Below are 121,896 nucleotides of genomic sequence, written 5' to 3'. Positions count from 1 at the left end.
ACTGTTGGAGTAATACAAATACAGTAATTTAACTAGTGTTAATACTACTAACGCGTGGTAAAGGCACCACCATTGGGTTGTCAGAGCTCCTGCAGTTTAACGGTGCACACTAATCAGGTAAATGCATGGCTCACATAAGTGTTGTTATGGTACAGAAGTTACTTGCAGAGGAGAGGCTTTCAGACATATGAATAATAAAAACAGCCTGGGAAGCTATGTAGTCCCTATGCACAGTATTATAGGTCAAACATTGCAAATTCTGTACTAATAGCTAGAACAGTATAAGATGCTATACTGTTAACACAATTAATTAAAACAGGGTAGATAGATGGTCAAAGGAATTTTCTGAGTTGAACAGTTGGTCATAATGTTGTCACAGGGATAAGACAGTGAACTGGGACTCACCCTTGCTTTATTTTTGGCTGGGCCACTTAAGTATGTGACATGGGGCAAATCACTTCACCTCTCAACTCATCTGTAAAACGGGGACAGTTATAGTTACTTTACTCTGTAAGGTGTTTTGAGATCTTTGGGTAACAAGCACTGTGTAACAGCTAATTAGAGTAAATCTGCTATATTTCTGCTATGCTTCATTCCTTTCCCTTTCAGTTCTCTATTTGTCAGCCCACTTCTCCCTCAACTGTATGGTTCTGAACATTTCCCTGCTGTAGTGTGACAGACTCATCCTGCATCTTATACACCAGCAGTTACATTGCAGCAGCGTAGTAGACACAGCGTGAGATACTCCTAAAGCTTCATCTTAGTATAAAACGGCACAGCTGTTGCAGAAAAGAGCATTTTTTTAAAAATAAAACTCCCTTGGTTACTACTATCATGCATATCTGCCTTGTTACATAGATATCAGTCTTATAGCGGCTAGCGATCTTAAAGCTTGGTGCTAAATTGGCATGGGAGGGAGGAGCTGTTAAACATAAAGGATGCCTTTTAAAAAAAAAAAAGGTTAAAAAAAATTAGGTGTATCAAGTTTAGTTTTCCTTGGCTTTGTTATAAAACAGTATTGATGCTCTGACCCCCCACAAGCTTTCCCTAGCACTTCAGGAGGCCTTTAATTGAAGGCTATGTCAGATTTTTTTAACCAAGACATCCTTTTTTCTGTCAATTAAACATTGGAATTAAATAAGGTTTAACAAAAGTTCTGAACAGACACAAAATCCCTTCCCCTCTTAAATGCTCCACTTCCAGTCTCAATCTCATGTTTCACGTGTTCTTCAAATCACCACACATTCTATGAGGATGGACCCATCCTGAATGACTAAAGCTAAACTAAGTCAAGCAAAATTTTGAGGACAAAATCCTGCCTTTATACATCATAAAAAGAACCCAAGACCAATTTATTATTCTTTACAGATCATGATTAAGGTTGATTGTGGGAAGAGGGAAAAGTATGTATGTTAAATGTATTTCTATTTTTAAAACCTCCCAACTTTTCAGTGTTTTAAAAATTCTATTTTCAAGTTTTCCCTCTCTTCCAGTTTGTTGATACGTATCCACCTTACCTAGATGTTTAGTTAAGCTCTGCAAATCAAAAGAAGGCCACATACAACTTACTAAACTCTGTACCTAAGATGTACCTCACAAAGCTGGCATTATTTCATTTGCATCAATTCTCCAGTCCTCCACAGAGCTTCTGGTGCTGCTAAGGCTTCTCCTGAGATCTCCAACTGCCTGTAGCATGTGGCGAGGTTCTTGCAGCTGTCTGAGCAGGAACATCACTCCTGGTCAGTCTTATGTTCTCTCTGAATTTGAAGAGCAACTAGCAAAAGACTCAAAAACTAACACCATCTTTTTTACGGGCATCAGAAGCAAGAAGCCTGCCAAACAATGAGTGGGGCCACTGGACAATCAAGGTGCTAAAGCAGCACTCAAGAAAGAAAAGGCCATTGTGGAGAAGCTAAATGAATTTTTTGCATTGGTCTTCACTGCCCAAGATGGGAGGGAGACTTCCCACACCTGAGTCATTCTTTTAAAGTGACAAATCTGAGGAACTGTCCTATATTGAGGTGTCAATGGATGAGGTTTTTGGAACAAATTGATAAACAGAAATAAGTCACCAAGACCAGATGATATTCACCCAAGAGTTCTGAAGGAACTCAAATACAAAATTGCAGAACTACTAATTGTGGTATGTAAGCTATCACTTAAATCAGCTTCTGTACCAGATGACTGGAAGATAGCTAATATTATGCCAATTTATAAAAAAGGCTCCAGAGGCGATCTTGGCAATTACAGCCCAGTAAGCCAGTTTCAGTACCAGGCAAATTCATTGAATCTATAGTATTAGTAAAGAACAAAATTACCAGACACATAGATGAACATGATTTTTGGGGAAGAGTCAGCATGGCTTTTGTAAAGGGAAATCATGCCTCAATAATCTATTAGAATTCTTTGAAGGGGTGGGGTCAACAAACATGTGGACAAGGGGGAATCCAGTGGATATAGTGTACTTAGTTTTTCAGAAAGCCTTTAACAAGAGCCTTTGGTGACATTAAGCAGTCATGGGATAAGAGGGAAGATCCTCATGGATCAGTAACTGGTTAAAAGACAGAAAACAAAGGGTAGGAATAAATGATCACTTTTCAGAATGGAAAGAGATAAATAACTATCCCCCCACCCCAGGGATCTATACTGGAACCAGTGCTATTGAACATGTTCATAAATATTCTGGAAAAAGGGATAAACAAGGAGGTGGCAAAGTTTGCAGATGATACAAAATTACTCAAGAACGTTAAGTCCAAAGTAGACTGCAAAGAGTTACAAGGGTTTCATAACACTGGCTGACTGGGGAACAAAATAGGAGATGAAATTTTGTATTGATAAATGCAAAGTAATGCATATTAAAAACATAATCCCTACTATACATTCAAAATGATGGGAGTCTAAATTAGCTGTTATCCCTCAAGAAAGATCTTGGAGTCATGGATAGCTCTCAGAAAACATCTGCTCCATAGGCAGCTGCAGTTAAAAGAGCTAATAGAATATCAGGAAAGGGACAGATAATAAGACAATAAATATCATAATGCCACTCTATAAATCCATGGTACGCCCAAATCTTGAATACTGTGCCATTTTGGTCACCCCATCTCTAAAAAGGTATATTGGAAATGGACAAGGTACAGAGAAGGGCAACAAAAATTATTAAGGGTACGGAACAGCTTCCACATGAGGAAAGATTACAATTGGAAAAGAGACGATGGAGGGGGGATATGATGGAGGTCTATAAAATCATGAATGGTGTGGAGAAAGTGAAAGTGTTATTTATCCCTTCACATAACACAAGAACTAGGTGTCACACAATGAAATTAATAGGCAACAGGTTTAAAACAAACAAAGGGAAGTACTTCTTCATGCAACACATAGTGAACCTGTGGAACTTGTTGCCAGGGGATGTTGTGAAGATGAAAACTGCACCTGGATTCAAAACAGACTTAGATAGGTTCATGAAGGATAGGTCAATCAATGGCTATTAGCCAAGATGGCGAGTGATGCAACTCTATGCTCTTGGTGTCCCTAAGTTTCTGACTGCCACATGCTGGGACTGGATGATGAGATGGATCACCCGATGATTCCCTGTTCATTCCCTTTGAGGCATCTGGCATTGGCCACTATTGGGATACTGGGATAGATGGACCATTGGTCTGACTCTTAATGGCTATTCTTGTATTCTTATGTAGAGGGGCTAGCACACAACCGTGGTGGTCTTGCCCCTTGTGGCTCCCCTTCCTTCTCCTCAGACCTGGATAGACCCTTACTTGTCCTGTGGGAGTTAGGTATCATTAACTGGTACCTCTCCCTCCCTTGGGCTTGGGAATAGAAAGGATAAGAAATTTATGAAACAGTTCCAACGGAACTAATCCAATGCTTCAAGCTAATGTGGAACAAGGGTATTCACGTGTAGAGTTGATCAGGAATAGCTATTTTGGAATAACTGTCCATGTTGACTAGCCTTTATTCCAGAAGTGTCCACATGAGGAACCATTCCAGAATGGCTGTTGCAGAATAGCTATCCCAGGCAAATTCCCCATATAGACAAGCCCTAAATAATTTCACTCAGAACTAGTGAAACAAATTTGGAGTTGGTAGGCTAACTTGTTGTGGTTTATCTGGGTCAATTTCAAAAAAATTGAAATCTTTTAATCCCATCTCAAAGGTCATGACTGATTAACTTGAAATTTCCATCCATAAACTCTGCTTCAGAAATTTGGGATAGATATGCTATGACTGAAGTTGAGATCAAAAGTGAATTACTTGCTTAAGTATGGGGAGACTACTGTCAATGGAAGCTTGGCAGTGGCTTCCAATGAAGGATTTCAAAGTGGTGTATAAACACTAGTGATATAGCCTCACAATATCCCTATATGGCAGTCAAGTTACTAACTCTGTTTTAGAAAACTTAAGTGGGGGACAAAGCATTGCACTTCATGCTGGAAGCATGTAATTATTAAGCAAGTTCTATAACTAATATTCTGTATTGCACATTTCACACGTCAACCAAAAAGATGGGAGGCAGGTGTTTTTATGGGTATTGAATTAAATGTGTTCTGTGTGCCTTAACTGAATTTTCATATTTCCAAATGCTCTGATTTCTTGAAAGTTCAACGTTAGTAGTGAAGTTCCTGGTTTGTAAATGTGTTAAAATAAATTTAAAAAATGACAACATTCTGGTCAGAAATGTTACCCAAAATCACCGATATGAACTTCCCCTTAAAATCTGTGTCTCAGAAGAAGTGAGCAGTTGTTCACATTGTTCAAGTTGGATGTTGTTCATGTTGACTGGATGTGTCAAACTTGATACATCATAGTGGTCAAGATTTTAAATATTTTCCTAGAGACCATTCTTCAAAGAAGCCGATCTGGGGCCTGTTAAGAGGGTTGTGTGCACATTCTGTTCAATTTCAGGTTGTTTTAATATGATTATCTTCTAAAGGTTTGGGGGCTCATATAACCCGCAAGAAATGTGGTTGCTTATTCAAATTTATGGAGGGCTCTCCACAAAGGTCTTCCATCTGCAACCAACTTCCCCTAATAGGGTGCTTATATCTGTAATTGTCTTCCAGGAAAGAAGTTCCAATGAATTGCTACCAGTCTCAAAAAATCTTACAAGACTAGGAAAGGGCTGTTTAAGTCCTCTGTTTACAGGAGATAGGTGAGAATGAGGCTGCTAACTTAATTGCTACTTCTGAGTTAAAGGAGATTTGGATTTTGCCTTCCTCCCTCATTTTTCTGTGTCCTCCTCCTCCATTATCTGGGCCACAAGATGTAAATCCAAGGCCTTGAGAAGATGGAATATACATTTTTATGAAATTAGAGGGCATGTGTGCTGGGCAAGTTATTGATACCTCTCTGTTTCTCCAATCTGTACTACAAAGGATCTGTTTTTCCAGCCCTGGCTGAGCAAACAACTACACACCATTTTCCAAATATAAAATCAAGATTACAGTTTCAGGATCTAGGCAGATTTTTGCTCACACCAAAATGCAGAGCCATGGGTTTGTTTAATATGACTTCACCACCATATGAAAATAAATAACTAAACAAAATATAGTCTGCTATTCATAGAGTTTATTTAGTACTCGTATCAAATTCTACAGTCATAATGCAGTTTATTAGCATTATTTCACTTGCAAGTAAACGTCTAAAAATAATAATTTCAATATAATGTACATCTAAGGCCAGGATATTGGTAACAGCAAGACCCTGCAGTATTTGAGAAATGTTGTTAATATGCAAACAGGAAAGCATATCCTTTTCTTCCTCAAAATGGACCATTATACTGTTAAAGATGCACTATTCACAATAAAAAAGGCTTACGGCTGATCAATTATTATTAGTCATTATTTGTATTAAAGTGGTGCCCAGAGGTCTCTCTCAGGATTGTGGCCCCAGACTGTACTGTACAAATTCACAGTAGGAGACAGTTCCTTCCCAAAGAGATGTAGCATCAAATATCTCTTCAGAGCAGAGAATATGATTAGAAAGAGACCCGATGTAATTTAAGACCTGCATACTTATTCTCACAATACACTTTATCGCCCTGAACTTTTTAGGTTGCAATTAATTTTTCAGTTTAAATAATACGCCCTCTCCACAGTTTCTGAAAGGCATAGTGCATCTTTAACGTATAGAAAGAGTTAATAAACACACTGATCCTGGATATATATTTTATTCTTATTATTGCAAAGTTTACTACATTTTACTAAATTCTTCACTGTCCTGGTAAGTTTTGATTTACAGGGACACATCCATCAAATTAAACACACAAATTTATACCTCTCTCACTAATTTTGTACTAAATAAAAACTATTTTGTACAAATACTGGTAACAAAGATTTTTCTTCTTTTTTTCCCTCGATGTAGATTACTTAGGTCTGTTAATTAAAAACAAGACCTCAGATGAAGACTAGTAAATCTTCCCAGAGTGTAAAAAAATAATAGCATGCAAAGGAATTTTCTCAAGACCTTACTTTTCATTTTGTTACCTGTAAATTTTTAAAAATCTTTCTAAAATACTAACTCTTTGAGTTCTATGCTCTAGTAATCTGAGGGAATTGTTTAAGGCAAAATTCCACTAATAGTTCAGGAAACACACTGAGTGCCTATAGATACTAATGAGTGCCCATTTACTAAATAAAGATGAATGTGTTAGGGTACTCAAATGGTCAATGTTGTCATTATTTACCAAATTAAGGCTCTTCCTTCCAAAGATCTTTTCTCAAATGAGTTTAGTTTTATTCTATAGAAAGTAGCACAAAGCCATATTATATTTATATATATATATATAATATATATTTTAAAGTGAGGTTTCTACTCTAAAACAGGACTCTAAAATCTGCATTATGGGGAGGGAAAGTGTTCCACGTTTATTGTTTATCGATGACTTCAGATCAAAACTGTATAGCTTACAATTACACAATGTTTTTCTAATTGCTAGCCTGCAAATTCAATCTGGGAGCTGAGAGTTAAAACACATACATCACCAATAAAAAAGATTCTGCAATAGGAACTCAGTTATGTTGATCATGATGTTTGAATCGAACAGAATCAAGGTTTCTCACCCAGACCAAACTCTGCATTGCTAAAATGTGTAATAAATTGGGGGAGGGAATTTACTGTAAATCAGTTAAGTATGCCTATAGAAATTTGAATACACCCCAACGTGCAAAACTACTGCATAAGAAAGTGACTTTTAAAACAATTATTTCAGTACCGTACTTTAAAATGAAAGTGTAGTAGAATAGTCATTTTATTTGTTATCTGTTGAGCTCAACTATTAAAAAGCTGGTAACATTTATTAGTTCGTACCATTTACTATTATTTCTATTAATTATTTGTCAAATAATCATTTTTACATGTTCCTACCTTTAAGTGTTACCATATGTTTATTTAAACTTAAATTCAAAATGCAGAAATATCTGAAGGAAAAATGTCACAATATTAGAAACTATAAACCCACATGTAACACACACACACACATATATACATTTGCAGGCATCATACCTCCTGCTGAGATTTGTTAAACTTAACCCCAATTTTAGGTATGACAAGCAGCACATATACCATCTTACTGACTTACCTTTTTCCCCATATTCCTCACTCATTCAATATTTTCAGTAATGCTGTATGCTATGCAATCTTATGGTATGGTAAAAACGTAAAAACTTCTACCTATTACAAGAATAAGTCTGTTCAAACCATATCTTGACTGTACATATGTCTCTATAAAACCTTTGAAAATAGCTAGCATAAACCTGTAAAAATGATGAAATATTGTCAAATTAATTTAAAGCCTATACATGATAAAGAATCAATCTCCTTTCTCAAATTTCTGCCTACATTCTAGACACAAGAAAATTGCAGTAATGTTGCAAAGCTGCCTATCTATCCAGAATATTAATTTAATAGGTCCCTTTATTATGGAAATAATATAAACTCAATATATTTTAAAAAGAATAGAGAGCATGATCACTATATAAACTATAGAAATAGAGACTTTAAAATTGTACAAGGTAATTTAAAATGATAATTTTCTAAAAATAAAGCCTATTAAATCATCATACGGGTAGGTGTTGGATTATCTTTGAGAATTATTTTCCAAAAAGAAAAAATAAGAAAAAAAATAAAAACCTATTACTAACTTTCCATAATTGTTCTTAGAAATGTGTTGCTCATGTCCATTCCAATGTAGGTGTGCACATGCTGCATGCACCATCATCGGAAAGTTTTTCCCTCAGTGGTATCTGTCGGGTAGGCTCTGGTGCCCACTGGAGTCGCACCCTGATGGTGCTGTATATAGCATCCTGCCGACCCCTAATTTCCTTTTTGTCAGCTAACTCTGATATAGGGATAAAGCGGGCAGATTTTGGAATGGACATGAGCAACATATCTCAAACAACAACAGTTACGGATGGTTAGTAACCGTTTTTTCTTCTTCAAGTGTTTGCTCATGTCCATTCTGATGTAGGTGACTCTGAAACAGTTGTGCAGGTGGAAGGTTTGGAGTTCATTGACACGCTGATTGTAGCGCTGCTCAGCTGAAGTCTGAGTCATCTCTAGCTTGTTAAGTGATAGGATAGTGTGTCATGAACATGTTTCAGAGTAGCAGCCGTGTTAGTCTGTATTCGCAAAAAGCAAAGGAGTACTTGTGGCACCTTAGAGACTAACCAATTTATTTGAGCATAAGCTTTCGTGAGCTACAGCTCAATGCATCCGATGCATTGAGCTGTAGCTCACGAAAGCTTATACTCAAATAAATTGGTTAGTCTCTAAGGTGCCACAAGTACTCCTTTGCTTTTTGTCATGAACATGTGGATCGACAACCATGTTGCCACTCTACAGATATCCTGGATTGACACTTGTGCCACACAAACGCTATCCATGATGCTTGAGCTCTTGTAGAGTGGGCTGTCAACCTAAGAACTGGGACCTTTGCTAGGTCATATGTGTGGATACAGGTGATCCATGATAAAGATTCTTTGGGGAGAGATTGGTCAGCTTTTCATTTTGTCCATGATAGCTATTAACAGTTGGGTGGACTTTCTAAAGGGTTTGGTCCTCTCTGTAAGAAGCTGGTGCACGCTTCACATCCAGCAAGTGTAGTCTCTGTTTTTCCCTATTAGCATGTGTCTTCAGATAGAAGACTGGCAGAATGATATCCTGATTACTATGAAATTGCAAGACCACCTTTGGCAGGAAAGATGGGTGTGGCCACAGCAGTACCTTGTCCTTGAAGGAGACCATATATGGTGATTCTGAGGTAAGCGTTCATATCTCAGAGACCCTTCTGGCAGAAGTAATGGCTACTAGGAAGGCCACCTTCTAAGACAGGTAAAGCAGGGAGAACATCGCCAGCAGCTCAAATGTAGGTCTGATCAGCCTCGACAGCACCAAGTTGATGTCCCACAGAGGCAGGGGCTGTCGTATGTGTGGATACAGTCGTTCCAGACTTTTAAAGAAAGAGCCACAGATTGCTTTGGAGAAGACCGATTGGCCATTCACCCGGGGTGAAACACAAAGATCGTGGGCAGATGAACCCTTATAGATGACACCATCAGACATTCCTGCTTTAAGTGGAGCAGGTAGTCCAGGATGAAGGACAGTGATAATTCCGTAGGCAAAAAAGTTTTCTGTGTCGACCAGACCGATAACCGCTTCCACTTTTCCAGATATGTGGCCCTAGTAGAAGGCTTCCTACGCCTCAAGAACACCTTGCAAACTGGAGCTTCCAAGCCGTGAGGTAGCGGGATTTGAGGTTTGGGTGACGTAGGAGACTGTGATCTTGGGAGATCAAGTCTGGAAGCAGTGGCAAGCTGCCATTGCGTTGGTGGCCATGCAGCCAGCATCATGCCCTGGCCCATGTCTGCCTCCGGGTGTCGCCGAGCTGAGCCATGTCTGCTCCTGCGCAAAGCATTGGACTCGGCTTCCAAATCAGAGTCGGAAGATTTGCTTCTTGGAGACCAAGGTGGTGCCGACCAGTACTAGAAAGCGGTGCTGCGATGGAGGGGACCGGTGCCATGCCATCATTGCCAGCTTGCCCTTCGCTGGCGCCTGCCTTGGGTCCTCGGTGCTGGAGCTGCCACCAACAGTTCCTGGATGGCTGGGGAAGGCAGCATCAGGAGAGAAAGGACTCTCGCTGCCTCAGAAAATTCTGGCATAGATGGTAGAGCCAGGGCTATTGTGCTGCAGTAGCTTTCCCTGGGAAGGGAGTCCACTGGCACTGGACTCAACAACCAACTTTACAGGGCCGGAGTCGACAGTGTTGCATGCGCCATTGGTGCCTCAGAGTGGCCTGGCACAGGTCGCACCCTCACAGCATCCCTATTACTCGTGGAATTTGGGGTTGCAGAGCACCCCCGGTCCACCTTGTTTTGTTTCTTCTTTGGCATCGGTGACAGTGAGTAGTGCCAGGAGTCTGTTGCCAGTGTTGACTTGATTTCCATCAGGGACACATGGCGATGCTGGGAGTCCTGGGTCACCGGTGCAGAGTCCTTTCTTGGTGCCAGGAAAAGGGAACAGCACCCCGCCTCCCTCAGAGCACCCCGCCTCCCACCCTTCTTTCTCAAAGCACAAGCCTGTCACCATTACATCCTTAAATATACACAATAGTTAGGTGTTATTCTCAGGTGTTAGGATAATGTTAAATATTTTTGAAATGCTTCCAAACTCCATTAGCCTCTTGCACAGCAGCACTATATATTACAAACCTGGCTATTACTAAGTGTTTTTCATTCTTTCAACAACCCACATACGTATTCTGTAGCTATCAATAACTCTAATGAAAATCTAGCATGTGGGTTCCTAGTGAAATGGAAATTGATTTGAAAGCCTCTTTATTCAGGCAGGTATCAGGAAATCAAATCACACCCCTAACTGGACTTTTCCCCACTGCAGACATTTGGAAATATTCGCTTTGAAAAACTGAACTTAATTTCAAACTAGCTCTTAAATTTCTCCTTTCTGTAATAAATCTCAGTGCACAATTATACTTTATTGTATTTTATCTAGAGCCAAATGGAAACAAAGTGTTCCACCAATGCAAACAATAACATTAACATGATAAAGTCATCTCTCCTCTTTGGTGAAAAGGTAATACAGTATATTTACCATAAATAATTTAATTCTGAATAAAGTTCAGCAATTATGCCTTTAATTCACACATTTTAATGGTATTTTTTTTAATGTTACTGTAACTATTAGACTAGTTCTCACCCCCTCCCCAACCACACACACACATCAACACTGCAATTTGCAAATTATCTTGACCTATTCATTCTGCAGACTAGAAACTGTTTGGTTACTGGATTTAAGACTAAAGAAGGAAACAACCATAGCAATCAGGTTATGCTCTATGCATATGTTATGCTCTATGCTCCCAACCTTAGGGTTCAGAACCATATGCAAAAAGAGAATGTGAGTGGAAATACGTCTTCCAGACTTGTGGGACTTTAACACTGACAAGGTCAGTATTAGCGTACATGCTAAACGTCCAGCTCTCCCTCTCTGTACTCTAGAAATCTTCAAGGGGAGGCTTAGGCGACGGCAGCCCTTCTGATTTGCCTCCCAACTCCTGCCAGAAGTAAGGCCTTTGCAGATCTCAAGCAATCTGCTATTGGGGAAAAGGACTCCTCTCTCTACCACTTCCATGGAAGGAAGGCACAAACCCTATTCATCCACTAATGGGAACATTTGGGGGGACAGCCCACATAGGGTACAATATAGTCCTATCAGTACAAACAAAACCAGTCAGAATGTAAAACTGTACCCTATTAGTATCTTTCAGTAGAGAGTAAGGTAAGTACTTAGGAACATATTCCATACTCCATCTTTTCAATAATGGAGAGGATATGACTAGAAGTGGTACACAACTCTAACAGATGTACTTCATCTCCTGTAGACTGTACTGAATGTTTACCTTCACTCTGTTTATCTAGTTCAAGGATTTAGGTTTTCAACTGGGCTTATTTCAATGATTCAGTATTAGTGTAATTTTCCACTATTAATCTGTTAGTACGGTCATTAGTCCTATCAAATCCTTTTAATTATCATAGGTTTGTGCAAGAATTGCATAAGGTCATTTCATATTTTCTAAGTACACAGCTTCCTAATTTTCCAATCCATGTAATATTTATACTAAAACACTAGACTCTTATTAACTTCCCAATAATGAACTACTTACAACACCTACCCAGTTTTCATTAACTTCTCTGGCTCAGGAGTAAACATTTTTATTAAATATTCAACTATTGTGTGATTTAGAAAATATTACTATATTTAAAAAAAAAAACCCACTTTTAATATAAAAATAAGATGGGGGACCTGCCTCTTGAAATTCCTTTTACAAAGAAAGCAGTGGAGTTGCTTCTGGATGTTGTCACCTGAAAAAACTGTTATTAGCCCCGCATTTTGAAAACTTTATTCTACTACTGCACTGTCACTTACCAACTATTAACTGAAAGAAGTTCCATTCACTTTGACTGAAAGCCACTACTCCATTACCACCAGTTCTTCAAAAGACAATTTTAAAAACAGCTCAAATGCTGTCTTCACTGTTCTAATTAATCCTTGAAGTAGGGCATAAATGGGTAGTATGACACCTTGAACATTAGTCTGACAAATTGAGGCAGTAAGCCTGGGGCATGCAGTCACCCATCTATATTTTAAATATTGTCAGAGTCTAAAATCTCCATCCTACAAACACTAACTTTGAACTTATTTTCTTTATACTTTAAACATATTGAATAAGGAGATATCAAGAGTTTATACATTGTTCAAATGTGAACACCTGCTTTATATCTCAAAGGATATTTTCAGTATAGCAACAGAAGTGTGATGTATTATTTACTATAATTAGCTTATTTTATAACTACAATCTTTTTCAAACAAATACCAAATTAATCTTGTAAAATAACCACAGCTAGCAGGACACTGACAGCCACATGCATACAATTTAGGGAAAGATGTAAAGTATTACTTAAAAACCTTAAAGATAAAACTTGTGTTCTTAATCTGTGACATTCTGAAGAGACCTTTTGATGGATAGATAGGATAGATAGAAAACACACATTACTATTAATTCCTGCTCGAAAACAGAGTCAAGAAGTTATCTGTAGACACAACTTTCTCCCCTATGCCTTTTGTCCTCTTCTTTCTTTATTGTCATACAGAAGATTAAAACTCTCATTTCCAAAACACTGCTAAACAAGTAAGATTTTGAGTGTGTAGGGGACAGCTGTATAATGCAGAAAGATCACTGTAAGAATGTCACTACAAAGTAGAAGTAGTTTTGAAAACAGATTACTGATTGAATTTCTTTTTAAAACAAATGCTAAGAAGTGCTCTGCTTTTTTGGATGGTAAGATTTCTTCAAAAGAATGAGTAGATAATACAGAAATTAACAGCTAATTTTTTTCTGGTTATGATGACCAAAACTTAAGAGTCACACTAATTCAGATGTATCTGTTAATCTTCATCGAAAAAGCACTTGAAACCTCAGCAAGCTATTACTTTGGAGGATGGGACTTGATTTTATGACTTCAGGGATCCTTTCTTTTGCCAAAAAGAGTTTGTAGAGATTTCTTACAAAGCATACAAATTCTACAATAGTCTGCAGAAATTGCAATTTACAAAAACTGCCTTTCAATTTACCAAAAAAGTTACATATTTTATTTTAGAAGATCCAGATAGTAATCTGTTCAGAGAAAGTCTGATTATCACAATTTAATCACATATTTCCACTTTTACTTTGTCAGTATAAAATTTGACAAGTAACTTTTACACTCCATCACAGTTACACGGTCTAGTGCACTCCAGAAAATAATTTCTCTTTTATAGATTTGAAACTGAACAATGGAAAAGGTTGAATCTTATTCTTCGCAAATACAAATATTAAAAAAAAAAAACACCAAAAACCGTGAGTAAACTGCTGTTAAATTGACACTATTTAAAAACAATAACACCATTTCCCTTTCCTGCCCAGACTCCCAATACCAGAAGTAACTCATCAATTTATTATTGAAGACAAAGGCATTGTACAGTGACAGAAAACCTTAGTATTGTTCAACTATTATAAATGAAATTAAATCAAACTGTGTAGCTACGTTTAGCAGGCTTTCCCATTGTTATTTTTAAACTACGTGCAACAGAAAAAAAAAAAAGTCATTTCTCATCTGCTTTTCCCTTTACAAAAAGGTATCATTTTGATACGTGCATCATGTGCCATATTTTAGTACAGTACATTTGGCTGGCAGTTCTCAGGGCAGAGTCTCTTGCCAGCAACGGACCCACTGTGAATAACAGGTGCTAACAGATTAAATCAAATCCAAAGTGAAGTTGCGAATGACATCGAGAGCTCCTGTGTCAAAGCCACATATATCCAACATGCCTCTATCATCTGGGTCTGCTATGGTAAAGCCATTTGATGTCATTCCACACACGATCAGTTTAGATGGAATACCCATTTTCTAGAAATAGGAAGGAAAGCAAATAAAGCATTTTCAGTACACCAGAATATACACACGACAATTTATAAATCATCTGGGGCCTAAATCCTGAAGTCCTTACTCAGGTACTTCACAGTGCACTGATTCAGTGATGATGGCAACAGGAGATTTCATGAGTAAGGATTCCAAAAATCTAGCTGTTAATATTTTTTTAAACCAAAATTGAAGTCTCAGTTTGATTTATGTGAAGATGAAATAAATGCAATCAGTTGGTTTTACACACCACCAAAGCCTGTGGACAGGAATACAGAGTTAGCCTGTGCTGAAAAGTGGGTTATTTCAAATGGAAACATTTAAATTTTCTATTGACTACATTTCATATGATGACTGTTGTAAGTAATGGCCATCCAATCATCTAATAGGAGTGACAGCTGCATTTATGGATAAAGCATAGCTCTTGCAGTCAGATCAGGTCTCAGCTCTGCCACAGACTTCTTGGTGACCCTTGGCCTAGCCATTCAACATCCCTGCCTCAATTTTACCCAACTGCAGAACAGAGGTAACACTTACCTACCTCACAAGGGTGATGTGGTGATTAACTAAGTCTTTAGTGTTTGTGAAGAACTTTGAGGTCCTCACATGAATTATATAAAGTAAAAGGTATAATATGAATATAAATTCAATCTCTCTCCTACTGAGGATGTCAAAGATCTATTTTATTCAGAATTTGAACAACATTACAGTGGAACATGTTTATAGTGAAGTCATTTTTCTGCAGTTTGACTTCATTATAAGTGAAGTTTCATTTCAAATCGACTTATAGGGAGAAAGCCTACAGAGCTTACAAGATCAGCACAAGAAAAGCTGCTGGAAGCTAGTAGCCCACAGAGCTAATAACTTCAGTAGCTTCCCTCCTGAAAAGATAATAAGCAACATAAGCTCTGCTTCCAGGGGCTTTTCACTCCTGTTTATCTGCCTTCTTTGCAGGCTCCCATAACCTCACACTGGCAGCTATTTCTATATAAGTTTTTACTACATTACTAAAAACAACTCTATCACAAAGCACTGAGGAATATCAGAACTTCACGTTTTTGGATAAGCAGAATTTCACTGATTTATCAATCATATATCCAATAGAAAAGTTCAAAAATTCACTAACCACTAAGTACATCAAATTTTGTCACGAAACTTAAACACAGGATGTAAATATTAGGCCAATAATTAATGACAAATTTATCTGAAAATTCCTGTTCTTTTCCCCCCCAAGAAATGCCATTCATTTCTCCCTGAGTGTACAAAGATTCCAAGAATGAATCTTTTTTTCTGTAATACAAAAGCATACGTTTATTGCATTAAACCACAAATGCTTATGTCTCCAAAACAAATTTCTTAACAATTTAATATTTTTTCCACAATTGTATGAGAGGACAATGATACTGTATTATCAGAAGGTTATTTACCTCTCTGTACTCCTTTAGAGCAACTGCAGGATGAATATATCCAGCAAAGGTCTCATTATCAGTGAACACAATAAAGATATCAGCAGCTGTGTGTGTTTTTTGAGCCCATATCATTGGAAGAGAACAATCAGTAGCACCCATTGGAATCTAAAAATACACAAGAATATTATTGAGAACTGTATAGGGCACTTCACCATAAAATCTGGAAGTATTACAGTGATATCTTATAAATATTATCCTTTCATATTACTAGCTATGATTAACTATCCAACAGCAACGTGGCCCTGAAATTGAATAGTACAAAGAAGGACATGAGAGTTAACAGTTTTCCTACTTGTATCTACCATGAAGCATTCATGGTTACTCTTTCTTTGACATTAATTGCATTAGAAACATTGAACATAAATGTATCAACATATATTTTATAAATAAAAATAGGTAAAACACTGCCATTTGATAGCTTCTATAAATTCAAGGTATTTAAAAACAATGTTTATGTATAGAGCTGGTTGAAAATATTCCAGTGATACAGGGTTTTTGTCAGAAAATGCAGATTTATCAAACCTGAAGTGTTTTGTTGAAAAATATTGGGTTTGAGGAACCTTTGATGAACTACAGGTAGGATTCCAACAGTGAAACTAAACAAGAATCGTGTCAAGTTTAGTCAGTAGCTACTGGGTCCCAAAAAGCATATTTCCTCTGGGAATCACAATGTATTGTCTCCAAAACAAATTTCACCCCCCCCAACCCCAAGAATTTTCAGTTTGTGAGAAATTTCTAAAAATTGGGTTTCATTGCTACTGGAAATTAAACCAAATTTCAAAATACTGAAATTGCTATATAAAAATTTCAAATGTCAAAAGATTGAAAGTTCCCACAAACTGGAAATTCCAAGTTTCAGCCGGCTCTAGATAGATATTTAGAAAGTAGTCAAAAAGAATTTGTGAGCAATTATGTATAAACTGAACGTAAATTTCTCTGAGGATGGTTTTTCTTTGGGGGGGGATGGGGGGGGACCCTAAGGGACTCAAGTATAGCTTACAAGCAACTCAATACATTGAATTTAGCCTTAAAAACCTATGTTTAACTTGAGTTGGTTTGAGATAGACATAGAGGAAATATGATACCTCAAGAATATGAATTGCAGTCTTTACCCTTCAACAAAATTGGCCAGTGCCAACAAAATTGAAAACATACAGAAAAATAAGGAGTAGCAACATAAAGGGAAAATTAATAAGTTTAGTAATTAAGAAAAGTCTGATAGCAGGCAGACAGTGAAGTTTTTCCCTTACAACTTAGTTATGAAGATAAACTCAAATTGCAGGCCCCATCCTGCAATGCAACATGGATGTCCACTGAAGTCCATGGAGTTCTACATGGGTGCACAAGTCTACCCGTGCTCATCAAATTGTAGGACTGGGCCTTGGATTTTGGCCTTTTTTATTCAATACTGTAATCGGAGGCTAACCTAACCATTGATGTCAACTGGAGTCTTATCCAACTGCAATGGGCTTTGGATAAGTCACCAGAGGAGTTTATTTCCAAGAAACTGATAAATTTTATGGCACGTACTGTTGTAAAGCACAAGTTAACAGCAATGAAAAGTATGAATTAGAACATTGCAGTGGCTATGCAGAATTGAAGATATAAAGATGATTCTTTATACAGTTACTTTGAAAATGTAAAGTACTTTAAGCACTATATGCAGAAGCTTCTTTGGTAACATTACAAAAAAAAAATTACACCATATTGCCTTACAGAATTTATTGTATGCTCATCCATCTTTTTAAAGTTTATGAGATTACGTGCCAATACCACTTCTCTAAAATGAAGTGTAGAACTATTCAGATAGTAAAGTAATAGGATTTGCTCGACATAGCTTTTCAGAAGAAATCAGATATATTAAGAAAGGAAAAACAAGAAGATTTTACTAAAACGTATAATAAATTCGCAATGAGGATTAATTAGAAAGCAAATATTAGAAAGCAAAAATTAGAATGCAAATACTAAATGACCCAAATTATGTCTTAATTTTTGGCAATAGATTTATCAGAATTATACAGTAGCTACAGTACAACAAAACTAAAAGTGTTCACATACTTCATACATTTTCACTAATACTTGAGGTAATGTCATGTCTTTCGTCACTGGACAGGGGACCATTTCATGTGAAAAGGCAACAGTATTGGAATCTCTCTCTGTGCGTGCAACAACCTGAGAGAAAAATAAGGTTTCGGGGAATTAGGTCAAGTATTTTAATTATGTCACTTTGAAATTATCTGCAGTTTGTTTTGTGATAATTCAACATATTTTCTACTGAAAACACAAAGCATCAAATTAAAGTAATACAGATATGACTGACCCCCAAAAAGTGAAGTTAATGTTTCAACTCTACCCTTAATTTGCAGTGTTATCCTAGAGTGCCTAAATATTGCAGCAATCCAAGATGAACTAATGGACCTAATCACTATAATAAAAAAACCTTAATTTTTAGTTTCCAGATACAAAGTTTGAATTTTTTCTGTTCTCTCTCTTTTTCCTTCCTTTCTGTTATAGGAAACAGACTACATTTTGAACATGGTACATTTCTATTTTTCTATATTCCTGAAATTTAAAAAGCACAAGTAATTTCATTTTAAAGTTTAAACTTTAAAAACAAATTGACTGCTATTTGAAATGTGCACTGAAGTATTTTCCTAAATTACTAATCCCCTGCAAAGTAATTTTAAAACCTAAAAAGGAAAAAAAGTATGTATTTTCCTCACAATTTAAAACATTATCATCCTTTCTAAATTAAAATTCCACATGAGTGAATACATTCCTCAAAGCATGGCTTGATGAGATGGATTCATGTATTAATATTTTCCCAAATCTCTTTCAACTCAGTCTGCATTGTGCTTCAAGGAAAGTGATTTTAAGTGTTTTCCGATAGAGCAAATAAAAGCAGCCTGAAGACTCTTCTAATAGATGTTGGGTACCAGCCTAGTATTCAGGCTGCTCTTATTGATTCTGGTTACCAACAGTCTCCAGGGGCCTTTCTAGCAACCATGCATAAGGGTATCCTAGCCATATCTTCTATGCCAGAAGCCAGGAGGGGGTTGGCACAGAAGCTACTTTTGGTGGCCCTATGCCACTCACAGGTTTCACCATGCTTAAGGAATCCTCTAGTGGCATCTTGAAGGCATCTTTGTGCCAGAAGAGCAGTACAATACTGACTTAGTGTTCTAAATAATCAAGCCTAAAGAATTCTGGATCGCTACAAGAAAAGATCCATTTCTTACCATACACATTGCTGCAGCAACTGTACTAGCATTGAGCACACTGCCCAAAACTTTTTGTGTCATGGAAGCACTGACATCAACTGCAAGCAAGAAACGCTTTCCTGTTGGTTCCACTGTCTAAACAAATGAGAGAAAAAAACCCATATATATAAAAATCTCAAAATACTTATTTATCTTCAATTCCGTCTCCCAGGAGAGTATATTTAAAAGCAGTTAAATAAATCGAGTGAATTCCCCCTCTCTTTTGACACAATATTAAATTTTTAAACAATTACTAAATCTTTGCTACAAAAATTCAATACTATGTTACACATTACATTTACATAATGCCTCTCATGCAAAAGATTTCTAAAATGATTTGCAGAGCCTTTTATAAAAATGGATAACTTTACCAAGCTCTGAAATACAGAGCCAATCCTATACAAGTAAAAACTACACAATAAGTTTTAGGAGGAAAAGAGCAACTTGAGCTGTCAAAGTAAATGGGAATTTAGCTTGACAGGAAGAAGTTACCCATGTTTAAATCTTGCCAAAAAGGAGATTAAATAATAACCCTGGCTCAGGTAAAAAATGTCATCAATTAAGATTTCAAGACAAGTGGTCAGGACCCCCATTTTTCATTTTATCTGAAAGACTGCATCTCTTAAAACAATTGCCCATGGATTCATTACAAAAAATTGTCAGAAAAGTACCTCCCTCTAAATCACCAAATCCACATGAAGTTCTCTCATGGGACAAATGAAACTAACCATACTACTAGCAGCTGAATTCAATTTAGCCAAACAATTATTTTGGTATTGTTTAAATGCAAAAGTACTATGACTTCAAAATATTAGTGACAGACCTTACAACACAATGTAACCTTTTAAGAATTACACACAGCTTACTTCAACATTTACGAGGATTTTTTCCATGAACGGTAGATTAGTAACTAGTGTAATTATAGAACTAATTAACTGGTGCATAAATATCTGAAAGTAAATGGACACAAAAATGTGGCAATAAAATGCAGTCTTGACTTCATAATATTCTATATTCAGGAAAGGCCCTAACACCAAAGGGAAAAAACAAACAATCCAACCAACCAAAACCAAAAACTAAATAGCTAACTGAGTGTTTTGGTTAACTCATCAAAATCATCACTTTCATGCTTAGCTTCATTGTTCATGTATTCCGCAGCTGAAACTGCTCGTTATCTGAAAACATCATCATACTGTGTTTTACAAAGTGGAATGCTAACAGCTGATGAAAGACAACTTTATTACGTAACAATTTCATAACATGATTTAGTAATATATTTTTATTTTGTGCCAATGCTTTTTAACAAAGATGGATAGCTACAAAAGTTAAAAGGACACTATAGTTTAAGGTGCCTAAATAAATGTGGGGAAAATTCAATTATGGGGAGAATACTTCTCCCCTAAACATTTCAGCTATTAATCATGCTTATCAGAAAGGCACATTTATATCACAGATCATAAAGTTCTTTAAAGCTGACTACATCTCATGATTAGACCTGGCTAACAAAATGGACAGCAAAAAGTCGGTCCCTAAATTTAAAATAAACAACCTCCCTCCCCGCAACTCGGGTGACCAGAGAGCAAGTAAAAAAAAAAAAAAAATTAGGATCAGAGGTGGGTGGTAATAGGTGCCTCTGTAAGAAAAAGCCCCCAAAATCAGGACTGTCCCTATAAAATCAGGACATCTGGTCACCCTACTCCCAACATTAGGCTACGCTTAAACAAAACCACAAAACCACCACCCATTTTGGGCCATCTAGGTTTAAAAAACCCACTAACAATGCACTGGGTAGTTGGAAACAGACCCACTTGCACTATAAGAAAAAGAATTAAGGCAGTAGGCAAAAAGTCCTTTAATAGTCTTGATGTAACAAGGTCCGCTCCCACCTCTTGTAAATGCCCCCTCTGGTTGGATGTGTCTGCATCCTTTCAGTTTTGGTGACCCCTTTCAGTGGTTCTTAGGCAGTTTTCCTAGTGACTCAGCCCTCTTACCAAGTCTCTCACACTATCTGCATGTGAACAAGAACAAACCCCTTCTGGGGTACACAGTCCACCAGGGTCTATCTCAGTACCCCATTGGTGGTGTTTCTCTAGCCCTTTCCGGGCTCAGTCTTTAAGTAATCCCGACCCGGTTATGGGACCGTATCCCCAGGGCTTCCTCCCTGGAAACACTATCTTCCTGCGGCCCTCCCCAGGCTCACTCCCTACTCAGTAGCAGCCAGCCAAGAGCTCCTTCATTGCTCCCTGGGGCCCTGCTAGCAAACTGTCTTTAGCTCAGACCTAGCAGCCAGCCAGAAGCCTCTCCTTCCCCTGGTCCCTGCCAGCAGACTGTCCGTGGTCCTGCTGCTCTTCCAGCCAGACATGCAGTCTTTTCTTCTCCAGCTCCAAGCACCAGCTAACTATTGCTTTGTTCTTCACCTCCTTTTTTATGGCCCTCCTGACGCCTGATTGGATGCTTCCTTGCAACCATTCTAGGCCTCTTGGAGGACCACTTCACTGCTCCTTTCTGGGAATGGGTATGGCAGAATCCTGAGGCCTCCAGCAGGGGGCCTTTGGGCCTAGTCCACCCCATCATACTTGGACAGAATTTTAGGACCAACCTCAACCTCAGTAAGTAAGAATACTCGTCTATCTTATTGCTTACTCTGCTTTAAATCACTCCAGATATTTGCAAAGCCAGGTTTATAACTTCTCTAGCAGAGATCTACAACATGATAGTTAAACAGACCATTACCTTGAATGTTTTGTAAAAAGAGGCATCAAGAGCTTCTAAAATGTCTTTATCAGGAAGCCACCGAAGTTTTCCCCGGTTTCCATGTCCTGTTTTGTAGGTTTCTAATGCAACCAAAACATGGAATGGATGTATTCGAGCCTATAAACAAAACATGCTTTAAAAATACATTTAAAGTACAAAGAAGTTCAATTATTGCTGCAAATATTAACTACAAATTACATTCTCTCTCTGCAGTTGCAATTATCTGCCTTATTTTATTGTTTCTTCACATTTTTAAAATACAATTATAGGCACTTATCCAGTGCTCTGTCCACTTATTTCATAAATTAAAAATCACAAGAAAATAAAAACAAATGGCTACGCACAAATATATCCACTTTAGTCCCCACATCCCTTAACAACAACATACTTAAAGAGAGAAAAGAAGGTTATGGAGCTGCTTGCACCTCCGTCCCCTTTCTGGTCTGAGTGCACCCTCCTCAGCTGTTTGGCCTCATACCTTTATTTGACTCAGGGTGGAACTTAGCAATTCTCCCACTCTTAGACCTTGACCTGGGTACAATTACCCTTCAAAATCCAGTGATATGCAGTGACCAACAACCTTCTTAAAAACAAAACTATTTTTTATTTAGCAGTAGGAACAAAGCTTTAGAGAAAAATTATTTTAAAACAGTCTACACACATGTCTATCTTAACTAAATTCCCACCATTTCATGATGGCGACCTACGTAAGCCTAGCTTCTCCAGACACCACAACAGATTCCTGAATCTAAGGCTAGTTTCAGTCTGGTTCCTTGCTTAGGTCTCCTTTTTAAAACCTTCTAGAGTTCTTTGTTCTCCTGTGCCTGGAAGGTCTGAGCCATTCCTGTTGAAACCAGTTTCACAGGCTGGCCATAGGCCAGAGACAAAATAATTAAGTCCAATAGTTTTGGCATCGTCCCTTACAAACTCTTAAGTGTTTGCTGATAAATGGCTATATTGAGTGATTCTTCTCCTTCCGACCTACATTGCAGACAGCCCAACTGAGTTAAACCAATGTAGTCATACAGCAAACAACAACCAGGCCGATACAGAATATAAAATTATTACAGGGAACCCCCAGAAACTTCACAATGAGCTTTACAGTATGCCCCAAAGGTTAACAAGTCTGGGCTCCGGAAAATCAGGGAGGGAGGGTGAAGCAACTTAAAAAAAATTCAAGGACTTACCACAGAATTTTTTTCCCCAGTAGCTCTCTCTGGGAGAGAACTCCAGATCCACTGCCTCTGCTAATCTCAACTGTGGCAGTATACCATGGCATGAATCACTCAGCTAATCAGGTACCCACACATTTAAGGCTTTATAGTTATAACCAACACTTTGAATTCCACCCAGAAGCTTACTGGAATCAGTGCAGATCACACAGCACTGGTCTGAAGTGCTCCCAACGTGCAACTCCACTTAATAAGCAGACTGCAGCATTCACACTACCTTCAGCTTCCAAATAGTCCTAATGTGTACCCTGTGCACAGTGCATTAAAGCGTCTAATCTTGAGAGTTAACAAAAGCATGGATAATTGTGGCACCAAGGCCCTCTCTCTCTCTCTCTCTCTCACAAAACATACACAAAATTGCACTCTTTTGATCAGGCACAGATGAAAAATCTCCACTCAAGCACCCAGGCGCATCCCAGGATCTAACAATAGCATCATATTGTCATCTGTTTTACAAATTGCAGTGATACTCCCTCTGTGAGGGGCACGGGTATGAGGGTGCCCACCAACATAAACTCAATTTTCTCTGGATTAATTTGCAGCCAGCTAGCTCTCATCCATGCCCTAAGTTAATCAAGGCATTAGGTAAGTTGTTCCACTTCTCCAGCTGGATCAGATGCAATGGAGATGTAGAGTAGGATGTCATAAACCTACTGACTGCATTGCAGCCTATGTCTCTTCATTAACCCTCCCAACAATCATATACACATTCATCAAAGAAGTGACAATATCAATCCCCGCAGCACCCTACATGAGTGCTTGGGTCAGAGCTGAAGTTGCCCATAAATACCTTTAGAATTTTTTTTTAAAAGAACAGAATCAAACAGCAGCAGCTCCACCCATCCAAACTTGTTCGCAAACAAGCCAACAAAATCTTATGGTCAACCGTACAACAGATCAAAAAAAAAAAAAATCAACACAGATACTTTTAGACCAATCTAGTGTAAGATGAAAACATCAACAATTCAAAGTAATAACAAAAGAGGTGGGTGGGGAGGGAAGACCTTTGCCTGGGAATCTTCTAACTTGGAGAATTCTTAACAGGATTGTATTCTGTCCCTCAAATCTTCCATCTTAATAACCGAAAGAGATTTCTTTTAAGTTAACCTACTATAGCACTTAAATAGGGTTCCATCTCAGAGCTACGTGGAAAAAAGAAATCCTTTTTCAAAATTGAAAAGTTGTCACTTTTATGTATTAAATATGAAAGTACGCTGCCAAATTCAGTTATTTGAAACTGACTTTTTTGGAAAAGTACTGTGTTAGCCTATTGGAGTGGTCCCCGAACTTTTCAGGGTCATTCTCCTCCTTGTTCGTGTCCACACCCACGCCTCCTGAAGCGGCATTCAGGCTATGCGGACAGGGGTAAGGGGGCCGAGGCTGGGACCGCAGCTGGGGGCTGGGAGCAGAGCTGCAGCCGGGCTGCGGGGGAGGCTGGCAGCTGGGGCTGCGGCTGAGTGTGGAGCCGTGGTTGAGGGCCAAGACTGAGGGTGGCTGGAAGCAGGGTCAGAGCAGAACTGGGGCCAAAGCAGGGCTGGGTGGCGCTCCCTCCCTGCCCCCTGTGAGGGCTGACTTGGGCCTCGATGTGCCCCCCTGAATGTTTCCCCATAGGGGTTGCGCCCCACAGTTTGGGGACCACCAGTCTATTGTCTGTTACGTAGTTTAGCCACTGTTTTTTATTTTGCTTTACTAATTTATTTTTCCCTCATTTTGTTCTCCCTAAGTGGTGTTTATGTAGCTTGTTTGTGCCAGCAAGGAACTGTGCAGGTCCAACAGATCTAAACATGTACACACCTTCTCCCCTCTTTCATAATAGTTCCTCCCCTCTTTTGGTCACTCCTTTCCTTGCCAGTTCTGATGCTGTAAGCTTTTTGGAGGGATCTGGAAAAGAGGAGACCCTTTCTTCTGACAGGCTTCTGCTCTTCTGTGGGCCTCTTGGAGAAGATCCTGGAAAATGAAGATTCCCTGATTGCAGTCTTCTCTGCATCATCCCCAGTCCATGGAATGCCCAGGGAAGGAGCCATATGCCTTCTCTGCCTCCTGCTGAAGTCCAAGTGACTCATCCATAATTGTGGCAAGGACCAACCCACTTTCTTCCTTCATTTTCTCACCAAGTGCCTCAAAAGGCTCAGACAGTAACAGGGTGTGGGGGGAAAAGTGTCTCTTCCCCACTTATCATGCTTTGTCTTCCCTTCCTGTCTTGGCTCTATGCACGTCTCCTCCACTTGCTTTCCTAGTTTCCTTAGGGATCCTTAGGAATGAGGCAATACCCTCACAATCTCATTTCTGCTCCTCCAATTTTCAGGCCCCTGAGAAAGGAGAAAGTACACCAGGCTGCTCTTCCACTCCATTCCCAGGCTTCTGCTATACCTATACTTTTCCATTAACAATAATATTAAAATTTCAGAAATTCATAAATTATAAAGTATTTCTAATTATATAGCAGCATCCAACCAAACTCTGAAACAGCAACTGCTGCACTTTTACCCCACTATTGGAGTAGCTTCAGAAAATCATGTTCAATTGATTACTAAAGCAGTGCATGAGAATGCTTAAGTTATAACATTAATGCATGAGACCAGCAAATGAAATTCTCCATGGCTCCAACTCAGGAAAACACTTAGTCAAATACTTAAAGTTAACTACATGCTCAAGTGCTTTCCTGAATCTGGGTTCATAAGCAAAGCAGAGTCAACTGCAGAGTAGTAAGAAAGAACTTTCACATAAAAAGGTTATCTTTGATTAGCAATTATTGTATGTGATTGGATTTAACTATGTCAAAGCACACCTAAACATTTTTCAACAAAGAAAATACATACACTTCTGAAGTTTTTAAGAAATGCAATTTAGGAAGAGAATCATATCAGAAGTAAAAGCACTGAGTAGTGAAAACAGTTCTTACCTTTTTTAACAATTTCTCATTTTTCAGTCTTTCACACACTATTGCTACTTCTGGGCTTGCTGGTTCAAGTACTGAATTTGCAGTCATCTTTCCTAGGTTCCTCAACATTGCTGTAATGGGCATCTCCTGCAACAATGCCTTCCACACCTGTTACAGTAATATATGGAAAGGGGGGAAAAAGATAATATTTTAATTTGATGAGAGACTCTGTCTCTTGTATACACAAAACATCAAGCAAAATATGCAAACAATGTATTTTAAAGTGTCAGAATTACACAGAGAACTTCATCATGTTGATTAACTACTTATTAATGATTTAAAACTCGCTTTAAGAGTTCCATTTGGATAAAAATACATTTTCAGCAATCCAAACTCGTCAAGATATACAAGACGAATTTTAGAAGGACACTAGTCATTTGATGCAAGATGTTAATATTTACATACACATACCCACCTCTTTAGATTTCAAATGATTTGTCTGGAGATGCTCCCTAACTAACCTATACTCTTCTATCAAATGAATAACTTCCAATTCATCTTTCGTGTGTTTCACTTTCTCCACAGCCTCCAGATATTTTAACAATTTTTCAGTCTCAGAAGAAAATTCCTTGTCTTTATATGCCTCCTGGACTTCCTTCCACCCCTTGGTGATATACTTAGTAACTACAGCAAGTCCTATGAAAAGACAAAAATATTTTCCATTCAGGATTATGACCCAGGTAACAGAGAGTTCAGTAAGTCTGGCAGGAGAGTTGATTAGAAGGATGCTTTTAACTATGGTTTCATTCCCAGAACTGCTAGCCAGCTACCAATAGAGTGGGTCTAAGTTAGAACACTACAGTCATATACATTAGGCTGCACAATTCAGAATACTTTCCAAGATTTATTTTATTTTATTCACTGTATCATCTCCCTTTGGAAGGCTGAAACTTAATACAGGTAGTTTTCTTTACAATGTTTTTTCCCCTACCCTGTGCCACAGCAAGAACAGTGTTGTGAAAAATAAGGGGATAAAACTAGTCAGAACATTTAATGAAAAGATGACTGTCAATGTGCTATGTATAAATATTTCAGTTACCCCAACACACTACAAAGCATTAAAACATTTTGAAGTAATCTGCATTTTTTAAGATATAAAAATAGATTATATTTGAGGAGAAACATAAAACTGTGACCAAAGGTCAAAAATAATGAGGAAACAACAGATCTGGTTGAATAATGAAAAAATAAATGTATTTGCCAACTTCTGGGGAAAAAAAAAATAACTAAATGATTTGAAAGAATTATTCAGCCATCTCTTGACAGGAGTCACAAAAAATAACCAAAGACCACATTTATTCTTAAAGAGTCAAGATAAACAGACCATATTTTCAAGCTATCAGCTTCTGTATTATTTCTAAAGTTTAACCTACAGGATACATGGATGCTGAGAGACCACTACTCCATCAAGACCTTTAAACTTCCAGGACAGACGTATGCTAGAAATGAAAGGTTTAATATAATATCTGATATACCATATTTTCTTAACTAGTCCAGTCTCAAGGTCAATAAAACATTACTGTTACCTTCACTGGCAGGTTTTAGGTGGGACAACCTCAGCAGATCTTTATGAGACCAACCATTTCTTTGTTTATATTTTGTAACTGCTAAAGCAACAGCCAGGCCATTCTTTCCATTGTACCAGTCTGCAACAGCTTTTCTCAGGGCACGGCCCCACATGCCACACTTCATGCCCACCTTCAGATCCTTTTTAAACTGGATGAAAGTAAACAGATGAGTTGGTATGCGGCAGACTTCAGAAACAGCCTTAAATGCTGCTTGTTTTGTTTTTGCATCAGAGCACTGTGAACAAATTGCAAGAGCAAAAAGCATGGGCTCCTGTTTTGCTGCCCTGCCTTCTTGGCTGAACGTCTTTATTTCCTGTACCACATCACAACCTTTGCCATCTTCAATCAGTCTTATTAAAACTTCAGCATTTTCAAAGCCCAGTTTCTGCTCCTTGATGTAGTAAGTACCACCTTCTGAACCAAAACATAAGAAACGGTGGAGTCGATTCATATCTGTGACCTGCCATACATATCCACCTTCCGAGTTCAGCACCTGCTTGTCATTCAAGGGCTGCATTTGATTTGCGTCTTCATCCATTGCTTAAGAGTTTCAGGAAGCCTGTTAAAAAAGAAAGAGTATAATTTTACTACAAATAAATGTTGAACTATATTGGATTTTTTGGCTTGTAACATTTCCTCCTCTTACATCTGTAGCCAAATGAGTACATCATATCTGTAATGCCTTCTCCCCTTGCCCCTTCTAGATTTACATTAAACATAGTTCAGAACAGCAATAACATAGTCCAGTAAGCGCTTAAGTTACTAAAGGGCATCTTCAAGGAACATATTTAAAAATTGGGTTTATGCCCTCTTTGGCTTTGATGTAACATATAAACAAGTTGTGAAAAGGGTTTGCTTCAAACAGGGATATCAAGTTTGGTTTTAATTTCCCCCGAGTTTGCTGGTGGTCTCAAAGCATTTTTATTGTGAGCTCTAACAGCTTAACTGAAGGGGCAGAAGTACTCAATATTCAAATACATTCTTTATCCAAAATGTTAGTCACTGAAGTTAAGTAAGTGTTGATTAAAAAAAAAAAAAAGCCATAAGCAGTCTGACTAAAAACCCTTTTCTGAGTGATGTCAGCATTTTACTAGTTCTCCAGGCAGGAAAGTCTTCCAGAGCAGCTAGGTCCTGAATTTCTGTGGGACAGATTGTACCTAAAACTAGCAAAATGATACTAAACTTTATGAAGGGGGATTTTTTAAATTCAAGCTAATTAGAAAGAAACTTAATCCCAAAGATGAAAATTTAAATTCCTTAGAATCAGCATACAGGCTAGTTAAAGGTGACCTGCCAAGGGAAGGAGGGTGTTTGTGCTCTTTTGGTTATAAAAGATTTTTTTTTTATTAAAATTTATCATATCTTGTCCCCCCCATTATTTGCTGGACGGCTGAATGAAGACACTGCATTTGATAAAGGTAGGAAACTTGAGCAACTCAGAATGCTAGAGAGTCCTAGACTTAAAAACAAAACAAAAAAACTGTGTATTTTGTTTATTTTGGTTATCATCTATTTAAATGAAACACCTGACAAATAACGAAGACAAATTCCATCTTTAATAAAGATTCAAACACTCTTGTCCTTTCAGATGCAAACTGAGAAAGCTCACAAGCAAAGAGAGAAAGAGAAACAAAATACATCCCAAACCTTTCAGGTCTTGTTTACACACTGCTACACAGAGAACTAACATAATATCATCTGTAGGCATACCATATTCTTATTCCTAACCAAAATAAGATGCAAGGCCATAAAATGTATATGGTTAAACTTAAGGTAAAAAGTTATTTTTTGAGAAGTAAAAATCCAGTTGTAGTATAGCCAAAAGAAAGAATCATATATCATAACAAATGAAACATAAGGTGGAAATTAGAAGACCTAAGAGCAAATCTGAAGATATAGAACTTGCATGTTATGTCTTGGGCTACTAAGTATCAGAAAGAACAATCCTTTGAGTGTCAGAGTATCTTCTCGATTACTAGAGAGTAAAAGGAGCAACAGAAAAGAATATATTAGCTTCTCTGCAAAGTACTTTGCTGCATTAATTTTAAGTACAGAAGATCACAGACCTATTCTTTTGGGAGTAAAAAAAGATGAGGCACTGTCACATCCTGTGGTAACTAATCATGACTAGCTCACACATTTTTATAGGTGTTAAACTCTATTAGTGTTTAAAAGCATTTTAGTTAAAAACATAATCAACATTTATTAATTCTATTCCTACTTTGGATAGACATCTCACAGACTGAAGAGAGCCAGTATTCTACCCCCTACATGTGATGAGATATACACACACCCTATCCAGGAATTTCAAGGGAAAGAGTTAAAGAAAGAGTTGCGGTCTCATTGTATCCCTACTCTGCTAGAGTTTTTTTCTGAAGCAGTGAGGTGCCAGCAACTGGATTAGGAATGGTAATTTTATTCATCTTTTATTTTCATATAAAATTTCCAAGAAGTATTTCTCACTGTGAGTTTTCAAAGCAAATATGTGCAACTTTCTTTTAAAGGTCAACAGCTCTCCATTCAAAAACTGCTTGCAACCAAACTCTAATTTTAAAACACACGCTGACTTCTGAGACACGCCAGATACCCTGAAAATACCAAGTGTTAGCTAAATTGGGTGCATCTAATTGTTTTGCAACAAAAAGTGTTTTGATATCTGAAACACATGATATTCCAACATGCATGAAGTAGTATGCTTTGCCATATGGCAGCTATAGTTACATCATACTTTCAAAATACTGGGCTACATTAATCTTTGAAGTCAAGTGTTACACAAGAGATTAATAGAGTCAATTAACTAACTACAAAGATTTTCTTCCAAATGTAGAAAGATTTTGGTATAGAACACTAACCTGAACATCTCAGTAATAATACAAATGGGATGTGAAAGAGATTGTGACTCTCAGTAATCAGAATCCTGTGTGTGAAATCTATGGGGTGATTTTACCCTGTGTTGTAAGTACCTGCACTTTTCTGTAATTCTGTATTGTGATGGGTTGGACCCCGGGGGACGCCACCTGATGGGCGGAGACACTACTGAATCTACCTGTTCTGCAGCATAGGCCCCCTTTAACCTGTCTTGCTGAGCCCGGTTATTAAAGCCTCCTCTAATTCACACAAAGGCAGGGCCACACCCAGCTGCAGATCAGCTCTAGGAAGATTCAGTTTAAGGGACTTGCTCCAGCACTCAGATGTCCACCTCCCTTGGAATGCAGATCTAAAGATATATAGTGAAATTTGCCCCCTCCCCTGAGCGTGGAAAGAGGTGTGCACACTTCTTGCCCCCACAATTAGAAATTACGGAAACTGGGTTTAATAATAAACAAAACAAATTTTATTAAACTATAAAAGGCAGATTTTAAGTGGTAAAACAGAACAAAGCAGATTACTCAGCAAATGAAATCAAACACACAAACTAAGCTAGTTTCACTAAAGAAATTGGTTACAAATAGTATTTCTCACCCTAGATATTGTTGCAGGCAGGTTGCAAAGTTTCTGTGGTTCAGAGTTCCAGTTATATTCCTTTTCAGACTGAACCCGTCTCAGTCTGGACTCCACCCGCCCCCCGCCTTGCCTTGCCTTCCCTTCCCTTCCGGTGGCTTTTGCAGATTTTCCTCTTGGGCAGGTTTCAGAGGGGTAGCAGTGTTAGTCTGTATCAGCAATCCTTGTGGCACCTTAGAGACTAACAAATTTATTTGGTCACCTTTTTGCCCACCAGGGGCTGCTGTGGCACCAGAAGAGAGGGCAGCCGCCTCCGAGCCAGAGCAGCCGTGGAGAGGGAGGGGCAATGTATACCATCTCACAGTACCCTGCTGCAGGGCCAGGTGAAGAGGCACAGGCCACAGATGGAGCAGGGCATATGGGGCTGCTGGGGGAGTAGCAGACTGGGGTTCAGAAGGGCTAGTGGGGGACAGACTGGGGTGGGGGCACAAGAGCTAGTGGGGTGACAACATTGAGCCAGGGGCTAAATGGAAGTCAGGATGCAGGGCCATATAGAGACAGGGGAAGTGGGGTGGCTGAGAGGAAGTGCAGGGACACATGTGGATGGGGGGAAGAGGGTGCCTGAGTGGGGAAGAAGGGACAAATGTAGACAGGGGAGTGCAAGGACACATAGGGAGGGGGCAGATGTGCCTGACTGAATGGGAGAGGCTAGGGGTCAGCCAGGGTCTGCATGAGGGATGCTCCCTAAGAATCCCTCCCTGCACCAAAAAAACCCTGTTCCATACTTTTCCCAACCATACCCAACAACCCTTCAAATTCATAACCAAGCTTTTAAATTTTTGGCACAGAATTCCCCCAGAAATATAAATAGCACCTTTCCCACTCAATTTATCTATTCCAAAACAATTAGATGCTAGTAGTGCAGTGACTCTTTGGTCAAATTTAATAATATATGCTCAGCAACCACTTGCACATAGCTCTGGCCATCCAAATATCAATACAAACAGATTATCCATTATTTTTAATTTAAAAAATAAAAGTTAAGTATCAATCACGAATTTCCTCTTGGACAGCCAAAGATACTGGCAAGTGTCCATTTAATATTTCATTTTAAAGGACTTTACTTCTCTCTTTACTATTGGACTGCATTTGAACCCAAGTCTTGGTGCAAGACTCAAAGCAATGACATTCTGGCTCAAGTCAAGAATTCTACCACCTTAGTTACTCTGACACCAACATCAATGCAAGTCCTACTATGTTGGGATAGCTACTTTGTAACAAGAAAAACCACACTTACTGAGCCAAATAATACTCACAGGTACTCATTTTGGCTACCAAGTGATTATTAGCAGGACTTGTAGGCTCAAGAATGTACGATTCCTGCCAATAGCAGAAAGATTAGGAATAGATGCTGATGATGCAAACTAAAAACATGAAGTTAAAACTTAATTTCAATTAAAATATTGATTCAAATTTTTAAAAACTAATTTAAACATTTTTAAAATCATGATTTACACTGATCACATTAAATTTTAATGATTTTTCAATGTTATTGGTACATAGTTATTTTTAGTCTTTTGTATTTTTTTAAAACATGTACATGAACCTTCCTTATTTACAGAGCATAATTTTATCCACTGTGAAGACTTACAGGCATATATAGTACCTTTTATACAGAAAGTTCCTAAAGGAATTTATAAATCTCATTTTCAAACTACATACAATTTCATCCACCTATGGCCTTATCTGGGATGGAACCCAGTAGCTATTAAACAGTGCATGGAGACACTACATCGCAGCTTAGGATACAAAGTGAAGAACAATATCCAATCCTACTGAAATTTAGGAAGGAAACATTTATTCTCTTAAATTTTTGTTTATTGGTATATAATTTCAATTACAGAATACAAGCATTACAAAACTTAAAACTCTAATATACGTTCTATTCCTGATGATTGCACAGACACCTATCATCTTACCTAAAAGCACACTAAAGAATTTTTAGTGCACTATAGTACTGTAATGCCTATAGATGGGCCACGGCTGTGCAGCAAGCTACTGCATTGTAGTCACACCCTGTCTTGCCCTGCAGTAATATCCTGTGTAGTCAAATCCTTAGAGCTGTATGTTTGGTTATTTTTACATTCTGCAATTAAAAAAGTGGAATGTATGTCCTGCACATCACCCATACAAGTTAATATTTCTACAAAAACTACCATGTGATTTTTGAAGAACCAAATTATCAGCTGTAAGCCTCATTAGAAACACAGTCCCCTTCCAACAGAGAACTGTGCTCCCTAATGCCACAGAGGAGTTCAGCATTGACTCAGAGTTACTCCTGGGGAAATTCTGTGGGACTGTGTACCTGCCAAAAATACCCACCCCTCCCGCGGATCTCCTGTGTTTCCCTATGGAAAACGGCAGGGAAGCAAACGAAACTGTGCTGGGGGGGAGGGGGGGGTAAGAGGGCAACCATTAGAGTATTGCCCTCCCTTCCAAACAGAGATGGGGCATGGGGGTGCACAGGGGGTTACATGCCTCTGCCCCCCCTCATTCTGCAAGTGCAGAGCTTCCCAGCTGAAGGAGGCTGTGTCTCTGCTCTACTGATTTTGCAGCTCAACGCCGCCTCCTGGGTCCTAGTGACAGTTGTGCTCCCCTTCTGTGTGCTGGGAGGCTTCCTGTTTTCTATTCTGTACAAAGAGTGCCTGCAGTGGGGCTGGGTGGAAGAGGCAGTGGGGAAGAAAGGGGGGGTGGAATAGGGCAGGGGGAGGGGAATGTGGGAGTGAGCAGAGGAAGATGGAGAAGAAAAGGGGATAGCGGAATTGCAGGGGGAAGTGGGAGCTTGGCATGCGGCATCCCCTCGGCGGTAGCTGGGGCTCCCCCGTTAAGGAGGTCCATCGAACCCTCACCCTGACAAGCCACACCCCACTACACCTGAACCCCTCCGACAAACCCCCCACACCCAGACCCCCACCCCACTGAGCCCCAACCAACTGCACCTGGACCCCCACCCCATCAAGTGCCACTCCCCCAGCACCCAGATCCACCCCAAGCCTCCCACACCCAGACCCCCGTGCTGAGCCCTATCTCCCCACACCCAGTGCTGCCCCTCCCCTACCAGCCCCAACCACCTTCAACTGCATCCCCTGCAGATTCCCATTGCTCCTGCCCCGGAACCCCCCCAATGAGCCTGTGTGCATTCAGGTGTCCCACTGAGCTGCCCACACCCAGATTACCCCACACAGAAACCTCTCACCCCACACCCTGATCCCCCCACACTTGGATACTGCTGGGCTGAGCCTGCTCATGCACACCTGGTGCACCTGGCACAGAGAGGCAGGGAGTCGGGGGTGTTTCTGGGGCAGGGCCAGTCAGGGAGTCAGGGGTGTTTCTGGGGCAGGGCCAGTCCTTGCACTGCGTCAGGGTCAGCTGCAGCCTCACTGCCGAGTCTCTATGCTGGGGGAGGTGGGGGCTTCAGGGTGATCTCCCATCTCAATGCAGCCAGTGCCCTGTGCTCCCCACTGCCATGCTGGAGCCACATTTATTTACTGACAAATACAATTTGCAGAATTTTAAAATATTGTGTGCATAATTTTTAGGCGCAGAATTCTCTCAGGAATACAGAGTGCAACATTCTTGTAGGCCAAAATCCTGATAGGGAAAAACTGTCTTAAGTAAATTGTACTCTATTTTGCTTTATACTCCATTTTGCTAGCTTCAAATTAGTAAAAATAAAAAAAATAAAATGTACTCCTTAAATTAGTAAGAAGAAATTGTTCTAAGTTTATTCTTTCCTAATTGTGTTAATAATTGTTCTTAAAAGTATAAAAGTTTTATGGCTGTAATTACTGCCTTATTTACTGTTTGGTATGTAAGTAAAAAAAGTGTGATAATTAATTAAAAAAAGACAGCTGGACCAAACAGTCAAGAAGGGAGTGAAGGAGTAGAGAGGCATCAGCTTTATCATCAGAATCACCCAGGTGGCAAATTGACGACCTCAAAGCAAAGGCATACACCCCAAAAACAAAATAAAAAATAAAGAAAAAAGAAAAAAAATAAAAATAAAAAAATCAGCTGCAAATAGTCCCAGTAACAACCCAAATAATGCTAATTAATAGCAACCTTAACTACCTTGTAATTAACAGCTCCAGTGTAACACAGCAAGGTCCAAAGACTTGTAATAAAACTTCTTCTTATAAAAAAAAAAAAAGGGTGTATTGCCCTGGGACTTTGGGTTCATTCTGCATCAACATCAAAGCTTCGAAGGCGTTCAACAAAGGCCTGGCTCCCCTCCCTCCTGTGCAATTTCAGCTGACCACTGGAACTGACAAAGCAACACTAAAAACTGGTAACTATACAATCTAGCTGCAAAACTGTGTGTCTGTGTGTGTGTAAATAAAAGCATATACTGATGTTAACGCTTAAAGGCGTATTGCCTTATTCCCTTTAAAAAAAAATTCCGTATGCTTCTTATAAGCATAACATTCTGAATCACCATTTCCCACAAGACCACAGCGAATAACTGTCTCAGAATAACTACAGCTGTATCAGTTGCAACTACACTGAATTTGTTCATTTGTGCTATACAAGTACATAAAAGTGGTTTAAAAAGCAAAGTCTCACATAATTAATCCAAATTTTAAAGGTTTACATAAAAAACATATTTAAAGAAAAGCTATAATAAAACTACAGGTTCCAACCTAATTTTAACAAATTGCTACATTTAACAGGTATTTGAATTGCAAATGAAATACAACACTTACAAGTTAATTTGAAATTAAACTTTGGTTTTATGTTGGCTAAATTATAAAAAACACTGGACTGGAAATCTACTATGATTTGTATATTTATATTTGTAAGCCCTTTGAGACTATATCTTTTTCTGTTCTGTAAAGAACTGTATTCATTTGCAGTCTTTTAAAAATGTTAATCCTAATATAGAGACCAACAGCTTAGAAGGATTCAAAATTCAAAAAAGGATTAGATATTTATACAAATACTGAGAATATTCACTGTCAAATTAGATGGGATTTTTTTAAAAAAAGCACTCAAAAAACCCACAGCTTTAGAGCAATATAGACCACTAATGCTTCAGGACATAAGCTTTCTTCTGAGGGGATTAATAAGAAACTTCCCATTAACAGTTTGTTTCATAGTTGCCTGCTTCACAGTTTTTGCACATCTGCTAACAACTGCTGTCACATGGAGAACAATGGCCTACCTAAACCACTGGTTTGATTAAATAAAGCACCTCCTATGTTCCTATAAAAAATAATATGGCCTCTCTCTTAAAGGAAGATTGACACAGAACCTTTGACAAGGAAATGAGGTTTGATAATATTAATTTCTAGTTTAGGTATAGCATTTTTCACTTGCAGACTCCCATTTCCATTTTAAAGATGGGGAAATGAAGGCAGTGGGAGATGAAGTGACTGCCCAAGGTCACCCAGCAGCAGAGCTTGGAATCTGAATCTCGAATTTCCTGAGTCCCAGTCCATTGCTCTTCACAGTAGCCTACACTGCCTCTCCCTCCCTCTATCACTCTTTAGTCTGATTTATAGAGAGTTATAAAGATGACACGTGGTCCACAATATATGGAAAGAAAATCTGTGAAAAGAGTATCCAAGCTAGGGACAAGGGGAAAAAAATTGTCTGGCAAGCATCCTCTTCTATAAGACCTGCACATTCACTTTTTATAGCAACCTAAAATTTTATTCTTCAAATGTGATTTTATTTTTACCAAGAAACCATTCTTCAAAGGACCACATCTTGCTTTCAACCCTTTGTATGACTTTTTGAGGTATCTTAACGAAAAAGACTGCGGGAAACAAATTCCAGTATCCCAGAACACCTGGACCACGAACACCAGTGCTCTGCGCGCTGTGTGTGCGCCTCCCCCTCTGTAGTTTTTTCTACCCTTCCCTTATACAAGAGATCTCGGGCACCTGTCCTGGGGGGTTTACTAGGCGCCCCTTCCCGCAGAGAGCTGCTCTGCCAACCCACGAACACTGGTCGTTCGCACGCCCTCCCCCCATTGGGAATAGCAACAGCGAGCGAAACGCTCCACCCCAGCGCCTACCCCTGCTTCCCCCGGGCCTCTCCTCACCGAAGGGGTGGCGAAAGCAGGAGAGGCCTCCGCTCGCAGAAAGGCTCCACACCCAGCCTTAAGAAGACGGACGGCTCTCGGTGCCTCTGGCAGGGGCAAGGCCGTCGGGAGGGGCGATCCTTAAGAGGGCGTGAAAGGTGTGTGGCTAGGCCGCTGCCCAAGGGAGGCCCTGCCTGCAGCTCGGACCAGTGGCGTTGCACGGGACGCTCGGCGGAGACGGCGGCTGTTGTTGCTCAAGCGGGGCCGGGCCCTACCTGCGCGCGTGAGCCGGGGACCGGGCGCAGCAGGAGGTGGCGGCTCCGCCAAGGCTTCCGCAATCAGCCCGCGGCCGACTCTGTTTCTCCTCGCGCAGCAGGCTTCCCTCGAAGTCAGCCCCTCCCTGGTCGGATTCCTGTCAGGACAGCATCGCTAAGACCCGGATGGAGCCGCTCTTCCTTCCCTTCCCACAGTGACCAAGCTCCGAGGCCCCGGATGGAACCGCTCCGCCTATCCTCCCCCCGGCCCCCGGGGACTAGCGACCGCGGATGTAGTTCCCCGTTTCAGCATCCTGAACAGCGGCGGGCTGGGCAGGGAAAGGCGGAGCATTGGGACCCGGATAAACTTCTCCGTCGCGCCTCCCATTAGTTCCCTCTCCAAAGACCCGGATGGCCCGCTCCCATCAGGCACAGCGGCGGAGGACCCGGATCCTCCTCAGCGGGTAAGCTGAGGCCGCTTCCGTGACTGGAAGTAGTATCCCGGATGTAGTCTAGCTGCTCGCTTTCCGTCCGGGCCGAGCTCGCCCTCACTTCACCATAGAGATGACAGCGTGGGCCGCGGAGCCTGCCGGGAAGGAAGCGGCGGCGTGCGTGGGGGCGTGCAGAGAGCCTCAGCCGGCGGCTGGTGGCAGCGGCTGCTCCGTGAGAGCCTGGGACCCGCCACCATGTCGGGAGGAGGCAGCGCCGGGGAGTGGTGCCTGATGGAGAGCGACCCGGGCGTCTTCACGGAGCTCATCAAGGGCTTTGGTGAGGGGTCGAGCGGGGCCCGGGCAGGGGGCTGGGACCGGTGTCTGGGCAGGTGGCGGGCGGGCGGGCACTCTTGAGGCCTGCAGCTGCCCCTCCGCCTCTTGCGGGACGGGGGTGGCGCGTCGTTCGGGACCTGCCTGAACTTCGCCCCGAGCCTTTTCAGCGGCGTTGCTGGGGTGCGACACCCCCTACCTCTAGCAGGTGCAGATGGGCTGAGGCGGCGCTTTTGCTCTGGTGGGATCGGAAGGAGAGATGCCCAAATCTCCCAGCCGTGCCCCTCCGCTGGGAGGGTGCAGTGCCCAGCACCTGCTCAGCCTCTCCAGGGCTAGCTCTTCGCAGGGAAAGCCACGGCCCGTTCCGCTCCTTCTACGCTTCAGCCTGCCTCGACACATCCCAGCCTGCAGCACTGTTCAGCTCCCCCGAAACCCAGTGGGGCCCCATTTGTGCTTGAAAATGGGACTGCGTGGTTGTTATGGGGCAGCTGCGGCCCTCAAGCACTGAACTAATGCTGTTTCTTTGAGGAAGACCTTTGAGGCGTGCACACAGCTCAATAGCTGCAGTGAGCCCTGGCCAGGGTGTACACATCAGCATTTTGAGAGTAACTTAAAAAGAAAAATCCTGAATGAACAAACCTGTATACAGGTTTGCATGAGCATGTGCCTTCTTATGTGAGAGGTTTCTTTTAGCTCAGTATGTTGCATTTAAGATGTAGTACTTACATAGCACACTTGTGTCTTCCAAGTATTTCATAAATGGTAACTAGTACTCAGAAAACTTGTGTGAGGTAGGTAAATAATATCTTAATTTTACAACTTTGGACACTGAGTTAGAGAGGACCAAGTGCTGCCTTGATTTACACCACATACAATACAATTGGCACTATTGGGATTGTATGGATTGTTAATCAATGTAGAATTTGGCCCAAAGAAGCTAAATTGTGTATCCAGGTCCACATAGTAGATTAAAGTCCTTTACTAGACTATCTTGACATATAGTTCTAAGCATGTTTCAGAGTAACAGCCGTGTTAGTCTGTATTCGCAAAAAGAAAAGGAGTACTTGTGGCACCTTAGAGACTAACCAATTTATTAGAGCATAAGCTTTCGTGAGCTACAGCTCACTTCATCTAATAAATTGGTTAGTCTCTAAGGTGCCACAAGTACTCCAGTTCTAAGCATGTTTCTTACCTTCTCTGCCTTTTCTTCTTCACTTACCTGACCCATGAATAAGTCTGACATTTTACACCAGGGCTTGCAAAAATACCTTGGTAGTGACACAAGTGTGGGCACTTAAGCCATCCATTTTTGCAAGCCATAAACTTTTTTCTTTTTTTTAAAATAAAAAGTTTCCATCCTTCATGGCTGTGAAGATGAAATGTGAATTATAAACCGTTGTAGTGTTCCTATGCTGGAGTCTTCAGACACAGATCCAGTGTGTCTTCTTTTGCTTGCAGCTTTGTGAAGCAGCACAACCCAAATGAGATTAACACATTTCTGGGCAGTAAAACTGTTACTGCTGAGAATCATTTTGGCAGCCCTGAAATTGTCAAATCATATTAATTTCATGCTGCTGCTGTTTGTGAAAGCTAAGAGTCAGGCACTGTAATTATTCATAATTTTTTGCGGGGAGGCAATGGGGGAGAGTGGTAGAATAGCAGAGACTTTCCTGCAGTCCAGAAAGCCTACAAGGGGTAAAATAGTGGAGATATGATCCTAGTCTTTAGGCAGCTGTAAGGAGGTGCCCCTCAAGAGTGCTGTATCTTCTGGAAAGAGGAAGAATTCTAGAGGGACGTGGAGCTAAGGTTTATCACATGAACTAGCCAGAAGCTGATATGAAGTTTCCTCATACCAAGATACTCAGACACCTTGGAAGAAATTTCAGCATACTTCCCAGCATGTGTTGATTGCAGGAAGCGCTGAATTTCTCACCAAAGGTTTGGTCCTGGACCTCACCAGTAAAGCCTGTCCCACCCCATCCTTTGTATCTTCATCTGGCTAGTAAATCTAGTTTTCCAGCTTGTACATCTCTGGAAAACTTCTCAAACTCTATTTTACATAGTCTGATTCTGTAAACTCTTGTGATGGCTAATTTAATTTCTTCTGTAGCTAATGAGGAAGGAATTAATATAATTTGACAACTGGATGATGCAAAAGACTGGTAATGGGATAAAGCATGTTTTGTTTTTACATTTGTGTCAGTGTCAAAATTGATCAATTTAAATGATCAAATTTGAAAGCCATTCAGTTGCCTGTGTTTCGTGAATTGTACTGGCCGTGTGTCTGATATGTGGAGCAAGAGCATTATCAAACTGTGTATATGCAACCTCCTCCCCGAGGGATAATTTAACAATTTGTCTTCTATGGAACCTGTTCATTATTCACTCTTCCGGTCTCCCACTGAAATAGGTTTAGATCCTCAGATGCTACAGACATCCATCAATAAACATTTTTAGTTCTTGGAGGATTTTTTTTTTTATGAGAGTGAAACCCAAATCCTCATTTGAAGCCTGAGTATTGAAACAAAAGACTTTGAGACACATCTGAGGACTGTTGATTGTTTGAATGTTGTACTATGTTATGCAAAAAGATTGGTTCTCTGTCTCCTGGTTAAAAATCCAGCTCTTAATTGGCCTTGTTGGCAATTGGCAGCACTATCAGTGAAGTGAAAGACTGAAAATGAACTATGCAGACTAAACCATCCTTATTCCTAGAGATGGTCCTACCATGTCAAATCTGAGGCATATTGACAAGCTGTGCAGGAAGCTTGTGTTGATACTCGGTTTATGGGCAAATTGAGAACTTTAGTCTCCAGGATTGCCTAGTTTGCTCCTTTCACAAGTACTGACCTGATTTTTTTTTTAAAAAACTATTTTTGTAGTAGTTAAATATGAATGAATATTAAGTCAAATTAATATGTTTATGTAGTGTTTTACATACTTTTACCTACAGTATCTTATTGCTGTCTCTCTGTCACAAAGTGAAAATTAGTGGCCTTATGAGATTCTTGTGGTTCTCCATTAAAATATTTAATTGACTGTTTCTTATTCAGTAAACAGTGATTCCCCTCCCCCCACAATGATTTGCTTTCATGCTTCTGCTTAATTTAGAAATGGAAGATTTTGTGGCTAAAAGCATAGGTCTGGAAGTTCCTGGGGTTATCTTCTTGGCTTAGTCATACACTTCCTTTGTGATGAACAAGTTACTAAATTTTTTGGACACAAGTTTGCTCCTTTAAAAAATGAGGCTAATTATTCTACTTTGGATATATGATGCTATAGTAATGTTTGCGAAGGACGGTTACCTCCTCTGATGGAAGGTGCTGCTATGGTGGAAGGGTTATAAGTATCACTACTAATATATAGCTTAAGTAATACAAACACTAATTGAATATATATATTTATACATGAAGTAAATTAATGGTTTTAAAAGAAAGCTGCAAACTTTGTATTATACTTGACCCAAAATATCTCCTGCTGACTTTTGTGGTTTTACAGTCCCGTTATTTCTTAAATAAAGACTGAAAAATCAACACAAACAGTGGAATCTAATGACACAGTGACACTCTGTTCATTTGACAATGCTCACTCTATAAAATTACGCAAACTGGACTAAATAACTTTTTCTTTAATCTCTCATCCATATCAGTCATAGGCTTTTTTTCTTAAGTCTGGGCTTAGTTATAAGTAAGTTTCTTTGTGTGTACATATATATGGCTTTTTCCTCTCCAATTTAGGATAGTTAAAACTATAGCTTTGCTCTTTCAGGTTGCAGGGGAGCACAAGTTGAAGAAATATGGAGTCTGGAGCCAGAGAACTTTGAAAAATTAAAGTAAGCTATTGGATCATAGAATATTAGGGTTGGAAGAGACCACAGGAGGTCATCTAGTCCAATCCCCTGCTCAAAGCAGGACCAACCCCAACTAAACCATCCCAGCCAGGGCTTTGTCAAGCCGGGCCTTAAAAACCTCCAACGATGGAGATTTCACCAGCTATGTAACCCATTCCAGTGCTTCACCACCCTCCTAGTGAAATAGGTTTTCCTAATATCCAACCTAGACCTCCCCCACTGTATCTTGAGACCATTGCTCCTTGTTCTGTCATTTGCCACCACTAAGAACAGCCTAGCTCCATTCCCTTTGGAACCCCCCTTCAGGTAGTTGAAGGCTGCTGTCAAATCCCCCCTTACTCTTCTGCAGACTAAATAAGCTCAGTTCCCTCAGCCTCTCCTCATAAGTCATGTGCCCCATTTTCGTTGCCCTCCTCTGGACTCTCCAGTTTGTCCACATCTTTTCGGTAGGGCCAACAACTGGACACAATACTGCAGATGTGGCCTCACCAGTGCCAAATAGAGGGGAATAATCACTTTCCTCCATCTGCTGGCAGTGGTCCTACTAATGCATCCCAATATGCTGTTAGCCTTCTTGGCAACAAGGGCATACTGTTGACTCTCTAGTTGTCGTTGTGGCCTTTGTTTTAGAGCTGACCCTAAATTCAGATTACTATGATGGGAGAAAAATCTGTGCTGATGCAATTTAAAAATATTTCATAAAACATTTTTAGAAGGACTTTTTCCCTCTACAAATGTTATTTATCAATGTTATGGTAATACCTGAGATCAGTGTCCCATTGTGCTGGATAATTTACAAACCTAGTAAGAGACAGTCCATCTTGTGAAAGACATAAAACTAAATAGACAAGAAAAACAAATGATGAGGAGAGAGAGAGAATTACCTTCATTTTACAGATTGAGAACTTGTATGAAATCTTCACTGGGAATCTTAGCTTTATGGATTTTTCCTTTTGCACTTAGCAGGATTACCAAATTTATAGTTTCAGTGCTTATCAATGCTTGGATAATGAATCTGATATTTGTTTCCAAAGAAAGTGTTATGAATATTATTATTGATGAAATCGCCAGATGTATCATGCAGGGTTTTTTTAATCATCCAGTATATTTCCTGTGTGGAGGGTGGTGGTGGTGTGGGGAGGAACAGGGTCTAAGGTTAATATGTACTGGATTTCTTTAACTTCACTTTAACCTCTGAATGTGTATTAGAACAGAAGCAAACTGGCACTTAAAGCCCAGTTTACCAAGTGATCAATGAGCCAAAATTTTACTTTTCAACAGTGCTATTTGAGCACTAACTCCACCTGGAATTGTGGGTGGCATCTCTGAAAATTTTTAATCATTCAAAGTTAGAGGTCACATCTCGGAGTCTGAGCCGAATGTTTAGAAGGGAAGAGTTAACTGAGTTGCCTTATCAGATGGATACACTGAGATTTAAAATAGTTTGCACAGTTCTTTATCTACACACTTTTTCTGCTTTGACCTTTTATTTTATAGACCCGTTCATGGGCTGATCTTCCTCTTCAAGTGGCAGCCGGGAGAAGAGCCAGCAGGCTCTGTTGTTCAGGATTCCAGACTAGACACAATATTTTTTGCTAAACAGGTACAGTAATTTCAGTGACTTCCTTAGGTGCCCCATGAAACAGGGTTTTTTAGTGCAGAAAAACAGAAGATAACTGAAGGGTGCACAAAGGTGAACAACTGTGTACGAGGTATGTTTAGTCAGACAAAATCTTGCCAAACAAGGAAAAGTAAAATCCTGTTGGGAGAAGGAGCTGAAGAGTAAATGAAAATGATGCTTTTAAAACTTCCTTTCAGTGTCATAAAGGATTATTTTGAAGGTTTTTTTTTCTTTAAATCTTCATGAGTCAATGATATTTTGAAACCACTTTCAACAAAAGATTATGGGGGAAAATTTTATTTCAGTCCATCAAAGTAGAACTGCTATCACTATATTTCTCAAATGCTTTTTGTTATAGGAAATGCTCACATTCTAGAGCCATATTTACCTGTTCCCTGTACAAACTTGATCTGAAAGTATTCCTTTAATTATTTATATCTGAAATACATAAGGTTTGAAACAAACGATTGAAAATGTTGTTTATGCTAATGAAATCCATCTTATATCATTAAAGATATAATGCACTAATACAGAATTCTTGTATTTTTTGCTTTGGCAGGCAGATCAATGTATATCATTAGTGACTTAGAAAAGCAAGGAAGAGTAACCAGATCAAATGTAAATTTTCTAACCAAGAGAAGTTAGTTCAGTAGTAGGTTTTTTGTTTTGTTTTGTTTTTTGTGTTTTTTTTTAAATGCATATAGGTGTGTATGACTGGCTAGAGCTGGCCTTTGTGGCTTCTTACAGAAGGCCCTGTGTCTGCCTGCACCCTGCCCCAGGAAAGGAGCAACAAAGGTGGGTCCTCCAGGCCTGCCTAAAGAGGCTGCACAGAAGCAGCCAATCAGACCAGGAGGCTCAGAAAAAAGGAGTTGTATTGCCTTAGCAGATTAGTTGTTGGCTGGGACCAGAGGGGCAAAGAAGGGTGCTCCCCTGCCTCTGGCCAGAGAAGCTCAAAGGACAAGTAGAGCTGGGTTCTGGCTGCATTTGTTCAAGCTCAGGGAGAGAGGACCTGAAAACTTAACCCTAAGTAAGGGGCAAAGATAAAGGGGCCAGATAGAGGGAGGCCTGGGGAAGTAGCAGCAACAAATCTAAGTGAGCAGTACATGGCAGCTATTGACAGTGTTCCTGAGCTGAAACCAGGTGTGGGGGAGCCAGGGTTCCTCCACGGACCACTGGCAAAGTGGTGCAAACCCCAAGAACAGGGTAAGGTTTGTTTGGAGGCCCAAGCGAAGGGCTGAATTAAAGGGCCCAGGACTGAGACTGAAGATCCTGGTGAGGCCAGATAGACAGTTTTGGTTGGACTTCTGTTACCCTGGAAGGAGTTAGTTTTGATTGTATGACCCGGCCAGAGGGCTGAGCCACTGAAGATCCACCAAGCAAAGTTGACAACCTACAGGGGATGTCAGGAGTGGGAAAGGACTGTGGTAGCATACCCAGCCGCTAGGAGGCACTCAAGAGGTGAGCTTTCCCCTCTATCACAACTTGGTATCACAGCTGGGGTTACGAGACTCACGTGAGTGATGCTTACTCCTGTCTCTAGTGCATGAGGTCTGATATCCCATCTGAAGCTTGACAGTGAGCCCGGAAGCCATGACATCATCCAAATAAGCCTGGGTGTCTCTAGTGCCAAAGGGAAAGGAGGCAGATGGCCTGCTACGTAGATACATCTACTGTGCGTTTGAAGGCAATGCAAGTTCAGTTTGCCCCTGGAGTAACAGAGACAAGACTGATTATTGGCAGATACAGAGTACTGAGATGCTGGGAGAGGTCAAGGTCCCGAAGGATGCCTTCCCTCAGATGCCAGAGGCTCTGATGGCTGCTAAATAGACTGATAAAACATGGTTTGGGGCCATGAAGAGTTAAGGCCAATGGGAAATGTGGAAAGTGTATCAGCAGTTCAGTGAGGCTCACAGAGAGTAGCGGAAGGTGTGATTTGAACTGCCAAAACAGCTAGACAGGCTAGAGAAGCAGCAGCACCTGTTATGGATCCTGCAGGAAAGAAGCAGCAATGACTTCAAGCACTGGGTAGACAAGAGTGATCCAGTGGGACTGAAACTGATTGAAGAGTTGTTATGGTTGTGGACACTGCTTGCTCTTGAGTGAACTGGGGTGGGGAAAGACTGAGTTGCTGGGGTGAGCTGTGGGAAGAACCACAAACTCCGCTAGTGGCAGGGAGGTGGACAAGGATAATTGTCTTTGGTTTGAAGAGATGGGCCACATAAAAAAGGTTTTGCCCTTTTGAAGATGGACTTGCTGCAGGAAGAGATGCAGGAGCCCAAAGAATAAGTAAGGTAAGAAAAAGGTGTCTGATGGCACAAACGCCGCTGCGCTCAGTGCCTCAGAGCCGGACTTGGAAACAGCATATACAACTGGTCGGCAAACCTATCCAGTGGAGTATGGAGGAGTGTGGAATGAAACAACTACGATCACTGGCACAAATCTTGTTGAGGTGTCAGTGTACACAGACGTGCCCTGGGGGGCCAGGAGGTGACACCAAAGAGCCCACAAGGGGAACCTGGTGACATGAGGCAGACTCAACTGGCAGTCCTAAGAAAACATGAGCTGTTGGATGTCTTTCGGAGGAGATAAGACCAAGGCTTCTGAAAAGGGCTCAGCCTTGAGAGCAGAGAATGTAAGAAGCTCTCTCTTCTTGCCAAAGAAGTATAGTAGGGGACTTGATGCTATGAAAGAAGCTAGATGGAAGGCTCTGGAGGAAAATAAGCCTGAATTGCAGAAGCTCTTCAGGCAGAGTTGCTGAGAGAAGACCCTGACCATGCAGGGCACCTGACTAATCAAGGCAAGGACTACAAAAACTCTCCATACAGAAGCCTGAGACAGAAGACCCTACCAACCAGGGCACGGACTAATAAAAGCTCTCCATAGAGAAGGGCCTGGGAGAGAATACCCCGAGAAAGCAGGGCAAAGACTGCATAGGAGAGAACATTGTCTTCAGGCAGGACCACCACCCCAAATCCTTTCTGTGTGGGGAGGTATGTGATGAGGTATACCTGGCCTTCATGGCTCTATACAGGAGGTCCAACAGTTCTACACCCTGCTGTAGGAAAGGAGTGACAAAGGTGGGTATTCCAGACTTGCCTAGAGAGGCTGCACAGAAGCAGCCAATTGGAGCCCAGCAGGCTCAGATAAAAATAATTGTAGGGGCTTAGCAGGTCAGTTCTTGGCTGGGGCTAGAGGCTCAAAGAGAGGTGCTCCTCTTTTTGGCCCAAGGAGCTCAAGGGACAACTAGAGCTTGGTTCTGCTGCAGTTGCTCCAGTTGGGGGAGAGGACCTGAGAACTGCACCCCTAAGGTAAGCAATGAAGATAAAGGGGCTAGGTAGGAGGTCGCCCAGGGTAGAGACAGCAGTGAATTGAAGTGAGCAGTACATGGCTGCAGTTTATAAGGTTCCTAAGTTGGAACTTGGAGTAGTGGCTGAGACCAGGTTCCCCCACTGTCCAAGTGATGTGAACCTTAAGAAGGAAAGAAGCATGTTTGGAGCATGAAGCATGAATGCATGGATTAAGAAGCATGTTTGGAGGCCTGAGCAAAGAACTAAATATAAAGTGCCCATAGCTGGGACTGAAGATCCAGATGAGGACAGACATAGTTTTGGTTGGACTTTTGTTACCCTGGAAGAGACTGTGCCACTGAAGACCCACCAAGCAAGGCTGACAACCTACAGGTTACACCAGGAGCAGGAAGAGGACTATGGTACTGCACCCAGCTACTAGGATGCTCATAAGAGGTGAGCCCCACCCATCATATCTTGCCTCTCAAACATAGAGGTATAGCATTCAGTTTAAACCCAATATTCATCCTTCCCACAAAATTTATATTATGTTCCTATTTGTCCTTGTAAAGATCTGAAATCTCGCAAATCTTGAAACAGAGCTTATAGAAATGTATCATAAGTAGAACACTGTTATTTTTGTTCCTTGTTTTGTGTCTCTGTTCTAAATTGAGACCATGATCTGACATTTGCATTTTTGGAAGTTGAGAGGTATCCACATAGATCTATGCACAAGTAGAAATGTGGGAGATAAAAGCATACTTAACCTCTCTGTCATAGCTTCTCTATATCTGTGCTTCTGTCATACGCTGATGAAAATTCATCTATGCTTTGTTCTTACCCCGTTGTCTTCCTTTTTCACTCCTCTTTTGCCCTGCTGTAGAGGCCCTCGTTCCTTGGCCTTTCCTAATCCCACTTTCTTCCCTTTCTCTGCAAACCTTCTCAAACAAGAAGTCTAAGATCCAGCTGTGATCTTGTAACACCATGAGGTAGCCGACAGTTTCTGTCTAGTGTCTGGATGAATGGTTGGTTGCATATTCGCTATTCTGGGTTCTGCTTTCTATCATAATCAAACATGCTGTTGCTTTTTAAATATTCCAGACCACTTGTGTGTTCCCCCGCTTTACGCTTGCTCATGTCTTTTCTCTTCCTCCATTAGGCTTGTTTCTGAAGCATTGCACTTAGTGTTTAACAACTTGTTTTATTTGATTATGTTTAAAGGAGCCTTATTAGAATTGAACTCTAGAATGCAAATACAGAGACTTAAGCTCAAATAACATTACAATTCTGAATGGAAAAAGCTAGGAAACCTCAAAACAAATGGTGAAAGAGTGTTTAATTTCCAGGGTTCTTGGTATTTTCTGAACCCTGAAAGTATAGCTCATCTTTGTAATGGGAGAAAGGGAAGTCCGTAGGCTTTTTGGGATACCCTCTTACAGACAGTAATGACTGCTTTGGAGTGTCTGGCCTACTGTACAAATACAATAAATATATTTCTTTTAAATGGTGAAAAGTAGCTAATATGCGCTGGTAACTGCTCTTAAAGTAGTAGTGCATGATTTTGCCACATGATGGCACCAAATATTTGAAATATGACCTACGAGGGAATGGGCTGGTACCTTTTTGCTTGTTTCACCTTGTCCGTATTAGACAAGTGCAGCAGCTTAAGTAAATCAAAGCACTTGATGATATAAGGATGCCTGAAAGAGTTTTGCTTGTTTCATACATTAGAAATTCACATTTGTCTGGACTGAAAGATTTAGTGTGACTAGAGATCTAGTAAAATTATGGCTTACAGGAGAGTGAAAGCTGATCATTAAGAGGGGAAGAGTGTTGTGTTTTGTTTTGTTTTTTTTAAAAGAGACTGCTAAATAGGTGTTTGAAGTTTTAAACTTTTAGTGATTAAAATTTAGGGGAAAGTAAACCTGCGTTTAAAGAATCAGCCACATCAGTCGTGGTCTGAGAGCTGCAAAACAAGGGAAGATCAGGGCTGTTTCTTACATTTCTAAGATGTAAGAAATGGGTGGGGAGTGGGGGCAGTAAAACTTCCTTTATACATCATAAAGAAACAAAAAGGGGCATAAGCCTAGTTTTGTTTTTTCTTTTCCTTTGCAGGTCATCTTCAGAACAGATTGCTATTTTATAAAGTCTTTCCATTGCCTCTTTTTTTTTTTTTTTTTTTTTTTTTTTTAAAGAACAGATGAATAAAATACCTTTTTTTTGTATGTAATCCACCATAGTGTATGGGGAGGGTGAGCAGATCTTCTGTCTGGGCAAGCAAACTTTCCTGGCAATTGTGTAAAACTGCAGTAAGCCAGTGGAGTAATAAACATTAGGGATTGGTGGCCTGTCAGTTTGCATAGTCACTTTAAAAAAAATAATACAGTGAGAGTTCCAAACATCTTGAGGATCCCAACTCTTTTGTTCTCAAAACCCAGATTTTTAGCCATCTTCCTTCCATATGTTCTTTCTCTAAAAAATTACAATCTAGATAGAGACCTTGTACTCTGTGTTCTTAACTTCTGTGTTGAGAAGTTTTTTTTTAATCTTTATATTGATAAGACTAAGTGTATGTCCTTGTATGATAGTGCTATAATATGGCAACTAAATTAAGGTATTCTCAGTGCTACAATTCAATTTGTACCTAAGCTTCCATACATCTTGAAACTTTCAAAAAAAGATTTCTGAATGTAAACTTCACATGAAAAGATCATAACTCTGAAACAGTGTTTTATTATAAAATTTAAATACCTCGCATGACAATGGAACAATCTAAAAACAAGATTTGGATGCATCTGAGCACTTTTGCAGCACATGAATATGTACCGTAGTTGTGGGTTAGTAACTGAAATCTAACAGCTACTGTGTATTACAGGTTAGAGCTTGAGTATTTTGAGAAATAAATTGAATGATAGTTTGTTTAATATGCATGCTTATTAACTTTTTATTATCTTCATCAGTTTTATATGTACTCATGTTAAATTTGGCCTCCCTGTTATGCCTAGGTATGATATGGTCCTCTATTTGGGGGCTCAGAACTCTGGATGATCTTACATGCCATTTGAGCTAGGATACCTAGGCACAATGAGGTGAGTTAAGGATACGATTTCAGCCTTAACTCTGAATGTCTTAACGTCTGTGTGTTGTTAACCAGACCCTTAATTTTATTTTCCAAACACAGTGGTTACATGTGTTAATGCCACCACTAAGGTATTCAATAATCATTAATGTTGTTGCAAACCACTGTTTGTTTGTCAAGGAACAATTGCTCATGGCTTAGCACAAAGGTCTTGGCAGAAGTAGACCCATCTCTCCAAGAGCAACATTTGCACAAGTTGCCACTGTGGGTTGATACATTTATACTGATTTTTTTGGGGGGGAGTGTCCAATATTTTACTAGCCAAGTATCAGGATGACACATGCATTTTTACTGAGTATTCATTCACAGTTTTTCAGCAGCATGATAGAACACTAACTAGGAACTAAGCACGTTGTACCTGGGCGAGGAGGAAGGGTCACTTCCAAAGAATGGATTTTAGGCATAACTGCATCCCAGTAATCTGGGGAGATTTGTTGTGTTCATGTAACGCTCCCATTGACTTAAATTGGTTGAGGATCAAGCCCTTTATGTTTGCAGGTTTAGTAATGCTAAATTTGAGCATTGAGATTGGCCCAATTTGAGCATTAACCAAGTTAATAGACAAATGAATTAATTATTGAACATTTGCAGCTCATGGCACATACAATACAGTCATGGAGGGATTGTCTATAATGGAGTATAACTAATATAGAGAACTTACCTTGGTTCTGGAAGGTAAAATTGTGCATCTGTTGAAAATAACAAGTCTTAGAACCCAAATCTACCCTATAGTAACATGGTTGCATTTGGCTGCAGATCTAGTAAAATCATCTATTTTGTGGCATGCAGAAGTTTAGAAGATGAATCTACAAGATTCACAGTGATACAAACCCATATATTATAATGCAAAAGAGAATAGCTGACCTACAAGACCAAGGTACTTCTCCCCTGTCCACAAGAAAGTGGATTGGCATATTGCATTGTAATATATGTGATGCTACACGAGAAATCAACCCAGAAACTCAAGCTGATGCACAAGGTTGATGCCCACTTATTAATGTGAATATCACCGGGAGCATGTGACATGTGTGCTCTGGGATATGCATTAACTGCATATTGGTTTCTGAGTGGACTTATGATGTTCGGTTTAAACCAGTAAAGCCAAAAGCTTTGTACTAGCTTATTTAAGATAGCCTTATGCCATACTGCTGCAGTGTGGCATCAACACAGATGCTTAAGTAGAAGGGCAAATACTTGGGGAGACACCAATAGAACCAAAGAAAAGACAAGGTGGGAGTGGGGTTAAGTAACCTAATCTTCCTTTCTGTTTTTGCTCTTGTATGTCTGGCTGTCATCTGAAGTGCCCATCTTCATCTTCAGTTACCATGTTGATTTCCCATCCAACCCCTTAGCCTCCCACCTCCATGTCTTCCCTTCCTTGTTTGACTTTCAGTCTTGGATCAGCTTTTCTAGTTACCAAAACAGCCATTTGCTCAATCTTGTCTTCACTGCTCCTTTTTACCCTCTTTGTGTCTTCCTGTCCTTCTGTAACTTATGTTTATGACTTATGTCCCCTCCTCTGATTTATCAACTCAGTAATGGACTCCTTTGCCCCTCATTCTTGGTGCAAAGCCCATCCCACCACTCATAGCTCACTCCTAACATCCACATGCTCCACTTGCTCAGCAACTTACTTCACTACAAACTTCTTTTTCTCTTGCAGTTCCTCTATTAAGAAGAGCTACTTCTCTACTCTCAATTATCCTAGGCCTGCAATCCCATCTATATGCCACTATTTGGCTCTGTCGTAAAACTCTCTCATTGTTCTCCCACTATCTTGCCAACTTTTTAGAAAGAGATGTTCCCTTTTCCCTACTTCTCTCCATAGTCACTGAAGTTTATCACCCACTTTTCAGTTGCCCCCATTACCCCATCATCTCCTGTTTTATGATTCCCTATCCCCCCCACTTTTGTTTTTCTCCTTAATCTCTTGGTCTTTCGTTCAGTTTTTCATCTTATAATAAATCTGCTGTGGTCTCCCCTCATTCGAAGGTCTTACTCTAGACTTCATCTGTCTCTCCAGCTAATCCCATCTCCCTTCTCTCTGTCACCTAAAGTTCATATATATTCCATCTTCAACTGTTACCTCAACTTCTCCCCTTCATTCTGGCTTGTGACCTTTGCACTCTACTGCAACTGCTCTCACCAGTATCTAGAAGTACCCTTCCTGGTCATTTGTCAGAGCTTCTATTTCCAACCTCATCATCCTCAACATTGAGAACCTTCTATACATATCATGCAGTTTTTAAAATCTTGTCCATCCTTATCTTTCACAGCTGTGTGCTGTTTTTCACTTTCTGCCAATCTTCAGTATGTCTTCATGCTTCTACTCCCCTTTCTCACTTCCTTAGTTGAGGACATGATGGTGTTCCCTTGTGCTCTATCCCTTGGCTTGACTGTATAATTGTGGATGTAGATGCTCTGTGTAAACATGTGTAACTGTCATTGTGTCCTAATTCTACTATTGCTTCCCATTGTCTTACACCCACTTATTGCATCTTATTTCAAAAATGACTACTTTCTATGAAGCAAAGTCTGTCTTACTGATTATTTGTTGTACACAATGCTTAGAACATTGGGACTCCAATCTTAACAGGTGGCTTTTGGGCATTACCAATCAATTAATTATATCTGGCATGGTGTACAACATTAGAACAGCTGAGTCTTCTCAAAAAAAGGGGTGATGTTTGAGGTTCTTTCTAGGAGGTGAGGGGGCAAGGAAAATGAGGAGAGGGTAGAGGGTCAAATCTGTGAATTCAATAAGATAAGAAATAACTGTCCATCTTGGCTTTGTCCTTCATACCAAGATGGCTGTATTTAATGTGTAACTTGTGAATTACTCAAAATAACTTTTTTGTCTTCCCCCTCCTCCTATATACATTTTGAGGCATGTTGTAACACTGCACGTTTGGTAGAAGAGCCGTACAATCTCCAAGAGCATAATTCCATATTTTCCATTAAATAGCAGATCTAGGTTAACTGTATTTCCTACATGCAAAGCTATGCATGCGCTTGAAGGGGAAAAAGGCTAAATATGTATTCTAATTCAGTAGTATAGATGCAGTCCAGTTTTCTAGTGACACACTTAGTTTTGGACAATTGAATGTAAATTCATATCATGGAGCAATATACTGTTCACTACATAAAGTACAAATAGAGCACTTTCTAGCACCGTGGTATCTTGTGGATTTTGTTTTGTTTTCCCCAATCTTGACAAAGAAAAGGTGTCAGTGTGTTCTGACCTTCTTTGACTAGAATACGGATGTTCTCTGTTCACTTTTTTTTGTTGGAAGTGGTTTCATGTTTACAGCCCTGAAATATATTTCAAATACTTGATATATAATTAAGCTCTTACATTGTCTTCTTTTAAAATGTATGTAAACCTTTATGCTGGATGTTACTCACACAGACTGGAAAGTCTTCTCCCCCATCCTCTCTCTCCCCCCCCAAGCCTTCAAATTTACTGAGTGAAACAGCTAATAATCCTCCCTCATGCTGCACATAGCCCCAAACCAATACAAAGTAATTTCTTGTCCAAATTCTGCCCTTTAATTACACCCTTGTCAACTCCATTGACTTCAGTGGAGTCACATAAAGGTAACTAAGGGCAGAATATGGCCTCATATCTTTTATGACCACTTTTTGAAAGGTAGTATTCACTCTCCATCCTTCAACATATATAGACCCTATATTTCACTTCCCTTTAAAAAAAAAAAAAAAAATTAGGGCTGTCGAATAATTTGCAGTTAACTCATGCGATTAACTCAAAATTTTTTTAAAAAATTATGATTAATTGTACTGTTAAACAATAGAATATCAATTGAAATTTAATATTTTTGGGTGTTTTTCTACCATATTGATTTTGATTGCAACACAGAATACAAAGTGTACAGTGCTCACTTTATATTTTTTATTACAAATATTTTCACTGTAAAAATGATAAACAAAAGAAATAGTATTTTTCAATTCACCTCATAGTGCAATCTCTTCATCGTGAAAGTGTAACTTACAAATGTAGAGTTTTATTTTTTTATTACATAACTGCACAACAAAACAATGTAAAACTTTAGAGCCTACTGGTCCACTCAGTCCTACTTCTTGTTCAGCGAATCGCTAAGACAAACAAGTTTGTTTACATTTATGGGAGATGCTGCTTGCTTCTTATTTACAATGTCACCTGAAAGTGAGAACAGGTGTTCGCATGGCACTTTCCTTGCCAGTGTTGCCAGGTATTTACGTGCCATATGCCCCTTCGTGCTGCAGCCACCATTCCAGAGGACATGCTTCCATGCTGATGGTGCTCTTTTAAAAATTAAAAAAAAAAAGCATGAATTAAATTTGTGACTGAAGTCCTTGGGGGAGAATTGTAGGTCTCCTGTTCTGTTTTACCTGCATTCTGCCATATATTTCATGTTATAGCAGTCTCGGATGATGACCCAGCACATGTTCATTTGACAAAACGCAAAGAAAATACAGTGTGAGATTTCCAAAAGTAGCTACAGCACTCAACCCAAGGTTTAAGAATCTGAAGTGCTGTCCAAAATCTGAGAGGGATGAGGTGTGGAGCATGCTTTCAGAAGTCTTAAAAGAGCTAAGCTCTGATGTGGAAACTATAGAACCCCAACCACCAAAAACAGAAATCAACTTCCTTCTGGTGGTATCTGACTCAGATAATGAAAACGAACATGTGTCTTCGGTCCGCTCTGCTTTGGATCATTATTGAGCAGAAACTGTCATCAGCATGGACACATGACCTCTGGAATGGTGGTTGAAGCATGAAGGAACATATATGCATCTTTAGTGCATCTGGCATGTAAATATCTTGAGATACCGACTACAACATTGCCAGGCAAACTCCTGTTCTCACTTTCAGGTGACATTGTAAACAAGAAGCGGGCAACATTATCTCCTGCAAATTGTAACCAAACTTGTTTGTCTGAGTGACTGGCAAACAAGAAGTAGGACTGAGTGGACTTGTAGGCTCTAAAGTTTTACATTTGTTTTATTTTTGTATGTAGTTATTTTTTTGTACATAATTCTGTATTTGTAAGTTCAGTTTTCATGATAAAGATGTTGCACTACAGTACTTGTATTAGAATTGAAAAATACTATTTCTTTTGTTTTTTACAGTGCAAATATTTGTAATATAAAGTGAGAACTATACACTTTGTATTCGGTGTTGTAATTGAAATCAATATATTTGAAAATGTAGAAAACATCCAAAAATATTTAAATACATGGTATTCTATTGTTTAACAGCACGATTAATCGCGATTAATTTTTTTAATCACTTGACAGACTTAAAACACATGTTTTAGGCTATGTATCTCTCTTAATGTACAAAAGCTCTGACTAACATTAAGGTTTTGATTTACTTTTTCAAAAGGTAGAATATTTTTTACCAAAAAAATATTCAGGAAGGCGAATTAAGGCTGATACTCTATCTTATTATTAACTGGCTTGAATTTTTTGTTGTACTAGTTTGTGGAGTAGTCTCAGCTTTTAAAAATAAACTTGGATTGAAGGAAGATATGTGCTCTATAAAATGAGGTGAACAGCAAAAACTTTTGAGTGAAATTTATAAAACTTTTTAAATTCAGAACAGATCTGAATTTGAGAATAACTCTTAATGTATTTACTAAGTTTATTTTTTTTTAACAGGACCATCTTAACTCTAGGTCGTATGCGGTACCTTCTTTGCCAAAATATAAATTTTTAAATCTTTTCCCCTGTTTGTCTAATTGTAGTGTTCATTGAATGGTATCATTATATTTTTAAGGGGGAAATAGAAACAGCTTTTCTAGAGATATGTACAGCCAGGTTCAGACAGGTTTTTTTTGTGTTCAGTAATACCTTACTCTGCCTGTGGTACCATTGAAATCAAGCAAGGTGCTAGTCTGCCTGAGTAAGGATGAAGCCCTGAATCACTAGTAGAATAGGGTTATACACTAAAAGTAACACATGCGTCTTAAAAGTAAGCAAAAGATTCTTTGCTGTGCTTTAGCAATTGATGACATCACTACATCTTTCTTTGTCAGGTTGTTGCGTTCTTTACTCTGTTTTTAACTCTTCTTTTAGAGGAAGTGAGAGGGCAAATTACAGGGTGTTTCTAATATATTTACTTAGAATAATTGAACTTTTTGTCTGTTTTGCCAATTGCACCCATACAACCAGCATCACTTGGTTTGTCTTGTACAGCAGAGCTTTTATGGCTGTCCAGGCTAGATTTACTACCTAGGTGGAGTAAATGTTTACCAAAAAATAGGTACTGCTTCCAGACTGCATTTTTGTAACCTAAATCAGAGCCATGTAATCTATGGAGAATAAGGGTTTATAAAGGAAGAATTGGCCCAACTTTAATTCTTTTTATGTGATCATCTGTAATGAACTTGTCCTCACTTTCCATACCTCTTTCTAGGTAATAAACAATGCTTGTGCTACTCAAGCCATAGTAAGTGTGCTGTTAAACTGTATCCATCAAGATATCCATCTAGGAGAGACACTAGCAGAATTTAAAGAATTTTCACAAAGTTTTGATGCTGCGGTAAGTGCAACTAACTTTTGTACTTGATGTACACTGATTTGAACAATTGGCTTATGTTCTATTTATCTTATTTTATCTTTTATGTATATTTTTAGATGAAAGGTTTGGCACTAAGCAACTCTGAAGTGATTCGGCAGGTTCACAACAGTTTTGCCAGGTAACAAAAGTTGTGCATGTTACGAATCATACAAAATCCAGTAACCTTTTCTCTTTCCATTCAGCATTGTATCTATTTACCTTTTAGACAGCAAATGTTTGAGTTTGATGCAAAGTCATCAGCAAAAGAAGAAGATGCATTTCACTTTGTAAGCTATGTTCCTGTTAATGGAAGGCTGTATGAACTAGATGGACTAAGGGAAGGACCAATTGATTTAGGTAAGTTTAGTTCACTGTGGCGAATTTAAACATTGTACCTTGTTGCATTTTTGGTGGTCATATGTGACCAAAACAAATTGTTCTTTTGAGATAACAGCTGGTTCTGGTTAATACTTTTGATCTTTCACTGAGAGACTTATTTAGACGGTGTATTGAAAAGGGTGATCAACTGGATTAGTCCGTCCCCCCCTTTTTTTTTCCAGGTTTTTTCCTTTCAGCTAGTTTTTGTGATGTCAGAATCTTAAAATTCTGTTATTCATTCCCTTAATATTTTAGTTCCAAGGCAAAATCAACTGGACAAAGAAGTAGAGCCTGTTAATGCTAGGTCAAGAAGTTAAATCTAATCTTTTCATTCCACTTAAAATGTAATCATCTATCAGATGTCTCTTCTAATTTTTAAGATTTGCAAAGTCTTATTTGGTATTAAACTAACTCAGTTTCACCTGGTACAATACTTGTTACCATATTTCTTCATGTTGCCTTCCACCTCCTTTTTTTATATTCCAGGGAACATGTTAATCATCTTTGTAATCCTAATGTTATGAGAGTAGAAATGTCACTACTTGGCTTTAAATTGATGCTTTATTTGTCCCTTGTAATATTTATTATGGTAAAGTAAAAACTAGTAAAGTAAATACATCATCGAAAGGTGGATTTCTGTCAGTTTCTCAAATATTAAGACAAATGTCAAATATTTAGTTTCAGTATAGTGCATCTTTCATTTTGAAAGATTCTGATCCCTTTTAAAAAAAAAAACAAAAAAACTTCCTACTGGACAATGGCCCTGATGTAGTCAGACCTGCATGTCATATCATTGAAGTATATAGGCTTTCTGTGGACATAGGGGTCTGTTGGCATGAAATCCATTTGCAGGATGGGGAGTATGCATATAGTAACTGTTCAACTCACTACTATAGCAAAATACAGAATTTAAAAGCATGCTATGCAACAGTTTAGGACTGGAAGTGAAGAATACAGATAAAACTACAGGGGGAGTTGTAGGTCTCTTTGTTCTAGTCCTCTTTGAAAGGAGAGTACAGGAACTCCTCACAAAGTTGTCCCGGTTAACGTCATTTCATTGTTAGGTTGCTGATCAAGTAGAGAACGTGCTCATTTAAAGTTGTGCGATGCTCCCTGCTTTGTCCACTGCTTGCAGGAAGAGCAGCCCGTTGGAACTAGCTGGTGGGGGCTTGGAACCAGGGTGGACCAGCAGCCCCCCATCAGCTCCCCGTTCCCTGTGCAGCAACCACCCAGCAGGCTATCAATTGCCAGCAGTTCAGCTTTCCCTCCCCCCACTGCCATGTGCTGTTCCTGCCCTCTGCCTTGGAGCTGCTCCTTGGAGCCTCCTGCTTGCTGTGCAGGGAATGGGGGCGGGGGAAGAGGGGAGCTAATTTCAGGGTGTCCCCCTCCCCCCCGCTCCTGCACCCCGCTTACCCCATTTCCATAGAGCAGCGGGGTGGGGGGGACACTACAGGGCTTAAGACGGAGGGAGCTTCCTGGCAGCAGCTTCTGTCTCAACTTGGTGATCTACTTAAAAAGGCAGTCTACTTAGAGTGGGGTCAGCGTACTTAAAGGGGCAATGCGCGTCTCTCTCTCTGCCGTGCTATCTCCCCTCCCTCCATTCGTGCTGCTTTGTAGAGTGTGAGGCTACATTAACAACAAAGGGTTAACCCTTGAGGGTTCAGCTGATTAGTAGTTCATCATTTAGCAGTCAGGCATTCCCTGGGAAATATCCCACCCTCCGACTTCGCCACCTCAACCAAGCTTCACAATCATCATCGCTGTGTACCAGTATTAAATTGTTCGTTTAAAACTTATACTGTGTGTGTGTGTGTGTGAGTCTGCACGTGCGCTCTAACCCCCCCCCCCATTTACATTAATTCTTATGGGGAAATTAGATTTGCTTAACATCGTTTAGCTTGAAGTCACATTTCTCAGGAACATAACTACAACATTAAGCGAGGAGTTACTGTAGATCAAAGTGCTACAAGGAACTATTAATGCACATTAAATGTTCATTTAGAGAAGCCCTTACTGTTACATCTTCAAGTGTCTTGCAAGTGCTAAGTATTGTTTTAAAACATGGGGAGGAACCCTCCAAAATTTGGAGAACAAAATGGAAGAATAGGTGATGCTAACGTTATAAAGGTTTCCAAAGTCTAAATTTCTGGCAGAAATTACTGGATGAGGAAAAAAAATCAGGATTTTCATGTACTTGCTCCCTCCCTCACGCACCCACCCAATTTGGAAAACCAAATTTCTACCTTTACGCTCTCACCAAAAGACTTGTCCTTTTTTTCCCTTGCCAATAATAGAGTAAAGGTTAGAACACCCTCCCCCCCCCCTTTTAAAATCTACTCCAGCTTTGTTGCTTTTCTAAATACTGTCTAAATATTGTTCAATAGAGTACTGAAAGGTATTAACAAGAACCAGTGATTAACTTTGTATTTCAAAAAGACCATTTTGAACAATTTAGTATTGTCATTCTCCAGAGAAGAGATCCACTAAGTAGCCTTTGCAAATGAGTATCCAGAGCTTGAATTTGCAGAAAAGCTGGCTTTTTCTTTTTTTTTAAACCTTTTTTATGTATTCTATCTAGGTGCCTGTAATCAAGATGATTGGATCAGTGCTGTCAGGCCTGTCATAGAGAAACGAATACAAAAGTAAATGTCAGGTGCTTTTTTTTTTTTTTTTTTTTTGTGAAGAACGTACATGTATACCTTTTTATTGCAAAAGAACCAATTCCTAACTTTCTTTGGTTAAAAGTAGTATTCTTTTTTCTTGTTAGCTTTCTAAAAATAAACTACGGCCATCAGTTTTTTCTAACTACTTAACCCTCCTCCCCAAATCACAACTCCAAAACAACCTGGGCTAGAAACACAACTTGTTTTGTGATCTCAGTTATGGAGGACAGTTACTAAAGTTTTATATTTTAAAAAGCGGTGAACTAATTGTCAAATTATATAAGCAGAAAGATTAACGTTTAAGCTCAGGTGGGGAAAACTCTGGCGCAGGTGCTTTAAAAGGTACTACTGGACTAATTGCCATATTTAGTGTTCAGTGCAGTCATCTATGATGTGATTTTGTTTCACAATAAGAGTGGAACAATATCCACAACTTTAATGTGAAATATAAATATATATATTTACTTACAATTAAGGAAACCATAGAGGATTTTTGTTTGTTGATTTGGAGATGCTGTGCAAATGATTGTAATTTTGAAAACTATGTTCTCTTCTTTTAGATACAGTGAAGGGGAGATAAGATTTAATCTTATGGCCATTGTGTCTGACAGAAAAATGATATATGAGCAAAAGATAGCAGAACTACAGCAGCAACTTTCAGAGGTAGGATATGATATTTAAATAATGCAATTGTTCCATGCCACTGTCACTTTTTGCTTAGAAGGGTTATAAAAAATAACTTTTAGTTAGTATTTATTTTGCAACTAACCATTCCATTCCTGCCCCATAAAGGGGAAGGAGGGGGGAGAAAAGAAAAACGCCGGCAGTATTTTTACTCCAGAAAGGGAGACATGCCAGAGACTATGAAGTCTGCTATGGACTTCATGTTGTTGATTTTTAAATGGAAGATGCGCAGATACTATTAATATACTAAGGTAGAATTAGGTGTAGCATATTGCTAGCAAATAGGTGTAGCATATTTCTACTACAGTTCTTAAAAAACTTTAAATCTTAATTTAGGTAATAGCAGTATAAACACTTTACAGACCAGACCTTTTATAAAATTCTAACTTTGTGGCATTCATTTTACTTTCTTTAAGGAAGAGCCAATGGATACAGACCAGAGTGGTAATATGTTAAGTTCTATTCAGTCAGAAGTTGCAAAATATCAGATGTTAATTGAAGAAGAGAACCAAAAACTAAAAAGATACAAGGTACATGTTTTTCTTTTTGATTTTCATAGTAAAACTGTCAGGAAGATCATAATGAAGAGCCAGCTTGATGTGAGGCCTGGAAAGGAGGCCAATCTCATGCTTCTGCACATCAGGGTTGGAGGAATTAAAAGGGTATTAGCAAGGCACTGCACTACATTATTCACATGCGTCAACATACTTCTCAGTTATTGGTTGGTTTGTTCACTCACACCTTTCTTTCTAGATACCTGGGAAACTGATATTTTTATCTACTCTTTTTATTTGGCTCATAGAAGATCAGGGTTGAAAGGGACCTCAGGAGGTCATCTAGTCCAACCCCCTGCTCAAAGCAGATCAGTCCCAATTAAATCATCCCAGCCAGGGCTTTGTCAAGCCTGACCTTAAAAACCTCTAAGGAAGGAGATTGTACCACCTCCCTAGGTAACGCATTCCAGTGTTTCACCAACCTCTTAGTGAAAAAGTTTTTCCTAATATCCAACCTAAACCTCCCCCACTGCAACTTGAGACCATTACTCCTTGTCCTGTCGTCTTCTACCACTGAGAATAGTCTAGAACCATCCTCTTTGGAACCACCTCTCAGGTAGTTGAAAGTATCTATCAAATCCCCCCTCATTCTTATCTTCTGCAGACTAAACAGTCCCAGTTCCCTCAGCCTCTCCTCATAAGTCATGTGTTCCAGACCCCTAATAATTTTTGTTGCCCTCCGCTGGACTCTCTCCAATTTTTCCACATCCTTCTTGTAGTGTGGGGCCCAAAACTGGACACACTACTCCAGATGAGGCCTCTGTCGAATAGAGGGGAACGATCACGTTTCTCAATCTGCTGGCTATGCCCCTAGTTATACATCCCAAAATGCCATTGGCCTTCTTGGCAACAAGGGCACACTGTTGACTCATATCCGGCTTCTTGTCCACTGTCACCCCAGGTCCTTTTCCGCAGAACTGCTGCCTAGCCATTCGGTCCCTAGTCTGTAGCGGTGCATTGGATTCTTCCGTCCTAAGTGCAGGACCCTGCATTTATCCTTGTTGAACCTAATCAGATTTCTTTTGGCCCAATTTTCCAATTTGTCTAGGTCCCTCTATATCCTATCCCTACCTGCCACAATATCTACCACTCCTCCTAGTTTAGTATCATCTGCAAATTTGCTGAGAGTGCAATCCACACCATCCTCCAGATCATTTATGAAGATATTGAACAAAACCGGCCCCAGGACTGACCCATGGGGCACTCCACTTGATACCGGCTGCCATCTAGACATGGAGCCATAGATCACTACCCGTTGAGCCCGACAATCTAGCCAACTTTCTACCCACCTTATAGTGCATTCATCCAGCCCATACTTCTTTCACTTGCTGAGAAGAATACTGTGGGAGACCGTGTCAAAAGCTTTGCTAAGGTCAAGAAACAGTACATCTACTGCTTTCCCTTCATCCACAGAACCAGTAATCTCATCATAGAAGGCGATTAGATTAGTCAGGCATGACCTTCCCTTGGTGAATCCATGCTGACTGTTCCTGATCACTTTCCTCTCATGTAAGTGCTTCAGGATTGATTCCTTGAGGACCTGCTCCTTGATTTTTCCGGGGACTGAGGTGAGGCTGACTGGCCTGTAGTTCCCAGGATCCTCCTTCTTCCCTTTTTTAAAGATGGGCACTACGTTAGCCTTTTTCCAGTTGTCCGGGACTTCCCCCGATCGCCATGAGTTTTCAAAGATAATGGCCAATGGCTCTCTCGGATGCAAAGCATCCGGCCCCATGGACTTGTGCACGTCCAGCTTTTCTAAATAGTCCCTAACCACTTCTTTCTCCACAGAGGGCTGGTCACCTACTCCTCATGCTGTGTTGCCTAGCGCAGCAGTCTGGGAGCTGACCTTGTTTGTGAAGACAGAGGCAAAAAAAGCATTGAGTACATTAGCTTTTTCCACATCCTCTGTCACTAGGTTGCCTCCCTTATTCAGTGAGGTTGCCTCCCTCATTCATAATAACAATCACATTTTCTTATGCATATTCTCTAAAGCCTCCCCTATTCTGCCATCTCCTCCTGTTCAAGTATGTGTATATATAAAAGTTCATCAAAAAGCTCTTGTAAATAGTGAAGTATAGAACTCTTGGAAAGAGACAGTTGCATGTGTCTCAAGAACTTATAACTATGGTCACCAATAATTCTGCTCTGTTGTGGCATTCTTTTACTTCTCAGAATTTGTTCTTTTTGCTATAGTGATTTTTTTAATTTAATTTTATTTTATTTTTGGTCATCCCTCTGAACTCCTTTTATAAGATTGATATTTCTAATGAACTTTTCCATCTTTCTTTGTTATAAGGGTATGCTTTAAATTAATGAACATTTGATACCCAGCTGATCAGATGTGTGTACTGGACTGGCAATGAACGACAGAAAAATGAAAGTACTTAGCTGTTTGCTGTTCTGTAACAGAACATCTCTGTGATCCCTGAATATGGCATTGAAACAGCTTTCGGTTTTTTGGTCTTTACATTCGGTACAGATGTGAGATTGTACACTGTTTAGAAAGTAGCAGAGCATATTTTTATTCTTCGCTTTTTGAAGTCCAGCTCCTAGTTTTTGATAAATGGAATGAAGTGCAGAAGAAATTGGCATGTTTAACTGAGGTTCTGACTCATTATCTTAAATAAGGAATTTAACTGTATTCATAGAAATGAAAAATGGGGAAGATTTGAGATACGTCTGCAGTGCAGTTAGACACCCACAGCAGATTTAAGATAAGACTGTTTTAGTTGGTGACGCAGATGTTTGCGATTGGGCTGCAGTCCGGTCTCTAGTATTTTGTAAGGTGAGAGGGCCCCAGAGCCTAGGCCCAGGCCTGAAAATCTGCACCAGCAACTAAAACAGTCCCTTGAACCTGAGTCAGCTGGCACAGGCCAGCCATGTGCTTTTTGAAAAAGTTGCAGTGTAGATCTACCTTTTTTGATCAACATTTGGAGCTGGTCACCAATGATTTCAGGGGATATAAAAGAAACAACCAATAGGCAACTTCAAAATTATTTGCTTTAGTTTTTCCGAAGTGATGGCCAGCTAGCTCCATTGTTTTTTATACCTACAGAATATATTCTGTGGTATGTTTAGAGAAAAAAGAGAATGAGTTAGTTAGGTAACCATATAGGATTTTTCCCATCTTTAATATCTATGAATATCTCTCTGCTCCTTGCAGGGTAGGATAGAAAATAAATTATTTTAAATATGCAGGTCACCCTCAAGGGAGATACTCCTAAAGCTTTTTACTAAAGTGTAAAATTTACAGTATACGGGATACACTAATTTCTTTTGGAGAAACTTATTTTACTAGTTCCCTGAAGATAGAATTTTTTTTATTGAAACCTTTGCCACCTTTAAGAACTTAAATTCTGTTTCTGTTCTGCAGATATAGGCCTTTGCTATATTACGTGGTACTATGAGATGTATTAGGAGGATTTATGTTTGTAAAGCATCTTTCCTCTGTGATGTCAAAAATTGATAAATACTACTAATTACTTTTTGTATTGCAATTTAGTCTAAGTGAACCAGTCCTGGAGCAGAGCCCCATTGCGCTAGGGAGTGTACAAATACATAACAAAAAGACATTTCCTGCTCTAAAGAGCTTAGAGTTGAAGTATAAAATGAGAGATGGGGAGCACAGTTAAACAGTATTTGTCAGCATGATAAGGAGGAGCTACAATATGCTAGCTGTCTAATCATTTTCAGGTTGAGTGTGGTGTTTTTGGTAGGTGCCATGGCAGATGAGTGTTAAGGAGGGTTTATATTTATGTCATACAAACTTCGTGTAATGCATTAACTCTTCCGAAGTGCTCTGCACCTCACTATCTGAACTCGGTAACTGGCTCAAAAAGAGAATGTAACCTTAAGGGAACTCTTATAATGGGGGGGAGGGATCCCTTTTGTCTGACACATAGCAGTTCCATTAATGTCTGCAATTAATTTTCAGATTGAAAATATTAGAAGAAAACATAACTACCTGCCTTTCATCATGGAATTGTTAAAAACTTTAGCAGAACACCAACAGTTAATACCACTGGTAGAGAAGGTGAGCATTTCTTGTAGGACTTTTTTTAAAGAAGCAAGATATATTAATTCATGTATTTTGTATGTTTTCTACCTGAACAGAAATGTAGCTGCACTTCTAAAACTGGAATTCTTAAGTGGAAGAGGTTTATTTAGTTAAACTTGCTGTGTGCAGCTAAATGGCAAGTGTATATGGGTATTCCCCCCCACCTCCAGCCCTGTGTTTTTAAGATGCAGTGTGCTTACCAAGATGGGGGTGCACACTCTGCTGAGCAAAAGCTCCAGAGAGTATCTTCCCTGATAACCCAAAGTCCCCTAATGCTGTAAAAGCAGGGGACCTTTCAATAACGACTATATTAGTGAAGTAGAGGGCAAAAAGAATCACAGACTGCTGGCTGAAGTTGCATGAGGAAATCTTACTAAGGGCTAGTCTACACTAGAAATGCGTGCAGCTGCGCCACTGTAGTGCATCTGGTGAAGACACAGCCGATGGAAGAAAGCTCTCCCACTGACTTATTAAATCCATCTCCCCGAGGGCAGTAGCTGTATCAGCGGCAATGACCTAGTGCTGTCCACACTGGCACTTAGGTTGGTGTAACTTGCGTTGCTTAGTGGGTGGCTTATTCACACCTCTGAGAGACATACGATATACTCTGGTGTAGAGAAACCCTAAAACTCATCTCCCCAAGGGGAGCAGGGAAATCTAAAACTTATCCACACACAAGGCCTGTGCATCTTTTGTCTTATCAGATTATAGGACCCAGTCTATCCAGTAAACTCCCTACTTAATGTCTGCTCGCTTAACGTTGTTTCGATGTTACATCTCTGCTCCATTACAGAACATGCTCATTTAAAGTTGTGCAGTGCTCCACTATAATGTCGTTTGGCCGCCTGCTTTGTCCATGATTGGCAGCCGCCTACCCCCAGCACCTCCCGCTCGCTGGCAGACCCCGCACATCAGCGCCTTCCCCCTGTTCTCCCCGCCTCCTGCCCATGGCAATCAGCTGGTTTGCGGTGTTCAGGAGGGAGGGGAGAGAAGCGAGGACATGGCACGCCTCCTGAACACCGCAAACCAGCTGATTTCCGGAGGCAGGGGAGGGAGTGGGGAAGCTGCGTGCCACGTCCTCGCTGCTCCCCCCAGCCTCCTGAATGCCGCAAGACTGCCGCAGGCAGGAGGTGGAGGGAGCAGGAGGAAGGCGCTGATCTGTGGGGTCTGCCGGCGGGTGAGAGGCGCTGGGGGGAGGTTGTAGGGGAGCTGATAAGGGAGCTGCCAGCCTGTTTAATACCTATATTAAATTGCTTGTTTAACATGTATATAATGCCTTTTGTCTGGCAAAAAAAAATTTCCCTGGAACCTAACCCCCCCACTATTTACTATTAATTCTTATGGGGAAATTGAATTCACTTAACATTGTTTCACTTAAAGTCACATTTTTCAGGAACAGAAGAGTTACCGTACAGTGTAAAACTGATTTTATCTATCTGTGAACACTAGATGGCAACCCATGTGTGGCTGTATTGGTGCATAGGGCCATCATGTTGTACATGTCTGCTTATTTTGTTTCCTGACTTTATTGATTTTGCTAACTTTTGCTGTTTCCTTTCTATGCTTCTTCCACTGATAGTTTTGATTTACTGTTAAACATGCTTTGATTTAAGCTTTAAATAAAGTCTGTAATGTTTGTTGTCTCCCTGTAAGATCATTAAACTGATAGGTTATTCAAACAGCTGACTTAATTGCGGTTTTTATCATGTTACTGGCTTGCATATCTGTCTCATGTGCAGTAAATATAACATGTATCCCTGATGTTAGATCCTTACATTAAATAAATAGCGATTTATTTAGCTTAACAAGCATCTCCATTTAACTGAACATTTTGGGGCTGGGGAGGGACACGGGGGGGACGGAGTTTAGAAGCCCAGTTGCTTGGGCAGATCACTGTTCTACCAGTTGACGTTAGGACAGTTCTTTTGAGGTGAAGGCATTTTGGTCTCTGCCACTTCCTAGTGTTTTGTCTAATGTTTTTACCATGTGAAATGTAGACAGAAAAACTTTTAAGGCTCTTTAAGTAGTTGCCCTCACTTCTCTCTCTGTACAGGTGCAAAAGTGAAGGAACTTCCTTACAGTTAATAGTTTAAATGTGACCCAGAGAAATTAAGCCAGCTTTGAATTTTCTTGGTTTGAATTAAACTATATATTTAACAGACTTGTGTTACCAACAGTATTGTATGGTTTTTGTATTAAATTACATATTATGAGTTTTTGTCTCACTACTGAACTTCCAGGGAGACTTGGTGACTTAGAGGATTCGTAACAGGACACACAGAATTTTACTTCAGGTCCTTTAGTTAGAGCCAAACCAGTTCAGTAGCAAGCAGCAGTCAGAACTAGGTGCATGCACACCTTTATACAAAGAACCACAGTTACTATATGGACAGGTGTGAATAGTCTTTCTCAATATCATTTTAGTCTTTAAAATCTGTATATAAAGGGAAGAGGTCAAGTAATGTGACATCAAGTTAAATGTTACCGGGTGCTTGTAAGATTTAATGTGAAAACTACTTCAAACTTGAATGATTGAGATAAGTGAGAATTTCTTGATTGTATCTTTTTGGCATATTAGTGTGATCTGTGTCTAAAGAAAGTTTTAGCTTGATTTAGAGCTCCATATATACACATCAAGAGGAAAGTCACCCCTCAGAATTCTGTTGCTGATCTTAGTTTAGTGTGCAGCTACCACAGCAAATGATATGATGAATAACAAGATAAAATAGAAATCCCTCTTCATTTTCGAATGACAGATTTTTTTGCATCCTAAGGGAAATGATTGCCTGTCTGATCTTCTCACATAACTATTCAACACAATATTTTCTATTGCTAAAAACAAAATTTGCATATCAGTATTTTTATAACATGGTGTTATGAAAATGATGTACCAGGCTGCAAGTTTGTTGCAAAACGGTTATGTCCATTTGTGTGGAACCTAGACATTTAACACGTGGAAAACTGAGCAAGAAATTTTATTTGCAGATAACCTCACCCTTAGTTTCTGTGTTTTTCTTCCTCCTGTGCTTCTTGATGATGAAGCAAAATATCAGTAAAAATATGTTTGTTGCTTCAGAGCTCGTCAACGGTCGAGTGAAGAATAAACAGCATGAGCAGATGATCTCCAGAGTAATAAAAATCTTATTGTTGGATATCTCTCCTTAGAAACTTAAGACTAAACTGTTCTTAAGTAGTGTTGATTTTTCAGATTTTTCCACAAGGGCTCAAGAGGTCTTTAACCTGTTTTGCATTATATAAGTGTATACCCAGAGATGATCCTAAGGTTTAGTAGCTGCATGTACGGCATTCGACAAGCATCCAAATTATGTTTAAAAGTGGCTTTTGTTAGACCACAATTGATATTTTACTGTCCGTTCCAGGAGGTAACGGACAGTCATGTATATTTTGAGTTGCAGACAAAAGTAGGCAGTATTCTCAACGAGGTATAACATGCTCTCTATTTTTACCTTTTAGGCAAAAGAAAAACAGAATGCCAAGAAAGCTCAGGAGGCCAAGTGAAGACAATTTTGGATGAAAAATGTATACAATAATGTGCTTCTGACCTTGTTTTCATGAAACAAGCCTACAAGACTTTTCCATAAACTTTAAATTTGTCCAGCGCACGTTTGGCAATTGTAACAGTTTTGTCTTGTATCGTATGTACGGGTCTATAAATCTCCTCCCCTTGCATCATGTGCATGTAGTACCTACTAAGTAATGTTTAGAGTCTCTTGATCAAATTTCCATTATTTAACGGTTGTGTCTGATCAATTCCTCATAGCTTATTGGGAAGTAGAACCGCCATTGTTAGAGATCTGAAAATGTGCAAATAATGTACCCATATATTTTTAATCTCTTCCTAATGAAAATATTTACACCTTATCCCATGTTAATGGACTTGGATTTCTAATGATGCAGAGAATGTCAGAATTTTAAAATAACAGTTGGGCTTTCTCTGTTCATCACCATTAACAGTTGTTATAGTCTCTGACTCTTCACCAACTTCCCCCATGTCTTTGTTTTTATGAACTTTGACTAATTTTTTACAGAGTTGAAAAGTATGAATTTAGCTGTAAACCACTTGCAAAGACCAATGTGTACTCTCAAAAGATCTACATTGCTTTAGTAGAAAAGATAATAAATATTCCCATTTTTATTTTGGCAAACTTTTTTCAGGTGGTATTTTGTAGCCCTATCATTTGGTAATGTGACTGTTTTGGGTAGGATAGTACTTGAAATCTTGGCTTCTTGACCATATACATCAAACTTGCAACAAGGAAGTTCACAATTTGATTTCAGGAGATAATATTTCTGGAGATGTGTTTTATTCCACAGTTTTAGTTGTAAACCTTTAAACGTACACTTCGGTAGGTTTGTGGGGGTGTTTCTTGACCAGTAGGAGAGAGAGATTTGGGAGGTGACTTAACCATATAAGAGAACTAAATGCATGGGAAAATTTAAAATACCAGAGTTTTAAAAACAAAATTTCGGCAATGACCTCAGTCCAGACCATGGGAAAACTAGCATTGCAATTACTCTTATTGATTTCACTAGCTCTGCTAGCGAAATGATAACACTGTTTTAAATCTCAAAGCGAGAGAGGAAGGTGTTTGTATTCTAACATATGGCGATGCATTGTTAAAGTGGTTTGATATTGCACAACATATTTACAGATCTTCTACTCTATTTGACTACCTATACAGGATGGTTCCTGATAGTATAATCTGAACTGATTTTGCTCAGTCTGGTTTTGAATAAGTCAGACATGATTCTGCCACTAACTTAGGGAGAATTTCTCCCCCCACCCCCATTTCTTTTCCCCTTCAATCTAAAGTGTGTGTGTGTTTCATGAAATTGTCTTTTCTTTATTAATAGATTGTGCTTATTTTGAAACCTTCCTCATTTTTTGGAGGAAAACTGTGTTCAAAGCACATTGATTCTTCTTCGAGAGATGTCCCTGTGGGTGCTCCTCTTCAGGTCAAGGTGCGTCCCAGCACCTTCAATCAGAGATTTCTAGGGCAGTACCCCTCTTGAGCTGTCAGTGTTTGAACAGCGCATGCGCAGCCTGGGCTCCTCAGTTCCTTCTCTACCGTCCCCGGCTAGAGACTGAGTTTAGCAGTGCTCTTTGACATTAGCTAATTAGTTCGTTTCTCAGTTTAGTTAGATAGTTTCAGTCATTAGAGTTACTACTTAGATAAGTTACATTCACTGTTACATTTATTTCTTTACAAGGGGGAAAAAAAAAACACCTCCATGGTTTCGGACATGCCTGGCTCCCTGGAATTCAAGAGATGCACCTCCTGTAAGGATGCCATCCCCATCTTGGACAGGCATTCATAGTGCATACGCTGTTTGGGGGAGTCTCGTACCCCCAAAATGCGTCCATGGCAACAAATTGAAAGCACGGACCCGCAAGGACAGAGAGGTCAGACTTAAAATGCTGCTCCTGGAAAACTCCCTCAGACCTGCGTCTGACCCTGGTCAGCAAACCCCTGTGACACCCTCCAGAGGCAAAACAAAAGCAAAAAAAGCGGCCAGCTTCCTCTCCCCTCAGGAGCCATTCCTGGGGAAAAAGTTAAAACCGGCTTTCCTGTCTCCACTAACTCTGGCTACGTGGCTCAGCACCTTCCAAGTGGCAGGCACCTCAGACCAACCATGAGTTGGCTGCCCCACTACACGGTGCTGAGGCTCAGGGCTTTCAGTTGCCTGCCTCTTTCAGCTCTCCTTTGGCCACCTCTGTCAGTACAGTGCCGAGAGCTGCAACAGTGCTGACAGTACAAGCGGCAGCTGCAGCACCATCCTTTGATCTTATGGAGCTGCTTTTGCAACCGCCGCTCTCAGCACCAAGCCTCCTGAGGTCTCCAGCCTCCCTTGCAGTGCCTACTTCAGGGGCTCCTACTCCACAGAGCCAGCTTGCGACCCTGGGACACCCTTCAGTGCGCCAGCAAATGCCCCAGCAGACTCTGTCTCCACCAGCTACACCGGCGTCGACTCCTGGTCAGTCAGCTCTACCTCGGTTTTTACAGCCAGAGCAATTAAGGGTGTCCCATGCTTCTGACTCTCCTCTTCTTGGCACCGGTCTATCACTGAGACCTTTAGCACCCTACCTTCAGTACTCCCCTACCACTTCAAGCCCCTCCAATGAAGCGTGGGAGGAAGAGGAATATGATGACCAGATGTTTTCCTCTCAATACTCTCCCCAGATTCAGTTACCTACAACTGGGAGACGCATTACAGCACGATATCCCCTATCCTCAAGGCTATCCACGCTTTTTGGTATGGCAATCCCTGGATGGGACCACCTATACCCCACCGGGGCAATGGCCACACTGGGGTCCATGGACCTACATCACACCACACTTAGGTCTTCTGCAGACTGCCCAGAGGAAAGCTGTCAGACCCTCCCCACTGCCTGCTTACACTGAAACGCAGATAAGAGCTGAAATGGTCACCACCCCTACAGAGGACACTGCCCCACACACCTCTTCTATAGTGATAACACCACAAGATGCCATTTTCCCCCACCACCTCCCGCTACTGATGAGCTTGCTCACTTTCAAGAGTTGTTTCAGAGAGTAGCAGAAGAGCTCAAGATTACCCTGGAGGAGGTACCTGAAACACACCACAAGCTTACTGACCTCCTGCAAGCTGCGACCTCCTCCAAAATAGCCCCACCAATTAATAGGGCCATTATGGAACCTGCTTAAAAACTATTTGGCAGACCCCAGCTACAATAACACCCACTAGCAAGATACTGGACTGCAAATATTTTGTCCCACCTAAGGGTGCTGAGTTTCTATTTACGAACCCCTCACCTAATTTGCTAATGATCGACGCGGCCAATCAGAAAAACAAATACCAACACTTCCGCTCCTCTCCTTCAGACAAAGATAACAAGAGACTGGACTCCTTTGACCGCAAAGTGTATTCTTCTTCCACTTTGCAATTTAGAGTAGTGAACTATGCGGCGCTCTTAGCAAAATATGACCACAAAAATTATGCTAATGTAATGCAATTTATTGATGATGTGTCGGAGGATAAATGACAACAATTTAAAGCAGTGGTGTCCGAGGGCCAATTGATCTCCCACACAGCTCTTCAAGCCGCCCTCGATGCTGCAGACGCAGCAGCCAGATCCACAGCCGTCGTCATGCGGCGGGCCTCATGACTTGCTTCTTCCTCCTTTCCAAAGGAGATACAGAATACGGTCGAAGATCTCCCTTTTGATGGAGACAAGCTCTTCACCTCTACAACCAATGAGGTCCTTCACTCCATGAAGGACTCCCATGCCACACTCTGATCCTTAGGCATCTGAACACCTGCCTCAAAGAAGAGACAATGTAGATATCAGCCATACCAACTGCTGCGTTACCATACCTTTGTGCAGCATCCACCTTTCAGACACTATGATACGCAACAACACCACCACCACAGGCCCAGGAACCAGCAATGTCGCCCTCTGCAAACAACGGCGACCCACCCTCCTAACCCAAATAAACAAATTTGAAGTCTTGGTTGAGGGTATAGAAAACCTTGCTCCCTCTCCAGTGCTAACTCCAACCAGCCGTTTTTTTTGGACACTGTTTGTTTGCTGGCCAACTGGAAAACCATCACCACGGACAGATGGGTCCTGGAAATTATCAGATTGGATTATGCCATCCCCTTCCTCTCCTTACCTCCCACCCACCCTCTAGCCCCATCCCTCTTCAGGGACCCCTCTCACGAACAATTGCTTTGTCAGGAGGTACAACATCTCATACATCTCAGAGCAATAGAGGATGTACCCCCTCAACACAGAGGGAAAGGGTTTTACTCCCACTACTTCATGACAGAAAAGAAAAACGGCGGTTGGCGCCCTATCCCCAATCTTCTTCATTTGAACAAGTTCATCAAGGAACAGAAATTCTGGATGGTTACTCTCCCAATGATTCGGACGCTGGAGCAAGGAGATTGTTTTTCAACTCTTGACCTCCAAGATGCATGTTTCCATGTCTCTATCCACCCTGCCCATCGACGTTTCCTCAGGTTTGCTGTGGGAGCTCAACACTACCAATACAGAGTCCTCACATTTATCCCCTCTGTTGCACCATGTATCTTCTCAATCTGCGAGCAGTTGTAATAGCGCATCTCAGGAAAAAAGGAATCCTCATATTTCCTTTCCTGAACGATTGTCTCCTCAAGTCTCCTACTCAGTTAGAAGCAAACCACGCAATTCCTGCAACCCTTCACTGCTTCCGCACCTTGGGCCTGCAAATAAACAAAAACAAATCTACCTTACAACCTACCCGACAAATCGACTTCATCGGCACACATCTTGATTCCACGACAGATTCCACACAATGGACATCCTTATTACCCAGATACGTGCCAGCACAGACTACAGTCCGAGTCTCCCTACAGCTCTTAAGACATATGGCTGCTTGCACATTTGTGGTCACACACGCTCACCTGTACATGCAATGCCTTCAGGGTTGGCTAGCCACAGTATACAAACCAAACAAGCACAGGGTAAACAGGTTACTAACTATGCTCCAGAAAGTCAAGGACTCACTTCTCTGGTACACCTCTCCCATCAATCTCTGCACCGGGATTCCCTTCCGACAAGATCCCCCTTCAATTACCATCACCATAGATGCATCCCTCACAGGATGGGAAGCACACATTGGCCACCTTACCACTCAGGGTCTCTAGGCCACTTCAGAAACCAAGCTTCACATAAATTTGCTAGAGCTCCAGGCCATACGCAATGCCTGCCTCCATTTCCTTCCCATCATCCAAAACGGCTGAATTCGAATAATGACCGACAACATCGCGTACTTGTTTTACGTCAACAGACTGGGAGAGGGGAGCCCAGTCACACTCCCTTTGCACAGAGTCGGTAAAACTTTGGAACTGGTGCCTTCAACACAATATCCATATCTCCACCTCATACCTGCTAGGTTCTCAGAATACCACCACAGACGAGCTCAGCTGATAGTTCCCCATACAGCATGAGTGGGAACTCAACAACACCATTCTTTCCAACATTTTCCAGACCTGGGGCTACCCCAACTGAATCTATTTGCCACAGCAACAAACAAGAAATGCCTGACATTCTGCTCCAGAGCAGGCCTGAAGAAACACTCACGGGGAGATGCCTTTGTGCTCCCTTGGACCGAAACTCTCATGCGTTCTCACCAATGCCTCTATTGCACAGAGTAATTCAGAAGATACGAACAGACAGAGCCAACATCATTCTCATAGCCCCAGCGTGGCCCAGGCAACCATGGTACCCCTTCATTCTGCACGTCAGTCAAGCCACCCATTCCTCTTCCCCCAATCAGCAACCTCCTATCATAATGCAGGAGACAACTATTTCACCCCAGCATACACCATCTTCACCTGAGGACCTAGCTGATCAATGGTTCTCTAATGCGGAGTTAACATGTTCGGACCAAGTGCACACTGTCTTGCTATGCAGCAGAACACACAACACGTGCACTACCTGCCTGCATAAATGGAAACGGTTCACATCTTGGTGCGCTGACAAGCAGACCTCTCCAGTTTCTGCTTCACTCCCACTGATACTGGATTACCTGTTACACCTTAAAACATCGGCCTCTCTACGAGCTCACTCAAGGTCCACCTCACGGCAGTCGCCGCCTTCCACCATAAGATTGACAACGTAATGGTCTTTGCCCATCCAGTCACCAAATGGTTCCTGAAGGGTATCCAGATGTTCTACCCAGACGTGAAACTGCCTGCTACACCTTGGGATTTACACCTAGTCCTCAAAGCCCTGATGAATACACCCTTTTGAACTGATTGCTACCTGCTCCCTTCTCCACCTATCCGTGAAGACTGCCTTCCTCATAGCAATCATGACTGAGTAGGAGAAATGGGGGTGCTTATGGCGGACCCTCTGTGTACCACATTCTTCCGCAATAAGGTCACGCTCCGCACGCATCCAAGGTTCTTCCCTAAGTTACTCTTCCTTTCACCTCAGTGAACCTATACACCTCCCAACATTTTTCCCAAACCTCACACTAACGCCTTTGAATCAACAGTGCACACTCTTGATGTTTGCAGAGCGTTATCCTTTTACCTTGATAAAACAAAACTGTTTAGGAAAACCCGCAGACTTTTTGTGTCTACTACTCAGTACTCACAAGGAAATGCTATCTCTACACACAAACTTTCCAAACGGATTGCTGACTGCATATGCCTTGGTTACCCACTCAGGCAAATACAGCCTCCTACATCAATTAGAACACACACTACCAGAGCTGTCTCCACCTCCACAGCCTTTCTCCGTAATGTTCCACGGCCTGACATATGCAAGGCATCTATCTGGGTATCGAATCTTACCTGCGCCAGTCACTACGCTTTCATCCACACTGCAGCGTCTGACACCAGATTGGGTAGAGCTGTCTTGTCAACAGCTTTTGTCAAGGTTCCTTCCCCACTCTGAACTCTAGGGTACAGATGTGGGGACCTGCATGAAAGACCCCCTAAGCTTATTCGTACCAGCTTTAGGTTAAAAACTTCCCCAAGGTACCTTGCCTTGTCCTTGAACCCTATGCTGCCACCACCAAGCGTGTTAAACAAAGAACAGAGAAAGAGCTCACTTGGAGACTTCTTCCCCCAAAATATTCCCCCAAACCCTGCACCCCCTTTTCTGGGGAAGGCTTGATAAAAATCCTCACCAATTTGTACAGGTGAACACAGACCCAAACCCTTGGATCTTAAGAACAATGAAAAAGCAATCAGGTTCTTAAAAAAAGAATTTTAATTAAAGGAAAGGTAAAAGAATCACCTCTGTAAAAATCAGGATGGTAAATACCTTACAGGGTAATCAGATTCAAAACGTAGAGAATCCCTCTAGGCAAAACCTTAAGTTACAAAAAGACATAAAAACAGGAATATACATTCCATTCAGCACAGCTTATTTTACCAGCCATTAAACAAAAGGAAATCTAACGCATTTCTAGCTAGATTACTTACTTACTAACAGAAGTTCTGAGACTGCATTCCTGATCTGTTCCCGGCAAAAGCATCACACAGACAGACAGATGCTTTGTTTTCCCCCTGCTCCCGATTTGAAAGTATCTTGTCTCCTCATTGGTCACTTTGGTCAGATGATAGCGAGGTCATCTTAGCTTCTTAACCCTTTACAGGTGAAAGGGTTTTGCCTCTGGCCAGGAGGGATTTTATAGCACTGTATAAAGAAAGGTGGTTACTCTTCCCTTTATTTTTATGACAGCCTTCTTGCCTCATCCGAAGTCCCAGCCATCCTAAGGGATACTGCTTTTCAGCCACCTGAAGTGGAGCGCCCACAGGGACATCTCTCGAAGAAGAGGAGGAGATTACTGCACTCACCCTGTGCAGTAACTGATGTTCTTTGAGATGAGTGCCCCCGTAGGTGCTCCACTACCCGCCCTCCTCCCCTCTATTTCGGAAGGAGGCCGGGCTGTGCACGCACTAGTCAAACACTGACAGCTCGAGAGGCAGGCACAGCGTGTGCGCAGCCCGTAGGGGTACTGCTGTAGAAATCTCCGATTGAAGGTGCTGGGACGCACCTTGATCTGAAGTTGAGCACCCACAGGGACGTTCATCTCGAAGAACGTAAGTTACTGCACAGGGTGAGTAACCTCCTCTTACAATGAATAAAATGTCCTACTGCCTTTAAAAAGGCAGTTATATAATGAAAGTATTAAATACGATTCAAAGGGGTAATACATGCTAATATTATGTTCGGTTCACTTTTTGTCCCCACCCAGAAGTCCTATTTAAGAAATACAGTAAAATCAATTCAGAGAAAAGACACTTGACTTAGAAAAGAAAGGCAACATTTAAAACTGGTAAAAAAATTAGTTTTACATAACCTGCCTGTAGGCATACCTCCTTGGGCTGTAAGTTCCTCTGATTGTATATGCTTTGCAGGGCCGGGTCTGCCCTTTATTCAGGGAGATTCTTTAAGGAAATATAGGAAATCATGCCTTAACTGCTACTGCAATGCTACTGGTCTCTGTGCCTCACAACTCCCTGTACAAGCAATGTCAACAATGCACATGGGTCCATGGGTTCCATGATATTTTTTTCCCATCTTGGTGGTTCCTTTATTTCCATCCCTTTTTTGGATCCAAAGGTATTCTTATTAGCAGGGGCGGAAGTTAACACTGTACTCCCTGTAGCTGTTGATGTGGTATTTTTGCTACCTTAACCCATGGTGGTGGGGGAGAAGGGAAATCTGTGTATGGATTTCACTAATTGCTTTGCTCCATCTGATGACGGGAAGATTCTGCTGCTGCCTGCTTCCCTCATACATGATACTGAAGATTTATACCATTCCATTCCACTTAAAAGTGAATGCTCTGTTGAAGTATAATAGCATTTTTTTCTCTCCTAGCAGTGAGGAAACCCAATTGAAATGTGGGAGGATGAGAGCTGGTGTCTCTCTGGGACATGGGAGCCAATTTAATATGTGTTCAATGTACAGATCAAGTAAGCAACCAGTGAGAACAAATGAGATGTCGAGAGTTCCCCTGGCTTCACTGACTAATTAGCATGTCCATTGCTTGGGATGGGGAAGAAAATTCTTTTCACAGTGACAAGCCTCTCTGGGATCAGGTTGTGTTTGGAGCTCTATTTCTGCAGGGGCCACAGTCTTTTAAAAAATGAAAATAGGGTTTGTTTGTTTTTTTGTTGTTGTTTTTTTTAAATGGCAGCCTAGGACTCAGACTGTACCAGACCATCCATACAAAACTTCATGATATTTCACTTTTATAGCTATATTTTGGCACTACACACAAGATCTCAGCTGGGAGAGTCTAGTAAACTTTTTTTTTGCCCCCCTTCTCTTTTTTTGGATTGAGGGGAAGGGGGTTTGGGAAGGCTTTATTGAGGATTGGTGGGGGAGGGATTGACTAAGGAGTGGCAAAAGTTACTCTTGAAACTGGAAAAACATTAGTGGGTGTTGTCAACCAGCACCTTTGTGTCCAAATCACTTTTAATTTTTCCTACTCTACCAAAAGTCTATCCCAATCCAACTCTTGCTTGTAGAGTTGCAGAAGGGGGAGAGGGTGTCAAGATCAAGCTTGTAACAGACTCAGTTGCAGCCTTACTGTATCACTCCATGATCAAATAACCAGGAACTGTGTCAACACTAACCTAACTTTTGTATGGGGAAAACCAATTCAATTAATGAAGAAGCTGAGCATTTTTTTAAGCTTAAGCCCATTGCCCTTTTATGTAGTGCTATATACACCTTTTCTCCTGAACAAAAGCCTGTTCTGAATTTTTCAAAGGTTACTGGGACCAATCAATAAAGTACTTTTCCTCAGTGGGGACCTTAGATTTAATTGCAGTACAAATAAGCTGCCTGCTTCAAGCCAATTGGCCGTGGAAGTGAATCACTTTTCCAGAGAGCAAGAACACAACAGCCATACTGCGTCAGACCAATGGTTCATCTAGCCACGTATCCTGTCTCTGATAGTGTCCAGAACCAGAGCTCCTGGGAGACTGTACACAACAGGACAATTTGGAGAGATCTACCCCAGTCTTACCCTAAACCTCTGACTAGCAGGAGGGACACCTGAAGCATGGAGTTACATCCCAGACTATCTTGCCTAATAGTCAATAATAGACCTATCCTTCATGAACTTATCTAGTTCTTTTCTGTACCTAGTATGTCCTTCGCAGCATCCCATGGCAATTAATTCCACAGGTTAATTGTGCATTGTGTATTTAAAAAACACAAAAACCCTTCTTTTTTGTATTAAATCTCTGCCTTATTAATTTCATTTGATGACCTGTGGTTTTTGTGTTGTGGGAAAAAATTGAAACTTTAAAAGCTGTATTATAAGCTGATAAAGCAAATGTGGCAAATTAGATTTTTCCTTCTTTAATTTAAAGGTGTGTTTTTCCTTCCTTCTGTATCTAGGGAGGTGATGGCATTACCATTCTGGTTGTGGAACAAGTGGATTCATCCAGGAGCTGTGGTTTCTGCTGGCGTAAACAAATGAAAAATTGTTGTAGAAGGGCTTCCACAACCTGATGTATGTTGTCTATACTTAATATAAGCCTCATATGTTTAGTTTCTGTGAAGAATTCTGCCTGCTCTTGGTTTTTCCTGTCTCCATCAAAGAGAGCAGGCGTATGTTCAAAAATTCAGCTACTTGCTGAGAGGTGGTTGTAGTAAGCTCTCCTTGATCACACTGCATTGTGCTCTTGCTGCCCGTGTCAAGTGTAATAATAACAAAGAATGCTTCCTTGTCTCTGTTAATGTCAAGGTTTCCTGACATTTGGCTCAGGTTTGGGTCATTCTTAATCCTGTTTCTCTCTTTCATTGTAATGTTCAAGTGAGTTATGCCAGTTAATGTGTTAGTGACTGTCACCACACTTAAAAGAGAAGATTTTCGTATACCACGTCAAATTAGCCTGATTTCAGAGTAGCAGCCGTGTTAGTCTGTATCCGCAAAAAGAACAGGAGTACTTGTGGCACCTTAGAGACTAACCAATTTATTTGAACATAAGCTTTCGTGAGAAGTGAGCTGTAGCTCACGAAAGCTTATGCTTTGTTTGAGTAATTTAGACATAATTTAAAATGTTATTTACAGAAATACATGAACTTAACTAAATGTGAAAATAATTACCCTAAAACTTCAGTGAGACTAGATGGGTGCATGATGCATCCCTACAAACCTTACAGTATTTCACAGGAGGCTTGAGGTCAGCATGAAGGCTGTCCCAGAACAAATCTATTAATACCATATTATAAAATGATGGTATCTTTTCTTCCCCAAGTGTTTGTTTACTTCCTTATTGCTAAGAAGTGCATTGACCTTTATAATGAAAGTAAATGGAAAATATCATTCTAACTATACGTATACAATGATGGGGTCTAAATTAGCTGTTACCACTCAAGAAAGAGATCTTGGAGTCATTGTGGTTAGTTCTCTGAAATCATCCACTCAATCTGCAGTGGCAATCAAAAAAACGAACAGAATGTTGTGAATCCTCAAGAAAGGGATAGATAATAAGACAGAAAATATTATATGGCTTCTATATAAATCCATGGTATGCCTACACCTTGAATACTGCATGCAGATGTGGTCGCCTTATCTCAAAAAAGATATATTGGAAAAGGTTCAGAAAAGGGCAACAAAAATTATTAGCGGTATAGAATGGCTTCCATATGAGGAGAGATTAATAAGACCGGGACTTTTCAGTTTGGAAAAGAGGCGACTAAGGGGGATATGATAGAGGATTCTACAAATTAATACTGGCCACTCCAGGCTGGTATTAAACTCCCAAGGTTACAGCTTCTCTCTGACCTTGTATGGGTAGATGCTGCCACCATCCAAGTGCAAAAAACCCCTTTTGACCAAGGAACGCACACTTGGGAATTACTCCTTGTGGGGTACCCGAAAGCCCCCCCCGCCCCCCCGGGGAAAAGCGGAGAAAGAAAACAAGGGAAATCAGCTGTTGCCACCAGCTAATTAAATAACATATGCCCAAACCTCTTAGGACACCAGAAACCCAATCCAGTTCCTAAAGGTAAATTTTATTAAAAACAAAAAGAAAGAAAATAAATCTGGAACTTAGGCTATTGCTAGATTTAAAAAGAGCAAATATAATAATTAAACATCAAGAATGGTTTTCTTGAGGTCTAGCATAAAGGTTACAAGCAAAACAAAAGCAAATGGGGTTAGCACGGAGCTGTCCACAAGCCGTACAGAAATAAGAGATAAACCTAATCGTGTCTTTCTAGACATTTCCTGATCTACTTACATATCTGAGGTTTCAAATTGAGTAGTTTCTAGGTATGATCTGGTGATTTTTCATACCTGGTCTACAGCTTTTTACAGCATAGCTCCATCCCTGTCTCTGCTCTGTCCCCTCTCTCTGGAGAATAACAACAGAGAGACAAAACGGGAGTTTTTTCCCAATTTTAAAAAGTTCTAGCCTTCCCATTGGCTCTTTTGGTCAGGTGCCCACTCTCTTCCTTTTGCCTATGGGCTTTTTTTAACCCTTTACAGGTAAAACAAGTAGAGAACAGCTACTAACAGGGATTTTATAGCTAACTGGTTGGCTGGGTGCCCATAAAAGGGAGCTACCCAACCCTCCGTCATTTATCACACCATTACTCCTAGTTATGGAGATAATACATATATATTTAAAAGGCATGATCTTTAGGCACTTCATTACAATATCATTAAATATAAAAAAGCAATATCACCATAGAGTGAGTGCAGGGAAAAAACATAGGACATATTTACCTCAAACCCTCACAAGGTTTAATCTTCCATCCTTGATGTTTTGTAATGTTTTTTGACACCCCAAACTTTTTTTGTTTGGGTATATGCTAGAGGCACAGCTCTGCACTTAAATACTTGTCAGAGAGACTCAGGTGGTGAACAAACTTTACAAGTGATGTACTCGGCTTCTTAAAAGCTCTGCCCTGCAACTGAAAATACAGCATTTCTTCCAAGATCTAATGACCTCTACATTCACTTCTACAGAGAGTTTTACCAGTTTTGTTTTAGTGCCATCTGGTGATTCCCAATAATATTACACTGTTTCAGTTTGTAAAACTTAGGTGTTTGTCACTTTGGATGGGCTATCACCAGCAGGAGAGTGAATTTGTGTGGGGGGGTGGAGGGTGAGAAAACCTGGATTTGTGCTGGAAATGGCCCACCTGATGATCACTTTAGATAAGCTATTACCAGCAGGACAGTGGGGTGGGAGGAGGTATTGTTTCATATTCTCTGTGTATATATAAAGTCTGCTGCAGTTTCCACGGTATGCATCCGATGAAGTGAGCTGTAGCTCACGAAAGCTCATGCTCAAATAAATTGGTTAGTCTCTAAGGTGCCACAAGTACTCCTTTTCTTTTTGTAATTTCTCGGTTTATGCAACGGAAAAACAATTTAAGGTAAAGATAAACAACTTCTAATTGTCAGGGAAACATTACAGTAACAGATGCTTATGGAGAATGGACAGTACTTTCCAATGCCTCCAACAGCCTTTGTCAATCTGGACACTAAAATGTTTTATGCTCTGGGATGGATCTTGAAGGGCTAAGCAACTTTAGCTCCCATTCCAATCAATATTCATATATGAATCCAGAGTCTTCTGTTCTAGAAGAATTAAAAATAACATGGCTGCTACTCTGAAAAAATAATACATATGCATGTATTGCTTCAGACTACAGAACTTTGCACGGGAGTCATCCCTTTGCAATCAGTGAGACTCTGTGTAAATAGCTAAAAGAAAAGGAGGACTTGTGGCACCTTAGAGACTAACCAATTTATTTGAGCATGAGCTTTCGTGAGCTACAGCTCACTTCATGAAGTGAGCTGTAGCTCACGAAAGCTCATGCTCAAATAGTGAGCTGTAGCTCACAAAAGCTTATGCTCAAATAAATTGGTTAGTCTCTAAGGTGCCACAAGTACTCCTTTTCTTTTTGTGAATACAGACTAACACGGCTGTTACTCTGAAACCTGTGTAAATAGCTAGCCGTCAACAACACTGAGAACCTAGTTACTCATTGAGTACAGTGCAAATGCCTTTGTTAGTTATTGGACCCTAGATTAACAGCTATGATTATTATTGTTAAAATTGCCTTGTTCCCATGCAGTCTTAACAATGTCAATGTGAAAAAGAATCCCAGAAGTGGTGTCAAATTTACAATGAGTTGAAATACATTGTGAACTTTGTGTAAATATCTGCAGCTGCTCTCTATTTGAGTTCAAAGGAATTAAAGGTGCCTTGTTGCACTAGATGCAACCTTTTACAGAAGCCATTGATACAGACTCCATAAGAAACTGGAATAATTCATGTTACTTAACAAAAAAAAATAGTTTTATTAAGAGTAAATAAAAACAATCAATGAACAATTTTTATAGTGGTGGAGCAAAGTGGTGGAGCAAATGTTTATAGTGGTGGAGCAATACAATTTTTATAGTGGTGGAGCAAAGAAGGGTAATATTAAAACCATGCTGAAGAAGTGGACTTAGGAGACTTGGGTTCATTTCCTGGCTCTTCCTGTGTGATCTTGGGCAGGTTAGTTAATCTCTTTGTGCCTCAGTTCCCCATCTGTAACATAGGGGTGATAAAACTTCTTTACCTTCTCTGTTTAGGTTGCAAGCTCTTTGGAGTAAGGTATGGCTCTTACTATGTGTTTGTGTGGTGCTTAGCACAATGAGAGCCCTGTCTTGGCTGGGGCTTCTTATAATGTATCACATAATTCCAAATATTAATAAAACCAGCTGTAAAGAAAATGGTGAAGTTCTTCTATTAGTGTATATTACTTTTATATACATCTGCAGGGGCTTTTAAATTGCAGTTACTGGTAGGTAACGTGATCTTTAATCCACTTCAGCGGGAATGGAGCAATGTAAGGAGCTCTGAATATGTTGTCTGGCATTTATTTTATCTTTTGATGTCAAGAAATAGTTTATTTACAAAAATAGTGATAACACTGTGAAAGGCATATATGCAGAATTACAATGTCTGGCTTGTGTCCTTTCAATAGACTCTGACACTGAAGCGGTGTTGTCTGTTATGTGCAATATCGAAAACTACTGCAATAAGCAATTCAACCATGGAGAGACCCTTCCCTTTATTAATAACATCCAGTGGAGCTTATTCTACTGAAGGTATTTTCCATGTCTACTGATGAAAATACAGTTATCTTGCCATGATAAGCAAGTGTTTTCCCCAATTTGTAGTTTTGGGGGCCTTTAATTACACTAGTTGAAGACAATGTTAATGTTCTGATTGATTTTTAACACACATTACTAACTGCTTGGGTGACATCTCAGACAGTAACATAGCACCTTCTGAAACTTTATCAGCACCAGATATTTACAGTTCAGTAAATGAAAAATAAAGTCATCTTAAGTAAATATTTTTCTTAATTTCTGCTAATGTTTAAACGAGTGGATATGAAACACCTGCCATACAAATAATTACCTGTGCTTTTAACTGCAGGGAGTGCTTTTTAATTGAAAGGGAATAATGACACTTTCTACATACACACATACATTTGGCTTGTTTCTCACACTAGATACCCAGTGAGGACCAAAGGATATTGTTTCCCCAACCAGTCAGATTCCCCTACCCTCTATAAGGATTTTACCTTAATGGGTAATGTTTAACTAGCTAAATGAATGAAAACAAGACCAAACCAGCTATAAAATAGAACAGATTTAATATTCTCTATAGGGTTTATTAAACTATCTCACTATACACTATTGATTGCTGCTATTGATGCCAAAAGGTGAATAAAGATAGTAAGAAGCATATAGGTGTGTGTGGTGTTAGGATAGTGGTATTCAAAGTGCCCTTGTAGTCTACCAATGCATAAGCTGGCTTGACATGTTTCTGTTAGACTGTGTCTCACTAATTTTAAATTCCATTTTAATAAAATAAATCACTGTTATGGCTTATGGAACATACCTTTCCACCAGAAAAAACAGTGTCCAATAGAAGTGCAAGCCCTATGCCCTGAAGTCCTATAGATAGGCTAGGCAGAATTTGATTTTAGGGTGGTTTATTTTGTGTAATTTTGATGGATAATATCAATGATTATCTTTAAGCATTTTAATCAATTTAAACTTTCAGTTGCACAAAATTATGGGTTTTAAGCATTTTTTCCCAATGTTTATCTATTTAAATTTTCACAGTTGCAGGAAATTATGGGGGGCTCAGAAGATGAGGGGGCAGGTCAGAATTATTTAATAACCGCAGACTTGGAGATTCAAAAAGTTAACACTTTATAACAGTTAAAACACAAACTGTCAACATCATGTCAACATTTTAGCCTTAAATCAAACTCAAGTTCTCAAGCAGAATTTTTATTTACTTTACCTATCTGTACATTTAGATTATTATTGATGGAAATATTTGTTCATTGGTTTGTGTGTGTATGGCAAAATCGATGTTTACCAATGTTTACTGATAAAAATATTATCCTTTCAAGCCTACCTAAAGAGTAAGGAGCTTATTATTGACATGTGTTGGTGAACGGGGAGAAGAGCAGTCCAGACTGGCCTGAGAACTCCAGAGGGGGGCAGAGACTCCATAGGGGAAGGAGCTCTTTACTGGCATCTGTTGGTGAGCAAGGGGAAGTGAGTGAATGGGCTAGTTTTTATCTGCATTTCAGTTCTCCAACAGTTTTGGGCGTTTTGGCTAAAATACAGTTAATTTTTTTGTGTTGGGGACCAATAAAATGCTATAGACCCTGGTGGGAAATGAAAGGACCAGAAACTACACCAGCTGTTGATTGTGTTGATTGTATGGAGAAGGATTCCATATGCCTGCAGAATGCGCCATAGGCTGATCCTGTGAATGCTATCAAAAGCAAAAGAGAGCTTTACTGGGCGAGAGGGAAAAGGGGTACAACAGAATAAACTTGGGAAAGTCAGAAATTAATAGATTAACAATGTCTATTATCCTACTCCCCTTTTCTCTCTCCCCCAGTAAAGCTCTCTCTGTGTTAAACTCCTGGACTCCGTGTTCGTGCATGGGCAAGTATAGGGTGATAAATATAGTTTCCTGGGTTTCTGGGGGAGGGCTTGAGATGGCATTGTTTAAGTTATCAGAAGGAATCCCTGGAAAACAGAACCTGGTCCTTTTTGCTGCCAACGACACCTACCAGAAGGGTTACTGAAGGATAAGAAAAATGACTTTGTTTTCTAACTCCCCACCTTTCCCCAAACACCTTTTTTTTTTTTTAATGGCTCCCCTGGATTATTTGGGCTACTTCTCTAATCCCCTAGAAGCCTAAATATCCTTTCAGCAAAAGTCTGGGATTCAATAGTAATCTTAAACTCACTTTCTACTGTAAAAACTAAATTTTCAATACTGAACAATTCTTGTTTTAGTTTTTAACATTAGAAAGTGATTAAAAGTGACTGGAGATCCCCAAATTTTTTCTGAGAAAGCAGCTTGTCCTTTGGAAAAGTTTAAACATGTAACTTCTCCTTCAGCCTCTTTCTTTTCCTCCTGCCCCTATTAAATTTCATCTTCCCTATTAACTCCACCCACTTCATATAAGATGTTCTCAAAGGCAATAAGCTATCAGATGTACACTACCAAGAATCGGTACATGGGTGACATCAAAAAGTTCTAACTAGACAATCCAAATGTGTCATTATACATTTTTTTAGTGGTAGCAAGGCTCTGGTACTGGAGAGACCGGGGTCCTGGATAGTTCACCTCTGACTGACACTGTAGTAAGGAAAGTGGTCGTATTATGGGCCAGTGCTTAGCAAGGAACACTCTGACATCCTCTTAAATTAAACTTAATTCACATTAAAAAAAAAGTACTGCAACCAGGAGTAAGCAATGTAGCCATCTGGGATAGGAGGCATACACTTCCCCTTTTCTCTGACTTTCCCACCTCTCTTCTATCCTCCTACAGCTGTTCTCATACCTCAGATGTCAACCCAGTGGTGAAGAACAGATAGATTGAAGGAGTCAGAAAGAAGAGTTTCATCCTCTCAGGTTTGTGGTTTTACCTGTTGGACTGACTGCATAGGTTGTTCTGTCTGGGCAGCGTAGAGGAGAAGCAGTAGAAGTGCCTTAATCTCAGTCTATGGGAGTGAGCCAGACACCAATGGCCCATCAGAGGAACTCACTAGAAACCATCCCTGCTGCTCCTGGCTCCTTCTTTCCACAGGCCAGGGAAAGAAGAATCCCTGCTTGTTCCCCTAAAAGGTGACTAGGGAAGACTACTCCTGCCAAGCTCTGTGCCAAGTTCTGTGACATTTCATGCAACCTACTTAATGAGGTAACTTGTATAAAACCATGAACTTTATTTTAAAATAACTGTGTAGAGTTATTGTTGGTGGAAGGTGCTGGCTTGACAGCCATGGTAAATGGAGTCATTTGTATATACCCAGAGCTGCAGCAGTGCAAGCTTCCCACACATGGCCTTGCCAGCTATCTCAGTGGGGTAGTGGGTTTTCTCTAGGGCAGTGTTTCTCACCCAGTGGGCATTGAAAATTTTATTACAATCCAAAGTAAAGAAACCCTTGTTCTCTCTCCACCCCATGTGTTCTCTGACAATCTCTAAAAACACAAATTATATTGGCTTATCACTGATAACATTTTTTTTTTACAGTTTTATAATAAATGTAGGGGGACCGTGAACATTTTTTTCTTTACTTTGAACAATGGGTTGCTTGAAAAGGCTGGGAAACTCTGCTTTCGTGGTACCAGGAGTCGTTCACTATCTATTATCCAGGCTTTTTCGGGTTTCTCCTCCTTTGAATCCCTACTGAGCTGAGTGGGATTCCATCTAGTGACTTACAGAAGTAAGGTTGTATAGGAATGCCCTGAAGCATCCAGTTGCCCAATAAATCTTAAATAAAAATCCCTAGATATAGCCTGCATTCGTCTTAAAAGAAGCTTTTGCTTGCAAAGTCAAACACTCAAAAGTTAGAATTAAGGTTACTTGAGCAGCTTTAATTCAGTCCCTCTGTGTATATGCATTATGATTCAGACTTTAATGACATTATCCTATATTATTTTGCCTTGAGTGGGTTGGCAGCATAGTTTGAACCCAGGCCCTTCAAATCCACAGTATAGCTCACCTCCACTAAAGCTAATAGGTAACTGGTATGGTCCAGCCACTTAAGTGGGACTTGACACTTCTAGTGGGTTACTATTGAACTTTTTCTGATACAGCAGTGGCAAGCTGGGTATCAAGATTCCTGGGTCTGAGAGCGGAGTTTAGGTTAGTTATAACAGACAACATAGCCAAGCACTTGAGCAGGGCTGGCTCTACAGTTTTTGCTGCTGCAAGCAGTGAAAAAACTGCTGAAAGGAAGAAGCTGCCGCCAAGGCCGGCAAAGGGGAGAAGCTGCGGCCGAATTGCCACCGCGGCTGGAGGAACTTCTGCTGCTTTCTAACTGCTGCCCCAAGCACCTGCTTGGAACGCTGGTGCCTGGAGCCGGCCCTGCGCTTTAGAAGTACTATAGTTGAGTGGATGAGACTGGGGTCTCTGACAATAGATACTTGGGTTCTGTTTCCAGGTATGAGTACAAGGCCTTGCTCAGTAATGAAGACTGTGAACTGCTGGTATGTTAACAGCAGTGTGTGAAAGAAGCGATCCTAGGTCTCATGGTTTTCTGGCTTACAGCCTAGAGTATTCTACCTCAGGCCAGATACTATATGGAAGCACATGTGTTTTTGGCAGTCTCTCTCTCTTTCCTTGCCCCATATTGTACTTTATATGTGGGCAAGTGTGATAAAGACAAAATGCATTAAGGTTACCAAGATGTGACATTTCTTGGCTCTGGTGAAAGAGACAGCTGACTTGGGATGAGGTGGCGAAGACAATATAGGTATGATAGTGGGGGAAGTAAGGGAAGTCAGAAAGACCTGAGTAGAGGACAGGGAGAAAGTGCTGGATGATTTCTAGGAGGGGGAGAAGATTGGGTGAACAGGCAGAATTGGGACTGAGGAAAAAGGCACCTACTTTCCTCCGTAAACAAGATATAGTCACTGAGTATTTGGTATTTGTGCTGTGGATGGCAAGCTAATCACAGTGTAGGGTTTTTTTTCTTTTTTCCCCTTGGCAGGATGACCTTCCAAATAAATCCACAGAGATTTCTAGATAACTGCAGAGTCTTTTTGTTTCTGAATTTACATTTGCCTGAGGTTTTGTGCTACTTTAACTTTTTGCAATATTTTTTTCAAGCAAAAATTGGACACGTTTTTGCAGAAAGTGAATAAAGTATCTGCACCATGAATTTGTAGTTCTTTTATTTAAAAGAATATTTGCAAATGCTGCTTTCCCTGGGATTCAGTCATCTCTCCTGTGGAAAATGGGACTCCTGTGTATGCATCTTGGGCAGAACTGGAACCATACTCTTGCTTTGTATGACATTTTGTTTCAATAATTCCTCAAAATACACCACTTAGTAGAATTTGACGCATTTGTTCTGAACTACAGAACATCTTAGAACATCAGTTTTATTCCAACAGTATTTATTAGACAGGGCCTTTTACTTTGACACTTAAAATTTCATTCTTTAAACAGTCTTATGTAACAGAGCTCCTTTTCTGGAGGGTACTGTCATATGATTCTGAGATTTATAGTTTGTTTTCAATGGTGTTAATTCTCTCGATGTTTGTTACGCTTCCATTAAGTTTAAGATGTTGGATAATAAAAGGACTAACTGTCTTAGGATGCTTATGACCTAAGAGAATTAGAAGGATAATGGAAGCATTAGTGATTTCCATAAAACAGCAAGATTATGTTGAGGAAGCGGCAATGGATGATGCTGTGCTATAAATTGTGATTAATTTATCATTGAATTTGATTCACATCTCGACTCATTGCAAACTACTAATTAGATATGAAGTGTTTTCTCTCATCACAAATAGCACACAGAGTTCAAATGAAAATAACAGGTTCTATACAGTGAATAGTAGAGGGAACAGTAAGGGAATAGTTATTCCCTTAATCAAGTAGAGATCTTAAACTCTCCTGTAAACCATCTCCAGTGTTGTTATGAATTTGTTTCATAATGAGCATGAAATACATCAACTAAAATACTAGAGAATATCAAGAAATCTGATCAGTCATGAAGACTGCATTTAAAGCAACAGGAAATACCAAAATAAACAAACAAGGGAAATTAGAAGAAAAGTATTTAATTAGAAATGCTGGAAATTGAATTAATATAGTTTTAATGCAAAAACTACCTTTTTCCGTTAACGCTTTTATGTTTGAATGGCAGTGTGCAGGACTGGTCTTAGGGAATGAAAAGTGAGAGGGGAGTGTATTTCTTCAACCCGAACTGTAAGTTTTCTGCCTGTATAAAACAAGCCTAATGTTCCATGTGCATCTAATTTCTTTCAACAGTTATTGTATGTTTCAGAGTAACAGCCGTGTTAGTCTGTATTCGCAAAAAGAAAAGGAGTACTTGTGGCACCTTAGAGACTAACCAATTTATTTGAGCATGAGCTTTCGTGAGCTACAGCTCACTTCATCGGATGCATGCCGTGGAAACTGCAGCAGACTTTATTTATACACAGAGAATATGAAAAAATACCTCCTCCCACCCCACTGTCCTGCTGGTAATAGCTTATCTAAAGTGATCATCAGGTGGGCCATTTCCAGCACAAATCCAGGTTTTCTCACCCTCCACCCCCCCACACAAATTCACTCTCCTGCTGGTGATAGCCCATCCAAAGTGACAACTCTTTACACAATGTGCATGATAATAAAGTTGGGCCATTCCCTGCACAAATCCAGGTTCTCTCACCCCCTCACCCCCCTCCCAAAAACCACACACACAAACTCACTATCCTGCTGGTAATAGCTCATCCAAAGTGACCATTCTCCCTACAATGTGCATAATTAAGGTGGGCCATTTCCAGCACAAATCCAGGTTTTCTCACATCTCCCCCACCCCCATACACACACAAACTCACTCTCCTGCTGGTAATAGCTCATCCAAACTGACCACTCTCCAAGTTTAAATCCAAGTTAAACCAGAACATCTGGGGGAGGGGGTAGGAAAAAACAAGAGGAAATAGGCTACCTTGCATAATGACTTAGCCACTCCCAGTCTCTATTTAAGTCTAAATTAATAGTATCCAATTTGCAAATGAATTCCAATTCAGCAGTTTCTCGCTGGAGTCTGGATTTGAAGTTTTTTTGTTTTAAGATAGCGACCTTCATGTCTGTGATTGCGTGACCAGAGAGATTGAAGTGTTCTCCGACTGGTTTATGAATGTTATAATTCTTGACATCTGATTTGTGTCCATTTATTCTTTTACATAGAGACTGTCCAGTTTGACCAATGTACATGGCAGAGGGGCATTGCTGGCACATGATGGCATATATCACATTGGTGGATGTGCAGGTATACGAGCCTCTGATAGTGTGGCTGATGTTATTAGGCCCTGTGATGGTGTCCCCTGAATAGATATGTGGGCACAATTGGCAACGGGCTTTGTTGCAAGGATAAGTTCCTGGGTTAGTGGTTCTGTTGTGTGGTATGTGGTTGTTGGTGAGTATTTGCTTCAGGTTGCGGGGCTGTCTGTAGGCAAGGACTGGCCTGTCTCCCAAGATTTGTGAGAGTGTTGGGTCATCCTTTAGGATAGGTTGTAGATCCTTAATAATGCGTTGGAGGGGTTTTAGTTGGGGGCTGAAGGTGACGGCTAGTGGCGTTCTGTTATTTTCTTTGTTAGGCCTGTCCTGTAGTAGGTAACTTCTGGGAACTCTTCTGGCTCTATCAATCTGTTTCTTTACTTCAGCAGGTGGGTATTGTAGTTGTAAGAAAGCTTGACAGAGATCTTGTAGGTGTTTGTCTCTGTCTGAGGGGTTGGAGCAAATGCGGTTGTATCGCAGAGCTTGGCTGTAGACGATGGATCGTGTGGTGTGGTCAGGGTGAAAGGTGGAGGCATGCAGGTAGGAATAGCGGTCAGTAGGTTTCCGGTATAGGGTGGTGTTTATGTGACCATTGTTTAATAACAGAACGCCACTAGCCGTCACCTTCAGCCCCCAACTAAAACCCCTCCAACGCATTATTAAGGATCTACAACCTATCCTAAAGGATGACCAAACACTCTCACAAATCTTGGGAGACAGGCCAGTCCTTGCCTACAGATAGCCCCGCAACCTGAAGCAAATACTCACCAACAACCACATACCACACAACAGAACCACTAACCCAGGAACTTATCCTTGCAACAAAGCCCGTTGCCAATTGTGCCCACATATCTATTCAGGGGACACCATCACAGGGCCTAATAACATCAGCCACACTATCAGAGGCTCGTATACCTGCACATCCACCAATGTGATATATGCCATCATGTGCCAGCAATGCCCCTCTGCCATTACATTGGTCAAACTGGACAGTCTCTACGTAGAAGAATAAATGGACACAAATCAGATGTCAAGAATTATAACATTCATAAACCAGTCGGAGAACACTTCAATCTCTCTGGTCACGCAATCACAGACATGAAGGTCGCTATCTTAAAACAAAAAAACTTCAAATCCAGACTCCAGCGAGAAACTGCTGAATTGGAATTCATTTGCAAATTGGATACTATTAATTTAGGCTTAAATAGAGACTGGGAGTGGCTAAGTCATTATGCAAGGTAGCCTATTTCCTCTTGTTTTTTCCTACCCCCCCCCCCCCAGATGTTCTGGTTTAACTTGGATTTAAACTTGGAGAGTGGTCAGTTTGGATGAGCTATTACCAGCAGGAGAGTGAGTTTGTGTGTGTATGGGGGTGGGGGGGATGTGAGAAAACCTGGATTTGTGCTGGAAATGGCCCACCTTAATTATGCACATTGTAGGGAGAATGGTCACTTTGGATGAGCTATTACCAGCAGGATAGTGAGTTTGTGTGTGTGGTTTTTGGGAGGGGGGTGAGGGGGTGAGAGAACCTGGATTTGTGCAGGGAATGGCCCAACTTTATTATCATGCACATTGTGTAAAGAGTTGTCACTTTGGATGGGCTATCACCAGCAGGAGAATGAATTTGTGTGGGGTGGTGGAGGGTGAGAAAACCTGGATTTGTGCTGGAAATGGCCCACCTGATGATCACTTTAGATAAGCTATTACCAGCAGGACAGTGGGGTGGGAGGAGGTATTTTTTCATATTCTCTGTGTATAAATAAAGTCTGCTGCGGTTTCCACGGCATGCATCCGATGAAGTGAGCTGTAGCTCACGAAAGCTCATGCTCAAATAAATTGGTTAGTCTCTAAGGTGCCACAAGTACTCCTTTTCTTTTTAGTTATTGTATGTGTGGATATCTGTATATGTTTTAAGGGAATCCTCTAAAATGACTAATTTAATTAAATCCTTGCTATACTCAATCCTTGGAGGTTTAGATTTATATTGTGTGTGTAAAGCTACAGATCAGTAACTTTAAGTAGCTACATGGTGCTTAAGTAGCAAATTCTGGTATGACTTTGGAAAAATGCTGAAGAAGTTTGGAATCCGTGTAGGTGTCTTTCTTTTGAATATATAGAGCCATAAGAGTGCATAACAATTAACAGCAGAGATCCAGATCCTCAGCTGATGTAAATTGGTGTAGCTCCATGAAAGTAAATGAAGGTATGCTGACTTACATCAGCTGAGGTCCTGGCCCAGAATCTCTCCCCTATTCAAGAGTTCACAGCCTCAGGACTCAATCAAGGAAATCTCTTAAGCACATGCTTAACTTGAAGCATGTGAATTATCCTGCTGAAGCCAAAGGGACTGGTCATATGTTTAAGTGGTTTGTGCTGCATATCACGGATCCACGGGTCCGGTGCTCTCTCGCACAGCTCTGGAACAGTCCCTAAGAGGACCCCTTCAGTGTGTTACCCCCTCTCCTTGGGGTCACTCTCTTTCACTGGGTAAGCCCCTTGGCTTCACCATCTCCTGGGACAGACCCTCTGAACCTTCAGCACTCCTTCTTCACTCCAAGTGCTCCCCTCAGTGAGTTCACTCAAATTGGCCACGTGGGGAAGACTTGCACACCCAAGGGAGCAATGCACCCTTAGCTTCCTTAATCTGGAGTGACTCTCAGACCAGGTTGTAAAAAACAGAAGGGTTTATTAGATGTTCAGAACACAGGGTAAAAATCCTTGGTTGACATAGAGAGTTACAGCATAGTCCATCTGGGGGTCAGTCCTGAGCCCCAAACTCTCTTTCTTTCCCCAGCCCAGAAGAGTCCTGCTCCAGAAGTGTGTCCTGCATTCAGCTATACTATACACACTATACAATCCCCTCTGCCCCTTTCCAGTCCTTTGTTCTTCTTTCCGAGCAAACCTCTCAGCACCTGGCTATCCACCTTAGTTCTTTGCTCTCCAGTGGTCAAAACTGGCTGGCTTCCTGCAGAAGGGGTCAGCAGTCCCTGGTCATGTTACCATGATGTCCATAGGTACCAGATGTCCATGCAATCAGAGTTGTCATTGCCTTCTGAGATTCTGCATGGGCATGGGGTCCAGACTCCAGACAGCCAGGCGACGATCACACCTGGATCTCTACAAAGAATAAACAACCTTTTCCCACCACCCAGTTAATCATGCAGTACATAGAGGAAACTGAGGCACACAATATTAATCCAAAATATTATGAAAAATTCCCACTTCATCATATTGCACCATAACCTAATAGTATGTATGAGTACACTATTACACAGAGCAAACTGGCTAATTGTTAAGCTTTGTGGAGTGGACGGACTCTGAGAAATCTTTCTGAAGAAGGAAACTGAGGGAGGATATTTGGCAACAGTTAACTTGGAGTTTATCTGAAGCAGGAGAGGCATGGGAGAAGGCCTGCAATAGAGTGTGGGAGGAGGAGACCAAAGAAGCAGTCAGGGGGAAAGCCTGGGCTAAGTCTAAGGAGCAGCAACTGTTTTCCCTTCCAAAAGATGCTCAGCAGTGCAGCCTCTTTGACGTCACTCTTTGACACTTAAAAGCATTTCTTCCAGAAAAGATGCTGCAAGATCAGAAATGCTGAGTGGCTGGAACTGTTATGTCTGTCCTTGAAGTGGGAGGAGAGACTTCCAGGACATTATTACTGTGTTTCATGAATCACTGTAAGCTATTTCTCTGCCTTCTGTTAATAGTTGGAAACCACAGAAAGCTATTCATGTTACTGTTTGGGTTACTTAACAGCTTCTGACAAACTAGGCTTACAAATTTACATAGGCTCAAGACACCAAACATGGTAATATCTCTAACCACCCAAAACAGAGCCAGGTACTCTTGTGCTGTCTTCATGAACAGCAGAAGATGGATGGTGTCATGTGTCTTGGAGGGTTAAGCAATGCTTGTTTTCCAGATGTCTATGAAAGTGCAACTACATTAATAGTTTATGGAAAACTGTGAAAACAAACTGTTTCAACAATCAGCTTAAGGCCAGCAAAGAGCACTCAGATTGCCAAAACAAGCAGTACTCTAAACTGGACAGTGTAATCACCTAGACAACTCTGCTCTGCAGCTCTTGCACAGTGGACAAAATTGGCAAGTAAAGAAAACATGGCTATTCTAGTTTACAGCTATTTTTTGGGGTGATAAAAATTGATTGTTCTGGTCTAGTCCAACCAGGACTCATACAATAACTGTATTATACTAGCTATAAAAAAGTTCACCATATTGTTCCTCCCCAAATGAGGCTGAATATAATCAGACACATAACAGAGTTAGCAAACTGACAGTGTTTATTGAAAAAACATTTTCAGATTATCTGGCTGCCTGGACTCTATTTTGTGAATTCTGGTGAGATAGATTCTCATATACATTTGTATGTATGGTTAATAGATCTTATACATACACATGATTGCAAAGTCCTTGTAGCAGGTTTCTAGCAGTACAAGATTTGTGCAATTGTATAACAGTGGTAGCAAGTGACACAAATGGTCATCTTTCTTATACACAGCAGTATAATAGTAGAGAATCTTTTTGTGTGCATAAGCATGTAACTTGTATAAAAAGAAAAAAGCAGTGCCTCCCCCATTTGATGCAGTATTGCTAACCACTCATATTCAAAAATCCCGAGTCAGACCCTTAAAAAGAATGAGATTTGTAAGCTAAATAATATAATGGAGTTTTTTTTGCTTGCCTTCTGATTTTTGAGCCTTTAGGTTGCATGCAATTCATGTGTTCAAGCTGCTCTTAGTAAACATGAGGGCTAGAATTTTTTTAACAAAAGCTGAAATTTTCACATAATCATGCGACTCCAGTACATAATTTAAGAAAAACACCAAATATTGTGAGAATTCTGAGAGTTAGTACTCTCACACACATTCACATACATGCTTATCTTTTAAACTCTTCTTAAGACTTAATGGGACTGGTCATGGGAGAAAAGTTAAGCCTTTATGTGTTTCCAAGAGTGGGGCCTAGGTGTGCGAATAGTAGCTCCATCAATTTCATTCTGTTCTTTCCTTAATGAATCACTGGAAGCTGTTGGTTTGGTATCTTGTCTGATGGCAGAATCCACACTGTACTAGGTGTTTTCAGATGTTCAAGAAGGGGCAGTCCCTGCCTTGAGGAGCTCATAGTCTAAGGAAGATCTGAGCTGGCTACAGGGGTTTGTTTTGTTTGATAATCTGATGCAGGTATTCTGGTATAGTTGCAAAGAGGGCAGATAAAAGGAACGGGGAAGAAAAAAGGAGACATGTACAGTATTAATAATATGTTCCACTCCTATAACACCTTCTATAGTGAGCTATAGCTGCATGTAGATAGAGAGAAATTGTGTTTGTCAATGGGGATCAAACCCAGAATCTCCAGTGCAACCCTCTGTTACTTGAGTCCTTTAGTTCTTAGTAAATGGCAATCCTCCTACCTTTGCTGGGCCAGCTGGTAAAGTTGGATATGATCACCCAACACCCAAAGAGCTTCATGAATTAGGGGTGTTGATTTATTGTTCTTAGAGGCCCCAGTTCATATCAGCCCCATTTTGTTAGATTTTGTATATAGACACAGTGAGAGACAGTCGTGAGTTGAAGAGCTTACAAATGAAATAGACAAAACAGAAAAAGAAGGTGAGGAAAAGGAAGGCACAAAGTGGAGTATTATCCCCACCTTGCAAATGGAGAAGTTGAGGCAAAGGCAGGTTATGTGACTTGCTCAAGGTTACACTGGAAGTCTGTGTCACAATCAAGAATAGAACCTACCTATTCTGACTCTCAGGCCTGTGTCCTAACAATAAGTCCAGGTCTCTGGTAAGAATATTTCAATTATAGCAATTAAGATTTTCAATATTCTAACTGTGTACAATTTAAATACCTTATTCTCGGTACAGTACTTGAAAATTGAAAATCAGAAATGCGTTTTTCTGGATCTTTGAGGAAGCTTAGTTGTGAATCCAAACTTGTGGGGCACTCTCACCCCTTCTAATGATCAACCATTGAATGACTACTCATTCTTCTGCTAGAACAGGGTATCAGGAGAGCAAAGAAAGCAATGAATCCTGTTTCTCAGTGGTGTGGGCAGTAAATATGGTTGCCAATCCTCAAGGATTGTCCTGGAGTCTCAGGAATTAAAGATTAATCTTTAATTAAAGATTATGTCGTGATGAAACCCTCCAGAATTCATCCAGCCAGAATTGGCAACCCTAACAGTAAATGGGAAGAATCACTTCCGGCCCTTAAGGCTCAGGTGCAATTTCAATTAACATTAATGACTCAATTATACACATTTTTTATGGAGACATATGGTTTTCAACAAAGATATGAATGATAATATGGTTCTGATCCTCTAGAATATGAATGTGTCAGGACAAAATAAAAAACGAATGCAATTCATTTGCTCAATGAAACACGAACAAAACGTTTTGTGTCTGATATCAAAAACTTTTGGATTGAGCCAGAATATGAACTTCTGTTGACCACTAAACATCTGGGTATTTAATTTCCTTTTCTACCTGTCCATTCACATCTACAACATGTGCCTGAAGGTACAGAAGAGTATGCAAAGCCATGGCAAATTATGTTTCAGTGTAAACATGCAGTTTTATAACCAGGACTAATGTAATAACTTTTTACTCACCATATGGTCTATTGTGTACACAGATATAATATACAGCAAATAAAGTAGGAGCTAAGCTTTATAAGTCAGAAGTGCTGTAAAATGTTAATGACTGTGCTATTGCAAAGGGGAGCGGGGATCATGATATGCTTCAGTGTCTATTTTAGATAGTCCAAGTTTACAGTTTTCCAGACTTGGCAAATATTTTTCTCAAACTACACAGTGAAAACAGTGATATAAAACTACTCTTTCACCAAGACCAAACCAAAGACCTTGTTCTTATTCTGACATAAAGACCGTGTTTTACCAATTCAAAACCCTCCATATTCTTGCACTTTCAAATGGGGGCAAAGTCTAATCTGTGAAGTCTGAGCCAAACAAATATAAATGGTAGGAGAATAGGACAGCAGGCCAGATCCACCAGCAATTCCACAAATATCAAACGGGGCAGATGTGGGCTCACAGATTTTAAAGAACAGGGACATTGAACAGTTATGGGTTTACTATGTTCCAAAGGGCTAGTTGAGAGACTTGAATCTCAAACAGCTATTGTGGGAGCTGAAGTGAATACCAGATAGATACTTGTGGTATTTTGCCTGTTGCTGCTTATCCTTTTCTTGTTAATGGAAATGCCCGTTAATGGTGTCACATCACGATTTTGGTCAGTGTTGTTGCAGCACTCTCAGAACTAGTTCTTGTAGTGATGTTAAAATTGTTTTCTTTCCCACTGCTTGGTAGGTGCCTGATCCTGCAAACGCTTATGAATGTGGCTTTACTCACACGGGGATTCCCTTTGAAATCACTGAACGTACATCTACACTGCAGCTTGGAGCATTGTCTCCCAGCTCGGGTAGATAGGCATATGCTAGCTCTGCTTGAGCTTGTGTGCTAAGAATAGCGGTATGGGTGTTGTGGCATGGGCTAGCCACCTGACTACAAGCCTGCCTGACACCTGAGTCCAAACTCAGGTGTTCAGACTGTGCCACAGTGTCCACACTGCTATTTTTAGCATGCTAGCTCTACTCGAGCTAGCTGGTGCCTTTCTACCTGGGCTGGGAGGCGTGCTCCCAGTTGCAGTGTAGCCATACCCTGAGTTCCCCACATGAGGAATCCTACTGAAATCAATGTGAATCCTCCGCTGAGTAAAGTTACTCGTGTGTGTAGGAATGGGGGCTATAGATATAAACCAAATATTTGGGCAAGGGGTACCCATGAGCAATTAGTTGCTGCACTTCTAGCTTCTCCGCAGTTATGAGTCCCTGATGAGTAATTGCAGGTAAGGAGTAATAATAAAGTCTGGTATTATGTAAACCCAAATTGGGTACATAAACTTGAATTTAGAAGGTTTCTAGGGGAGTTTTGAATTAAAAATGCAGTGTTTTAGTTTAGACTGGGCCTTAGTCCATAGTGTTCTTTCTCCATTGTTAATCACTGTGCTTTTACATATTTACAAACCTGGTAAGGAGTTCAGTGCTTAACATTACCACTTCTTTTTCCTAAACCACATGCTGAGCTCTTAAAATAAAAAAGTCCTGAATGTAATGTTCCCGTTCTTCATTTTTACCTAATCTTACCTCCCCTCCCTTGTTTTATCTCCTTGTCTGATTTTCTTTTCAAAGTGTAGTTATGTGATGAGTATGTTTCAATGATTCACAATAAGAGAAACATGGAGAAAAATGGAAAATGTAGTGATATTTATAGATGAAGCAGCTGGTCATGTATTTGTTGGCTTTCCAAGCATCAGTGATATACTGGCAGGCATCTGGAGAGGGGAGCTTGTAATGGGAATGGGACTCTCCTCTGAGCTAGCCAAATGGGGGAGACCAGGCTCATTCCTCTACGTCCACTCACTTCCAGAGATTGTGTCTTCAGACCAGCCAGTCCTAAATTCCTGGAACCCAGAGCTCATAATAAGGGCCCTTCTGAAGCTGCACACTTGGCACATTTTTTGCACTGGCCTGTAAATATGCTTTTACCACTAACTAGAAAAGCAGTGCATTTAGAATAATTGCTCCAGCTAGCCATGGGGGGGCCGGTGACTCAGCCATTGGGGAAGGCTACCCCCCCGACCCTCCCTTTCTGCCCCACTCCCCTGCAGGAGCCCAGAGCACCCCCGCCATGGCCCCCAGTGCTAGGCGGCCGGGCGACATGCCCGAGTGCCCCCAGCCCCAGTGCACCGGGTGGCTGGGAGGTGCGGCCACAGTGCTCCCAGCCTTAGTGTGCTGGGTGGCATGGCTGCAGCACCCCCAGTCCTGGTACGCTGGGTGGCTGCCCCCAGCCCTGGTTTGCCAGGCAGCCAGCCTCAGAGCACCGAGTGGCTGGGCGGCATGGCTGCAGCGTCCCCAGCCCTGGAGCACTGGGTGGGTAGCACGGTCCACGCACCGGGTGGCCAGTGCGGCCTCAGCACCAGCTGCCCTGAGTTTCTGTGGGAGACAGGCAGGCCAGCCACCTCCAGCCCCAGCCAGCCTGGCCAAGGCAGAGTGCCAGGAACTTCAGGAGGGGGGCTGGGGGTGGAGCCATGCCAGGCTGTTTGGGGAGGCACAGCTTCCCCCTGCCTACGATACTCGCTGCCCATGCAGCTAGCTCAATTAGCCATAAAATAACTAGTTTTATGATAAATAGCTTGTTGGTGGGATTTTCTAAGACACTTGGACACTTTTGAAACTTCATCTGTAAACCATTTAACATAACTCTAGGCTGCCCTTCGTGCCATTAGCAGACAATGAGACTTTTGTGCTCCTAAATAATTTTAGGTGCTTTTGTGAAAATGCCACCCTAGAATCCATGAACCACGGCCACGTATTCAAAAAGTTGGGATGCCACGTATTCAAAAAGTTATTTTCAATCCATAGAATCATAGAATATCAGGGTTGGAAGGGACCCCAGAAGGTCATCTAGTCCAACCCCCTGCTCAAAGCAGGACCAATTCCCAGTTAAATCATCCCAGCCAGGGCTTTGTCAAGCCTGACCTTAAAAACCTCTAAGGAAGGAGATTCTACCACCTCCCTAGGTAACTCATTCCAGTGTTTCACCACCCTCTTAGTGAAAAAGTTTTTCCTAATATCCAATCTAAACCTCCCCCACTGCAACTTGATTTTCTTTTCCACTATACTACTGGCTGAGCTTATCCTTTGTGTTAACAGCAGCCAGTGGAAGCCGTTTGCATTGTACAATGCATTGGTTTGGTCCTACAAAATCCAGGAACTAAGCTATGTTCTTGATTGCCATCTATTGGTACTTTATCTATTAACTATTTATAGATACACATATAAAGCACCCCTGTAATGCTTTGGAACTTCTCTACACTACACCCAAGCCTGCCAATGGTGGTGGGGGGCAATTGCCCAGGGGCCCAGGCTATTTAAAAGGGCCTGGGAGCCCCTAGCTGCCGCCGCTGGCAGCACAGCAGAGCTAAGGCACGATTCCTGCATGCCATTGGCCGCTTCTGGAAGTGACCGTCACACTGCACATCCCTTGTGGCCCTTGGGGAGGGGATCTCTGCGTGCTGCCCCTGCCCCGAGCCCAACTCCGCAGCTCCCATTGGCTGGGAACTGCGGCCAATGGGAGCTGTGGGGGCAGAGCCTGCGGGCAGTGGCGCATCCGGAGACACCCTGGGCCCCCGCCTAGGAGCTGCTGCCAGAAGGGTGTGCTGGTTGCTTTTGGGAGCAGCCCAAGGTAAGCGCCAACCCCCTGACCTCTTCCTGCATCCCAACACCCTGCCCAGCCTAGAGCCCGCACCCTGCACCCAAACTGCCTCCCAGAGCCTGCACCCCCTTCTGCACCCAAACTGCCTCCCAGAGCCTGCACCCCTTCTGCACCCAAACTCCATCCCAGAGCCTGCACCCCAACCCCCTGCCCCAGCGTGGTGAAAGTGAGTGAGGGTGGGGGAGGATGGAGTGAGCAGGGAGTGGGGCCTCAGAGGAGGGGTGGGACGGGACATGGTCTCAGGGAAGGGATGGGGCAAGGGTCTTTGAGTTTGCATGATTAGACAGTTGGCAACCCTACCTGGCAGGTATGTGGAAGCCCTAGCCATGCCAGAAAAGCGTGTCCAGCAGCGCAGCCGGCAGCTCGCTAGGCACTAGCCAACGCAGGCGCAGCACCGTCCAAATGTCAGGTAGACCGCATCCGCGTGGGTGTGGCTTGTGCATGCGTGAGGGCCCATTGATTATTCTGCCCTGGGCCCGGAATTACTGTCGGCAGACCTGACTACACCCAGTGTGGTGGGGGATATCAGGTAGATATGACCAAACTGTGTTTATAACCGTGTTAAAGGGGCCATGCTACAGTCGTGATTTTTTTTTTCAGGGTTCTATCTGTGCAGGCAAAAAACCTTTTTATAACACATTGGGAGCAAAGCCATTGTAAATGAGTCCCCAGCAAAGTTGTATTTGTCGTGTAGATAGACCTTAAACACACTGAAAGAAGCACCTTCCGCAAATTTCAGTGGATAGCAAATTAATCACAAGTTTCTAAAAACTGAAATTGAATCAATTAGAGTGAAATCTTGAATGCACTTCATTTTTGTAATGGCTTATCCACGTAAGTGTGTGCTCAAGTCAATTCTTTTACATTCTGAATTATCTATTTTATTTGCATCTTCCCTCTCTTTCAGTAAGTCCTAGGTTATAACTAATTATTAAAGGTCAGTTAACTTTGTAGTTTTTAAAAGGGACTGAATTGTTGACAGGAAGGACTGAAATAGTTATCAAAATCTACCATTTGCCTCAAGACTGTATGCAACTCATCACTTCCAGAAGCATTCCACAATTGTACAGTGTATATTCTGTGTTTAATGGATTATATGTTTGGCATGTGAGTAGTCATTTAACATTTTATGTTCTTTAGTAATTATGTTGCCATGCTTGCATAGATGTAGCCTAGAAAGAAGCTTGTCTAAAATGATGCCAGCAACCAAGATATACTGTAAATAATGTAAATTTAAAAAACCCTGCATATACTTAAAAGGTCTTCAGTAGCAATATAGCTCAAAATCCCAAATTGCAAATTCTGCTGTTTGATCTGTCCTGAGTTCCCGGGCATCTTTTTTTTTATTTTATTTTTCCTTTGCAAAAGCCTGAGTGGATATTGCTGCCACGCTAAGATCTCTAGGTACCCATCTCCCCAGTAAACATCCAGATCAGGATTATGTCAGTCGCGGCATCCAAGATGGCAACACTTACCATGCACTAGGCATGCAAATTCAGAATAAATTTGAAGCGCTCTCTGTTTCTTTAACTGATATTAGCTCAACTGGAAATAGCGAGGAACCCTTTCCCCCACACACCAGAGATATTGAAGATGTATTTATTTTGTGTAATCTCAGAACCCAATATCTGGCATGGCCTGCTGCCTCCTAGCCCATGGGGTTACTGGAATTGTGCCTAGCTTCTCACACCTGATGTAGAGTATCCTAAATCTTTGGTGGGTTCTAAACTGGTGTTTGAACCAGTGGGAATTGATCTGTAAAATTTCACCACTGCTTGGGAGATACATCTTCGACTTGAGTTTGTGCAAGGTTGCACACACACAAACCTGTCTATCCTAATTGACGCTTAAGCCCCTTTTAATATTAAAATTGGCTTCTTCGCCAGTTCTGTAGTGAGATACAAGTCAGAAAATGAGTGGCAATTACTAAGTTAGTTTTAAAAGAGAAAAATCCATGCTAATTTATTCAACTCTGCTTTTAAAAACAACAAGCTATTGTACTTAAAAGCTTCTGTTCTATTTTGGGAAATTCTATCCCATGATATTTACTTTATTGAAATGAATAGTTACACAGAATAACTTTCTGCATATACAGAAAATTCATTGTTTAGTTGACTTGTACTGAAAATAGAGAGATCTATCAAACATGTCAACATTTTAATGGTATTTATGAGTTTTCTGTTCTCTTTACACTGTGCTTATTGTGGGCCCTTCTGACTTTCAGATTTATTTCATTTCAGGAGGGAAACACTGTGGTGGACTAATTTTGTCTAAATAATGAACCCATGTTCAATATTTCAATTGAAAGTAGCACTAACCCATGTTTGGATAAGTTTCGAGTTTTTATTTTTAATCTAAATAGATACATTCAGAAGGAATCCTTGGAATCTTAGTAATGTCACTTTTGAGTTCATGGAAGAGAAGGGAAAAAATTGCACAAGGGCTAATACAGAGCCCTCAACTGCTTAAGCTGTCTTAGCACCATTGCCATAATGACGCAACATCATTTTACTCCTCCTGAGGATCTGACCCTTTTTTATGTCATTGTCAGGATTTTCTGCAGTGAGCAAGTTCATGAGCAGAAAATAATAGCGTACAAAATGTACCAGTAAACTTATCAGTTTTATCTCATCACTACTTCACTGGGTGAACTGGTTCAAACTGGTGACTAGGAGAAGCAGTTCTTGCATCTCGTTCCTATCTATGTGTACACACAGTCATGAAGGCCATGTCATAAATTGTATTTTTCATGCACTTTTGACAGTCTTATCTACCTTCTGCCCCAATCACTGTCCTGTGTGATTTACACAAACATTCCCACCTTCTGAGGAGAGTCAAACAGACATCACCCCCACTCCTCTCATTCCATTGCTTGTCTGAAAGCTCAGGACATATTCTAGGTCAGCGGCGGGCAAACTTTTTGGCCTGAGGACCACACTGGTTTCTGAAATTGTATGGAGGGCTGGTTAGGGGAGGCTGTGCCTCCCCAAACAGCCAGGCGTGGCCCCACCCCCTATCCGCCCCCCACCCCCCTGCTTCTTGCCCGCTGACTGCCCCCCCAGGACTCCTGCCCTATCCAACCCCCCCCTTCTTGTCCCCTGACGGCCCCCCCGGGACCCCTGCCCCATTCAACCACCCCCTCTCCCTGACCGCCCCTGGACCCCCCACCCCGACTGCCCCCCACTACCCCGTCCAACTCCCCTCTCCTTCCTGACTGACCCCCCAGAACCCCTGCCCCCATTTAACCCCCCCCGTTCCTCTGACCGCCCCGACACCTATCCACACCCCTGCCCCCTGACCACCACCCCCAAACTCCTCTGCCCTCTATCCAACCCCCCCCTACTCCCTGTCCCCTTAACGTGCTGCCTGGAGTACCGCCCAGAGCACCAGGACAGACAGCCGTGTTGGCCGGCTGGAGCCAGCCACGCCACCGCGCAGCACAGAGCACCGGGTCAGGCCGCTGCCCAGAGCATTGTGCCGGCAGCGCAGGGAGCTGAGGCTGCAGGGGAGGGGGAACAGCGGGGGAGGGGCCAGGACTAGCCTCCCGGGGCAGGAGCTCAGGAGCCTGGCAGGAGGGTCCCGGGGGTCAGATGTGGCCCACGGGCCGTAGTTTGTCCACCTCTCTTCTAGGTAGAGGCATTGCCACGTTCTCCTACTTTGAAAGGATTCTCAAGGCCAGGCATATAGAACAAACTGCCAAGCAACTGGTTTCAGTTCCTCAGTTCATACAACAGCTGTGTTTTTGCTCTTTACACAACATGCATAATTTGAAGAAACCACATGGGCAAAGTGGGGTCCAAGTGACCATGTTGACTAAATACCTATAACTAGGGTGACCAGCTGTCCCATTTTTAAAGGGACAGTCCTGTTTTTTGGGACTTTTTCTTATATAGGCGCCTGTTATCCCCTACCTCCTGTCACATTTTTTCACAGATGCTATCTGGTCACCCTACCTGTAAAATGCAAGACCTAGCTACACATACCTGTGGTTACTCTGGCATGGTTCTTCTAATGGCTTCTGGAACAAAATGAGGGCAATTATTTAAAGAGATACTACCCAATTCCTATACACTACAACAAACGGGCTTGTTTATGCACTCTTTCGAACAGAAGGGGAAGCAGTCACATTGTTCTATCATTGCCTTCTTAGCAAGAAACTTCCTGTTACAAAACGAGCTATATCTGACTTGTGTATATAGTCCATTGTTTGTTGCCCTTTCAAAGCCTTCCGCACCAGGATATGATTTTATCACTTCATTTGCAAAAGGAAATGTCGTGTGCAATGCCTTGCATGTGACTCACTGTGCTAGGATCTGGAGCAAATACATTTTGCATTTTGTAGTATGAGCTGGCCTGTGGGAGAAAACAAGTTAGTGCAAAGGGAGAAATGCATCTCTCTAAAAACCAAATAATTAACAATCCTCTCCTCCCTTTGTGTGGGATGGGGAGGGAACAAAACCCAGGAGAAATAGGACAGGGGGTGCAGGGACTCCATAGCACATTCCTGTTCTTCTCTAAGAGCCTGCAGAAATGTGTCCACAGGCACAGCATGATATTGGGGGCCTTTAGAGGGGAAGTGCCCTTAACTTTGTCACTCTCTCTATCCCCGATAATGTCATGGCTAACCTGGTGGCTGAACTTTGTGACTTTGTCCTTACCCATAACTATTTTACATTTGGGGACAATGTATACCTTCAGATCAGCGGCACTGCTATGGGTACCCGCATGGCCCCACAGTATGCCAACATTTTTATGGCTGATTTAGAACAACGCTTCCTCAGCTCTCGTCCCCTAAAGCCCCTACTCTACTTGCGCTATATTGATGACATCTTCGTCATCTGGACCCATGGAAAAGAAGCCCTTGAGGAATTCCACCATGATTTCAACAATTTCCATCCCACCATCAACCTCAGCCTGGTCCAGCCACACAAGAGATCCACTTCCTGGACACTACAGTGCTAATAAACAATGGTCACATAAACACCACCCTATACCGGAAACCTACTGACCGCTATTCCTACCTGCATGCCTCCAGCTTTCACCCTGACCACACCACACGATCCATCGTCTACAGCAAAGCTCTGTGATACAACCGCATTTGCTCCAACCCCTCAGACAGAGACAAACACCTACAAGATCTCTGTCAAGCTTTCTTACAACTACAATACCCACCTGCGGAAATGAAGAAACAGATTGATAGAGCCAGAAGAGTTCCCAGAAGTTACCTACTACAGGACAGGCCTAACAAAGAAAATAACAGAACGCCACTAGCCGTCACCTTCAGCCCCCAACTAAAACCCCTCCAACGCATTATTAAGGATCTACAACCTATCCTAAAGGATGACCCAACACTCTCACAAATCTTGGGAGACAGGCCAGTCCTTGCCTACAGACAGCCCCACAACCTGAAGCAAATACTCACCAACAACCACATACCACACAACAGAACCACTAACCCAGGAACTTATCCTTGCAACAAAGCCCGTTGCCAACTGTGCCCACATATCTATTCAGGGGACACCATCACAGGGCCTAATAACATCAGCCACACTATCAGAGGCTCGTTCACCTGCACATCCACCAATGTGATATATGCCATCATGTGCCAGCAATGCCCCTCTGCCATTTACATTGGTCAAACTGGACAGTCTCTACGTAAAAGAATAAATGGACACAAATCAGATGTCAAGAATTATAACATTCATAAACCAGTCGGAGAACACTTCAATCTCTCTGGTCACGCAATCACAGACATGAAGGTCGCTATCTTAAAACAAAAAAACTTCAAATCCAGACTCCAGCGAGAAACTGCTGAATTGGAATTCATTTACAAATCGGATACTATTAATTTAGGCTTAAATAGAGACTGGGAGTGGCTAAGTCATTATGCAAGGTAGCCTATTTCCTCTTGTTTTTTCCTACCCCCCCCCCCCCCAGATGTTCTGGTTTAACTTGGATTTAAACTTGGAGAGTGGTCACTTTGGATGAGCTATTACCAGCAGGATAGTGAGTTTGTGTGTGTGGTTTTTGGGAGGGGGGTGAGGGGGTGAGAGAACCTGGATTTGTGCAGGAAATGGCCCAACTTGATTATCATGTACATTGTGTAGAGAGTTGTCACTTTGGATGGGCTATCACCAGCAGGAGAGTGAATTTGTGTGGGGGGGTGGAGGGTGAGAAAACCTGGATTTGTGCTGGAAATGGCCCAACTTGATGATCACTTTAGATAAGCTATTACCAGCAGGACAGTGGGGTGGGAGGAGGTATTGTTTCATATTCTCTGTGTGTATATAAAGTCTGCTGCAGTTTCCACGGTATGCATCCGATGAAGTGAGTTGTAGCTCTCGAAAGCTCATGCTCAAATAAATTGGTTAGTCTCTAAGGTGCCACAAGTACTCCTTTTCTTTTTACTCTCTCTAAAGTTCACTTTGCAGAATTTAAGCAATTTGGCCTTTCACTACTAGTAGTAGGGATTTTAGGGGGCTACATTGTAAATGGGGAAGACTTCCAACTTTCAGAGATGCAGACAGGGCTGTCTCTACCAATTATGGTGCCCAACGCATCCCACGGCTCACCCTTGCCACTCCCCGCACGGGGGGTCTGGGCTGCGCTCAAGGCCTGTGGGGCCACAGAGGCAGGAGCTGTAGGGGGCTGCTTTGGGGGGCCCCACAGGCCCAGAGCAGCCCGAGAGATTTGCGGGGGGGCCTGGTGCCGGCAGCAGGAAGCAGAATGACCTGGTCCCAGCCGCTCTGCTCCCCCCGCCCAGCCGTGTCGCTCAGGAGAGGGAACTAGGGGGAAGGGGTCTGGCCCCACCACGCACCGGTGGCGGAGAGTGGAGTGATACAGTGGGGAGCCAGCGGACTGGAGTGGGCTGGGGCTGGGTTGCTCTGCTTCCTGCCACAGCCAGTGAGTGCGGGGGTAGGCCTGACCCCTGCTGCCATTGCCAGGCCCTGACCGCCAATCCCCTGGGCCGTGTCCATTCTGGGGGAGGGGGTTTGTGAGAAGGGGTGGAAGTGGAGGTGAGGCGGAGGGAGTTGTCCCGGCCCCCGCACCTCCCTAGAAACGCACACGGGGGGGCCAGCTGTGGGATGGGGCTGGCCACTGGCGCTGCCTCATATGAAGCACTCAGCTGCGTAGGGCACCATGAAATTTGGGGCAATTTGGTGCCCCGAATTTCATGGTGCCCTATGCAGCTGCATATTCTGCGTATGCTTAAGGATGGCCCTGGACTCAGAGGATGGGCACCACTGGATCCAGGGAGGCAGAAGCCATTCAGCATGTGCAGCTACCATAACCTTTCAGATGGCTGTGATGTCCTACCTGGACGCATAACTCCCACCAAGTACAGTTTTTGTTGACTGAGGCTGTCCTTTGGCTGGTTAGTTGCGACTATACAGGGAACCAGGTGGGAATTACTCATGTTTTAAGCAATAACAACATGGACTCAAGTAGGTCTACAAAGGACAATGCTGATAAGAGCAGCTTGTTCCTGACTCCACTCTTCCTGGCTCCACTCCATTGTGCCAAAGAGCCAGTTCACTGCTTCAGGGGTTCCACAAGGTCCCAGGTACACTGTTGTAGAGCAGGGGTTTCCACCACTCCAGAAGATGCCATGAGATGTCAGCTGCATCTCCGTTTCTTGTGCTTGGAAAGGACAATCTAGTTAATCTTTTCCGTATATGCACAACTCCAATGTACTCCAATGTATGTGTAGCTTCACTCCAATCATCTCACTTGTAGCAATAAACAACTAAGCTAATTTTAGAATCAAATATAGGTAACAGAAGCAGCTGACATATCTACCATCTGATGTGTTGTGAAACCTAATTGATATTAAAGCCTTTTACTATATCCTAGTGGAATACTTCCTCAGTAGCCAGGAAAGGAAACCACTGAGAAATCTTTTACCAGGCTGACCTAAACGAACAGTGGCTCTTTAAGATTGGACTAATGTGAGATGAAACTGAATGATGCAATAAACTTTTATCTCACAGGAACAGAGGCCAGATGACAACTTTCCGAGTACAATTTGGCATGTAATCTTGAAAGAGAGAAAAGAAATTGTGACACTTTTTTTTGCCTTGCATGAGCTAGGAGAAAACACTAGTGATTGGACATTCTGTACTTGAACCCAGGGCTGGCTTGCAATTTCAGGCATATCATGTATCATAGTTATTAAAACAGTACTTTAATGACAACAGAAGTCCAAATGTCCTTCAGAATTGCATGTAAGCTGTAGCAGGACAAGTACTGACGCACCTTACGTCGTGTTTCAGTGTATATTTTAGCAACTCTGTTTTATTGATCATGTTTCCCATATCGGCAGTCTGAACGCAGGCACAGGCATACGAAATTTAACAACACTTCTCTTGTTTGAAAGGGGGGAGGAAACCTGGTATTCAGCAGGCACTTGTATCTTTAAACATTAGAGCATCTGCTATGTGTGGGAGGCAGGGGAGACCTCACTAACTGCAAAAGAGCTCATAAAACTAAAATTGTTTCTGCTTACACAAGCAACATTATTAATTAAACTGATATGCGCAGGTGTTGCTGCTGTAGTAAATGTTATGTCCCCAACAGAATTAAAAATGAAATTAACAATCACTGTCAAATTAAGGGCACCTTTTTTAAGCAACAGATCTACTTTCCGTGGGGAGCATTGTACTTTTTCCTCCTTGCACTGATGAGTGGGAATAATTTGCTGATGGCCTATACTGGTAGAAAATAGATGTTCTCTGTACTGGTGCATCTGCACTGACTGAACAGCGTGTATGGCTGGGGGTTGGATGAGGGGGGAATCAAGGGGGCTGGGACTTGGGATCCACTCCCGAGTCCCAGCCCACTTGATTCAGAGTGCACTCCTGCATAGAATCATAGAATCATAGAATATCAGGGTTGGAAGGGACCCCTGAAGGTCATCTAGTCCAACCCCCTGCTCGAAGCAGGACCAATTCCCAGTTAAATCATCCCAGCCAGGACTTTGTCAAGCCTGACCTTAAAAACCTCTAAGGAAGGAGATTGTACCACCTCCCTAGGTAACGCATTCCAGTGTTTCACCAACCTCTTAGTGAAAAAGTTTTTCCTAATATCCAGCCTAAACCTCCCCCACTGCAACTTGAGACCATTACTCCTCGTTCTGTCATCTGCTACCATTGAGAACAGTCGAGAGCCATCCTCTTTGGAACCCCCTTTCAGGTAGTTGAAAGCAGCTATCAAATCCCCCCTCATTCTTCTCTTCTGCAGGCTAAACAATCCCAGCTCCCTCAGCCTCTCCTTATAAGTCATGTGTTCTAGACCCCTAATCATTTTTGTTGCCCTTCGCTGGACTCTCTCCAATTTATCCACATCCTTCTTGAAGTGTGGGGCCCAAAACTGGACACAGTACTCCAGATGAGGCCTCACCAATGTCGAATAGAGGGGAACGATCACGTCCCTCGATCTGCTCGCTATGCCCCTACTTATACATCCCAAAATGCCATTGGCCTTCTTGGTAACAAGGGCACACTGCTGACTCATATCCAGCTTCTCGTCCACTGTCACCCGTAGGTCCTTTTCCGCAGAACTGCTGCCTAGCCATTCGGTCCCTAGTCTGTAGCGGTGCATTGGATTCTTCCATCCTAAGTGCAGGACCCTGCACTTATCCTTATTGAACCTCATCAGATTTCTTTTGGCCCAATTCTCCAATTTGTCTAGGTCCTTCTGTATCCTATCCCTCCCCTCCAGCGTATCTACCACTCCTCCCAGTTTAGTATCATCCGCAAATTTGCTGAGAGTGCAATCCACACCATCCTCCAGATCATTTATGAAGATATTGAACAAAACCGGCCCCAGGACCGACCCTTGGGGCACTCCACTTGATACCGGCTGACAACTAGACATGGAGCCATTGATCACTACCCGTTGAGCCTGACAATCTAGCCAGCTTTCTACCCACCTTATAGTGCATTCATCCAGCCCATACTTCCTTAACTTGCTGACAAGAATACTGTGGGAGACCGTGTCAAAAGCTTTGCTAAAGTCAAGATACAATACATCCACTGCTTTCCCTTCATCCACAGAACCAGTAATCTCATCATAAAAGGCGATTAGATTAGTCAGGCATGACCTTCCCTTGGTGAATCCATGCTGGCTGTTCCTGATCACTTTCCTCTCATGCAAGTGCTTCAGGATCGATTCTTTGAGGACCTGCTCCATGATTTTTCCAGGGACTGAGGTGAGGCTGACTGGCCTGTAGTTCCCTGGATCCTCCTTCTTCCCTTTTTTAAAGATTGGCACTACATTAGCCTTTTTCCAGTCATCCGGGACTTCCCCCGTTCGCCAAGAGTTTTCAAAGATAATGGCCAATGGCTCTGCAATCACAGCCGCCAATTCCTTCAGCACTCTCGGATGCAACTCGTCCGGCCCCATGGACTTGTGCATGTCCAGCTTTTCTAAATAGTCCCTAACCACCTCTATCTCCATAGAGGGCTGGCCATCTCTCCCCCATTTTGTGATGCCCAGCGCAGCAGTCTGGGAGCTGACCTTGTTAGAAGACAGAGGCAAAAAAAGCATTGAGTACATTAGCTTTTTCCACATCCTCTGTCACTAGGTTGCCTCCCTCATTCAGTAAGGGGCCCACACTTTCCTTGGCTTTCTTCTTGTTGCCAACATACCTGAAGAAACCCTTCTTGTTACTCTTGACATCTCTTGCTAGCTGCAGCTCCAGGTGCGATTTGGCCCTCCTGATATCATTCCTACATGCCCGAGCAATATTTTTATACTCTTCCCTGGTCATATGTCCAACCTTCCACTTCTTGTAAGCTTCTTTTTTATGTTTAAGATCCGCTAGGATTTCACCATTAAGCCAAGCTGGTCGCCTGCCATATTTACTATTCTTTCGACTCATCGGGATGGTTTGTCCCTGTAACCTCAACAGGGATTCCTTGAAATACAGCCAGCTCTCCTGGACTCCTTTCCCCTTCAAGTTAGTCTGCCAGGGGATCCTGGCCATCCGTTCCCTGAGGGAGTCGAAGTCTGCTTTCCTGAAGTCCAGGGTCCGTATCCTGCTGCTTACCTTTCTTCCCTGCGTGCTGAGCCCAAGGTCCAGGTAGCCAATGCAGGAGTATAAAGGGGTTCTTATTCCCCAGTGTGGGCATCTAGACCAAGAGTAATGGCTGTTTGCTGTAGTCTCACAAGATTTTACTGCTGCTTACTCCCATCACCCTGCAGAACCAATGCCTATCGGATGGTGAGCTGCATTCAGTTCTGGTGTTCAGATCATCAAGTCTCAATAACAGGGCCAAATCTGCTGTTGGGCATTCTATTCTATTTATGTTCTTATTGTGCTTGTCACTGTGGTATCTAAGCATGGAGTTACCAAGCGTATACTAGCTTGTCCTCTCCTTCAGCTCTGCTCTGTCACTTCTCTTAGCCACTCTCTAGCCTCTAATCCTAAACAGTTTTTGCTGCCTTCCACTCTATTTAAACCCCCTTCCTCATCCATTTCTATCCTCTCTTCTCTCTCTGTCTGGCAAGATCATGCTAAATTTTAAAAAGTAAAATTGTTGGCATGTGACAGAAGCTGTCCTACTCCTCCTCACTTCTTCATTTTGTTTTCCTTTAGCTCTGTGTCCAATTCCAAGGTATCCACATCTTATCAGACAAACCCGCTCCTCTCATGCCTCCTGACCTCCTTTGTTATCTGTTTCATTCTTTTTCTGTTTCTCATCAAACACACTTTCTCCTCTGATCATTTTCCCTCTACATTTAGACATGCTGTTTCCCCACTCTTAGAAGTGCAGTCAAGTTCTGCTAGAGTCCAACTGTCATGGGTCTCAACACATTACATGGGAAGGGAAGGATATAGGCCTTTCCTGGCTAGCTTACAATTTAACTAACAAATTTAACACTCTGGCCAGAGCTGACATCACTAATGGAGGTGGCAAATAAGACCCCAATTCAACTCCCATTGAAGTTGATGGGAATTGACTTTTTGGTAAGAGTTGGATCCGGCCTAAAAGTAGGGTTGCCAACTGTCTAATCGCACAGCCACAAACACCCTTGCCCTGCCCCTTCCCTGAGGCCCCACCCTGCCCCGTGCCTTCTCAGAGGCCCTGCACTATTTACTCCATCCATCGCTCGCTCTCCCCCACCCTTGCTCACTTTCACTGGGCTGGGGCAAGGGGTCTGGGCTGAGGGGGTGGGGACAAGGGGTTTGAAGTGTGGTTGGGGGCTCTGGGTTGAGCCTGGGGCAGGGGTTGGGGTGCAGGAGGGGGCTCCGGGATGGAGTAGGGGGTTGAGGTGTGATTAATCACGCTCTTAAACAATAATAGAATACCATTTATTTAAATATTTTTGGATGTTTTCTACATTTTCAAATATATTGATTTCAATTACAACACAGAATACAAAGTGTACAGTGCTCACCTTATATTTATTTTTTATTACAAATATTTTCACAGTAAAAAACAAAAGAAATATATCAATTAATCTAATACAAGTACTGTAGTGCAATCTCTTTATCATGAAAGTTGAACTTACAAATGTAGACTTATGTACAAAAAAAATCCATTCAGAAATAAAACAATGTAAAACTTTAGAACCTACAAGTCTATTCAGTCCTACTTCAGCCAATCGTTCAGACAAACAAGTTTGGTTACAATTTGCAGGAGATAATGTTGCCCATTTCTTGTTTACAATGTCACCTGAAAGTGAGAACGGGAGTTTGCATAGCACGGTTTTAGCTGGCATCACAAGATATTTATATACCAGATGCACTAAAGATTCATATGTCCCTTCATGCTTCAACCACCATTCCAGAGGACATGCGTCCATGCTGATGACAGGTTTTTCTCGATAACGATCCAAAGCAGAGCAGCCCGATCTATGTTCATTTTCATCATCTGAGTCAGATGCCACCAGCAGGTTGATTTTCTTATTTTCAGGTTCTGTCGTTTCCTCATCATAGTGTTGCTCTTTTAAGACTTCTGAAAGCATGCTCCACACCTCATCCCCCTCCAATTTTTGGAAGGCACTTCAGATTCTTAAACCTCGGGTTGAGTGCTGAAGCTATTTTTAGAAATCGCACATTGGTACCTTCTTTGCATTTTGTCAAATCTGCTGTGAAAGTGTTCTTAAAATGAACAACATGTGCTGGATCATCATCCGAGACTGCTATAACATGAAATATATGTCAGAGTGCGGGTAAAACAGAACAGGAGACATACAATTCTCCCCCAAGGAGTTGTCACAAATTTAATTAACGCACTATTTTTTTAACGAGCATCATTAGCATGGAAGCAAGTCCTCTGGAATGGTTGCTGAAGCGTAAAGAGGCATACGAATGGTTAGCATATCTGGCACGTAAATACCTTGCAACGTTGGCTACAAAAGTGCCATGTGAACTCCTGTTCTCAATCTCAGGTGACTTTGTAAATGAGAAGCAGGCAGCAGTATCTCCTCTAAATGTAAACAGACTTGTTTGTCTTAGCCATTGGCTGAACAAGAAGTAGGACTGAGTGGACTTGTAGGCGCTAAAGTTTTACATTGTTTTGTTATGTAACAAAGAAAAAAATCTACATTTATAAGTTACACTTTCACAATAAAGGGATTGCACTACAGTATTTGTATGAGGTGAATTGAAAAATACTATTTCTTTTGTTTATCATTTTTACAGTGCAAATATTTGTAATAAAAATAATACTATAAAGTGAGCACTGTACATTTTGAATTCTGTGTTGTAATAGAAATCAATATATTTGAAAATGTAGAAAAACACCCAAAATATTTAATAACTTTCAATTGGTATTCTATTGTTTAACAGTGCAATAAATTTTTTAATTGTGATTACTTTTTTTTTAGTTAATCGTGTGAGTTAACTGCGACTAATCGGCAGCCCATATATTTTTAATTTTGGCTTTTAATAGTTATTTTTCAGTATCCTGGAAGTTCAAATGGTCTCTCTTCCTCTCCGAGTCAACTGTAGGTTATATTTTAACATTTGTATGATGAAACATCTGTACTGAGGGTGCTTTGTGCTAGCTTCTAAACAATTATAAAATATAAAAGTTAAAACAAAAATACTTTTCTTTTACAGTAGATTTTTATGTGATATTAACAATTAGTTACTCTAATCCAATACAGGAGGAAACTCTTACCATTTTGTAGGAGAAACAAAACAAATATAGGCTATACACTGATCTTAGCCTTGTTCCGGAGACCTTCGAGGGAAAAAAACCTGAAATAGTTCAGTAAACTAACAAGTTACAAACAACAATGCCGAACTCACAGTCCATTTGGATATGCACACTGCACATGCAATGGGTCCCATTTGAGCTGATCATTGCACAGAATGAATGGCTGATTCATAAATATCACCAGATTGGAAGGCATGAACCAACAGGCTTTGTCCTATCAGGGGATATGTCCAAATCACAGATTTCATATCCAGATTTGAACTTCCCCTGACTTTGAAGCATTCTAGCTGTTCTCTAGTCCCAATAGAAAAAAAAACAACTTAATAATAGTAACTGTAAATATGTTTGATCCCTGATTACTACATCAGGAGTAACTCTATTTGCACAATTCCTTACTGTTGTGCTTGCTAAAGGCATGTTCTTGTTCATTACATTTCATGGATAAAACGCCCATTGACTTTAATGGGGTTCAGAGCAGACCACAAAAATGTAAAGAGAGAAATAATCAGGAATGTAGGTATGTATTTATCGAGTTGCATTTTTCAAATAAAAATAGTGTATTGGTTCAATGGATATATGACAAAAACTGAGTACATTTTTCTTAATTATATTACGCGTGTTGATGGGGCTATACATAATTTTTGTTATGGCTGCTGAAAACCATTTTCAACTACCACTTTAAAAAGTCCTGTTCTGTTCAGATTGCTTAGCACCAGATGGCATAAATGTGCTCCCAATTCAGCAAAGCACATGCTTAAGTCCCTTTTGATTTCACTGGGGATCTACTAGTTCTTAAAGTTAATCGTGTGCTTAAGGACCTTGCTGAAGCGGAGTCAATGACTTTCCAGATCTGTTCTTGAGGACCAGTGCAGAACAGGGACAGTTCCACAGTGTAGATAGGGACTTTCACTAAACATTCATTTCATAGTCTTTGTTAATAGTCTGAACTTGCAATTCATAGAGTACATAATTCATTCCAGCTGTAAACATCTCCAATGTTCTCTGTAACACTGAACAGTGAAATCCCCTCCATCCCTGATCCTATTAATTATGGAAAGTTAGTGGATTAGTCATGTTCACAAAATGGAAAATGCTGTTCTGTATGTGATAGAAAGGCTTCCTTAAATAAAATGTTTCCATTTCATGATCTTTGTCATAATTTGACTGCATTTTTACTGGTGAGGGTTGGTGCCTCTGGATGGTGTGGAAGAAATCTGTTGTGCGAGGGATATGAAGGGGGCAGGAATGGGTGCTTGGGTAGAGTGGGGTAGCGGGGGTGGCATGGAAGATGGCACAAAAGAGAATGAGAGATAAAGTGATTAGTGAGGTGGGATAAGGTGAAGTATGGAGAAGTATGAAACAAGACCAGAAATATAGGTGTGGGCTGACTACCTGATTTGGCTTATAGTTTGTATTACAATAGAATCGTAGAAGATTAGGGTTGGAAGAGAGCTCAGGAGGTCATCTAGTCCAACCCCCATCTCAAAGCAGGACCAACACCAACTAAATCATCCCAGCCAGGGCTTTGTCAAGCCGGGCCTTAAAAACCTCTAAGGATAGAGATGCCACCACCACCTCCCTAGGTAACCCATTCCAGTGCTTCACCACCCTCCTAGTGAAATAGTGTTTCCTAATATCCAACCTAGACCTCCCTCACTGAATGTTGAGACCATTGCTCCTTGTTCTGTCATCTGCCACCACTGAGAACAGCCTAGCTCCATCCTCTTTTGAACTCCTCTTCAGGTAGTTGAAAGCTGCTATCAAATCCCCCCTCACTCTTCTCTTCTGCAGACTAAATAAGCCCAGTTCCCTCAGCCTCTCCTCATAAGTCATGTGCCCTAGCCCCCCTAATCATTTTTGTTGCCCTCCACTGGACTCTCTCCAATTTGTCTACATCCTTTCTGTAGTGGGGGGCCCAAAACTGGACGCATTACTCCAGATGTGGCCTCATGTGCACTCTGACAGGACTCAAAAGCTTTTGAAAATCCTAACCTATAAGTACTATCATTGACTTCAGTGGGAGCTGTTAGGTCAATCTGAATGTTTTTGAAAATCTTACCCATAGTATTTTTCAGAAACTGTAGCCCCTGTTTAAGGAGGTAGTTAAGTATATGGCTAACCTTAAGCATTTGAGTAACCTCATTAAATTAAGGGTCTACTCATGCTTAAAGTTATGTTCCTGCTTGAGCCACTTCCTGAACTAGCGGCCTTAAACTGTAATAAAATTAAACAACTTGTGAATGTCAAAGTAGTCCGTTTACTCAGAGAAATTTTCTGAAATGGGATTTGTAAATCCTCCTTCATAACCACATATTTACCATTTGGTCCCGTTCCAAACAAACTAGAAATACTACAATTTACCTAGGTCATTAGTTTAATATTTTCCTGAAAAGCTTGCAAGCTACAGGCAATAGCAAATGCACCTCGACTGCACACTGAGAAGAGCATATCAACTAATGAGTCTACCTTATACTGTGGTAATCTGCCTGCATGGTTTTCAGACCTTCACTGCTGCATTCCTTCAAGGATATTAAAGCATTTCCACTATAAAAGACCTTATTATATAAATGTAACAACTTTTCATCCATCAAGTGTTAGAAATCTTGCGTCCTCCTTTAGCCAACAGTAAATCAGAAGCAGGGAACCTTGGCAAGCATAAACAAAAATCTACAATGTACCACATTGGTAAAAGTTTCCTTTGAGAGCCAGTCAAAGGGAATTGTGTATATTATGAAAATATAGCACAAAAAAAGTAGCAAAAAGCAGGTGAAGGATCTTTCTCTACTAATTTGTTGAATCATCTTGGTGCCAACAGTTAGAGTGTCTGAGGTACTGTGTTTAGTCATGTTTTAGAAATTAATGCAAGGCTGCCAGATCTTTCAGATTACTCATTGGAATGAAGTCTGCACACTACAAAGATCTGATCACCAACAGACCAAATTCTCCTCCATTATATATGCGCAAACTTGTTGAAGCCTTGTTGAAGGTTGTACAAACACAAATGAGAGAAGAATCTGGACCCTTATATTAACTCATTGTTAGAATATGAGCAAGTCCCAAACCATGCTGTCTCTACAGCAATTTACCCTGCAACATTGTTGCTTTTCTGTCCAATCTGGGAACTATATAAGGCATGAACTTTTTTTAAAAAAGTACTTAATCTTCAAACAGGTAAAGTTTTTTAAAAAGTCTAAAAAGTCAGTACCTTAGCAGACATGAATTTCCTTGTCAATGTGAGTGTTGTCTCCAAAGTGCAACTTTAGGCGGTTAAATACCATGGAACAGAATTTCATCCTTCCAACACTGTATACATCTTAATATAATTTATATGTATCAAATAGATGTGCAGTACAGTGGGTGCATTTGGGTATTTATGAGAGTATTTTTTTATTTTGTTTGGAGATTAATTTCTATTAAGATACATTTTCTATGAATTACAGTTGAAATAATAAACTATGTAGCAGAATTTGACATTGTCAGTATTTTCTTCAGCACCATTCTTGTCTGATGGAGAAAAGAGTAACACGTGCTAAGAACTGGACTGAACAAAAGAAGAATTACTGGAAGTGACTGAGACAGGTTGTTTGTAGGAATTCAGTATGTGTATAAATATTTCAACCAGAATCACTTCTTTATACTCCTTTGCAACTGATAGGAGCACAACGTGCAGTTCACGGTGTTACGCTGACAGTTCCTTCAGTTGTTGGTAATAAATGTCTCATATGCCAGACTTTCAGCTGTGCTTCTAAATACACATATGGATCTGCTTGCTCATGCCTATATCACATTTATGAAAATATGTAGATTGGGTAGTTACATACCCAGCTACTTGCCTTTTGCATGCAAATGTAGTTTTTGTTCGTGCAAATGGGATATGTATGAACTTTGCATTCACAAATTGAGATCCAGCTGAAAACTTGGCCCCATATACTGTACTTGATCAAGGCACTTTACTAGGTTCTCTTAATTAGCTTTGGATTTTTTTCTGGAGGGAGGTGTATTCATTTATTTTTTTCAGTCAGATTGGCTTCTATTTGTTGGCAACAGTCTTTTCTCAGATCTTCAATGCGCTTCAGTATTCTGCTTTCCTAACATATAAATCTCTCATGCCTTTCAATCTGGAGCATATAGAGCAGAATACTATAATAGCTGACAGAGTTTTTTTAATTGCATCTGTATTTTTACAGTGTTTTTGCATTTCTACAAAAATTTATAACCAATGAATACGTATCTAAAGAAAGAAAATTAATTGGATATAAGTGGCATACTTCTATGTCACTGCACTGAAATGAGAGCTCTTTTAAATGAGGCAGCTATATTATCAACCTTCTAGTGAGTAATTAACTAGTCATGGAAAATGCTGTGTGATGGCTTTCTTGTAAGTTTGTATTTGCAAACGATGACACCTTTGCATCTGCGCACTGTATTCAAAATTCTTGTAGATTACAAAATAAAGAATACATACAAAGCTATTCTTGTTTGACTGAAAATGTGGCTTTTACAAATCTTACATCCTGATCCTGCAATTGGACTGCTGTGGGGGCCCCGCTGAAACCATGCAGAGACTCACAAATACACCAGTCAACCTGTGGAACTCCTTGCCTGAGGAGGTTGTGAAGGCTAGGACTATAACAGGGTTTAAAAGAGAACTGGATAAATTCATGGCGGTTAAGTCCATTAATGGCTATTAGCCGGGATGGGTAAGGAATGGTGTCTTTAGCCTCTGTTTGTCAGAGGATGGCTGGAGAGAGATTACTAGATCATTACCTGTTAGGTTCGCTCCCCCTGGGGCACCTGGCATTGGCCACTGTCGGTAGACAGGATACTGGGCTGGATGGACCTTTGGTCTGACCCAGTATGGCCTTTCTTATGTTCTTATGTTCTTAAAGACTTTTTCTGTGGGTTTTTTTTTTTAACCACTGTGGGGGAAGGCATAACTAAAAATAGTAACAGCCAATAAAGCAGAAGTTGAGTTTGCTGATCTTTCAAAGGCATTCATCCAACTCAACCCTTTTCAGGGTCTGGCTGAAAAACAGATTGGAATAGTTGAAGCAGAAAGCAAAATCTTATTTAAGAACAAGATTTAATCATGAACTCAGTAAGTCAGCTAACGGCACCTGCTGTTCCCTAAGGGCTCAGTCCAGCACTCCATGATGTTATTAGGAACCATTCCAAAGGTTTCTACTGACTTTAGTAGGAGCTGGGTCTAAGAGTTACTTAACTTGTCTTAAAAGTAGGCATTGTGTTTATTTAACTCCCAGTGGATCAAATCTTGCTGTGTTTGCTCAGGCCAATGCCCCACTGCATCCAATGTGAATTTGGCCTGAATACAAAATGAGTAAGTAGTTGAGAGGAAGTAGGGTCTTGTGAGTGAGGAAGTGGACTGTGAGTCAGAAGGTCTGTATTCTATTCTCATTCCATAATAGATTTGCAGTGAGTCTGGGCAAGTCATTGTCCCTCTCTGTGCAGCTGGTGTAAAATGGAGGTAGTACTCCCCAAAGTTGATGATGATGGTGAGGCTCTCAGGTACAATAGTGATGCAGAAAATAAATAAGCACAGCAGGATTTGGTCTACTGTGATCAGGCTTTGCAGAAAGTTCACAAAACTCTTTAGTGTATTCTATTAAAATAAATGTACCAGAAGTACGTGTGGAGGCAAAATTAGTCAGTAGACAGAGCCAGGGCTCTCCCTAGCTATTCTGGGGCCTTACACAGCCCCTGCCTGCAGGAGGGCAGGGGGGCAGGCTTCTGCGGGGTGGGAGTGGGGGGGCTGGCCCCAGGGTTCCGTGGGGGGGCGGGGCTGGCTTGGGGGGCAGGAGGGAACCACCCCCCAGCACTCACCGGCGGCGCAGCTGGGGCCAAGTTGCTGCACTTCCCGCCGCCGGTGAGTGCAGGCCCGGCCCCACTGCAGAGTTCAGGGGAATGGGGGCGGGGCGGGGGCAAGGCGGGGCGAAGCGGGGCGAAGCGGGGCGGGGGCCCTGGGGAAGAGCCAGAGCAGGGACTGGAGCAGCACACAGCTGTGCAGGGCACCAGGAAATTGTACAAATTTCCTGGTGCCCTACGCAGCTGCATACTTTTCGTATGTGTAAGGATGGCCCCGGACAGAGCAGAAGATGTGGATTTGGAAGATTCTGTTTCTAATCCTGCCTTTAACAGTGACTCTCCTTGAATAAATTATTAACCTCTCTGTGCATCGGTTGCCTCATCATTAAAAAGGGAACAATCTGAATATATGTGTCTGAAAAGTGTTTTGAGTCTCTCCCATGGAAAATGCTGTGTAAATACATAGTTTGTTTTTCTCTATTTCCCCAAAGCTATTGCGTTTTTCATTCTCGTCATGAAAGAGCCCCACTTCCCTTTTTTTCTCCCCGTGTTCCTTTTTCACTTGGCTCAGGAGCTGAAACTGAGCTATGATTGTGAAATTATCTGTCTCCCACACTTTCAACATCTCATGAACATCATGAACAACAGCAATACATTCTAACC

The 121,896-nt window shown here is 41.3% G+C and overlaps 2 protein-coding genes across 5 annotated transcripts; one reads left to right on the top strand and one right to left on the bottom strand.

Annotated features, from left to right (window-relative positions):
- Positions 1-12,900: 12,900 nt before the first annotated feature.
- RO60 (Ro60, Y RNA binding protein) lies at positions 12,901-38,022 on the bottom strand. Of its 3 annotated transcripts, none has more exons than XM_073356715.2 (9): positions 37,512-38,022; positions 27,669-28,269; positions 26,558-26,778; positions 26,104-26,250; positions 21,949-22,086; positions 19,195-19,311; positions 18,014-18,127; positions 15,914-16,060; positions 12,901-14,474 (listed from the first exon to the last, which is right to left on the bottom strand). In XM_073356715.2, exons 2-9 carry the CDS (start codon positions 28,246-28,248, stop codon positions 14,322-14,324), a joined length of 1,617 nt encoding a protein of 538 aa, XP_073212816.2. In that variant the 5' UTR covers positions 28,249-28,269; positions 37,512-38,022; the 3' UTR covers positions 12,901-14,321. The 3 variants fall into 3 exon arrangements, with proteins under 3 accessions (XP_073212816.2, XP_073212815.2, XP_073212817.2); XM_073356714.2 differs by having other exon boundaries at positions 37,258-38,021; XM_073356716.2 differs by lacking the exon at positions 37,512-38,022 and adding an exon at positions 31,173-32,628.
- UCHL5 (ubiquitin C-terminal hydrolase L5) lies at positions 37,904-68,741 on the top strand. 2 transcript variants are annotated; one of them, XM_073356717.2, is made up of 11 exons: positions 37,904-38,258; positions 42,020-42,083; positions 43,599-43,704; positions 56,567-56,692; positions 56,788-56,849; positions 56,937-57,067; positions 59,667-59,730; positions 60,312-60,414; positions 60,852-60,965; positions 64,924-65,022; positions 68,521-68,741. In XM_073356717.2, the coding sequence occupies exons 1-11, from the start codon at positions 38,177-38,179 to the stop codon at positions 68,563-68,565; spliced, it is 996 nt and encodes a 331-aa protein (XP_073212818.1). In that variant the 5' UTR covers positions 37,904-38,176; the 3' UTR covers positions 68,566-68,741. The 2 variants fall into 2 exon arrangements, with proteins under 2 accessions (XP_073212818.1, XP_073212819.1); XM_073356718.2 differs by lacking the exons at positions 37,904-38,258; positions 42,020-42,083 and adding an exon at positions 50,015-50,098 and having other exon boundaries at positions 43,619-43,704.
- The last annotated feature ends 53,155 nt before the right edge of the window (positions 68,742-121,896 follow it).

Source organism: Lepidochelys kempii, chromosome 8, assembly GCF_965140285.1.
Source record: "Lepidochelys kempii isolate rLepKem1 chromosome 8, rLepKem1.hap1, whole genome shotgun sequence".
Classification (NCBI taxonomy): Eukaryota; Metazoa; Chordata; order Testudines; family Cheloniidae; genus Lepidochelys; species Lepidochelys kempii.
This window is presented reverse-complemented; position numbering and strand designations above follow the sequence as displayed.

Bases quoted from the DNA above. Each gene is read 5' to 3' on its own strand.
- UCHL5 (XM_073356717.2), top strand. From the start codon at position 38,177: ATGTCGGGAGGAGGCAGCGCCGGGGAGTGGTGCCTGATGGAGAGCGAC. The intron at 42,084-43,598 runs GTAAGCTATTGG...TTTATTTTATAG, and splicing joins GAGAACTTTGAAAAATTAAA to ACCCGTTCATGGGCTGATCT. The intron at 57,068-59,666 runs GTAAGTTTAGTT...TATTCTATCTAG, and splicing joins GGAAGGACCAATTGATTTAG to GTGCCTGTAATCAAGATGAT.
- RO60 (XM_073356715.2), bottom strand. From the start codon at position 28,248: ATGGATGAAGACGCAAATCAAATGCAGCCCTTGAATGACAAGCAGGTG. The intron at 22,087-26,103 runs GTAAGAACTGTT...TTTTGTTTATAG, and splicing joins ATGAGAAATTGTTAAAAAAG to GCTCGAATACATCCATTCCA. The intron at 16,061-18,013 runs GTATGTGAACAC...GTGTATTTTTAG, and splicing joins TATTAGTGAAAATGTATGAA to ATTCCAATGGGTGCTACTGA.